Source organism: Tamandua tetradactyla, chromosome 2 (genome assembly GCF_023851605.1).
Source record: "Tamandua tetradactyla isolate mTamTet1 chromosome 2, mTamTet1.pri, whole genome shotgun sequence".
In the NCBI taxonomy this organism is placed as follows: Eukaryota; Metazoa; Chordata; class Mammalia; order Pilosa; family Myrmecophagidae; genus Tamandua; species Tamandua tetradactyla.
In genome coordinates, this window is record NC_135328.1 from 222,589,346 (window position 1) to 222,711,241 (window position 121,896).

General features: G+C 55.7%; 3 protein-coding genes across 9 annotated transcripts; 2 read left to right on the forward strand and 1 right to left on the reverse strand.

Annotated features, from left to right (window-relative positions):
- The first annotated feature begins 14,861 nt into the window (after window positions 1-14,861).
- On the forward strand, window positions 14,862-22,493 carry PEX10 (peroxisomal biogenesis factor 10). Its single transcript, XM_077151548.1, has 6 exons — window positions 14,862-15,018; window positions 16,155-16,235; window positions 17,327-17,733; window positions 18,531-18,706; window positions 18,893-19,028; window positions 20,669-22,493. Exons 1-6 carry the CDS (start codon window positions 14,907-14,909, stop codon window positions 20,735-20,737), a joined length of 981 nt encoding a protein of 326 aa, XP_077007663.1. The 5' UTR covers window positions 14,862-14,906; the 3' UTR covers window positions 20,738-22,493.
- A 230-nt stretch (window positions 22,494-22,723) lies between these two features.
- Window positions 22,724-37,228, reverse strand: RER1 (retention in endoplasmic reticulum sorting receptor 1). 3 transcript variants are annotated; one of them, XM_077151550.1, is made up of 7 exons: window positions 37,076-37,228; window positions 32,444-32,531; window positions 29,864-29,968; window positions 27,972-28,071; window positions 26,540-26,618; window positions 24,135-24,270; window positions 22,724-23,441 (listed from the first exon to the last, which is right to left on the reverse strand). In XM_077151550.1, the coding sequence occupies exons 2-7, from the start codon at window positions 32,522-32,524 to the stop codon at window positions 23,352-23,354; spliced, it is 591 nt and encodes a 196-aa protein (XP_077007665.1). In that variant the 5' UTR covers window positions 32,525-32,531; window positions 37,076-37,228; the 3' UTR covers window positions 22,724-23,351. The 3 variants fall into 3 exon arrangements, with proteins under 3 accessions (XP_077007665.1, XP_077007664.1, XP_077007666.1); XM_077151549.1 differs by lacking the exon at window positions 37,076-37,228 and adding an exon at window positions 36,060-36,186; XM_077151551.1 differs by lacking the exon at window positions 37,076-37,228 and adding an exon at window positions 35,508-35,840.
- MORN1 (MORN repeat containing 1) lies at window positions 37,195-115,492 on the forward strand. Of its 5 annotated transcripts, none has more exons than XM_077151543.1 (15): window positions 37,195-37,558; window positions 38,119-38,190; window positions 39,160-39,258; window positions 40,561-40,671; window positions 41,671-41,761; window positions 42,443-42,530; window positions 46,496-46,592; window positions 48,430-48,540; window positions 66,871-66,988; window positions 67,783-67,901; window positions 103,669-103,799; window positions 103,941-104,020; window positions 104,961-105,146; window positions 112,358-112,422; window positions 115,141-115,380. In XM_077151543.1, exons 1-15 carry the CDS (start codon window positions 37,489-37,491, stop codon window positions 115,269-115,271), a joined length of 1,569 nt encoding a protein of 522 aa, XP_077007658.1. In that variant the 5' UTR covers window positions 37,195-37,488; the 3' UTR covers window positions 115,272-115,380. The 5 variants fall into 5 exon arrangements, with proteins under 5 accessions (XP_077007658.1, XP_077007660.1, XP_077007659.1 ...); XM_077151545.1 differs by lacking the exon at window positions 104,961-105,146 and adding an exon at window positions 93,324-93,427 and having other exon boundaries at window positions 115,141-115,271; XM_077151544.1 differs by lacking the exon at window positions 104,961-105,146.
- The last annotated feature ends 6,404 nt before the right edge of the window (window positions 115,493-121,896 follow it).

Here is a 121,896-nt window from a genome sequence, read left to right on the forward strand (position 1 = left end):
TCTACAGGGTGTACCCATCCCCCGGGCGCTGAGGGCCTGACCGCCAAGTCCCGTGCGCCTCCCCAGCCCCCACCCCCCGGGTCCAGCCGCTACGGGGGGCACCTGCCCGCCCCTGACACCCCCCCCGTCCCCAGGCCCAGCACCACCTGGCACCCCGCCCGCCCAGCATCGCCTCCCCCCGCCCCCCACCTTCCCCGCTCGGCCCATGCACGGGGGTCCCGGCATTGCGGGGTGCTCAGCTCCCCAGGGCCGCCTCGCTCTGTGCAGCGGGGAATCAACGGGGACCGCCAAGAGGACGTGGCATGGCCACCCCCCTGCCCTGGGGGCAGCAGGAACCTGGCACGACTGTCCCCCCCGCCCCGGGGGTAGCAGGAAGCTCTTGGTGCTGGAGAACAGACGGCTCGGGGTCCTGGGTGGGCAGCACCCAGCGAAGGAGGCCCCTGGTTTGGTGCCCCAGGCCAGGTAAGAGGCCCTGGTGGGGGGACAGTCCAAACGAGCTGCTCCTGCCACTGTGGCGTGGCCGGGCCATGTCCTGCCCATGGTGCCAGGTTCCCAGCTCCCTCCAGATGGCGGTGGCCCCACCTCAGAAAGGTTAAGGGGAGAGGGTAGCCCTGAGTTCTCCAGCCCCAGCCCCGTCTGTGAGTTTGGAGGTGGCGGCCCAGGCCCCACTCATGTGCCCTGGGGGCTGGCGATGTGGAGGTGGGGTGGCTCAGCCCCTGGGCCACCTCCCTTTTGGCCCCTCAAGCAGACTCTCGGTGAAGCATGGGGGCAGTGGGCTCTTCTCATGTCCAAGGGGCCCCCAGCACCCCAGAGCCTGGACCTGAGGCAGCTGAGCAGGCAGCGCTGGCTGGGCATGAGGTCCCGCTCCCGCTGTCCCCTGGGGGAGCCCGGCCCCTCCCTCCCTGCGGGCTCTGTGCCACGATGACGTCATAGCACCCTGAAGCTCAGGTGGGGGGTCGGGACCAGGCAGGGGAGGTCCCCAGTGTGGTGTGGCTGGGACCCTGTTGTCCCCACGCCGCCAAGCAGCTACCCAAGGGTCCAGGCCATGCCCTTGGGCCCCCACTTCACCCCCATCTCCGGGAAACCTGGGAGTTCCTCATTTGCATTCCTGCCCATCCTTCCGCCTGTGGAACTGGGTTAAGTAGCTCTAACGAAGCCGCGTTACCACGGATACACAGGAATTGGGGTAAGAGAAATCACACTGTGGGGGGGCTGCCAGGATGAGGGGCTGGCCCCTGTCCCCTCCCAGGCACCCCCAGCAGCTGAGGCTGCTGATCCCCAACACGTCTGGGGGTTGGGGGTGTCTGGTGGGGGTGCAGGGGGGAAGGGGCCCTGGAAGCCTGGCACCTGCTCCTGTCCCCGTATCTGTCCCCAGGGGCTGTGCAGTCTGTACCAGTGACTCTGCACACACCCGGGGCAGCAGCGGTCAGGCGGCGGCTCACGGGGGCCCAGCTCCATCACTGCCTGCTGTGGCCTGGATGAGGCCCCCTCGGTGGCATGTGTGACCACCTGTGAGGTGGCCTGGCTGCTCCCCAAAGGCCACCCAGCAGCAAAGTCTACCATGGCAGTGCTGACGGGAACGAGGTGCACAGGGAGGGTCCCCTAAGCTGGCCCGAGCTGGGTGCTGCAACTGAGTCACCCACCCCACCCAACCCAGGCCCTGGGAGCACTTCCGGCCGAGGCCGTCACCCCATCCCTTCTGTCCTCACTGGTCAGCCCCAGGCCTGGCTGAGCAGGTGGCACAGGTGGCCCCTGGGCCCTGGCAGGGCAGGACCGAGTAAGGCCGCAGAGCCCCTTCCCTCTGCGAGGCCCCCTGGCAGAGGGACCTTGAGATGTCAGCCCCATGGTGGGGTGGTGAGTCGGGGCGGGGTTGGGAGAACCTCCTGAGGGGCATGGGGGCTGCGGGACCCCACCCTTGCTCCCATGAGCATCCCCCCCTCGAGAGGAGGATGAGGGGGAGGCTGTCTCCAGCCCAGTAGCCAGATTCCACTGGAGCGAAGGGTGGCACGTGGGCAGGGCTGCAGGGGATAAATCAACGTGGGCAAATGTGAGTGGACTCTGGGCGAGCTGCCCACCCAGGACCCGGCAGCTCAACAGCAGGCCAAGGCTCCCGGGAGCAGCCCCAGCACTGCTTGGGGCCACCTTGGCCAGCCGAGCAGGTGGGACAACGAGCACGTGCCCAGCGGCCTCCCATGCCCCGCCCCAGGACGGTCAGCTTTCCCATCTCAGGAGCTGGCAGGGCCCCAGGGGCCCTCAGGGGCTCCCCTCCCCCGCCAACAAGCCAGGGCCGCACCTCTGCAGACAGGGCCCCGCAGGCAGAGGCCCACCCAGGCCCGTCCATAGAAGGCGGGGCAACTGCCAGGGCACACGGGTCTGGGGCACACCCTGCTTGCACACGCACTCCATGCCTGCATACCACGCACACACACACAAGCCCTGCTCACACAGATGCACACACATGTGCACACAGCCTGCTCACACACAACCTGCTTACACACACACTCATTGCTTACACACCTTGCACACACGTGAGCACACCACCCACACCCTGCTTGCACACACACTCCATGCTCACACCCCACACACGTGCAAGGCTTTCCCACAGACATGCATAAACATATGCGTGCACATTTGCCCTTCAGACCTTGCCTGGGCGCAGGGTCAGACGACGTGTAGGAAACCAGGCTCTGAGCTGCAGGGGCACCCCTGCCCGATGCCAGGCCCCCATGGCACAGGAGGCGGCAGAAGCTGCCCCCAAGGTCACCTCCACCCTCAGCCCCAGCGCGGGTGGCTCCTGAGTCAGCGGCTATCCACATGGGCCCCGGGAGGGTAGCCACCCCTGAGGCCCGGGGCCAGTGAGAGCACAGCCAGGCCGGTCTCGGCTCACCCAGCTCACCAGCCGCACGGGACAGGCAGCTGCCAACCCAGCCCAGGCCCAGCCCCCAGCCTCATGCCGGAACAATCCATAGTTCTCCCATATGGGCAGATTCTATCTGGCTAGACACCAAGCAAATGATATGGGGGTTCAAAGTCTGGAGCTACATCCATGGATTGGGGGTCCCAGCCTAGACCTGGGCCCGAGCTGCCCAGGGGAGGTGGCGGGTTGCTGGGGACCCCCAGCCCCTGCTGGACAAGGGGTCCTCACACCTGGCCACACTCAAAGGAGTGCACCTATGACCTCCCAAACAGCAGGAGCTGCAAAGCAGCCTGACCGTCTGTGCCAGGAGAAGTCAGAGAGAGGGGACCCGGAGGTGGTCACGGTGAGGGGCAGACAAGGGGTCCCCGGGAGCCAGAAATGCTCATTTCTCCATCTGGGTGGTGGCCACACGGGGCCACTTGGTGAAATGACCTTCAGGCACTAAGGAGTTTGCAGCTGGGAGGATACTACAGGTCAGTCCTCTTAAAGGTTGAGAGAGAGGAGAGTGCAAGCGCCCCCACCCAGCCCCTTCCAGAAACCCCAGGCCATGTCCTGGGAAACGGCACACAGGCAACCAGGCCCAGGGAACCGGGCCCTCTCGGGTGCACGGCTTCTGGGGTGCTGCAGACCCCCGGGGTCTGTCCGAACTGAGCTGAGCTGGAGGGGGCAGTAGCCCGAGAGGAGCCCCCGTAAGTCCTGCCCACCCTCTTCTTGCCACTGGTTCTCCGGGGGAAGCTACACCCAGGGCAGCGGGCACTGGGCTGGGGGGCAATGCGGGATCCTCTGCTCTGGCCCCCGACCCCACGTCCAGCCCCAGCTCTGCGTCTCGCCTCCTCCCGCGGCCACAGAGAGCCCCTCAGGCGGCAGGCTCGAGGGGCTGGTTTCGGTTCAGCGTCAAACCAGCCCGGGACCCACAGGAGCGAGTGCTTCGGACCCCCCCCTGACAAGAGAGCAGCCAGGTGCCCACCCATAGCCCTGAGCCCAGGTACGCAGGCGCCCCACCTGACGTGCCCAGCCGAGCCAGAACCGCACTGTCCCAGGCTGCAGGGGACAGAGCTCACTTGGTGGGAAAGGACACGGGCGCGGGGGCCACTCACCCACAGGCAGGACGTTTGCAGCCAGGAAGAAGCTCCTGCACTCCCGACAGGACCCCGGCTCCTGGGGGGCAGCAGTGCCCGCTGGGGGCCCCATGATGGTGGCTCACAGGCTCTTGGCGGGCAGAGTTCTGGCCGGGGACGGTGGGACCGACGGGTCAGCGGCACCAGCCGCACCTGGGAGGCAGGAAGAGGCTGAGCCTGAGTCCCTCTGTCCCTGGGCCTCTGGTGGTCCCTGGGCATCACCCACCTAGAGGGGGAAGGGATGGAGGGAGGTGTCTGGGCAGATGCAGGTGTGCCCGGCGTGTCCCACTGGGGCCTGCAGTTGTGCAGGCCTTAGAGGCCACTGGGGCACCGGGGTGGGGTGGGCATCGCGACCCAGCCGCCGGGTCCCTGAGAGGGCAGTAGGCACAGCCAGGGTGGCCCCTCCACGGCCCCTGACCAAAGCCCCCACCCTGGCCTGCCCCGAATCTTGCTGAAATTCAAAGGTAAAAGAGGGTGAGTTCGTGGAACCAACTCTGCAAAGCCAGGGGGGTCGGCACGGCAGACCGAGGCCATCCAACTTCATCCCCACGTCGCCCTCAGGCCCAGCCCCCCAACTCCGGCCATACCCCTAAACGGGCCCGGCTCCCACCAACCGCTGTGACCCCCCCACAAGGCTCAGCCGCACCTCCGGCCTCTGCTCAGGGGGGTTGCCCTGCGGGGGGGGCCTTTCCTCTCCCCCCTCTACCCTTCCAGCTCCCCAACCACCCCAGGCCCCCTCCAGCCCCCCCGGCGCCTCAGAGACCCTCCCTTGGCCCTGGCGGCCTCAGAGCCGGGGAGAGCCGGGGGGGGTCGGCTGCCGGGCCCTGCCAGGACAGAGCTCCGGGGGTCCGGCCCTCAAGGCACCTGGGGACCTATGGGCCGCCCTCGGACCCAGGCCGCTGGGCTCCCGCTGCCCCCAGGGAGGAGGCCCGGTAGGCTGCAGGCCCAGACCCGCCACTGCTCCCTGCACCCTGGCCCTCTGCTGCCTGGGCTGGGCGGGGGGACGCCAGGGGCCCAGCCTCAGAAAAGGGGGCCGGGGATCCAGCCCCAGAGGCCCAGCCCGGCCTGCCTGGCCCTGCGTGGCCCTCCCCGGGCCCCACCCTTGTCTCAGGCGCCCCACCCCCGCACCCCTGGCCCCAGGCTCACCCGCGGTCAGGGTCCCCAGCCCAGGTCCCCCAAGGCCGTGGGACAGCCGGAGCCTCGGCCAGCAGCCCCAGAGGTGGCTTCCACTCCAGCCACCGTCCCCGCGGCCAGCGAGGCCTGGGGAGCGCCCGCTTCCTGCCGCTGCCGGAGCCCAGGGCCGTGCCTGGACATGCCCACGGAGCGGAATCCGGCAGGGAGCACCTCCAGGCCCAGCCGAAGCCAGGCCAGGCTGCCGGAGCCACGAGGTCGGCCGGTGGCACGGCACCCCCGCCCCACGTGAGCCCCTCTGGAGCCCACAGCCCCTCGCCCGCTGTGTGCCGGGGGCAGGGACGGCGCGTGGGGAGGGGGCTGCAGGCGGAGGCGGGGGCCGTGCTGTCCTGGGCGAGCCTCCTCCCGGCTCCAAGGATGAGGGACTCAGGCCCAGCCCCCTGACCCACCCTCCGGCCAAGCAGGAGGCACTGTCCCTCTCGGGCCTCAGCAGCTGCCCCGCCTGGCCCAGGAGCCAACATCGAGCCCTCAGGAACCGCCACTGCCCCAGCCGATGGTTCACTGTCCCCATCCCTCAGGACCAGGCCGGGCAGGGCCGGCCACATGACTCCTGTCCGAGTACAGATAATTCGGAAGGGCCCCGGGGCCCACATGTCCAGGGCGAGAGGTCATCCCTCGAAGGCCGCCCGAGGAGCCGTGGCTGCCCCGCCAGCTCCACCTTCGCCCCACGGAGGCCCCGGCCACCTGCTCACAGGGCTGTCCTGGACGTGCCCTGTCCCTGAGGCCCCTAGGCCCCGCCCTCCCCCTCCTGACCGCCCCCCCGGCTCCCCCAACCCCAGACACACCACATCTCGGGAAGTAGCAGAGGTGGAAGAGCCTGCCCCCGAGAGGAGACGTCGGGGGTCTCCCCTCGTGGAGGAGAAGCAGAGGTCCAGAGGGCAGCTCCCTCCCCACCCCAGCGGGTGTGGCCGCTGCAGAGCCAGCGCCCCCCAGCCTGGCTCACCACTTTGTGACCCCTGCCCACCTGTACCCGGGGTCCAGCAGAAAGCAGAGGCGGTGCTCTCCGGGCCCCCAAGCTGCACCTTACCCCACAGTCTGGCAGTTAGATCCTGCTCCCGCCCCCCCCCCCCCCCGGCCCCTCTCCCAGCTGCCCCAGTTCTCCTTCCCCCAGGAGCCTCCACTCCTGGCGGGCCCCTCACCCCACCCAAGACCTGCCCCCTCACGCCTGCATGCTCCTGCTGGCCCACCTCCTCTGGGAAGCCTCCCTGGACTGCCCCTGTCTAGGGGCCCCTCCCTCTGGGAGAGAACCTTTGCTGGGCCCCCCACCCACTGAAGTCCCTGACCCCACGGGGGTGGGTGGGGCAGTGCCAAGCTGTCTGTGGCGTCCAAGGGACAGAGACTCGTGCTGGACAAGTCAGGCAGGGCAGGCAGGTGTGGCACCCTGTCAGGGAGGCCCTGAAAGCAGGGCCCTCCCCCCAGCTCCCCCCAGAGCCGTGGCTGCTCAGAGAGCTGGGGAGAGAAGCAGACCCAGGGCAGCCACCGGCCTGGGGGCCCCACCACAGAGGGAGGGCCCGCGGGAGTGGAGGCCGCAGCCCAGCTTGACCATCAGGGCTCAGGGTGGCAGCAGGGACCAAGCTGTCCAGCCGTGGGGCCCGCGTCAGATGCAGGCACCCCCACCCCGAGCAGGTCCCAGCTGAGGGTGACAGGCTCCTGTCCTTCCCAGACCTCCAGACACAGGGAAGGACACCAGTCTCAGGAGAGGGACCGGCAAGAGAAAGGGGCAAGCGCAGGCCTGTGGCCCCGGAGCCTTGCTCAGGTGAAGCCCCTCTGCCCCACGGGGCATGGGGGCAGATCCTCACAGCAGCCCTGTTGGGGGGGTGGGGCATTGTGTCCCCAGGGGGTGGACACACACGTGGCCGTGGGGCACACGTGAAACAGGATGGTGTTGACCAGAGTGCCGAGCCAAAAGGGTGTAAATGACCCAAAACCGGTCCAGAAGTAGCACTTCCCAGACAATTTCAGGGGTCTGCGAGGTGATCACAGCACCAGGCATCGTCCTCGTTCCTGCACGGAGGTGAGAGAACCACGGTGGGTCCCGCTGTCTGCCCACAGGGCTCTTGGTCATCTCTGCACACACATGCTCAGATTTCGGGGAAAGCCACGATCCCTTAAGAGCAGCCCTAATGAAACCAAAAACAGATGAATTTTATTAAATCTCAACCCTGATTCACATGGCCGTGGTGGTCCGGAGAGGAAGGGCTCGAGCCCCTGGGGTAGCAGCTGACCAGCCATAGTGGACTTACCTTAAAGGACACAGGTAGACAGCAGATGTTTTCTCAAAACATCACTTAAAAGAAAACAACAGAATGACAGCATTTATTGCCAAAATAAAGCTCACGCTTAAGTGAAAATGAGCGTTTTGGAAGACTCGCCTCCACCGCTGTGAGTCTGACAGCTTCTCACTTCAAAACCTTTCTGATGAGGTTCTCGGCCACGTGAAGCCATGTGATTTCTTGACAACACGTCACAGCGTGTGTCCGCCTTGGGCAAGTCTGCGCTACTGGGGGGCCGGTGTGTTCCGGGTGGCCCAAAGAAGATGGTCCAAAGTGGCGGCCAGGCGAAGACCCAGCCTGAAAAGCAAACCAGCGGATGTCAGCCTGAGAACAGAGTTCATCGCTGTGGTTTACGACCCCACGGTGACTTTGAAGTAACCACCACCAGTTTTGGTGTGGCAGCAAAGAGGTCAGGGCACAGCTGCCTGGGAAGGCGAGCGCGCTTCACCCAAAATGATGCAGCGTGACGGATGCTGGGCAAGGGGAGAGAGCCCAGCTGCCCTCTGCAAGCCTGATATTAAATAGCTTCGTAAAAAATGTAAAGCAGCGCCTCTCTTCGCATGGTATTTTCCATTTTGAAACATATAGCTACCTTTCGTAAAATATTTACGTTTACATGCAATTAGTTTATCATTCTGAATGAGTCCGTGATAAGTACCTCTGAGTGTATCTGCACTAATTCCCATCGACCCACCTGGCGGCGGTCGGGCAGAGTTTCTGCAGCAGCTCTGCGGGAATCGCTGCTGTGCGGTGTTTGCACAGGTCTTAGGTGCGCCTGCCCAGCGCGGCCCGCTGCAGGTGGACAGGCAGTGGGGAAGCACGTGCAGGGTCACCACCACCGGTCACTTCCACCACCTGGACACAACGGACATAAGTAAACTCGAGGGTACAGGAAGGATAAAGTGTGGTCAGGGCATCAGGAGGGGATCTTGCACTGTTTATCACCTCTGATGTTTTCACTTCTGCTGCGTCTGCCTGATGTCATTGGTCTAAGTTGCTGTTTAATAACAGCTGGGTCTAACCCCAGCTCACTAAACGGCCACCGAACGATGGCTCTGGTCCTGCCCGGCCTGGGGGTAACCACTGAACAGAGGCACTTTGGGGTGCAAAGTTCTCCTGAAACCAAAGCCTTTGCACACCACTAACAGAAATACCGGTGACAAAACTGCACTGTGCGTTCTGAAAAATACACACAAACAAAAGGTTCGTGCTGAACACGCATCAGAAGGGGGCCTGAGGACGGAAGGGGATGGGGTGCAGTGGGGTGAACAGCACCCGTCAATCGCTAATGGGGGGACAGGGGCTGTGGCGAGATGGGGGGCTGTGACCTCCACCTTCTGCAGCCCCTGAGCCAAGTAAAGGATGTCAGGGGACGGGGCATCTGGGAGGAACTGAGTGTGAAGACTGCCTCTCCCTGACTGTCTCTCTGAGCCTCGGTTTCCTCATCTGGGAAGTGGGGTGCAAAGTGTTCCCCTCCCCCACAGGAGACGGCGGCACAGCCCCACGCCCTGGCCCGTCACTTCCCGCTCTGTGCTGGGAACACGCCCCATGTGGCCGAGACCCTATGCAGGGAGATGGGCGCCTGGGAAGCCCCACGCCCAGCTGGGGGTCTGAGACACCACCCCAGCCAGGGGGTGACACCACGAGCACCCCTGCCACCCCCACCCTCTCCCAAGCCACCCGCAGGCACCCCCGCCCACAGCCTGCTCCGCTGCCCTCTCTCTGCACAGGGGGCTTTGTCCCCGAAACACAGGGTCGGGGTTTGACATCAAACCTAACAACCTCCAGGCAGGGCAGGGAGCAGACCCGGGGGGCCACCCCCCACCCCCCACCTTTAGTTTTCAGCCCCGGGGTCCCCGGGGCAGTAGGCTCCTTGCCGCCAGGTCTTGCTGAGCTTCTGACCAGTGTCCAGAGACCCCCTGGGGCCAGGCTGGGCCCCTGGACCCCCAACCCCGCAACCGGCACCATGTAGGGGTGCTGCAGGTGGGCAGGGAGGGGGCTCTGGGCAGTGGGCAGTGCTAGATCCCACCCAGGACCACACGCAGACGCCCCCGAGCCCTCCTCAAAGGCACAGGCCGAGCTCAGGAGAGGCGGGCGGCTGGCCCGGGGGCCTGCGGGGCGGCCTGTGGCCCCTCCGTGGTCCTCTCCGTCCGGAGAAGCGAGGGCTGTGCCTGCCCCGTGGGCTCCGTGCAGGCGAAGGTCCAAACCCCGGCCCCATGGCGTCCAGGCCTGGGAGGCGGCCGGAAGGCGCTGGGTCACTCTCGTCCACTCTCGGCCCTGGAGCTGGGCCCCGCCGCTCTGCTGCACCCCACGGGAAACTAGCCGGCGGGTCAGAGGCCGGGGTGAGGGGCCGCCGCGGGAGCCACAGCTCCTGCCTCTGCAGAACGGGGTTCAGACAACAGCCCCCAAGCAGGCAGGAGGGGACGGCGTGGCCCTGTGAGAGCCCCCGTGCCCCTGTGTGACCCCATGCAACCCTGTGACACCCCATGAGATGCACATGACCCCGTGTGACCACATGTGACCCCATGTGACCTGTGTGACCCCGTGTGACCCCATCAGTGTGGGGAGGGGGCCACAGAAGCCAGGGCACCATAACCAGCTGCACGAGGTGGGGTCGGTGGGGGAAAGGGGTTCAGTAAGGGACCCCCAAGGAGAGGTTGCCCACCGTGCTGCCGGACACCCCGGCCACCTGGGCAGGGCTTCCAGCAGGTCCTGACATGGGGGTCACTGAAAGAAGGCTGTGGGGAGCGGGATGGGTCCCTGCAGAGACCGCCCAGCACACACACAGCTCCCCAAAGGCCTGCCACACTCCCCCACCGCACCCCGAGCACCCCAACACAGCGCTGCCCTCCCACTGAGGAAGCCGAGCTCTGGGGGCATCTGGGCACCTGGGCTGGGAGCATGTGGCCTCTGGGGACCTGCTCCATTGTCCAGGCCTGGCCTGAGGTCCACGGGGCCTGGGCTTCCCTCCCTGGGCGCCCCACCCACAGGGTCCTGGGACCCCCACACCGCCTGCTCTCAGCCCCATCAGCCCCCGACTCCCCAGGCGCACGCAGCCCAGGGTGTGCTCTGGCCACACCTCCTCCGCAGGTGGCCCTCCCGCTCCTTGTACCAGTGCAAACCCCCTCCCCCAGGAAGCCCTCCTGGATGTCCTCCTTTTCAGGCCTCGAGCAGCCCTGACTGTCTGAATGCACCAGCTCAGTGCAGGAGCCACGCACACGTGGCCCATCCATGTGCCTTAACAAGGTTACGCTGCCCCGAACCGCCCCCCTCAGGCCGGGCACTGGGAGGGGCTGGGGGGGGCTTGTGCAGTCCCCGGGTCAGGGCAGGGACACACCCAGCCTCACACCTGTGCAATCGCCAAGTCACTTCCCAAGATGAGGCTCTGCCCACGGGCTCCTCGGCCTGACCCACTTAACCTGCAACGGATGCATCTCCCACCTCAGGGCTCTGCCACTGCGTCTACCTCTGCAGCCTAGGGTGGGGGGTCCCCACACCTCTCCACACCCCTGCTCTGGGGGCCACAGCCCACACCCTGGTCTCGCGTTCCCTCTGCCCCAGCAGGGCAAGGTGGCACCCACCCTCCATCACCCAGCACCCCAGCCTGGGGCCCGTCAGCATGCTGGGGAGCCCGCCCCCCCCCCCCCCACCCCACCCCATGCTCCCACCCAGGCCTGCTGGGCCTCCTCCCACACTCCACGCATCCTCCCGACCCCAGGACCCCCGACCCCACTGCACCCTCATGCCCACCCCCACCCCATATCCTGCCCACCAAGCTCGCCCCCCCACAGTGCCCACCCCTGCCTGACGCACCCCACGCCCTCCCCTCCGCTGGCCCCTGCCCCCCCCAGGTCTGCCTGTGTAGGGGGGGTGGGTGCTGTCTGGAGCCTCCTCGGGCCAGCCTTCCGGGCCAGCCACCCCCGTGGGACCGGGGGGGTCCTTCTTGAGCCCCCCCACCGGGTTTAGGTGAAGAGAAGGGGAGCAAGGGCCAGCGGGGACACACCCTGGGACCAGAATCGCGGCCACCCCGCCGCATAGGTCGTAGGGGGCCCCACCGCCCAGGGCAGGAGCAGCTCCTCCAGGGGCCCCAGGACCCCTGGCCTCGAGCTGGCCCCTCTTCCACCAGGGGGGTGAGCAGCAAGAAGCTCTCCTGCTCCTTTCCCTTAGACGGGCCGGGGGGGGGGCACGAGGAGGTCTGCAGGGGGGGCACAAGAGAGGGTGCAAGGGGGCCCCGAGAAGGTCTGGCCAAGGACCCTCCCCCACCCAGCGGCAGCCTGGGGGTCCCAGAGACGCACACCCACCCCTCGCCGTTGAGCAGAGCCCATACGCCTGGAAGGCTGAGCCTGGTGGCCCTCTCCTTGGGGCACCCCCTCTCCCTAGGCCCCTCAAATTCGCTGCTGCTGAGGGGTTTTCTCCAAGGGCCGAGGGCGCCCCCTGCCGGCCGTCCAGGGCCGATCCCAGAGGTTCATCCTCAGAAGGAGCCCCCAGACCCACCAGCCACGAGGAGACGGTGGGGGGGCAGGTATGAGCTCCACGATGGCGAGGCCGCCACGGCGTCCCGGTCCCATGCCTAGGATGCTGGGGGCAGCGCTTTTACCCCCTGAGCAGAGGGGCCGTGTGGCCACCGTCGCTGGCCCACCGGAGGCCAAGCTGCCCACTCTGGGTCCCAGCCAATTCTGGGGAGTACTGGGACCCAGGGGACAGGTGCCCCCAGAGGGCGGGGGGCTGAGCTGGGGGTAAGCCATGCCCCACCTGAACCCTTCAAGACCCCCAGAGCAGAGGGATAAGTGCCATCCGCTCCCGGGGGGTCAAACCTGGCAGGGCCCATGGCTGGACAGCAGGGGCCAGGTCCCACCGGCCACCTGCCGGGCATAGCTGAGCACAGGAGCCCCTGGAGGGCCTTGGAAAGGCCCCAGTGGCCAAGGACAGCGGGAGGGCTGAGGGTCTCAGCAGCAGGGGCGAGACCACCTCCTGGCTGCCCTGAGACCCCCAACGCCCCGTTCAGGAACGGAGCTCCGCTGACTTGCTAAGCCCCTGATGGCGAGAGAGGAGGTGTGGCTCATGCCTTCTGTGGGGCACCCCCTGGCTTCGCCTCCTTTTGCCCATCAGGAAGTGTCCAGAAGCTGCCTGGAGCGTCTTCCAGCGCCCTCGTGGAGAAGAAGCTATCCTTTTAAAATAATTTTATCATTTTTGGGAAAATCATCCTTTAACTCTGGCATCTCATGCATGGCACTCCCCCTGCCACGCCTCCACTGTGTGTCTCCGGGTCCCGGGATCGGCATGAGCTGCCCACCCCCACCTCCTCCACACAGACCCTCTGCTCCCCCCCCCCCGCCCCTCCTGGGCCATGGCAGGGCTGCGGTGCTGTGCGTTGCAGGGGGGAGGACCCCCAGGGGCCCGGAAGCTGCACACTGGGTGGGTGGAGACGGGCAGGGGGAGGGGCGCCCCCCGCCAGCAATGGGCACCGACCTGGGGAAGCGGCAGGTGGCAGGCAGCCCTCCTGAGCCCTCCCCGGCAGTCACACCCTTCCTGTCTTCTGGGGGGAGGGTGTATGTAGAAAGTGGGGGCTCTCAGACTGCCTCTGCCCTTGTCACACAGTGGGACCTTGCTCCTCTCCACGCAAACCCCCTGGGGACTCCTTGACGCGGCCAGGTGTCCCCGACTCCGGGCACAGGGGGACGGCCCGCCTGCACTCACAGGACCCTCATTTTGAGCACAAAGACCACAGGGAGGGGCGAGGGCTCCTGTTGAACTAGTAGAGGCAGAGGGTCAGAGGGGCTGCAGAAAGACCCCGAAAGGGGACATTTGGCCAGAGAGTTCACTCATGGGCTCAGCAAATATTTAGTTATTCAACATCTACAAGGGGCCAAATGCTTCCCAGAACTTCTAGGACTGCAGGAAGGAACAAAACAAAGACCCTGCCTTCTGGAAGCTTCTGTGCTCCACAAACATGAAAAAGGGAGGAGGGAGCCACACAGGTATGTGGGGGAGAGCATGCCAGCACAGCGAGTACCAAGACTGCGGGGAGGGGTTCTTGGATGTGGGTGGATCGCAGGGAGGCACTGAGGGTGGAGGGTCATACAAGGGGCTCAGTCCAGCAGGCTGCCCAGTGCCCTCTCACTGAACCCCACAAGCCCACGGTGACCCCGTTCTCATGCCACATCACAGCTGAGGAACCATGGTCAGCTGCTAAGTGGGGAGCTGGGCTCAAACCAGGCAGCCTGGCAGGTCTGAGCAGGGGACCCACAGTCCAGCCCCGGACCAGTGCCTCTGTCCCAGGTGTCACAGGCCCCTTGCAGTCCCTGGGGGCTTGTCCCCCCCCTCCTCCACTCATAGCCAAGCAGCCATGTCAGCTTTCAAAAGCATCCAGGAATTGGGTAGATGGAAATACTAGTGGTCAGTGAGAGGGGTATGGGATGCATGAGTTTTTTTCTTTTTACTTTTTATTTCTTTTTCTGGAGTGATGCAAATATTCTAAAATGATCACGGTGATGAATACACAACTATGTGATATATTGCGGGTCCCTGATTGTACACCACATCTGGATTGTATGTGTGTGAAGATTTGTCAATAAAAATACTTTTTAAGAAGGTAATAAACATCACAAATAATAAATATAACAAACTCTATGCAAACAAATCTGATATATGAAATGGGCAAATTTCTTGAAACTACTAAATAATGAAATTGAATGAATACTTAAAATTCTTGCAAAAAAAAAAAAAAAGCATCCTGGAGTCGCACATGTCTTCCGCGCCCTTAGCACAGGTCGGAGGCCTTGGCCCTGCGGCTGGCCCAGCTGCCACCCGGCGCCCCTGCCGTCCACCAGCTAGAGGACTCCTGGCCACGGGACCCACGCCACCTTTCCGCCTCCCCGGCCTTGCCCGCCCCCGGCATGCCCCCGGCCAGCTGTCCTACTGCGGGGCCGTCTCGGTGGGGCCCTGACGGGCCTGGGGTGAGGCACTTGGGGACCCTGGCCCCAACCCCCATCGCTGGCTCCGAGCGGACGGGGCGGAGCCCCTGGGACCTGCAGCTCGGACGGTCAGGCAGCTGGCTGGGCGCTGCTCCCGAGCGCCGGCCGAAGGGTGCTGCGCAAGGAGCCAAACCTCGCAGTGCCTCGGTTTCCCCATCCGTAAAATAGGACAACGCTTCGACGTGACGTCGGAAACGAGCGAACCGAGCAACGTCGGGGAAGGGCCCCATCAGGCCCCGCCCCGACAGGCCCCGCCCCGACAGGCCCCGCCCCGACAGGCCCCGCCCCGACAGGCCCCGCCCCGACAGGCCCCGCCCATCGGTGCCGGGGCCCCGCCCCGCGCACGCCGTGACGCACAAGGACCGCGCCGCCGTCCCGAGGCCCCGTGGGCGTGGTCCCGGCCTGTCGGGCCGCAGCTCGGAGTCCCGGCGCCATGGCTCCGGCCGCCGCCAGCCCCCCGGAGGTGATCCGCGCCGCGCAGAAGGACGACTACTACCGCGGGGGTCTGCGGAGCGCGGCCGACAGCGCCCTGCACGGCCTGGCGGGTGAGGGGCCGGCCCGGCCTGAGGCGGGTGGGACTCCCCCAGCCCGGCACGCCTCCTGGGCCCCCACGGGTCGCGCCTTCTCGGGGCGACGGCAGCGCCGCCGCCTGCCCCCGTGTCGTGGGGAAGGCCGAGGCAGTGGGTCCGAGTCTCGGCGGCCCACAGAGCGGCGGCGCTGTGGTCGAGAAGGGCCGGGCCGGGCCAGGTGGCCGACGCTTTGCTCAGCCCACCAGCTCCTTCACAGGCCTGCCGGGAGCCAAGGCCGCGCGTCCTGCTGACCTGCCACTCTTGCCGCTCCTGGCGGTCGGGGTCCCCTCCCCCAGGCCCCCTACCTCCCGGAGGGTCCAGGACAGGAGCTGCATAAAGAAGCGTTGCACACCGAGTGCAGCGGGGGGGCACTCGTTGACAGGGGAATGTGCCCCTTTCTGGGAAAACAAAGTTCCCAGGGAGCCCCAGAGCTGGGGCGCATGGTGCGGTGCTCTGGCAGCAGAAGCAGCGTTGGGGGCAGAAAGAGTTTGGTGCACACTTGAGGCTCGAGACTGACTCCCATTTGGAGCGAGGGAAGCCAGGCTGGGCCGGGCTGCTGGCCCGTCAGCGGGTTTGGAGCAGGAGAAACATGATGGGAACACATTTTAAAAATTATTTTATTTTACGTTTGGCACATACTTTGTCAGGCACTTTTTAGGTGCTTAACAAATATTGATCCATGTAATCTGCAAGACAACTGACAGAGTGGGAGCTGCACCTCTTCTTGCAGATGGAGACATTGAGGATCCGGAGAGATCCCAACCCTTGCCTAAAGTCTCACAGCGAGGAAGTGGGAGTATGGAGCGTGCCCCAGGTCAGGTGGAGCCTGTGCTTTTGGGCACCACTAGCCTGCCTTAGGTGGCCCTTCTAGGCTCCCCAGCATCACTGGGCAGATCTTGAGGGGTGACGGCTGTAAGTGGGGGCCTAGGCTGCAGAGAGGTCAAAGCAGGTGCAGGCAAACAGACAGCATGTGACAGCATGGGGAGCCATTGCCGGGGGAAAAGTGGCCTGGACCATCCAGTGACCTTCGTGGAAGCAGAGCACGGCATAGGCTGTCACCCCTGACCCCAGAACTACCACCCAGTGATGGTTTTGTCCGTTTCTCCTGTCAGGTGCGAAGAAGTGGCTAGAGTGGAGGAAGGAGATGGAGCTGCTGTCGGACTTGGCTTACTTCAGCCTCACCACTCTCGCAGGTAGCAGCCCGGGCAAGGCCTTGGGAGTGGTGGTCCCAGAATGCACGCAAGCCCAGGAGGTGGGGGGTCGGGGTGGGGGGCAGAGTGAGAAGCTCCTGGAGCTGCTTTTAGCATCCAGAGCCGCTTCCAGCATCCAGAGCCTCAGGGAAGGGGCGCACCCTGGGCTAGAGTGGGAGGGGCTGCCCCGAGACCTTCAGCCAGAGGGAAGCCAGGCTGTGACCCTGGCCAGAGGTTCCATTGTGGCTGTCTTATCCTTTTGCACCCCTGGGGAACTTCTGTCTGGGCCTTGCCAGGATGCCGCTGGGACTCGTTTCTGAGTGCTGCCCATGGCCTGGCCGAGGCCCGGCCCTGAGCTCTCCGGGTACCTGGCGGGAGTCGTGGGAGAACTGTGGCCCAGGCTGCTGGGTGTCCTGTGGAGGGGAGCAGGCAAGGTAGGGAGGGCAGGTTCCACCAGGACCCACTGTCCACCACCGAACCCCACGCCCTGTTCCACACCCTGGGCCCACCCAGGGGTCCTGCCAGTGAAGAGCAACTTAGTCTCCAGTGGGTGGGAGGCAGGATGTATGGTCTAAGCAGTCGGGGCTCAACCACAGTGTCTTAGGGGTGACGTGCACCTGAAAGAGCGCCAGGCCTGTGGTTGGGGTCATCTCTGCAGAAAAACCTTCTTCTGGTGGAGCAGAGCCTGAAGCATGACGTCCTTGGCTGTGGCCTGGGGGAACTGAGGTGAAGGTGCAAGAGGGGGTGTGGGGTGGAGTGTAAGGCATGACCCCCAGGACTCGTGGGCTGGTCAGGAGGTCTGTGAGTGAGGCTGGTGACTCTCGGGGGGCATCCTCCCCTTTGTGTTGAGAGGACGGCCGCTTGCTGGGCGATGATGGCAGCTACCCAAGAGGGAGCAGGAGGTGCAGTGGTGGAGCAGGGGAGGCTCTGAGCCAGAGCCCACAGGCAGGAGGATGGGCCGGTGTGGTCGGTGGGGCTCAGCAAGCAGCAGCTCCCCTCATAGCACCTGGGCCCACAGTGGCCCCCTCCTGGCCTTCGGGGGAGTACAGGTCTCGGGGACCCCCCACATCACTCACCTCCGCCGTGTTCCCTAGGCTATCAGACCCTCGGGGAGGAGTACGTCAACATCATCCAGGTGGACCCATCCCGGAGACGTGTGCCCTCGTGGCTGCGCCGTGCCCTGCTGGTGGTCCTGCACTCTGCCCTCCCCTATCTGCTGGACAAGGCCCTGCTGCTGCTGGAGCACGAGCTGCAGGCCGACGGGGACAGGGACAGGCCCATGCATGGAGGCCTGGGGCCCGGCCGGCGCAGCAGGTCCAGGATGCGGCGCTGGCTGCAGCAGCAGGTGGCCCCCTTGGCTGAATCACAGAAGAGGACGCTCCTGCGGGTGCTGCTTGTCTTCAGGCAGGGCCTTGCATGCCTCTGGCGGCTCCACGTCGCGTGGTTTTACATCCACGGAGGCTTCTACCACCTTGCCAAGAGGCTTGCGGGAATCTCCTATGTAAGTGCCGGTGCTGCGCAGCCCCCGAGCTCCTCGCCTCCCCGTCTAGAGGTCCAGGGTCTGAGTCCCGAGGTCAGCAGGCTCTGGTGGCGGCTTCCCACAGTGCACACCTCAGCCTCCCCCTCCAGCTTCTCCCCATCTGCCTCTTCTGTCTTCTGGGTCCAGACCCCCTACTGCACTCATACGGTTTAAAGCCTTCCATGTGCACTCGGTCTCCCCCTCGTTCATCACGTTCTCAGACCCCTACCAGCAAGTGGGGCCATATCCCCACCAGTTCTCACAAGGTCAGCATGATCTTCACAGCACAGGCCATCAGCTCCAGGCCGGAGCCTGAAGCCAACGTGTGTCCGACGCAGGGGACATGCCTTCCCTGCCTTTTCCAGCGTCTGGGGCTCCAGCCATCCTTGCTGTCCTGGGCCTGCAGCTGCAGCACCTGCCCCACTGCCTCATTGTATGGCCTTGGTGGATTCTCCCCCACCATCCTTTCCATCACCAGTCCTCAGGCCCACTCTGGCCCTGGCCTCCCCTTCCTTCCCTGCAGAGACTGTTCCAGCTGCAGCATGTTCTGAGGCTCTCAGTGAGCCCCTGGGGGCCACCAGTCAGCGGCCCACAGCTGGTCAAACGAGCAACCTGTGAGCTTTCTCCCTCCCACTAGGTTGTACCCCCTGGGTGGGGCATCTTGTCACTAGGGCCCCTGTGCCCAGGTGGAGGCCTGAGATGTGCGGTGCATGCTGGGGCATAGGATGCCAAGACTAGGCCCCTCCTGGTCTCTGACCTTGCCCGTCTGCTTTGTGCAGCTCCGTGTCCGCCGCTTGCCTGAGGAGGACCTCAGGGCTCAGGCAAGTTACAAGCTGCTGGGAGCCATTTCCTTGCTGCACCTCGTGCTCTCCGTCGGTGTCCAGGTGTACAGCTTCACGCAGAGGCGGCGGGCCAGGAAGGAGTGGAAGCTACACCGCAACCTGTCCCATCGGAGGTGAGCCGCCTGCTGTGGGGGGGGGGGGGGAATGGATGGTGTGAGCAGGGACAGGGTCAGGTGGTCATGGGGGTCCAGGGAGCCCTGTGCGCAGTGTAACTGCTGGGCTCCCAGGCCAGTGTCTCAGGGACTCCATGGCTCCCTCGCTGCAATTCTGTCCCATAACCCCCATCCCCCCACACCCAGGAGCTCCGTGGAGGAGAGAGCAGTTTCCAGAACCTCCCACTGCACCCTGTGTCTGGAGGAGCGCCGGCACACGACGGCCACGCCCTGCGGGCACCTCTTCTGCTGGGAGTGCATCTCCGAGTGGTGCAACACCAAGGTGAGGGCTGAGGGATCAGGGCGCCTGCTCTGCAGTCACCCTGAGTTGGGGTGGGGGGCACGTCGGCCAGGGGGCTGCGTTGGGCTGAAAAGTTCTGGCACCATGTGACTGCATTGGAACCAGCTGGAGCCACAGCAGGTACACCTGGTTTCTACACCTGAGGGGCAGGGCAGCCTCCCCACCCCCCGCATGGACCTTCATGGCCCTTGGCATGTCTCTGCCCCAGAGCCGGCCCTGAGTGCCCAGCTCCCATGAGCTTTGAGCCCAGACCCTCTGCTCCATGCCAGAGAAGCCCTGGCACAGTGCCCAGCCTGAGCATGTGCCTGGCTCCTCCCAGGCCTGGCAGCCACCAGCCTTTGTGTGCTAGACATTGCTCTCTCCTTCAGTGGCGAGTGGTGGGGAATGTGTCAACTCCGTTGCTTGCTGACTCCCAGAGAGGTGTCTGCCTCTAAGGGGCTGGGGTCCGCAAGCCCCCATGCCACCTCAACAGTGGCCCCTTGGGGAGAGGGCAAGCCCTGTCCCCAGGCTGAGGGTGCCTGAGCCCTAATGCTTCTTCACAGAGGAGGGGGGATTTGGCCCCTTGAGGGAAGGTGCCAAGGGACCTGGGGGGCTGTGGGCATTGTTTCCAGGCAGCAGTTATTTTACCTGGTGTCCATTTCCTCAAGCCTTTGCCAGAGGCAGTGCTGCTGGAGGCACAGGGTTCCACTGCAGCCTACCTGCTGCTGAGGTCCGGGCGTGCTCACTTGTCCACTGGTGACACGTCGGCAGACGTGGTCTAACTCGGGTCCCTCCACCTGCCCAAGGGGACTGGGCCCGGCTGGAGAGTCCAGGGAGGGGCAGGCACACTGGGCTGGGTGGAGTGGGCCAAAGGCAGGGCACATGCCTCAGACACCCCAAGGGACCCCCCCCCAATGCCATCACCCACGCAGGACAGCTCACCAAATATTTTCTCTTGGCACAACTTTTATTAGCAGTAGCCCACAGAGACACGGAATAAACCCCGTTTTCGTCCCACAAGGAACTGCCAGTGTCCATCCACACAGAAAAATCTGTAAACAGGGTTGAAGGATGCTGGTTGCCATATTGTGGCCCACTGATGATGCAGAAAGCTCCAGGTTCCGCGGGGTGGCTCAGGTCTCCACGCAAGGACCTCCAGGCGTCCCGGGCAGGCGGCCGGGCCAGCCAGGAGGTCGCAGGGAAGCATCTTCTTGGGCCCAGCTGTATGCCCTGGCAGTCCAGCCCATTCCCCAGTTTGCTTACTTCAGCACGTGGGGAAGGAGGGGCTTGCTGTGGGTGGCACCTGAGCACCTGTGAGGGTGGGGGGGCCAGACCCCCCATCCACAGGGAAACTGAGGACCCTCGGGGCCCCTCCCCACCCAGCCTCCCCAGGCTCACTTGGGCACAGAGACTTCTGAGAAAATGCCCCTCGTTTCCATTCTGTCTTAAGGAGGGCCGATGTGTTTGTGCCCAGTTTGTTGGTGTAGAGAGTGGGCAGACTGCTGGGGGTGGGTACACCATGACACATTGCCTGGCTCCTTGTGGCTCGGCTGTGCCAGAAGCCCTTCCAAGGGCCAGGCTGGGTTCCACTGAGATGCTGGAGGCCCCCCCACCCCAAGCCTGACCCATCCTCTCTTCTGCAGGCGGAATGTCCCCTCTGCAGGGAAAGGTTCCTGCCACAGAAGCTGGTCTACTTGCGGCACTACCGCTAGTCCTGAGGAGCCCCGAGAACTCGGAAAGCAGAAAGGAGCCCAGGATGCCTTTTTAATGTCAGCAGGGGGAAGTATCCTCAGACTCGACTTTAACTGCACAGAAATTAGAAAAATTTCTAGTTTTGTGGGGCCATGTAAGATGCTATCCTAGCAGCTCCCATCTAGGAAAGAGCTAAATCTGGCAGCCAACAGTAAACCCAAGATGAGGGCAGTTTCCAGCAGCTCGGACATGTGGCCACACATGTGCACCCCCACTAATCTCAAGACACACATTTTAGGTTTCCTTCCCTTCCCTCAACTATAAAGTTGAAAATTTCAGAAAGTCAGAACAAAAATGTAATGGTTTTTATTTTGAGAAAATGATTGTGTTCTCAGGCTTGCCTGTGACTGAGCAGCGCCGAGTGTTAGGTATTGGCAGTGCAGTAACTTGCGGGCCCTACATCCAACCCCACACCAGCTGCCCTCCTTCACACCCACAGACCCCAGGAACAGCAGGCTGAGGGGTTTCCACACACAGCTGCACGCACAGACCAGACAGACACAAGGATCCAAATCCGCCTCTAACATGCCTGGCACGGCCTTTTTAATCCACATGCCAGGTGTGTCCCCTTCATAGAAAGCAGTTGCCTGTGAGCCCTGGGGACCCCAGCAGTGGGAGGGCACCCTCAGCCCTGCCTAAGCCAGGCTGGCTGCTCCGGGAAGTGTCCTGAGCATCTGACCTGCAGAAGCCCAAGGGGTGCCCGAGCTCGCTGCTGGCCTTCAGCCCTTCCATCTCAGTGGCACGTGGCAGCTCTTGGGCCTTGCCTTGCCTGCCACCTTTGGATATTTCTCAAGTTTTAAAACTAACTCAAGCCAGAGAGATAGGACTTAACTGTGGATCTCTGTAAGCAACTAATCCCACAGAAGCATTGGCACGTTAAGACCGAGGATGAACTAAAAGGGCTTCATGAATACAGCCATCAGAAGCACCCGCCTGTCCCTCCGCCTGCAGTGGTCCCTGCTGGGTCCGGGCGGAGGCTTGCTATCACTGCTGCTGGGTCTGACTCGGCAGGAAGACGGCACATGCGGCCTACTCCTCGGTCAGTAGAGGTTGGTGTGCCGAGGCAGGCCCCGGTCAGCAGCCAGGCGGAGGCACGGGGGGCACTAGCCCAGGGCCTCCGCCTGGCACCGCCCGCTCTCGACACAGTCATCTAGGCTTGTGCTTCGCTCTGACCAAGGGCGCAGTTCCCATTGCCCCTCAGGGCCAAGCACACCCAGGAACCAGGTGACAAAGGGACCTGACAGTTGTGCTGTCACGGAGGCAGACAGGCCCAGAGTGTGGGAGGCCCAAGTGTTTCCCATTCAGCAGAGCTTTAAACAGCTTAAAAGGCAGGATCAGGTGTACAAGGGTTTTAATGTGGCCCCTTAAGAGCAAGAGCAGCTGAGTTTCAGAAACGCAAAAACTGGCAAAAGAAATGCAGCCAACAGTAAATGTGCTCAGTATCTAAAAGGAGCAGGCAGGTGGGAAGCAGCCCCGAGCAGGGGGTCTCCACACTGGCCAAAGACCCCAGAAGATACCTGTGAATTTGTCTTGGCGCACTGTGCACCCCGTGGGATGACTCGTGTTTTCTACCAGTCCTGCTGGTGCCAGCCAAAGTGGCTCTGCCTGTCAGAGGCCAGACACCTTTCCCAGTGGGGTTTCTTTTGTGCAGTGATATTTTCGATAGAGATTACACAAGAAAAGGGACACTGTCTTTAATAAAGTTGAATTAAAAAGTCACTTCATAAAATGTTTAAAGTATTTTTTTTATCACATCAAAAAAGTTGACATGCAGGTCAGAGTTCTATTTTTCCCCCATAGAAAATGAAAATCTGAGTGTTAAAACCCACAAAATTGGTCTGTCACCAGTTTTGTTTCCTTAAAGGGGATGCTGTGTGAAAACAATTTTAAAATAATCAAAAATGAAACAAATTTCTTTACGTATCAAAGAAACTGTCAAAAAAATCTCAAACAATTAAAATATTATATATATTTATAATTCCAGGCCCTCAAAAGCAATCATGGTAGCTAAGAACAAAGTTTTGAGTCATTATGATAGAGACCTTGAACATCTCCAGTGAGATGGAATTAGGAAACGGGCGTTAGGACCACATGGGCAGTCACCTGCAAGTCACCTTAGGACGTCAGGTCTTCCGCAGGTGGATGTCAGGACCGCGTGCCCCATCCTGTTCCGTGGTGTGGCCGTGGTCTGCAGCGGCACCGGGTGTCACGGGGGACACAGCCCAGTTCCTTGTGCACGGGTTTGTCCTGTCCACCCCACGCTCACAGCGCCACTGGCTGCCCACCCTATCCTTCCTCCAGGCAGCCCCGGCCATCCCCACTCCCCACCTCCGGCTTACTAGGATTCCATCAGTTTCAAACATTTGAACATCACTGAAAATTATAAGTAATGCAATTTGGTTTAAATGCCAGTTTCTTCAAGAACCTGATATTTTAGTTACAAATAATTGAAGCTCCTTTTTAAAAAGAAAATTCGACTCCCTCATAATCAACTACTTTATGTGAAGAAAAAAGGCATTGTTACAATGGCTCAAAACCGTTCTTGAAACACATCTGATAGGTTCAGTCCAGCTTCTAACTAGCAAATGTCTTCCCCACGTCCTCCTTCCCTTTGTATTTCCTCTTTCCGTGTGTGAATGGGATATACCGGTATTTTATCATGTGCTGGGAAGACAAATACACAAACTTGAGTTATTTCATAACCGTGTCCTGATGAACCACATTTCCCCACAACCTGCACAGCCAACACTTGTCTACATAACAGACAGCTGGACTCAGAACTCCAATGATGTGCTTCGTTCCTCCATTATCAATCCAACAAAACCCTTGTCTTGCCCAACAGGCCAAGCCCAACTGAGATGCTTAAAAAGCAGACTCTGGGGCGCTGTTTCGTGACCCTCCCATGGAGGAAGGGCTGAGCAGGGCTGATGGGGTGGGGGTGCAGAGCGGGGGATGGCCCTGAACCCCATGGCTTCCGACCACAAGCCCCAGGGCAGGCCAACGGTGGTGGAAGGTGTCCTCACTGAGTCAGCCTAGTGGCAAGGTCCGAGCTGTGTGAATGACCAACCGAAGCCCGTGCCAACAGACGGAAGAGACCCCACAGGACAGGGAGACCCCAGAACATACTCACGTGACTAAGGGGTTTGCACCCAGCTACCATAACGGGGTTAACAAACCCATTACCTGGCCCCGAACACAGCATGGGGGCGTCGAAAGGGCTCCTATTCACCCCAGCACAGGGGTGGGGGGCGTCCGCCACGGCCCCAACCCAACCGCCAGGGGCCTTGCCTCCCATGCCAAGCCCCTGGGCGCCGCGGCTCCAGCACCGGCGCTCGTGCGCCCCCTGGGGGCCTTTACCTTGATCTGCCTCTTCATCGTGATGCAGAACAGCATGATGAAGTACATCACCAGGATGGGCCAGAACACCGGCACGTTAAACGCCTCAAAGAACGTGCAGACCATGGCCACCAGGATGCCCTTGGTGGCCGCGTGCCTGCGAACCAGGGCAGGAGGTCAGCGCTGCCCAGAGCCCACCCAGCCCTGCCCGTGCCTGACCAAGCACTCCCGTGGCCGCCGGCAGCTTCCGCACACATGAGCCTGCGGGTGGGAAGTCAGGCCCTTCACTGTGGGGGCAGCTGCTCTGCGGTACTGTCCCGCAGACGAGCTGTACATAAAACGTCTCGTCTTTAATTGCACAAATGTCGTCTTTAGTTCACTGCATGCTAAAAATTTTCTTCTTAAAACTGCGAAGTTACAAAACTCACCATGTCGGGGGGTGGGGGGGGGCTTAGGCCCTAAAACCCATGGCTCTGAGCAATCACCCTGACCCCGTGACCACTGGCTTGACAGGTGGACTTGCAACTGACCCAGTCCCTGTGCCTTGCATTCAAGTCCCACATGGCTGGTGAGTGGACAGTGAGGCCATTTACCAAGCGGCAGAGCAGCCCACCTGCCATGGCTCCCTCCCATGCCAGGCGCCATCCTGCCACTGGGTGGCTTGAAGGCCAGCCTCCCCACCCCCTTCCTTACCACCACTGCCCCAAACACACTCAGTGTTTCCATGGAGATTTACCAGGCACCACCTATGCTCCTCACCCACAGTGCTGGCTACAAATCTGCAACACAGCAGCTCCCAGCAGAACTCAACTCATTCCAGCAGGTTCACTGACTGACACAGAGTTTAAGCTCCTATTAGGCGTCAGGGACTGGGGACACAGGCAACAAGAAAGACAAGGTCATAGGCTCACGTTTCCTGTGGACAACGTGAGTCCCACTGCCAAGAGGCTGCCTGTTTTTTGATCACCTGTCAGCCTGACTCAAGAAAAGCCGCTCACTTTCTGCCGGCGAACGGAACAGAGCACTGCTGAACGTGAGGAAGCACAAAGGGCAGCCAGTGTGCAGACAGGAAAAGCAAGCAGGAACCCCAGGCCCCAGGGAGAAGATGAGTGGCTGGTGGGCCCCAACTGGCCTGGGTCTGGGGTCAGGGAGGCACCCCTTTGTTGGAACCGCAAGAGTGTGACCATTATGAGAAAAGGGGAAAATTCAACTTCCCCGTGGAGAATTCCTGATATTCTCACAAGCAGTGTGGACAATCAAAGCAACAGGCTGAGCCCTCAATCTTGGGGTTTGTTCACATGAAATTTAATCCTGCAAAGGTTAGGCTAAGCCTACTTAAAATTAGGCCTAAGAGTCACCCCCAAGAGAGCCTGTTTTGTTGCTCAGGTGTGGCCTCTTTCTCAGCCAACACAACAAGCAAACTCACCGCCCTCCCCCTCTACATGGGACATGACTCCTGGAAGTGTAAACCTCCTTGGCAACATGGGAGAGAAATCCTAGAATGAATTTGGAACTCAGCATCAAGGGATTGAGAAAACCTTCTCGACCAAACAGGGGAAGAACAAAATGAGACAAAATAAAGTGTCAGTGGCTGAAAGATTCCAGAGTCGAGAGATTATCCTGGAGGTTATTCTTATGCATTATATAGATATCACCTTTTTAGTTAAGGTGTAACGGAGAGGCTGGAGGGAACTGCCTGAAAATGGAGAGCTGTGTTCCAGTAGCCATGTTTCTTGAAGATGATTGTATAACGATATAGCTTTTCATATAACGATATGACCGTGTGATTGTGAAAACCTTGTGCCTGATGCTCCTTTTATCTACCTTATCAACAGACAAGTAAAACATATGGATTAAAAATAAATAAATAATAGGGGGAACAAATGTTAAAATAAATTTAGTAGATTGAAATGCTAGTGATCAATGAAAGGGAGGGGTAATGGGTATGGTATGTATGAATTTTTTTCTGTTTTATTTCTATTTCTGAATTGATGCAAACATTCTAAGAAATGATCATGATGGTCAATATACAACTATGTGATGATACTGTGAGTTATTGATTATATATCAAGAATAGAATGATCATATGGTAAGAATGTTTGTGTTTGTATGTTGTTATATTTAATTAATTAATTAATTAATTAAAAAAAAAAGTGTGGCCATTAGCTTGATGCCGAGAGATGCCAAGAGGCAGCGGCCTTCCCCACCGTACCCTCAAAGCCCCCTGCAGAGGCCCAGACTGCACAGCCTCTGACTATGGATGAATCCAAGTTTAAAAAAGCAAACAAAACATGACAACACCCATTTCTTTGAGAGATCTAAATTGCTGGTGACCAGAACAAAAACCAACCTGTTCTCAGTCTTTTTTAGCCACACTTGGGCACAAGTGTCTTTCTCTCAAACACTTGAAGAATGAATTGACTCACCAGAATTTAAACTCCGGAAGCCTTCGGATGAAGGGGCGGAACTCCTCGTTCTGCCTGGTCGGCAATGAAGGGCCGTCATCTGAAAGGCAGGACGTCAGCCTGAGACGAAGCACTGTCTCACCTTTTATTTCTATCACTACTTTTACATGGTTTTCCTAAAGGTTTTTGAAATAGCAGACTTAATACATGGAAATACACATTTAACATATAATGGTGATCTTTAGCGTATTTACAAATCAATTTGTTGCTTTAAGAAGATTCACAATAGACTCTCTTTAAAAAAATAACTTCTATATATTTTAAATGATTGCCGAAGAAAACCCAACTGTACACAGCGTTTAGGAAAACACCCACATGCTATAGGAAGCACAGGAAGAACACAAGGGCCGGTCAACCCTGAAACACACAGTGGTGAAGCACGCAGCAGGGCCACGGGCTCATCCACGAGGATGCTGGAGGAGCAACACCCTCAGCCGCAGGCCCTGGGGGCGGCACTCCACCTACCCTCACCTCCACCAGGGACAGGTGCCTCCCCCACTACAGATGAGGAAACCAAGGCTGGCGGACTACGGCTCTTATAGTTATTCCCAATTCACCTGGCAAAATTAAGTGAAAGGGGATTACCGTGTTTCCTTTAATAGGTCCTTTAAATATTTTTATATAGAGAAAATGACAGCCTTCTGATCATACAATTTGAAAAAACACCGAGCACTCAAAAGAGGTTCCTCCCCTGATAAAGGCAATTTTCTCAGCAGGGAGCCTGTGTCTGCCCCAAGGTGCCTGGAATGAATGACTCATCACCGGTCTGTGTGCCTTCCTCAGACCCCTAGAAACCTGGCTGCCCTCCCTGAACTGGCCAGACAGGCCTCAAATTCCCCCACCTGGCCCAGGTATACCCAGGAGAAGGTGAGCTGAGAGCATTCCACAGCTCCTCAGAGCCGTGGTGGCTGCCCGCGAGCCCTCAGGGGTAGGAAAGGGGCCTAACGGGCATGCCCTGCTGCCACTCAGACCTGCTAACTCCTTGGAAAGAGGGCCTGGCCTGGACTCTCAGGTCAGGCCACCTAGGTTCAAACTGCCACTCCATCCTGCACCCACTGGCCTGGGCCCGGAACAAAGGACACAACCTTCATATGCCTCAGTTTCCTCATCTGCAAAATGAAGACGTCAGAGAGAAAGATGCCCTCATCACACAGCTGGAAGGAGGGGTGAAGCACGTGGGACACAGCCTGGCTTATGGCTTAAAAAACACACCAGGTTATTCTATTAGCACATCAGCAAACGCGGTAAGTACATTTTAATGTCAAGAAAACAGGCTCAAAAGTTTAGATTTCAAATGTTTTAGATTTCAAATGTTTCTAGAAAAAAAGGAGCCACCCTGTAACATGAACAAAAACCACACCCTTCCCGAACGCAAAGACAGTCTCTCCCCTACCTGAATCTTCCATCAGTGAAGGGTCCACTTTTGGAGAAAGGAACGCGATAAACAGGTTCAGGTGGTAGATGCCCAAAGCATAGGTCACGATGTACCAGCCCTGGAGAGCACAGGAGGTCAGTGGCCACAGGCTTCCACAGGCCCGGCACCTCACCGCTTAGCTGCTCAGCTTAAAAACATAGTTTACTTACAGGAAGTGGGTTATAAATTGCATGACAGTGAAAAGCACACTGAGCTTCAATGGTGACACTTTATCACAACCTACTATGCTGGTCTTGCTAATCAAGCAGACAACCCAGCCCCACCCCCATCCCCCAAAACTCCCTGGAGACCCCCCATGTGCACCAGGAAGGGAGGACCTTTCCAAAACCCCTGCGCCTGGGATCTCCAACAGTCCCCTGGCTCGGATACACGGACCATTCTAAGAACCTGAAATGACTGAAGGTACGTGGCCAGTACAACTTTCTCGTGTACAACCTGCACGACCAACACACTTTGCAGAGGTGCTAATGGTCTCTGCTCAGAAGAAATCCAGAACCGGAAAATTTTAAAAAGTGTTTTTCTGCCAAGCCTTCCTCAGGAGACGCAAAGAAATGGGGAGACCAGGAAGCACACCTGCAGTCCTCCGCGCCTCACAGCCTCCCATTTATCCAATCAGCAACTAGAACTGCCTCATTAATTTTAAAAACCTAAACTCTTCCATATAAACAACTGAAAATGTTTTGCCTTAAAGACAATGTTTTAAGTCAGAAAACTAAAAGCCATAAGTGAAAAAGTAGTTTAATTTATATAATCTTCATGTTGCAGGACCAGTATTCAAAAGATGACAAAATTAGGCATAAACTTGGTTTGGAGTTTAGTAAAACTAATCTGTACATGATGTCACGCCCCCCCCCCTCAAATTCCTTAAATCAAAAACTTGGGGTCTTTCTTTCCATTAGAGAATGGACCAAGTTCCAGTTTTGAAACATTTCTAAAAACAATTACAGTAAATCCAACATACACTTTAGGCGTTCTTCTGTGCAGACCAAATCCTGTTTGAATAAACTAGAAAATGTTCCCCCACCCCCCAAAGGCAACGTCACGTCTACTTATAGGAACAAATCCATCAACAAGGACTGAGCCTCTCCCTTAGCCCACGAGACCCTCCCACAGCACTGGGCCCGGGCGCGAACTGCTGGGACAGTCTTTCTCCCAAACCCTGGAAACTATCCAGGAGGAAGGGATTCTCTTCACACAAGGAACTAACTTTGCCAGCTTCAGAGTATAAAAAATCCTGGACAAAGCATTTTACCTGCCTTCCTTTGGACGTAACAGAACACTTAAAAAAGGTCTCAAGGTCAGCAAGGACTGTGCTCCTTGAGGGTTTGCCCTGAGAAATCAGGGCTGGTCCTTAAATGCTTCTCCACTTAGAGCAAAGTGCATGCCCAGGGTGGGCTGTGTCCCCAGCGGTGCACGTGTGTCACACCCGGACAGTGCCACGATGTCCCCAGCACATCAGTGTCTGCCTGTGTGTTCCTCTCTGGCCAGTACAGGGCAGAATTCAGAAAGAGCCAAACCCCTTTGGACATTAAAATCACTCATGGAACCCAAAGTAGATATTCACCCAGAGAATGAGGTGGTCACTAGAGAACCTTGCTTGGTTCCCAGAGTCTTCTGGCCCCCCAGACCTGCAGCAGGGACTGCCCAAGCGAGGTCTACGGCACAGGCCTCTGGGGCCCAGGAGGGACGTAGAGACTGGCCTGGGCAAACTGGCTGTGCAGTGTGAAAAGTGGTCTTTCGGAGACAATTTCCTTCGACATAAACTTGCCTAACCCAGAGACTGAGCACCTTGGCATCAGCCATCCAAGACAGGCAGGTGGCAGTTGAAAGGGAACAAGGTGTGGACCCACCTGCAGCAAGTAAACTCGGATCATGTAGATAAAACTCAGCCCCAGAGTCACGACCCATCGCACGGCTGTGTAAGGTGTGGACTTGTCTAGCCAGGACTGGTAAATCTGAAGAGACAAAGTTCCATGCGTTAGAGACGTGCGACCCCCTTTACACCGCGCTCTGCACAAAGGGCGCTTTCCCATGCTGGAGGGACTGCTCCCTTGGCTCGCTCTTGGAACACTGAGAGCTCACACATGGCACAAAGCTGTCATTACAGTTCACCCAAAACATAATCGTCAACGCCTCCTGAGGCGTCTTGTGGGAGGCCCGGAGCAGCCCCCAGAAGGGACTGTTAAGGAGAAGTGCCAGGACTCAACTGTCCACCTCAAGCAAAGGGCAGGAAAGCAAGTGTTTCAAAGGCCGCTGGAGATGACGTGCACCTTTCAGGCCCCTTGCGGGGTCTGCTCCATCCAGCCCCCTGCCCCACCCTGGCCACGCTTGGCTTAAAGCACCCAGCTCCTCCTGGCCACAGGCCGGCCCTGCCCTGGCTCGGAACACTGCAGTCTGAAGCCACGGAGGGCGCAGAACAGCTGCTCAATCTACTGAGAGAATGCTTCACTGTGTGAGTCCTGCTGCGTAACCCTCACCTGGCTTCAGTGACTGTCAACAGTTTTCCAAATACTATTGCTTCATTAAAAATCAATATTTTCTTGTGTCTGATGCTCCTTTTATCTACTTTATCAACAAACGAGTAAAATACATGGAATAAAGATGAATAATAGGGGGAACAAATGTTAAAATAAATTTAGAGTGAAATGCTGGTGATTGGTGAGGGGGAAGGGTATGGTATTATGAATTTTTTTCTGTTTTTTAATTTCTTTTTCTGAATAGATGCAAATGTTCCAAGAAATGATCATGATGATGAATATGCAACTATATGATGATATTGTGAATTACTGATTATATATATAGAACAAAATGATCAAAAATTACAAATGTTTCCGTTTGGTGTTTTTTGGTATTTAAAAAAAAATTTTTAAATTAATTAAAAAAAACATCAATGTTTTTGGGTGGCCCACAATGGCTCAGCAGGTAGAATTCTCGCCTGCCATGCCAAAGACCTGAGTTCGATTCCTGGTGCCTCCCCATGCAAAAAAAAAAAATCAATGTTTTTAATTCAGGGCCAAATATCAGTCTCTGCTTTATTTACTCAACCCGGCTTCTGCCTCTAAACTGAAATCCAGACACACTGGTGAACCTAAAACACAAGCTCGAGCGCTGCCGGCCGCTGCAGGCCTCAGCCCTCCACCACACAGCCACCATCCCTCCGCTACGCAGCCACCAGCCCTCCGCCACGCAGCCACTAGCCCTCCGCCACGCAGCCACCATCCCTCCGCCACGCAGCCACCAGCCCTCCACCGGGGCTCCTCATCTCTGAAGGATTCAGACGATGAACAAGGTGCTTGGACCTTTTGCCAACCAGGGACCAAGAGGGAGCAGGGGGGCTCCTGCAGCAGAGCTCTGCCCTGGACCCCACTGAATGCAGATGCCTCCCCGGGCACTGTAACTGCCACCCCTGAAGCACTGACACAGACATGTGAATGCTGACGAGAAAGACTCTCACACTCAGTGAGGAATGCAAATAACTGCTGGTGAACTGTCAGGTGCGAGGGACAGTGTTAAGTGCAGCTCCAGGGATACTTGGACAAGAGCAGGGGTGGAGAGACAGGGAGGGAGGGAGGGGGACAGGGAGAGATGGAGGGGAACAGACAGAGGGAGGGGAGGGAAAGGGGGAAGAGACAGGGAGAGAAGGGAATGGATGCATAGGGAGGGGAGGCAAGGGCTGAGTAGGGAGCCTACTGTGAGCTGCCCAGGAACTAAGCAGTTCTTATATGTGTTGTGGATGGGAGTGTGTCCCCCAAAAAAGACACATTCAGGCCCTAATCCCCAGTCTCATAACAGTGAGCATTTGGGGACAGGATTTCTGCAGACGTCATACCAGAACAGGGTGGGTCCTGATCTGACTAGTGTCCTAAGAAGAGGAGAGACACCAGACACCAGGGAGAAGAGGCCACGTGGAAATGGAGGAGGCAGAGGGCGGCATCCGCGAGCCCAGAAACATGGGGCCTGCCGGCCACCATAAGTCACACGGGGTGGGGGAGGGGTGGGGACTCTCCCCAGGGGCTTTCGGGGAGCACAGGCCTGCCGGCACTTTGTTCTCAGACTTCTGGGCTCCAGAACCGGGAGAGTAAAATGCCTGCTGTTGGAGGTCATGCTTAGTCTGTGGTCCTTTATTACAGCAGCCACAGGAAACAGATATTTTCCAGGGTTGGTAAAAAGAGAAGAAACAAGGGTGAGGTGACGGAGGCTGCAGCTAGCCCCCAGAGCCTCAACTATTACTAACTGGCCCCCCCAGAAGACATGAACATCCCATTTACAACCAGGAGCTGCTGGGGAGCCTGAGGCCAGGGGAAGGGAAAACGGTGTGCCACCCCTCCACTGGGGCCATAGCCCGCTCAGACCCCCGTGAACTCTCAGGAGTCACAGCAGAAGAGAATTTCTTTTTAAAGCTAATTACACCACTCACACACAAAACCCACCTGTCCAAGTCTTGTGAAAAACCTGTACACCACGGAAGGTTTCCCATGCACCGAGTCGCCAACGCTGTCCCCTTCGGACATTCTGCAACTGTGAGAAGAACACGGACACTTTTAAGGGAAAGGACAAGCATTCCAGAATCAAGAGCTTTCCCTGCTGTCGGCAGCCCTGACAAGCAGCTCCTTCTCAGCGTCCCCGCCGGCCGTGAGTAACCCATCTGCACAGCTCCTGCCCTCACGGGAAGTGCTCGGGAAGAAACGTGGGGCCCAGGCCCGGGAAGCGAGGCACAGAGCATGTGGCCACCTGCCACCACGCCACCTTCGCATACTGCCTCACCTGCATCGCACACACAGGGGGTTTCTGCCCCACTGTCCGGGGGGAGCGCTGGCCTCTGAGCAGGTCCCATGGAAACCTGGTGGTCAGTCACCCTTACACGGCCACCCACACACCTGATGCTGCTCACGCCTCCTGCCATGACCCGTGGCCTCCGCACCTCTCCCGCCTTCTGCCCTCAGGGCTGTGCCCATCCAGAGTCTGGCTGCTGCATGTCACCTGCAGCCCCAGACCCAATCTGCCAGGATCAGGGATTGTCCTCTTGGGGCCAACTCCTTTACTTCCATGAACCGCCCACATCTCTCCTCACACCCCAAACTAAAGAGCTGCAAATTATCACAGGCAAGTTCCCTATTGGTACAGAAAAGAAAAATACAGCCACCAAATCACATTAATCTCTGCCCGGGGGGGGATACCCCACAACTGCCACCCCTCTCTCTGGTGCAGCCTGTACACAGATGCCAGGGGCCCCTTCCAGACAGGGTCCATAAGGCCCCACTCTGCATGCAAGCCTTCGATGGTCCCTGCCTCGTGTAAGGGAAAACCCCGAGGAGGTGCCCTAGGCTCTTTGACCTGAACTGTGCCCTTTGCCCTGTCTCCCAGGTCCCCCTGCCTGCCCCCTTTCTGATGGCCCAGTCCCACCTGCATCCAGTGACAGGACAGGGTACAAGGACTGGCCCCTCCCTGGGCTGTGCCGCTCCTGGGGAGCCCAGAGTCAAGGGCCTGTAACTGCTGCCTGTGCTTCTGCCTGGGGCCCTGGGAGGGGTGCCTGCCTTTCCTCTCCACCCCAGGCGCGGTGCAGAAGCTGGCTCAGAGCAGACACTCAAGTGTCTGTCACATTTCACAACTTTTTCTTAAACTTGGTATTTTTTAAAGATATGTGGATTCATTAATTTCTCTCCAGGAGACGATGTTCTCTGTTCTATAAATTAACTTAATCCTCAGCACGCAATGGAAAAATACAATTCTCGGGCAGTCAGTGCGTCTGTGTCCAGGTTTCTCGTCTATGAGAGGAAACATGCTGTGATTCTCCAGGAGGACCCAGCTGCCAGGAGCATCACACGCAGCCCCTCCTGGTTCCCAAAGGCCAGCTCAAGTGGGCGGCACAGCCCTACTTCACAGTCTCAAGCTGTCTAAGCTGCCGGCCCAAAGTCTCTCAGCTCTGTGCTGAGCGGGTCTGGAGGTCCGGGCTGAGGTGGGTGTGAGCGTGGCTGAGCGGCCCCTTCAGCTCGCCTACTTCCAGCGTGAGGTACCCACAGTCCCCTTGGCAGTGAAGACAAGGGGCAGCAGCTGGACTGGGGCACAGGCGACACTCCACTTTCAAGCTAGTTTCAGTTCCCCAGTGCCAACGGGCTGTGGGGCTGCTGGCAAACCTTCTGACGGCTGGAGGCCTCAGCGTCCTCTTCCGCAAAGACAGGTGACCAAACGCCGGGTCCTGAGGGTCACAGACGCGCACTCCACGGCAGCCTGGAGGAGCAGGTTCACTGCTCCAGGTTACAGAGGAGAAAACAGATTCGCAGAGGCAGAGTCGTCCCTGGTCCATGTGCGAGCCAACAGGAACTTGCACCCTCACCTGCCAGAGCCCCCACCTGCCGGAGCCCCGCACCTGCCAGAGCCCTGCACCTACCGGAGCCCCCACCTGCCGGAGCCCCGCACCTGCCAGAGCCCCGCACCTGCAGGAGCCCCGCACCTGCCGGAGCCCCCACCTACCGGAGCCCCCACCTGCTGGAGCCCCCACCTGCCGGAGCCCCGCACCTGCAGGAGCCCCGCACCTGCCGGAGCCCCTCATCTGCCGGAGCCCCGCACCTGCCGGAGCCCCGCACCTGCCGGAGCCCCCACCTCTACCCCTCAGCCCTCGCACAGCAGACCAAGAAATCCCTGTCAGAAGACGGGAGCCAGAGGCACGTGCTGCAGTCCTGGGTCTCAAGTGAGTAGTTACAGTTTCATCAATTAAACAACCTTTGAACACTCAGACCAGGCCACATCAGTGCGTCCACGTAAAAGCACAAATGTGATCTCATGACATTTTCTGAGTCTATCGGTGTGGACGGAACAAAGTGCCAGGAGGCATCAAGGAGTAAACAAGGAAATGCCCTCTGCCCTGTGAAGCTGTGTAAACACAGGCACATACTGTAAGAAAACAGCAGAAACGAGTGCCCTGTGCGCTTGGCTGCTTCTTGGGAGTGTGTCTTTCCACTCCGCCAGAATTAAAACTGGTCATCTCAGACAGCCCCTATGGAACCCACAGTCGGCAAAAGGCTACTTGGCTAATGCCCACCCCACAGTTCCCGAGTTACCTTGTTTCGACTAACGTGCTTGACATTAAAACACCGCGACTTGAACCGAGACAGTAAGGACGTTGTCAGAAAGAAAACACCCGGCAGCCCTGCCAGTGTACTCTACACAGAGCTGGCATCTTAGGACTCCTCTCATCCTTTCAACTGAATGGGTGAAAATCTACCAAAAATACACGCGACCAGCTTCTGATGACCGGACAACTAGCACACTGAAGTGTGGGTCTCCATCCGGGCTGACCCCCTCCAGCACGGCGTGACTAACAGAAGGTGCAGCATGACGAGGAGCCTGCTTTTACACTCCAGTGCTGCTCACTTCCTGCAGCACGGCCTGGGCACCTGTGAACACGAGAACGGTCCTTGCACACCTTCTCAGCAGCCCAGCAGGGGCTCTGGGGGCTCGCCCACGTAAGCACCTTGCGCAGGCCTGGCAACTCACCAGCGCGCCTGCCGCTCCTCAGACACGTCCGACTTGTTCCCGGACGATACCAGCTGTTCTGCCCGCTGTCCTTGTCCCAGTGCTCAGCTTAAGGCACCGCCTCAGAGAGGCCCTCTCTGGCCCTCCAAACGGATCACCCAGCCCCTTACACGGCATCAGCACCCTATTTTTATTTTGCCTATTATTTTTTCTCTTATTTTTCCTGGCTTATTTCCTCATCTTCTCCTACCAAAACGCAAGCTCCTTGAAAGGGGAGCCTTGTCTGTCTGGTTCAGCGCTGGTCCCTGCCACCTACAAGTGCCTGTTGCGTGGCAGTCAAGAAAAAAAAAGCACCTGTTTATTTACTTTAACCTCAGTCATCAAGAAGGCAAAGTAAAAAGCGAGATAAAACCATTCCAAGCAGAGGCTTTTCGCATCCCTGCAGCTGTGCGTGTTACTATCACCGGTTTCTCCTGCCGCCCATCACTCCTAAAATAGCAAGCACAGTACCTGCAGGATCCAGCCCAAGCTTTCCCTGCGGTGCAGTCATCTGCAACCTGGCTCCCCACCTACCTCTCCATTCTTCTCCCACAACCTTCAACTGCTGGCTACGGAGAGCCCATCGCGCAGCCGGCATCACACTCCCCTCTCCGTCCTGCCTCACCCTTCCACACTTCTGCTCATTCTCCCTCCCGCCACATTCCAGGCTTGGCCCCGCCCCTGCAGGCCACCCCAGTTCTCCGCCTGGTCCCACCACGGAGCACCTGGACTGGAAAGGGGATCCCCCGTAGGGTAGGTGCCGCTGATGGGGCGGAACTCACTCACTGGAGAGGGCATTCCCCCTCAGACATTGCCACCAAGTGAAAACCCAGCCCTACATAAAGCAAGCGCTTCCGGAAAACTCCCCGGACCCAGAACCCGGCTCTGCTCTACAGGGAAAAGGAGGAAAGCCCCCGAAGGGCTCCTCGTGAGGCCAGCCCTCTGAGCTCCGAGCAGGGCGCCCGGCGCAGGAGGAAACGTCCACTTCCTACCAGCGGGACCACGGAAACGCACAACGCCGGCCTGGAGAACGTGCACCGTCCCTTGAAACGTTATCGACTACAATCCTGGACAATTTAACTACTTCCCCCGAGCCCACTAACTTCTTCGTCGCACCACTTCAGTGCTAAGCGGCGACAGATAAGCCTTAAGAGTTAACAGGGTTACACAGAGGAAAGGAATTCTCCCCAGCAAACCTATCCCCACCCTGCAACCGGCAGCTGCCGCCCCCTGCCCCTAACGGGTGGCCAAGGGACGGCGAAGGGGCCGAGCGGCGGTCAGGGCCCGAGCCCCAACTCAGCCCGGGGCTCGGCCCCTTTCCTCTTGGACGGGCGGGGCCCGGCCCCCGCCGCCAGCTGCCGGCCGCACTGGGCGGCGACCCGAGGCAGTGGCCGGGGGCGTGGCCGGGGGTCCCGGCGGCCCGGTCCAGCGTGCAGCGAGGTGCTCCCGGGCCCTCTGCGCGGCCCATCCGGGCCCCCACCGCCACGCAGCCCTCAGGGAAGCAGGTCCGGCCCGCCCCGCGCCCGGCCCGGCCCGCCCCGCCCGGGCACCTCGCAGCTCCGCTGCGACCGGGCCGCGGTGTCCGTCAGGGCCGCGGGAAGCAGGACAGCGGGACAGGGGCTCCGGGACGCTGCGGCCAAGTACTTCCGCTCCTCCTCCGCGGCGCCGCCTCCAGGGCCCCCAAGATGGCCGCCCGGGGCGGGGCCAAGCGCTCCAACCATTTCCGCTTCCGGTGCGCTCTCCGGGGCCGTTGGTAGGTGGGCCTCGAGGCGGAAGAGATGATGGCGGCGGATATGCGCAGTGCCGCAGAGGCGCTGCGATTTCCGCAGGCTCCGGGCCCGGGAACCTGCGCTCCAGAGATTGTGGCTCGCCCAGAGTCAGCCTCGCGGCCACGCCCCCTCGCTACCAAAGATTCAATGGAGGAGAGGTTTGCTGGTTGCTAAGGCAAACCTCCAGCGGCAAGATGGCTGCCGCCAAAGCGCCGGGCGCGGGGCCGCGGAGCCAGGACCTACCGAGGCGGCCGCCGCGGGACGGTAACGCCGGCAGGGCTTGGGTCACCGGGGGCGAGGAGCGAGGGGCGGGGTCGGGGGGCGGGTCCCAGGCGATCGCTGCAGCCCCTCCCCCGGTTGCCGTTTGAGAAGTAGAGGTCCCGGGGCCTGCGGGGAGCCCAGAGCAGCACCGGGAAGCCCGGCTCCCGGCGTGGCTCGTTCTTCGCGCCCACCCCCGAACCCCATCCCCCCGCTCTCACAGGCTCCTGTGCTCATCGTCCCAGCCCTTCCCTAACCCTGGGCTGACCTCCCTGCATCGTGGAACCTGGCGCTTAGTAGGTGCTCAGCCGCATTTGCTGCATAAGTGGGTGGTGATTGAATGAATGAATGAATGAATGAACGAACGGACGAACATTAAACAGGAAGCCTCCCAGCCCCAAAGTGAACCTCTGGGCAGTGCCGGAGAGTGAGCAGAAGGTGAAGCACCCAGGCGCCTTGAAAGGCCCCCCGTCCCGGCCCTCTGCGGTGACCTTTAGCAGCACTCGAAGGGGTGGTGGTCGCCCAGCCACAAGCTCACCTGAGCACTTCTTCTTTTCAACATTCAGGTTATGGTCTCTACGTGTATCGGAATTCTTTTTTTCGATATGAAGGAGAATGGAAAGGAGGAAAGAAACATGGTACGAACCCGTCTTTGGTCTTCCCACAGTTACCGCCTTGTGGCTGACAGAGCCAGTTTCCCCAGGGAGCCTGGGGTGGGCCCGCAGACCAGACTGCAGCTAGCACGGGGTGCTCACGCTGCTGTCCACAAAGGGCTGGGCAGGGGTGCCGACGTCCTGGGGACCCCTCAGCACCCCATCTTCTCTTGGGCCTTGGGAGCCTTTGGCTGCAATTCACAAGTCTACCGTGGAGTTTTAGGTCTTTTTTCCCAAAGTGAAAGATGGCCTTATGGTTTTATTTCTGATTGTAAGGAGCCTACCTACTCTCGTAGAAAAACGAAGCACTACAGGGCAGAAAGTATAGAGCAAGTGGCACCCGCTGGAGGCAGCACTGTGGATATTTTGGGGTCTGGCCCATCATGTTGTTGCTCACAGTTTTAGAAGTATGAATTTTGCTTTTGGCTGTGCATTTTTTCTGTTGGACTATTGGTCTTTCTGGCGTTTTCTCATATGAGCCCCTTTGGCATCTTGTCTCCTGGTACTTTTTTTATTTTTAATCCTTTAATTTTTATTGTAATATTTTTGTTGAACAGAGTTTCTCTGTTTTCTGCTGAGTCTGTGATCTTCTCTCTCCATGTGGGGCTTGTACCAAGGCTCTGCCGTTAGAGCCGCTTTGGGAAGTTTATTCTTTTTCCACGTGCATCTGCCTGATCGGAGCACTCTCCCAGGAGGATCAGGACCTCATCTGCACACGTTTAACCCCTCTATGGCTCGTGATGTGTCCCAAGATGCTTTGAAAAGTTTTATTGAGAAATGTGAAATAATGCAAATGAACCTGCAAAGACCATGTATTGAATGAATGATGGGGCCAGAAAAAGAGCTGCGGGTTCCAAAGCCCAGGTCCTCACCCTGAGAAGTAAGCCCTGGCGCGGCAGGCTTGTCAGCCAGTCGCTTGAGTTGACATCAGCTAAGTTGAGTTTCTTTTGCCAGGTCATGGGAAGTTACTGTTTAAAGATGGAAGTTACTACGAAGGCGAGTTTGTGGACGGAGAGATCCAGGGTCAAGGATGCCGCTACTGGGCCTCTTCAGGTGAGCTCAGGGCCCGTGGCACCCCTCAAACTTAAGTCAGGGTTCCGCTTCTGAAGGGCGCAGGGGTCCCCGTGTCAGCAAGAAGCTCTGCTTTGTGTAGTACCTGGAGGGTCCTTGTGCTCCGTGAGGGGCGTGTGGGGACCCCAGTGGAGGCGCTGGTGCTCATTCCCCATAATGCTTAGTTGGAATAAAGATTGATCAAGTCACTGTCTCTATTGCTTCCTTTTTTCTTCTGAGATATTTTAACCAAATTGCATCCCTGGGGATGGAGTGAGGTGGTGAGGCGGCGCACATGTTGGGTACAGGGCTGCCTTTAGGAGCCTCAGACCCTTGTGGGCAAGCCTGGCTGCAGCTTCCGTCTCGATTTCCTGGGGCTGCCTTAGCAAAGTGCCACCAACTGGGTGGCCTACAGCGGCCGGCATCTGTTGTCACCCGCAGCCCCGGTGGTGGGCGCGGCCGGGCCAGGCTCCCCAGGGTCAGCAGCAGAGGCGCCTCCCCTGCCTCTCCAGCTCCTGTGGCTCCTGCCACCCGGGCACCCTGTGGGAGTGGACACCTTCCTCCATACTCTGCTCCATCATCACCCACCTCTCACCTCCTGAGCTTTTCGTCTGTTTGTGTGCTGTATGGTGGGGTCACATGTCACTCTTCTTCCCTGTCAGTATCCCGTTAGTGCAGCACCAGCTGTTGAATTTTTATGTTTTTTTGGGAGGTGCGTGGGCCAGGAGCTGAACCCAGGTCTTCCTCATGGCAAGTGAGAATTCTACCACTGAATTACCCTTGCAATCCCTCCTTCCCCTACTTTTAAGGACACCAGTCATTGGATTAAAAGGTCACCATGACTCAGTTTGACGTCATTCTAATTTAAGAAGTTCCACCTGCCGTGACTGTTTTCACAGAGGGTTGTACTTGAGGGCCAAGGGCTGGGTCTTAAGGCTTCTCTCTGGGGCATACAGTTCGCCTTGTGATAGGTTCTGTGCTTGTATTTGGCCTAAGTTCCCAATGGACTGCTTTCCTCTGGGTTGGCTTTGAGTTGGTTTTTATAAACCTGGGGAGAAAACCCACTCCACGGGCTCTACCCCTCAGGCCAGGGGTGGGCGACGTCGGCTTGAGTCTGCCCCTGTGGCTGTCAGGGGGGCAGAGCCTCACACCTTCGGTATTAACCAGAAGGCAGCCAAATGCCCTCTCCTCGTGACTCTTTCCACACTGACAGAGGAAGTGACCAGACGAGATACCTCCCTGCTGCCCCCGTGGCTGGGGAATGCCTGGGAACCATGATGACCCTTCCTCCATCTCTGTCACTAGGGAACACCTATTCCGGACAGTTCGTTTTGGGGGAGCCTCAAGGACTCGGCACCATGCAATACAAGGCCGGCGGACACTACGAAGGGGCGTTCTCCCACGGCGCGAGAGAAGGTCTGAGGTGGCGGGACCCACCCACAGTCCCGCCTGAGGCCCTAACTGTGGGAGGGTCTGGTGGCTCCTTGGGTTAAGGATCCGCCACTCCGGTCTGTCTCATTGGAGATTGGGAGAGGGAGGCCAGAGGCGCTTGCTCCTCTCCTCTCTACCAGGTCCCCTGGCCTCGCAGCCTCCATCTCCTCTTGGCCAGGTTCAAGGCCGGGAGGGAGAGCCTGCACCTGGACGGTGGGGGCCCAGCTGCCCCTCTGCCCCGTGTGGCCAGGTGCAGTTGCTTTTGGGCAAAAGACCCATCGCAGCCACCAAACGAGTAAAACAGGTTGTGAAACGTTTGATTGTAGATACAACTTCCTTTGGTACTTTCCATCATTTGCTTACATTTAGAAGTGGAAATTCTGTCGCTTTTTTGAGCTGTGTAAGATGTGGAGATGGCAAACAACTTCACAAGGGCATCTTCTTGGTTTTTCCCCTGGCCCTTAGATTAGTGTTGTGGAGAGCACTGAAAGCCACGCACAGCTGTTGTTGCTGTGCAGTGGAGGCTCCTGTGAACTGAAGGGCAGACTCTGCAGACAGGCCTTCCCTGCACGGCATGTCCCGCCTCAAATGCCGGGGCTCACGGGGGCTCCCCCAGAGGGCACCCCCTTCCCTGCCTCACTCAGAGCCACTGAGCGCTAGACCCAGGGGCTGCTTTCCTTGATGTGGCTGGATCTAGGCATGTGGCTGCCAGTGCCCTTCCAGTCCCCGTCCGGGACAGGGCCGGACAGCTGCCACGGGGCCACAGCCTGGGAGGGCGGCCCAGCTCCCAGATGGGTGCTGAGCCCTAAGGGCCGGAGTTTTGGCTTTCTAAACCACTGCCTTCCCCCGCCCCCAGGGGGTGGGCAAAAGGCCAGGAGCCCTGCTGGGCAGGCCACGTCCCTTCACCGGGTCAGGGGGCCAGGGTGGGATTGGTCCCTGACCTGGGGCACGAAGCGAAGTTGGTGTCTTTGGTTCCTTTCCTAGGACATGGGCTCCTAGTGGAGCAGGACGGGCAGATGTACCGCGGGGCATTTCACAGCAACAGGAAGCACGGACACGGGCAAATGCTCTACCAGTGAGTCAGCCTGGGCCCGCAGTGGACACAGGTGCCCCCCCCGGCTCCGGGTCAGCTGCACTGGCACACCAGTCCCTCTGGATGTGCCGTGCTGGCCGGGAAAAGTGTCGCCCGCACCTGTCCCACCCCAGATGCCTGGTCATTCCACTGCTTCTGTGTCATCGTAATCAATTTGCTGAAATTGATTACTTGTCTATTTTAGCTAAACTCCACCTCCCTCCCCCAAACATCTCGTGGTCTGGCTGGCCTGCAGGTGCTTTGTCCCTCCAGACTCACGTTGGACGTTTTAAACCTGTTTTTAAATTCCTCCGTACCCGCTCACATGCGAAGTCCTGCTGTTGACATTCCCAGGCCCTCCTTTCCTCTTTTTCTTCTCCATCACCCATGCCCAGCCTTGCCAACCTTTCCCATTTCCTGGAGCTGGAGGGGAGCAGCCAAGCGGAAGGCCTGCGCAGCCAGGCACCATTTCCCCGCCGCGCGCCAAGGCTGCCCTCCCTCCCCGGCCGGGCAGGGGCTCCCGGGCCATCTGCTCAAGGACTATTTTTGCCTCAGCCCCCGGCGGCCCGTGCCAGAGGCTTCGCTCAGAGCCACCTGGCTCTTCTCTTGGCGAGGCAGCGCCAGCATCCTGCGGGGCAGCCCCTACTCCTTCCAGGGACTCCAAACCACCTTTGTGTCCCCCAGGAATGGGGACATCTACGAAGGCGACTGGGTTCTGGACCAGCGACAGGGACACGGGGTGCTGCGCTGTGCCGATGGCTCCACCTACGAGGTACCTGTGACTAGGGCCCAGGGGGACAGTGAGGCAGGCCGGGCCTGTACCCATTTTACAGAAGGAAATACTGAGCTCTAAAGAGGGCCCACTACCCGCCCTGAGATCCCCAGCTAATAGCTGGCTCAGTGGGTGACGCAAACAGCTTGCCTGACTCCAGAAACCACCGTGCCGCCATGCCACCGTGCCGCCATGCCACCTGGCGGGTCAGGGGCGGGCTGCAGGCCTTGCCAGATAGTGGAGGAGGCTTAGGGGCAGGAAGACCTTTTCAGCCCTCACCTGATGGGGCCTGAATGCACCCCCATGAGCCAGTTGAGACTCAAGCTGGGGTCGTGGTCACAAGGGAACTGAGCAGGGGCCTCCTGGGCTGAGGGTAGGGACCCCCTATGCCCCTCGGTCTTCTTTCGAGTGCCCGGTGGTGTCAGCAAGCATGTAAGCCAATGGATGCTGGGGTAGTTCCAGAGGCTATGAGGGCGCAGCCGCTGGAGGGTCCGGCTTAGAGAGCTGGGGGGCGGGGGCCAGGCCTCAAAAGTGGCGCCATCTGAGGGGAGGTCTGAGTGATGAGAAGGAGCTGTCAAGGGCATGTGCACAGGCAGGGGATGAGGGGAGGCATGAGAACGTGAGGGCGGGGCGGGGGCGCAAACCTGGTGGCTCCATGGGAGCGGAAAGCAGCCACTGGAAGAAGGTCACTACCAGTGCCTCTGGGGCAGGAGCAGCCAGGGGAGGCCATTGTGGCAGAGGCCAGGGAGGATGCTCTGTGGATTCCACGGCCTGCAGGCATGTGGCTTCTCCTTCCTGGGCCAGGACCTGCTGCCAGCTCCCTCGTGGCCCACTCCTGCCCAGGTCTCTGCTGCCTTCCACAGGTGCAGATATGGAGTCCTTTGTGCAGGCACGGGGCCCCCTGTACAACCATGGGGTCCCGTGTGCAGCCATGCGATCCTGTGTGCAGCCGTGGGGTCCTGTGTGCAGTCATGGGGTCCTGTGTACAGCTGTAGGATCTCGTGTACAACCTTGGGGTCCCGTGTATTCTTGTGGGGTCCCATGTGCAGCCGTGGGGTCCCATGTGCAGCCGTGGGGTCCCATGTGCAGCCATGGGGTCCCATGTACAACCGTGGGGTCCCGTGTGCAGTTGTGGGGTCTTTTGTGCAGCTGTGGGGTCCCGTGTACAGCCGTGGGGTCCCGTGTACAGCCGTGGGGTCCCGTGTGCAGTCGTGGGGTCCCATGTGCAGCTGTGGGGCCCCGTGTATAGCTGTGGGGTCCTGTATACAGCCATGGGATCTTGTATACAGCCATGGCGTCCTGTATGCAGCTGTGGGGTCCCGTGTGCAGTCGTGGGGTCCCATGTGCAGCTGTGGGGCCCAGTGTACAGCTGTGGGATCTTGTGTCAGCCATGGGGTCCCGTATGCAGCTGTCGGGTCCCATGTGCAGTTGTGGGGTCCCATGTGCAGCTGTGGGGTCCTGTGTACAGCCATGGGGTCCCGTGTGCTGTCATGGGGTCCTGTGTGCAGCTGTGGGTTCCCATTTGCAGCCATGGGTTCCTGGGTACAGCTGTGGAGGCAGCTGTGGGACCCCTAAACAGGATTTGGCTCCATGATGCACCAGGTGGAGCTTGGTTTAGACTGTGGGCTTAGAGCCTGTTCCTGGGTCACTTACCTGCAGCCATGTGGCGTGGGCACATGACCTGGTCCTGGGACTCTTGGCACATGGCCCAGTGTGACCTCGTAGGGGCGGAACAAGAACCAAGCTCAGCGCAAGTCCTGGCACAACCGCTGACCCCAGCAGCTCTGTAATGGACTGGCCAGAGGAAGGAGTGGACAGGAAGGGTGGGGGAGGCAGGCGGTCCTCTCCACAGTGCCCCTTCTTTCCACTTCTCTCCTGTTGTGCCGTCTGTGCCCCCCACCCTCACCCCAGCCTGAGCACCTGAGGCCCGGTACAGAGCCAGAGTTCTTAGAAGGGGGCACTGAGCTAAGAAGCAAAGGGGACACTGCTGTGGGGATGGGGCTTTCCATTGCCTGGTAGGGTCCTGACTGATGGCGGTGGGTGCGCGTTTGCTGCGTCTGGACTGATGCTTTCTCTGACCCGGGGCTCGCATATGGAGGGGAGCTGCTCCCTGCACGGCAAAGCAAGGCCTCGAGCAATTTCTCTTTCATATACAGCAAGATGTTTGCTGCTGCCTCCTGGCAAGGTCACAGCTGCCAAGAAACAGCAATTGAGGCTGCAGCCGGGAAAAGTGCTGGGCTCACATACACACCCCCCGCCCCCAGGGCGGCCCCCCGCAGCTTCAGCGCCCCCCCCAGGATCTCGCCACATCACTGCGTCCTCCTCTCCTGCACTGCACTCCACGTCCCCTCGCCGGCCGTCACCAGTGAGCCCAGCTGTCCCTGCCGCACATGTGCACGCACACGTGCACACACACGTGCACACTTGCACAGTAATTGGCTTGCCCTAGGAGCAGGTGTTGCTCAGAGGCAGCGACCCTTCTCCCGATTCCCCAGACTGTGAGAGGCCCTCCCGGAGGACCCCTCTGCTCAGATGCAGCCTCTGCTTTGGTCTGGTGTGAGGCTGGCAGACAGGCGATTAACACCCAGGGCGCAGGCCCGGGGCGGGGGGCGGCGTGTCTGGCAGGACAGGCAGTGTCCTCAGGAGCTGGCACGGAGCATCCAGGAATGGGGGCCTCCTGAAGGACTGCGGCTGCCCCTGGGCTTGGGGAGAGCCGGGCCAGGGGGTTGGGCGGGTGCTTTGTGCCCCTCCAGAACCGGAAAGGGTGGCCCTAGGCTGGCAGCCCGGCTCCCCCCTGCCAGGCGCCCACGCAGCTGCCAGCCGTCCCGCAGCCCCCGGCCAGAGGCCCGAGCATACTCCTGCCAGCAGCTGCGAGCCAGCACCCGCCCTCTGCTGCCCGCTTGGGCTCCCAGGTCCCTCCACCCCCCACCCCAGCTTGCGCATGCAGTGACCTCATGCTCCAAACAGTCCTTGGAAAGCTCTCCTTTCTCCACCCTTTGGGGGATCTCGGCTCTTTCGGGGAGCCCTGCACAGCCTCACAACCCTTTCCTGGCTCCCAGGTCCTCTCTGTGCTGCCCTTGGTGGCTGTGTTTCTGCCCAAGTCTACCCTGTGCGTCCAGGGGCCTGGAGTTAGCTGCGGGGGTCCTGCCCTCGGCGCCGCCCACGCTGTCCTCATGGGGAGCCGTGCACAGCGCCTCCAGCGGGGCCCCCATGGGCCCTTCGCCCACCTGCCACAGCTGCTGAGTGAACTCGGGGTCCCCTCAGCAGGGCACCCCATGGGGGAGGGGGCCTTCAGTTAGCTTCTGGAGAAGGATGGGTGGAACTAAAATGTGTCTGGCTAATTTTTCTTACAACAAATAATTCATTGTCAAAGTGCCATTACAGTCTTAAAATTTTCTGTTAGAAGAATAACTTCCCTGCTATTTGGAATTATTTTCCCACTCTCTGTTATATTATTTCAGAAGCAGGCCTCCTGGGAAGGGGGCACGGCTGGGGCTTAGAACAGGCAGCTTCCCTACGTGCACAGGAGGTTTGCTCCAGCTGTGCTTGGTGCCTGGCCGCGTCCTTTGTAGGGACGCCCACCCCCACCCCCACCCCCCATGCAATTGTAGCTGCAGGTTTGGGTCTGGGCCACGGAATTCTGCAGATGCAGGTCTTTGTGTCAAGAGACTTCAAGTGCAAAGGCGTGCTCTGCTCGCCAGCACCCCGTTTGCACTTTGTGCACGTGCTGTGCTCACCGTCCCCTCCCCCCCAGGCAGCATTAAAATTCAAAACAAAGTGGCGCACATCCTACCCCACAGCCCCATCTGTTACCCCAGGAGAGTCACTGCCACCCCTGGGTCACGTGATTTTCCAACAGCACCGGAGCCTGGAGATTGACCTGCAGCCACCCTGCGGCGCCCTGTCGCCGGCCCACCTGAGGCGCCCTGTCGCCGGCCCACCTGAGGCCTGTGCTCTCTCCACAGGGGCAGTGGTACCGCGATGTGCAGAGCGGGCAGGGCAGCCTGGCTCACTGCTCGGGGCTTGTCTACGACGGCACCTGGATCAACGGCCACCCTGCAGGTAGGGCCTCTCCCCGGTTGCTCCGCCCTGCCAGCGGCCCCTCTGGGCAGTCAGCAGCGTCTGGCCAGGTCGTCCCTCTGGCAGCCACTGGGCACTCACACAGGGCGCCCCACCCACAGCACACAGGGGGACTGGAGGGAAGGAGGCCCTAAAACTCCACTGCCTTCTAGAAAAATGTTTCCTAACCTGATTTTAGAATGACGGGTGACACGCAGACCTGGGGGAAAGGGGCACCCCTCACCTTGTTGGCTGCCCCTGGTAGCGCTTGACCAGCCTCTTGTTAAACTCTGGGACAAGGGTGGCCCACACAAGGACATGGGTCATTCATCTAGACCTTGGTGCCAAGTTCACAATGAAAGCGTGATTGGCTGGCTCACTCGGGCAGCAGACCCTGACTGCTCCTGTGAGCACCTGTGAGTACCTGTGAGCAGCTGTGAGCACTTGTGTCAACCTGTGAGCCCCTGTAAGCTCCTGTGACCACCTATGTCAACCTGTGAGCTCTGTGAGCAGCTGCCTGTGTGCACCTGTGTTGTCCTGTGAACTCCTGTAAGCACCAGTGTGTACTTGTGAGCTCCCATAAGTTCCTGTAAGCATCTGTGAGGTCCTGTGAGCACCTGCGCACCTGTATGCACCTGCGAGGCCTATAGTCCAGGCGCCTCCAGCCACCACCTCGGGGCGCTGTGAGACTCCTTGTGGGGAGAGGTGGCAGACGTGACACCCAATGATTGCACTCAGTACAGACACAGGCCCCATGGTGCCAGGCCAGGGCTCCTGGGGGGGTGGGGGTGAGGCCCTGGGGTAGACCCCTGTGGTTGGGGAGCACAGGGGGGAGGGGGCTGGGTCCCATGGCACCCTGAGCACACAGCACCCCCATGTGAGCTCACAGCCACCCCCACATCCCAAGCCAGCAGCCTAGCCGGCGGAGTCTGCCCCTGGGCCTCCTGGACCACCGGCCCCCCAGCCTTAGGACTTGCCTTCCAAGAGTGTCTCTGTAACTTCCCCTGGGAACAGCGTCCAGGCCCCTCCCCTGCTCACCAGGAAGGGCTCCGAGGTCCTGCGTGGAAGAGGCTTGGGGCAGGAGTCCCCCTTCACCCTCTCCCGGGGCCCCACCCTGGTGGGCTCAGCCGCCCTGGGTGGGTCCTGCAAGAGGACCAGCTCTGCCCCCAGGTGAGGTGATTTCCCCCACGCCTGGGAGCTCTTCGGAATCATCATGAAGTCCAAGCAAGTCCCACACTATTCGGCTTTCCCGGTTGGTGTTACATCGTCGGCAGAGTTTTGATACTGCCTTTTCCGACTCTGTGTCATGTCCTAAACTTCCCCCATGCGTGCCTTTGAAGGCCTTCCGAGCACTCTGCCAGAGGCACCGCTGTTGGGAAGCCAGGGATTCAGGGGCAGCGGGGACGGCAGGCGGCCCTGGTGGGTCCGGTGGCGCAGGCAGCGCTGGCCGCCAGGGGGCTCCTCCTCCCGCTGCAGCTCCCAGGCGCTGACTCAGAGGCAGGGAATGCGGCCGACCCCACCCGGAAGGCATGCCGGAACATTCCACCAGCATGCAGCCCTAGACTTCCCGCGCTGGCTCCCACTTCCAGCAGCTGGGGCCTCGCCCTGCCTCCATTCCATGCTGTCGATTCAGGGCCGAGCTGAGCGGCTCTGTGAAGTCACAGCCCCCAAGGCTGCCTCTGCGTGACCCTGTGTCTCGGTCTCTGTCGTAACTACTCCATGCTTCGTTCCCGGCTTGTGGATGTGCACCCAGAGTCCTCTCCCAGGGGCTCTGGGCAGGGGGCCTGAGGAGGGCCTGTGTGGGTCACAGCCCCCCAAGGTCCGCTCCACTCTCTTCCAGCACAAGCCACAAGAATTGTGATTTTGGGTCCAGAGGTGATGGACGTGGTCCAAGGATCTCCTATCACGTTGAACATTCAGCTGCAGCAGGACGATGGGGAAGTTGCCAAGAGTGAGTGTCCCTGAGAGGACTGCCCAGCTGGTCAGGAAGATATACGTGTGTCAGGTTCATAAGCTGCAAAGCTTCTGGCACCCCCGAATCACAGGAAAGCTTCATTCCGAAATTCTTGTGGCCCGAGCACTTTGCAGAAGGGGCAGGAGATACACGAGCCCTCCGTTTATGAGAGTGTATGTGTGCATGCATGTGTGTGTGTGTGCACATGTATACATGTGTGTATGTATGGGTGTGTGTATATAGGTTCGTGTGGGTTTGTTAATGTGAGCGTTGTGTGTTCTTGTGTGCACATGTATGTACATGTGTGAGTGTGTGCCTGTGCTTGTGTGGATTCATCACATGTGTGCCTGTGTATATATGTGCGCCTGTGTGTGCCTGCATGGTGCCTGTTTGTGCTTGTGCATGTGTGCTCCTGTGTGTGCAACTGCATGTTCTTGCACATGTATCTGTGGTCACATGCACACGGGTGTGGGTGAGTGTGGGTACGCCTCCCACTTACCCAGTTACCATACTTTTTGTAGAACACAGAGGAGCAGTTCCCAGCCTGGCCAGGGGGGGTCTCGGGATCCTCCTTCGAGGTGGTCAGGAAGACCTGTCCTCCATCTGTTACTCGGCCCTGCCAGGTTGCTCCAGGATGGGCACAGTGACAGGGGTGGGGGGTGGGGGTGGGGGTGGGTGGGGGACACTTCAGAGCAGAGACCCATCCCAGGAGAGGGGCAGCTCAGCTGCGAGTCTACTCTTAATATGCATTAATTCACCTTCATTCAACAAGCTTTAATTAGGACACCACGGTGTGTAGCATGTATCAAATACATTTAGTCACAATTGGCTTATTTTAACAACTTTATCAAGGTATCATTTACATACCATAAACTTCACCCTATTAAGTGACTCAGTGACGTTCAGTTCATTTACAGAGTTGAGCAACCATCACCCCAATTCAGTCTTGGAAACTTTCCACCGCCCCCGTTCCCCACCCGAAGCCCAGGCAACCACGAGTCCACTTTCTGTGTCCGTAGATTTGCCATCTCTGGACATTTCACAGGAATGGACTCTTGTATGTGTGATCTTCCCCTGGGGTTCTTCCACTAGCAGGGTGCTTTCAAGGCCCACCCACGCCGGCCCGCGGGTCAGGGCTGCTTCCTTCAGACTGATGAGTGAGACCCATTATGGCCATAGACCACGTTCTGTGGGTCCGTCTTTCTGCCGATGGGCATCTGGGTCGTTTCCGGACTTGGGCTCTTCTGAATAATGCTGCTGTGAATCTCTGAGTCCACGTGTTTGTCTGGAGGTAGGTTTTCATTTCTCTTAGGTGGATACCTAGGAGTGGACTTGCTGGATAATATGGCAGATTTATGTTTAAACTTTGTTAAAAATTGCCATGCTGTGTCCCAAAGTGGCTGCACCGGTTTCCATTCCTACCAGAAGCATGTCAGGTTCCAGTATCTCCACATCATCAACCACACTGGTTGTCACCTGGTCTGGTGGTCACAGCCTGTGCTGATTTGGAGCTGCTCCATGGCTCAGAAAAGTCCACTTTTTTTTTTTTTTTTTACCTGTTCTTGTGGAGCAGACCTGTTGTGGGTGGGACCTTTTGATTAGGTTGTTTCCAGTGAGCTGTGACCCAGCCCATTCAAGGTGGGTCTTAGTCCTTTTATTGGCGTACTTTTCGAGAGGGTAAGTGACAGAAAAGACAAGGAGAGAAACAGAGCTAGAGACACATTCTTCGGAGATGCTACGAGAGGACCCACAGACGCTCAAGAGGAGGCCATGGGAATCAGAAGCTGAGAGCAGTGGAACCCAGGAGCCGGGGGCTGGCAGACGCGGCTATGTGCCTTCCCATGTGACAGACGTGTCCCTAATGCCAGCAGCCTGTCTTCAGAGTCCAGGTATCATCCTGTTGATGCTTTATTTGGGACATTTTCATGGCCTAAGAACTGTGAATTGTAAATTAATAAATCCTCATTGTAAAAGCCAGCCCATTTCCAGTATGTTTCATTCCTGCAGCTTTAGCCAACTGAAACCCAGCGTTTCTAGGGGTATGAGGTGGTTTGTTTCATTGTGGTTTTAACTTGCACTTCCCTGACCACTAGTGATGTGGAATTTTCATGTGCTTGTTAGCCATTCTTCTGTTTTCTTTGGTGAAATGTCTTTTATCCATTTCTTGATTGGGTTGTTTGTCTTCTTATATTTGAGTTATTAGAGTTCTTTGTATATTCCAGATATGAGAGGAGTACTTTGTCAGATATACCTTACAAATACTTTCTCCAGGCTTTGGCTTGTCTTTTTCATTTTCTTAGTGCTGTCTATTGAAGTGCAAGTATTTTCACCTTTGATGGCATCCGACATCAGCTTTTTTCTTCCACGGGTCAGGCGTCTGTTATCGCATCTAAAATTCTTTGGCTAATCCATGGTGTCCTAGTTTGCTAGCTGCCAGGATGCAACACACCAAAGACAGATTGGCTTTCAATAAAAGGGAATTTGTTTCATTAGTTCTTCACAGGAAAGGCAGCTAACTTTCAACTGAGGTTCTTTCTTACGTGGGAAGGCACAGGGTGGTCTCTGCTGGCCTTCTCTCCAGGCCTCTGGGTTCCCACAACTTTCCCCGGGGTGATTCCTTCCTGCATCTCCAAAGGCCTGGGCTGAGCTGCTTGGGCTGTGCTGCATTGAGCTCTCTCATTTAAGCACCAACCAGTTAAATCAGACATCATTCATTGCAGCAGGCACGCCTCCTAGCCGACTGCACAAGGTCACAAGGATTTTCTCCTTCTTTCTTCTAGACATTTTATAGTTTGGGTTCTTTAAGTCTGTGATCTACTTCCATTCATTTCTGTGGATAAGATAAAGGTCTGAGTGCTTCTCTTTTTCGTGTGGGTATCCAGCAGTCCTGGCCCCCATCGACTTGCTTGGGCACTGTTCTTAGTTTGCTAGCTGCTGGAATGCAATATACCAGAAACGGAATGGCTTTTAAAAAGGGGAATTTAATGAGTTGCTAGTTTACAGTTCTAAGGCCGAGAAAATGTCCCAATTAAAACAAGTCTAAAGAAATGTTCAATCAAAGGCATCTAGGGAAAGATACCTTGGTTCAAGAAGGCCGATGAAGTTCAGGGTTTCTCTCTCAAGTGAGAAGGCACATGGCGAACACAGTCAGGGCTTCTCTCTGAGCTGGAAGGACACATGGCAAACACGGCGTCATCTGCTAGCTTTCTCTCCTGGCTTCCTATTTCATGAAGCTCCCTGGGAGGCGTCTTCCTTCTTCATCTCCAACGGTCACTGGTTGGTGGACCCTCTGTTTCATGGTGCTGCAGCATTCTCTGCTCTCTCCGAATCTCTCATTCTCCAAAATGTTTCCTCTTTTCAAGGACTTCAGAAACTAATTAAGACCCACTCAAATGGGTGGAGACATGTCATCCCCTAATCCAGTTTAACAACCATTCTTAACTAAATCACATCAACCAGGGAGATGATCTCATTACAGTTTCAAATATACAATATTGAATAGGGATTATTCTACCTTTAAGAAATGGGATTTATATCAAAACAGGGCTTTTCTTAGGGGGCATACTTCCTTTCACACCAGCACAGGCACCTAAGTCAAAAACCTGTTAGCCATAAAGGGAAGGGCTGTGCCTGGACTCTCAGTTCTAGTCCATTGGTCTGTGTGTCCGTCCGTCTGCCTTGATAACTGTGGCTTAACTGGAAGTTTTGAAATTAGGAAGTCCTCCAATTTTGTTCTTATTTTTCAAAATTGTTTTAGCCATCCTGGGACCTTTGCTTTTCCATTAAATTTTAGGATCAGCTTGTCAATTTTTGCAAAAAATAACCTGTGGGATTTCGATAGGGATTGCATGGAATCTATCCTGGAAGAATTGGATCTTAAAATAACATTGAGTCTTTCAATTCATGAACATGAAACGTTTCTCTATTGATTTAGATGCTTACTTTTTCTCACCAGTGTTTTAGAATTCAGTGTATAATGCTTACTTTACTTTCTGTTAAATGTATTAATAATTGAACATTAATAATTTTAGTATTGATTATCCATTTTAATTATAATTAATTGTTTTATTAATGTCATTACCAATAATTAGTTATTATTACTGAAAGAATAGTTACTAAGAAATGCATCTGTTACATTTATTCTTCTGAGGTTGTGGTGATTGAAATTTTTTTCTTCATTTTCAGAAATTGTGAGGGTGCAAGTGATTTTGGCATATCAATCTTATACCCTGTCCTTGCTGGTTCATTTTTTGAATCAACTAGTTTTTCTGAGGATCCCTTTGGATTTTCCGCATACAGGATCATGTCCTCTGTGAATAAATACAATTTCCTTCTTCCATCCTAGTGTGGATGTGTTTTCTTTCTTTCTTCATTCTTCCTTCTCTCCCTCCCACCTGCTCTTTTCCTTTCCGTCTGTCCTTCCTTTTCTTTGTGCCTGACTGCACTGGCCAGCCTCCAGTACAACACCGAGAGCAGGCGTCCTCGCCTCGTTCCCAGTCTTAGGGGGAAGCTTGCAGTCTCTCACCACTGAGTATGATGTTGCCTGTGGGCTTTTATAGCTGCCCACACCACGTTGAGGAAGGCTCTCTCTGTCCCCAGTTTGCTGAGAGGTTTTATCAGGAATAGATGTTGCCTTTTGTCCGGTGCTTTTTCTGCACCTATTGAGATGATCATTTGGTTTTTGTCCTTAAAATTTTTTTTGTCCATTAACACAGGACATGACGTGATTGGTTTTCAGACGTTCAACTACCCTTGCAGTTCTGCATAATCCCACTTGCCCATGGTGTTCTGTCCTTTTAATGTGTGGCTGGATTCCATTTGCTAACATGTTGTTGAAGATTTTGAATCCATGTTCCTGAGAATGTTGGTCTGTAGCTTTCTTTTCTTGTGATGTCTTTGTCTGGCTTTGGTTTCAGGCAATGCTGGCCTCATAGAATGAGTTAGGAAGTGTTCCTTCTTCATATGTCTTCTGGAAGAGTCTATGGAAAATTGGCATTATTTGTTTTAAAAATATTTAATGGAATTCACCAGTGAATCCATCTGGGCCAGGATTTCTCTTTGAGGGCAGATTTTAATTCCTAATGAAATTTCTTTACCTGTTATAGTAAATTTTTATTTCTTGAATATATTTTGGTAATATTTTCCCTTTCTAGGAATTTGACAATTTTTCTTCTAAGTTATCCAGTTTATTAGCATAATTTGTATTCCTTTATAATCCTTTTAACTTTCTAGGTTGGTAGTAATATCTCCCCTTTCATTCCTGCTTTTGCTAGTTTGTGTCTTTTCTCTTTTTAACTTGATCAGTCTAGCTAAAGGTGTGTCAATTTTATTAATCTTTTCAAAGATCCAACTTTAAATTTCACTGATTTTCCCTTTTGTTTTTCTGATTTCTAGTTCATTGATTTCCACTCCAATCTCCTTCCTTCTGCTTGTCTCAAGTTTAGATGGCATTTGTTTTTCTAGCTTCTTAAGATGAAAGTTTTGATTATTGATTTGCAGTCTTTTTTTATAGCATAGACATTTAAATATAAAATTTTCCTCTAAGCACTGCTTTTGCTGCCTCATAAATTTCAATATGTTGTGCTTTCATTTTCATTCAGTTAAAAATATTTCTAATTTCCTTTGTGATTTTTTTTAACCATTGGTTATTTAGAAGGATGTCATTTAATTTTCATATACTTGGGAATTTCCCAAACTCATTTATGGTGTTTATCTCTGAATTAATTCTACTGTGTGAAAGACCACATTCTGTAAGATTTTAATCCATTTACAGTTATTAAGAGTTGTTTCATAGCATGGCATGTGGGAGACTGTCCCATGCATATTTGGAAAGAATGTGCATTCTGCTACTGCTAGGCATAGCGTTCTAGAATGCCAGTTGAGGCGATTTGTCGGTGGAGTTCAAGTCTTCTGTACCCTTGCTGATTTGCTGCCTAGCTGTTCTATCAGTTATTGAGAGTGACGTCACCCATTTACAGCTCTAGGGCCATGAGAATGTCTGAATTAAGGCATCAAGGGGGAGGTACCTTATCAAAGGCACGGCTGCTGGCATTTGAACTCCACTGTCACCTGGTGTTCTGGTTTGCTGGCTGCTGGAGTGCAATGTACCAGAATCAGAACAGCTTTTAACAAGGGGAATTTAATAAGTTGCTAGTTTACAATTCTAGAGCTGAGAAAATGTCCCAATTAAAACAAGTCTATAGAAATATCCAATCAAAGACATCCATCCAGGGAAAGATAACTTGGTTCAAGAAGGCCGATGAAGTTCAGGGTTTCTGTTTCAAGTGAGAAGTCACATGGCGAACACAGTCAGGGTTTCTCTCTTGGCTGCAAGGGCACGTGGCGAACACGGCGTCATCTGCTAGCTTTCTCTCCTGGCTCCTGTTTTCATGAAGCATCCCCGGGAGGCATTTTCCTTCTTCATCTCCAAAGGTCGTTGGCTGGTTCTCTCTGCTTCTCGTGGCTATGTCGTTCTTCTCTGCTCTTTCTGAATCTCTTTCATTCTCCAAAATGTTTCCTCCTTTATAAGACTTCAGAAACTAATCAAGACCCACCCAAATAGGTGGAGACATGCCTCCAGCCAATCCAGTTTAACAGCCACTCTTGATTAAATCACATCTCCGGGGAGATGATCTAATTACAGTTTCAAACATACAATACTGAATAGGAATTAGAAGAAACGGCTGCCTTTACAAATGGGATTAGGATTAAAACATGGCTTTTCTAGGGTACATACATCATTTCAAACCGGCACACCTGGAAAGCACATGGTGATGTCTGCTGGTCCGTCTCTCTTGGACTGGTTTCGATGGCTCTTCTCTCCTCAGAGGCCTTTCTCTGGATTTCATCTCTTAGCTTCTCTCTCCGTTCTCTCTCCAAAAAAATGTCTCCATGCATTTCTCTGTGTCCTCTCATGACGGGGTCCAGTAAAGGACTAGGGCCCACCTTGAATTGGGTGGGCCACGTCTCCATGGAAGCAAACCGGAAGCTGCCGCCCGCAGCAGGTCTGCACCACAGAATGGATTAAGAGAGCATGGACTTTTCTGGGGTACAGAGCAGCTGCACACCAGCATGCCACCGTTGTTGTTGAATTGTCTTAGTTCTCCTTTCTGTTTTGTCAGTTTTTCCTGACAAAGAGTTTGGGACTCTTTGTTAGGTGAATGTGCGTAATTGTTATATTTTCCTAATGATTTTACCCTTTCATCATGAAATTTGTCTCTTCATCTCTAGTAATATTTTTTGCCTTGAAGTCTATTTTATCTAGTGTCAACATCGCCGTTCCAGCCTGCTTATGGTTGCTGTTTGCGTAGTGTATTTTTCCCATCCCTGGGAAAAGATGTGTTTCCTGTAGACAGCATATGGAAGGATCCTGTTCTTTAATCCATTCTGCCAGTCTGTGTCTTTTGATTGGGGAATTCAGTCCATTAACATTTAGTGTTATTACTGTTTGGGTAATACTTTCCTCTACCATTTTGCCTTTTGTATTATATATATCATATCTAATTTTCCTTCTTTCTGCACTCTTCTCCACACCTCTCTCTTCTGTCTTTTCATATCTGACTCTAGTGCTCCCTTTAGTATTTCTTGCAGAGCTGGTCTCTTGGTCACAAATTCTCTCAGTGACTTTTTATCTGAAAATGTTTTAATTTCTCCCTCATTTTTGAAGGACAATTTTGCTGGATATAGAATTCTTGGTTGGCAGTTTTTCTGTTTTAGTAATTTAAATATATCGTCCCACTGTCTTCTTGCCTCCATGGTTTCTGCTGAGAAATCTACACATAGTCTTATTGGGTTTCCCTTGTATGCGATGGACCCATCCCTTTACTTTCAACATACTTTTTGTCTTTCATTCTAGAGTGCATCTCCTATGAGGTAGGTAATTGGATCTTATTTTTTCAGTTCAGTCTAACAATCTCTTCTTTTTGATAGCTATGTTTAATTCATTCACATTTACTGTAATTACTATGGTTGGATATGTTTGTCATTTGCTGTTTGTTTTCTGTATGGCCCATGTCTATTTTGTTCTTGTGTTTCTCCTTTACTGCCTTCTTTTGTATTAATTATGTGTTTTCTATTGAATGTTTTGAATTTCTTTTTATACTATAGTTTTAAAAGTTATTTTCTTGGTGGTTGCTCTAGATATTATAATACACATCTTAATGTATCACAACTTACTTCAGATTAATTGTTCTAATTTCCTAACTGCCGGAATGCAATATACCAGAGATAGAATGGCTTTTAATGAGGGGAATTTAATAAATTGCTAGTTTACAGTTCTAAGGCCAAGAAAATGTCCCAATCAAAACAAGTCTATAGACATGTCCAATTTAAGGCATCCGGGGAAAGATACCTTGGTTCAAGAAGGCTGACGATGTTCAACATTTCTCTCTCAGCTGGAAGGGTACATGGCGAACATGGCGGCGTCTGCTGGCTTTCTCGTGGCTCTACCAAAAGGGACCCTCTCTGAAATGTTTCCTCCTTTAAAGGATTCCAGTAAACAACTCCACCTTCAGTGGGGGGAGACACACCTCCATGGAAATCATCTAATCAAAAGTTACCACCCACAATTGGGTGGGTCACACCTTCATAGAAACAATCAGAATGCTCCCGCCCAGCAATATTGAAAGAGGATCAAAGGGCATGGCTTTTCTGGGGTCCACCACAGATTCAGACCAGCACATTAATACTAACTTAATAACAGTAAAATATAAAAATTTTGCTTCAATATAGCTCATTCTCTCCCCTTTCTTTTTAGTATATTTTGTCATCTTTATATGTTATAAGACCAAAAACACAATTTTATAATTATTATTTTATGAAGTGTTATGTATTTTAAATCAAGAGAAGAAGAGAAAATACATTCGTAGTTTTTATTATTTACCAATGTACCTTTCTGATGCTCTTTATTTCTTTGAATGGAGTAGAGTTACTGCCTGAGGTCATTTTCTTACAGCCTGAAGGATTTCCGTAAGTATCTCTTGTGGGACAGATTGGCTAGTAATGAATTTTCTTCATTTATCTGGGAATGTCTTTACTTTGCCTTTTATTTTGAAGAATAGTTTGCTGGAGATAAAATTGTTGATTGACATATTTGGTTTTCAGCACATTACATATGCCATCCCACTGCCTTCTGGCCAACACTTCTGATAAGAAGTCATTTTTTTACATTGTGGCTCCTGTTTGTGACAGGTCATTTTTATTTTGCTGCTTTCAAAATTTCCTCTTCATCTTTGGTTTTCTGAAGTTTGTGTAAGATGTGGCTAGGTGTGGATTTCTTAGTTTGTTCATCAGTTGTAGCTTATTCATCTTGTTGGATGTGCAGGTTAGTGTTTGTCACCAAATTTGGAAAGTTTTCAACCATTTTTTCTTGGAGGTTTCTCTGTCCCTTTCTCTCTCACCTTTCCTCTGCGGACTCACATTGCAGGTGTGCTGGTGGATATGCCCATGGAAATCAGGGGCTCACTGTTTTTCTCCATTCTTTTCATTTTCTGTTCTTCAAATTGAATAATTTCTATTGACGAGCTTCAGATTCACTGATTCCTTATATACCACCTCAAATTTGCTATTGAGCACCTCTAGTCAATTTTTAAATTTCAGTTATTATGACTTTCAACCCAAAGTTTCCATTTGTTTTCCTTTTTATAGATAAGTAATGACTATTCTTTATTGACATACGCCATGTGGTGAGTCGTTGTCATTATACTTTCCTTGATTTCTTTACACGTGGTTTCCTTTTGTTCTTTGATCGAATTTATAACAGCTAATTTGAAGGATTTGTCTGCCAGTCCCGACCCCTGACTCCTCTCGGATGCAGTTTCCATTGACTGCTTTGCTCCCGTGTGAGGTCACACTTGCTGGTTTCTTTGCGTGTCCTCCCATTTTTTATTGAAAAGTAGATATTTCAGATCCTACTTTGTAGCATGTCTAGATTCTGAGTTCTTTCCTGTTTTTTTATTTGCTCAACGACTTGCAGGCCTTGACATCTCTGCTCAGCATTGTTGTTTCTTCTCTTTATTTTCAGACCTGACTTTCTGGGGGTTGCCGTGGTGTGCACATGGCTTAGTGGCCAGCCAGTGACCGTCCACAGGCTGTGCTCAGGCACCTTGGGCCAGTAAGGAGCTCCCCCTTTGCCAAGGGTCTGTGTGGGCCTGGAACACCCAAAGTTGACGCGGCTCACAAGGGTGCCCTGGCCTCCGTTTCCATCAGACATTTCCTCTCAGAGTACTCCTGCGTGCTCAGCCTGCCCTTGGGCACGGGGAGCTTCCCTAGGCCCCCTGGCTGTGTCTCCCCTGAGCTCCCTGTGCCCTGTCCAGCTAATGCCTGCCTGACCTTGCCCGTGCCAGCCGCAGCCTTGGGCTGTGCAATACCAGCCTTGCCCGCTCCTTGACTACTACCGCACCCACTGTCTCTGACACCTCCCACCATCTTTGCTTTTTCCTCTGTTTTCAACTCCAAATCAAAGAAGCCTCCCACAGTGCAGCTCATGGTTTTCATGGCTTGCCCTACCCTGGTGGCACCACCCTGCTGGCAGAGTGGGGAGGTGCGAGCAGACCCAGCTTAATGCCCCAGCATCCTCCTGTGTCTGCCCAGGGCTGTTTTCTTGAATGAGCGCTTCTCCGTTGGTTGTGTGCACTGATTTCCAGAGTCCTGAGATGGTCGTTTTAATTATTTTGTCCAGTTTTATCTGTGCTTTGGGGGAAGAGGATTTTACTGTGCCACAATTGTTTGTTTGCATTCTTTATTTTTTGAATTCTAATTTTTTAATGGATGATAAATTACATTATTCGAAAATTGAAGACATCTGCAATGGTGTATGGAGAAGGCTCCGTCCTGCTGTGGTTCCCTCCACCCAGCACCACCTCCACCCCAGCCCCTTCCCACCCTGCTGGTTCACTGCCTACAGTCACTTCCTGTGTTTCTTTCCAGAATTGACGTACGCAGTCACAAACAAATACAGGTATTTATTTTTATTCTCATTTCTAACACAAAACAGTGTGTCTGTGTGTGTATATATAGACACTGTTTTACACTTTTCTCTTTTCACAGACGTGTGTATGGGAAACCTTTACAGATTAGTACATTTCTTTTTCAGCTGCACATTTTTTTTAACCCTTCCTTTCCCGACAGAACTTTATCTTGCTCCCGACGCTTTATCTCAAGCAATGCCTCACTATAATAACGCTGTTTATAAGTCTGTCCTCCTGAGCGCTTTTATCTGAATAAAAGTATCAGAAGTGGAACTATCTGTCTGACTGATACATGCTTTTGTAATTTTATGCAAAGCTGGTACCAGTTTCAACTCCCTGATGTGTTGCTAGCCCTGCCGATAACGTTACCACATTTTTTAAAATTCAAATCTGAGAGGTAGGAAATGGTACATCGGTGATATTTTAATGTACAATCTCTTGTCGTGAATGAGAGGGAGCATCTTTTCACTTGTGCAAGAGCCTTTCATTTCTCTTGCACTACGAACTGTCTGTTCATATCCTTTGACTATTTTCGTATAGGATCGTTGCAATTTTTTTCTCAGCCATTTCCAGGAGCTCTTTAAATAGTAAGATTAGTTCCCATGCTGTTATATGAGTTGAATATTTTCTGGTTTTATTTTGTGTGTGTTTTGACTTTGCTTACAGTATTTTGGGCAGTACAAAGCTTTTTTAAAAAATGAAATAATTTATCAATCTTTTCTTTTACTCCTTGTGGGATTTTGAGTCCTATTTAATGACTCTCCCCATTCTTAGGTGTTAAAGGAATTTCCTCATGTTTCCTTCTTTTTATGGGTTCATGGTTTACATTGAAATATTTGATCCAGTTGGAATTTATTTATTCTAGATGTTCAGTGTGAGTTATAATCTAATTTTTTCCAGATGGCTACTTGGTTGTCCATGAGTCATTTATTAAATAGCCTATCTTTTAATCTCTGCTATGAGAGCATACTTTTATAATACATTAAATTCTCTTATTTGGTCGCCAGCACCCCCTTATTTTAGTTCTGGACTTTATAATAAAGCCTTTAACCTGCCTAAATAGGAATGTTAGATGAAACAAGGTGTATAATCGACAAAGGCTTGATGGCTAATTAAGACAAGAAAGTTTCTGTTAGTATCTTCTGCTCCCGTAACCCTGATTGCAAAGGATACAAAATATAAATACCAAATGCAGATATCCCTAAGCCAAACCCTTTCGGCTATCATTTAGATGTTTGGTTTGGAGACTGCTAAAAGTATAACACAGAAACCTGTGAAATGTCCTCATAGACAGATGTTTGCAGTTGGGGTTTTTGCAAGGCCGAGAGGCTTTTCCCAGCTTCTGGCCTCCCTCCCCAGCCTGCAATTCCACACCTCTCCCTCTTGGTATCTCTCGTTATTTTCTAGAGCAGCTTCATTGAGGTGCAGTTGACATACAATAAACTACACATATTTAAATTGTAGGTTTGATAAGCCCTGACACAGGTACTACATCCCAGAGGCTCCCTTGGCCTCTTTGGGCAGCCCCACCACCACCCCAGGAAGGCCCCCATCTGCTTTCTGTCTCGACATAGTTTATGTTTTCTAGAGTTTTAGACAAATGGAACCCAACAGAGTTCTTTGGTGTCTGGCTCCTTGCATTTGTCGTCACATTCATTCTTCCTTTTGCAAATTAATTGCTTCCGATAGATGAGTTGGATCCCTCGTGCGGACGGCCCCATGGTTCTCCTCTCACCTGTTGATGGACACTTGGGTCATTTCCAGTCTGGCATCGCTACAAGTAGAGCCACTGGGAGGCTGGCGCGTGAGCAGGGGCTTCGCCTTCTCCTGGGTGTGACCCCAGGCTGGGGGTGGGGGGCAGGCACACGGCAGGGAACCTAGCACCTGCCTGACGGCTCATGCTGCCTCCCGCCCACCGCAGCGCCGCCAGCACTTGTCTGCTCAGGCGGTTTTGCCTTGCCGCTGTGATCGGTGAGTCGTGGTATTTCCTTGGGTTTTAATGTGCATTTCTTGGTGATCAGTGGCTTATGTACCTATTTGTCGTCCGTAGATGTTCCTTGATGAAGTATCTGTTCAAAGCTTTTGTTCGGTTTTTTTATTGCTATTTATTTTCTTGTTGAATTTTGATTTTTTTTTTTAAGGTACCCTGGATACAAGCCTTTCTTCAAATGTATGCTTAGCAAGGATCTTCTCTGAGTCTGTGCTTTTCTTTTCGTTCTCTGAACATAGCCTTCTGAAGAGCAGAGACTTTTAATTTTATGGAGTATAATTTATTAATTTGTTATTTTATAGACCAAGCTCTCACTGTCATGGCTGAGAAATGTTGACCTAACCTGAGACTACAAAGACTTTCTCCTGTGTTTTGTTCTAGACTTTTTATAGTTTTACATTGTAAATTTAGGGCTACGATTATTTTGAGCTAATTCTTATTCATGGCACTAGTTACAGACTGAAGATGGTTTTTTGCATATGGACATCCAGTGGTCTTTTGTAGAAAGGCTTTCACTTCTCTCCTCCGTGACTGTGCCCCTCTGTCAAAAATCAGCTGTTCCTGTATGTGTGTGTCTATTCTGTTGGCCTAGTTTCCTGCCTGTACACCAATACCATGCTGTTTTGATTACTGTGGCTTTATAATAATTCTTGAAATCAGGTAAGCACTCCAGTTTTGTTTGTTCTTCTGATTTTTTGGCCCTTCTGTTCCTTTCTATTTCCTCAAGAATTTTGTAATTAGTTTATTGACATCTATGAAAAAGCCTGCTGAGATTTTTGTCAGATTTGTATTTAATCTATAAATCGATTGGAGGAGAATTGACATCTTAATATCGAGTCTTCTGACCCACAGAGAAAGTGAACTCCCTTTATTTAGAACTAACGTTTCTCTCAGCAATGTTTTGTAGTTTTTAATGTACAGGATTTTAGATCTAAGGATTTTACATTTTTTATGATTGAGAATGGCAGTTTTTACATTTTAATTTCTGATCATTTGTTGTGAGTAAATAGAAATAAAATTGTCTTTTGTGTATGGTATCCTACTGCCTTGCTAACCTCCCTTATTAGCTCTGCTAGCTTTTTGTGGGTTCCATTCAGTTTTCTTATCACCTTGCCTATGAATAAAGAGCTTTACTTTTTCCTTTCCTAACTGGATGCCTTTTCTTCTTGAAACCTTTTATTCTGAAATATTTTCAAACTTACAGGACAGTTACAAAAATAGTACAAACTCCACACAGAGAACTTCAGCAGACCCTAACCCCCCAGACACCCAGATCCCTCAGTGTTAGCGCTTTGCTGCATTTGTATCATTCCCTCTCCGTCTCCTTATCGGTCCATCTCCCTGTCCCCCCGTCTGTCTGTCCACCCATTTTCTGAACACCTGCGTGGAGGCTGTTTGAGCACTTAATACTGCAGGCACATTTCCTAGGAATAAGGGAATTCGCTTACGTGACCACCTGAAGTGCAGTTATCAGAGAAATCAGTGTATATTCCAAGTTTTTCATGTGTGCTTTTCTCTTCGCTTGCTAGATCCCATTCAGGGTCATTTATCGCATGTCGCTGTCATTCTTTCTTTAGTTGCTCACTCTTTCTTTTCTTTTCTCTTTTTTTAACTGTAGAGACAGATCCACAACTTGTTTCCTCTCACGCACGCCCCGAGCGCCTTCGTGGGAGGCATTGCGTGCACTGCGCTGCAGGAGCCTCCCCCTTCCATTGCTGCAGTCGACTGTTCCTGCCTCTCGGCCCCCCAGCTACCCATGCTCTACTTTCCATCTCCATTCTCTTTGTAGTTATAATGGGACTTAAATTTAACATCCTAAATGTATAACAAAAAACACTGATTTATCATTAAATTGTATGAGTTTGCCTTTTAGACCCTGTAGGAAGTAAAAGTGGAGTTACAAACCAGAAACACAGTGGTCCTGGCATTTACATTCACCCCTGTCGTTGCTTTCAGCAGAGATCTCCATTTCTCCATGCAGCTTCCAGCTGTTGTCCGGTGCCCGGTCCTTTCCACCTCTCATAGGGTGGGTCCAGTGGTGGTCAACTCCCTCAGCTGTGGTTCATCTGGGAATGTCTTAGCCTCTCCTCTTTTGGGAAGACAGTTGTGCTGGTGTGAAAGGGTTTATGTACCCTAGAAAAGCCATGTTTTAGTCCTGATCCAGTCATATGGGAACAGTTTCTTTTAGTCCTTATTCAACAATGCAGGTAGGAATATTTTGATTAGATTATCTCCGTGAAGATGGTACGCTCCCAGTTGCAGGTATTAGCTCGATTAGAGGGAGATGTGACTCTACCTTTTCCAGGTGGGTCTTGATTAGCTTACTGGAATCCTTTGAAAGAGGAAGCATTTTGTAGAGAGAAACAGAGTCCACCAGCCAGCGACCTTTAGAGATGAAGGGAAACACCTCCAGGGGCTTCATGAAACTAGAGGCCTGGAGAGGAAGCTGGCATATGTTGCCCTGTTTGCCATGTGCTCTCCAGTTGAGAGAGAAACCCTGAGCATGATCGGCCTTTCTTGAGTGAAGGTAACCCCTCGTTGGTGCCTTAGTTTGGACATTTTTACAGACTTGCTATAATTGGGATGTTTTCATGGCCTCAGAAACTTGCAACTGAATAAATTCCCCTTTTTAAAAGCCATTCTGTTTCTGGTATATTGCATTCCAGCAGGTAGCAAACTAGAACAACGGTTTTGCTGGATATAGAGTTCTTGGTGGGCAGTTTTTTGCTTTCTCAACTTTAAATATGCCATCCCACTGCCTCCATGGTTCTAAAGAGGAATTGGTATTTCATCTTACTGAGGCTCCCTTGTACACGGCGTGTTGCCTCTGTCTTCAGCTTTCCGAATTCTCTCCTTTATCTTTGGCATTCAACAGTTTGAATATATGTGCATCAGAGTGGGTCTAGTTGGTTTTATCCTGTTGGGAGTTTTGAGTGTCTTGAATGTAGATGTTGATGTCTTGTGTTAATTTGGGAAGTTTCAGCCACTAATATCTTTGGATATTCTCTCTGTGTCTTTCTCTTCTCCTGTGACTCCCATGCTGTGTGTCTGACACCCCTGATGGTGTCCCACTGCTCCCTCAGCTCGCTTCACTTTTCTTCTTTCCTCCTTCTGCCCCTCAGACGGGATGATTTCAGTGTCTTACCTTCAAGTTCTCTGCTTCTTTCTTCTGGCATCTCCAGTCTGCTGCTGAGCCCTCTGTAGCTGGGGCACCCCCAAATCTGGGTTCATACCTCAGTGTGGCTCGGGCACACAGAGAACCACCTGGGCTGAGGGGGAAAAAAAGGCTTATTTAGTTCAGCGGGAGGACAGGGGCTCTCCTTTCCGGGTCATCCTCCCTGGGGTGATTTTTTAGTTGGCTTTTTTACCAGTCAGAGTCAGAGATAATCATCCTAGTTAACAAATAACAGAGTCTGGAGAACTTCAGTAGTTTATCTCAGTTATTTCCTGCTTCCTTCAGGGGTCACATCCCCTGTGACACCTTGGGCAGGTGCCTGGAGTCTGGGGAGACGGAAGAAAAGCTCTACCCACATCTGGGGAGCTGGGGCAGCAGACGAGAGCCTGTCGGCGGCTGGCGCAGACTTCCACTCACACCTTGCCCCTTTGTGCGACCAAGAGCGCCCCTCAGCCTGCTCCTGCCGCGAGGTTACATGGAAAGGCTGGTTGAGAAGTTACATTTTAAGGCTACTATTACAGTTTCCAGCTCGCTTACAGTCATAAAATTATATTTAAAAAGTTACTGTTATACCTCTAAGGAATTTTTAATTTCTTTCCCTTTGGTCTTCAGCTCTGTTTGGTTCCTTTTCATAACTTCCATCTCTTTATTGTTACTCTCTTTGTGTTCCTCTATACTTTCCCTGATTTCCTTTAGTTTAGTCCATTTTTAGTTTAGTTTAGGACCATTTTTAAAAAGCCTTTGTCTGGAATGCCCCAGGTCTGGTCCTCCTCACTGATGGTTTCTAATGCTTTCATCTTCTCCTCACCCAGGCCATCTGTTCCTGCTTCTTTGTATGCTTTGTAATCTTTTGTGATATTTTAATGTGTCATTACTGGAATTCAGTCCCTGAGGCATCTGTTCCTTAAGCCAGTGTCATGACAGAGCTTCCTTGGATGCCAGGAGCTGACAAAAGAAGAAAGAAAGGAAAATGAGAACCCTTTGCCCAGTCTACAGATTGGCCTGTGCCAGTGCTCTCCTCTGGCTTGTGCATGCAATGAGTTTAGAGGACAGCTCCAGGGCAAAGCACAGGGGCCTCCCCGGCCCTGTCTGTGCTGTCTTGTCTTGGGCGCATGCATGTGGCCTAGGTGTCCCCCCATATGCATGGATACGATGTCCCCCCTCCCCTAGGAAGCGGTTTCCTCATGGCCCCCCACCACGTCCTGTGGGAGAGCTTGGTGAGCCACGTCCTCCACACAGGACATGTTCTGGGACAGCGAGTCCCTCAGGCCACACCCACCGTAAGTGCTCCCGTCACACACACAAGGGTCACTCTGCCCCCTCCGGGACTGGGTCTGGGGGTCCACACTGGGGATGAGCCGCCTCTGCGCTGAGCCGGTGAGCGGATGGGGAAGGTCACCAGGAGATCCGACAGCCTGTCCGCTGCCTTTGCCTTGACCAGCGCTCACTGCAGTTCTGAGCCTTGAGCGACCTGCCCGCCCCTTCTGGGTGTTCCGCGCAGCTTCGCGGGAACCCTCGCTGCCCACCTCGGCGGGCTTTACGCCTCTCCTTCCCGCCGACCCTGGCCAGAGCTGAAAGAAGTGGTGAGGGCAGACCTTGTCTTGGTCCTAATCTCTGGGGACGTGGCGGACAGTGACTGTCCAGTCTGCTGTTCGTTTTGGGCTTTCAGCGGCTGCTGGGCTGACCCCGCCAGGCCTGACGTGTGTCGAGCCAGTGTCCCAAGGGCCAGGCTGGCCCCTCCTCCCAGCAACGCCTGCAGCCTGAGGCCCTGCACCCCGAGACTGTCCAACGTCCACTCGGCATGTTGACGGGCCCGAGTGTGTACTCTGGGGGCCAGAGGAGGGCCTGGGACCTGAACTCAGGGTCAAGGAGGAGCAGGCAAGGAAGGCCACAGTGACCACCACCACCAGGGCACTGTGTGCTGCGCTGACCCCTGAGGCCATGGGGGCTCTGAAGCCATGGGCTGGTCAGCAAGGAGGGGCCTGGCAGAGACACGGGTGAGGGACGGAGCGGGGCAGAGGCCGGGGGGCTGTGTCACTCAAGGCGGCCTTGGCAAGGTGGCCTGCAGGGAGAGCCCAGCCACAGCCCCACGTGCCTCACCCCGGTCAGTCCCCAGCCCCCAGGATACACAACTGGGTGGCCACACCGAGAGGGACCTGCCGCCGCCGCCGACCTGCATCTCTCTCCTTGGGCAGGTGAGAGCGGCCGCGTCCTGCGGGTCTCGGCGGGCGTCAGGTACGTCCAGCTCGCAGCCTACGCAGAGGTCAGCTTCTTCCAGGTGGACAGTGGAGAGGCGCCTGTCCTCACGCCCTTGTGAGTGGAGGGGGGGCCACAACCAGGCTGGGAGGCGGGGAGGGGGCCAGTACCAGTCTGGAGGGCCCCCCCTCCACCTCCCTCTACCCCTCTGGAGCTCCCCACCCTGCCCAGGCACCCCTCAGGCTCTGCAGTCAGAGAGGAGGAGGAGGTAGAAGGGGAAGGGCTGGCAAGTGGAGACGGGGCAGCCACTCGGGCGTCCTGGGGTTCTCTGCACCCCACTTCCTGCTCTGACCCTGGGGAGAGCTCACATCCAGGTGGAGCCAGGTCAGCCCATGTTCCAGGGTGATCCCATCTGCAGAGCTGTACCCCATAACCCCTTCCGGTCCCTGGTCCCCTACTCTGTCCCCCGCCCCCTCTCCCACCTTTCCCCTCCCCTACCTGGGCCCTCAGCCCCTTCTTCCTGGCCCCCTCCCCGCCTAGTGCGTGTGCAAGCCATATCCAGCCTCTGGTGTCTGGGGTGTGGCTGTGGTCCCATGACCGAGTCCTGCCCTCACTGGTGGGGATGGTGTCACAGGCTAAACCCTTGCTTGGGACCCTCAGCTGTGTGTCCAGAGCTGCTGGACAGGGAGGCTTTGGAGAGGTGGGGGTCCAAGTAGGAGAAGACCTGTGGGGCTCAGGCGGGGTGGGTGCCGAGATGAGAAATGGGGCTCCAGCCCTTGGAGGAGGGGGTGAAGGAGGTGCCAGTGGGGACCACTGTGGAGGGGAGAGGTGCCGGCCGGACCTCCCTGTCACCGCGCTCCCCCGGCGCGGGGTCATGGACAGGCAGCGCAGAGCCCTGTCTCCCTCCACAGCGGGTTTGACTGCATCCCCTATCCTCTGTCCCGAGCTGCTGTGGAAAGTGCCAGAGCTGACTCACCGTTCCCCAAAGGAGACACGGAGCCAGGGCTGGCATCAGGGGCCTGCCCACCCGGTGAGTGGGGTCCCTGAGCACTACAGCCAGGACAGCAGGGCTGGCAGGGTGCAGGGACGGCTGTCAGGGAGCGGGGATGGCTGTCAGTGTGCGAGGATGGCCGTTGGTGTGTAAGGCCGGCTGTCGGGGAGCAGGAACGGTTGACAGTGTGTGGGGACGGCTGTCAGGCACGGGACCGGCTGTCAGTGTGCAGGGACGGCTGTCAGGGTACAGGGATGGCTGAAGGGGTGCAGGCACGGATATTGGGGGGCATGGCAGGAGGGAGAGGAAGCCGCCTCCTAGGAGCCGAGCTCAGCCCTCTTGCAGCCTGGGCCTGGGGAGTCAGGAGAGTTGGGGCGGGAGGCAGCGCCCTTGCTGGCCGAGTCAGCAGGCAGTGGGAGGGGGCAGGCTGGGGTTGCTGGGTAGGTGGGTGCCCTGAGCATGCAAGCCGTGTTCCTACCCACATCTTGGTCACTGGCCAGGGCCCCTCCTGGGCCTTGCCCACCATCCATGAGGAGGAAGCCCTGCCAGCTGCTCTGGGGGTTGGGTGGGGGGCAGGACCCCCACGTTCTCTCAAGACTGAGGTTCCTGGTCTGTCAGGCTGGGGGGTGGCAAAGCGACCAAGGCCCCGCTCACCCGAGAGGCCTGTGGTCAGCCTGGGACAGCTGCCCCTACAACCCCTCCCCACACGCCATCACCCCCACCCCTGCCTGCCCCTCCCCACTTCAGCCCCCAGTCTGTGGGAGCCCACGGGCCTGGCCGGTCATGCGTCACCCGTTTGCCAGCCACATCCCCCTCTACCCCAAGTGTGGCCAAGCTGGGTGTCTTCCTGCAAAGGGAGCCCCAAAGGGATCCTCCGGCCAGGTACAGCCCCCCACCCCCACCCCAGCCTCCTCACGCGCCCTGCTTCGCTGCCCCCACCCCAGATTCCTCCTGGGAGCTGAGCTTCAGCTTGGAGTTGCTCAGAGTCCGCCGTGGCTTTGGCCCCGGCGGGTGCACCGTGAGTGCTGGGCCCCCCGAGGCGGGAGGGGGAGCCCTGGGGAGGAGGTGTCCGGAGCCAGCTGCTTCATGCTGCTCCTCCTGGCTCATCACAGGGCCTTGGGGGTACCAGGGAAGGTGAGGGGCTTCCTGGGGCCCCTCACTGGCTCGATCCCATGCCCTTCGTGTGGAGGCCCCCAAGCTCCCCTTGGCCCCTGCACAGACCCAGGCCCGAGGCCAGGGAGCCCCTCCCCAACAGCTGGGGCTGGGAGGGTGGGCCGCAGCCTCACGGGGTCCTGTTCACAGCTCACTAGTAGCTCTGAGGTGGCAGCGCTGTCGTCCAGAGTGGGCCTGGGGGGGTGGCAGGGGGCTGCGAGCCAGAGGGCCTGCCCTCCCCATAGGGCCCCACAAAGGTCATGGCTCCAGCCCAGGTCACCCAGCCGCCTTCCCAGCCCCCCTGAACCTCCCATCCATTGCCAGGAACCCCCTGCCTCGCCCACCAGGGACCCCCTGACACCCACAGAGAGCGTTCCCCCAGCGTGCTGGAAGCAGCCCTCACACGCCCCTCTTCCAGACTGGCCTCCTGTGCCTACCCCATCGTGGTGCCAGGCAGACCCCCAGAGACCCGGGACCCCACTCCCGACTCCATTCCCAGGCCTACCCCTGCTCCCTTGCTGCCCTGGCCCGCCTCTGTCAGGGCACCCTGTCTCCTTGCTTCTTCAGCCCTAAGCAGGCGATGGCAGGCCGGGCCTCTCTGCCCAGATCCCTGCCAGGGCCTGGGTCCCCCAGGACGGCGGTAGTGTCTTCCCACCTCTATCCCCCCATCCTCTGCCCCTGGGGCCTCCAGGGCCCCCCAACCCTCAGCCCTGGCCACTCTGGATGGTGTGGCTGTCCATTCTATCCCTAGCAGAACACAGCATGTGTTGTTGGGGCCCCATGCAGCAATGTGGGGTGCCCCTTCCCTTGCCTCTCCCCCCATGCCTCTTCCATTGGGAAGACTCCGCTGGCCCATCCCCCTACAGACCCACCCCCCACCCCCTCCATCACAGCAGGGTCCCCTGGGTGGGCAGTTCTGGAGCCTGGGGGGTGCCACGGGGCCACCCTCCCCAAGGATCCCTGGAGGGGGTGGGCTGCACAAGGGGGCCCCACTGAACGCGGCTGCCTCCCCCTACTCTCCCCAGGCACAGCAGTTACCATGACAACATCTCAGCCATTAAACCCCCAGCAGATCCTCCCTGAGACCTGGCAGAGCTGGTGCCCCAAAACAGGTTCAGGGGGTGCCTGTGAGCAGGAAGGTTCGAGTGGTATGGTGGGGAAGGGCGGGGGGTCCACTGAAGAGGTCCCCATGCCGGGACACGGGCCTTGGTGTGCTTGGCTGATCTGGATGCAAATGGGAAAAGGGCCTTGCGTCTTCGCCTCCTCTCCTCTCACCGCAATTCCACGTAGAGCAGATTTGTCTGGTTCCTCCAAACCATGTGTACCATCTAGCCTTGTGAAATTGAGAATGCACTTTCCCACCAGTCCCGTCTCCCACGGAAACTCTGTGCGGCCCGCAACCTTCAGGGCGTCAAGGCCATCCAGGAGCCCTTTGCCCGAGGACCACGCGTACTGGCCCGAGCCCCCCACCTGGCTCCCACCCCGCCAGGCTGACCTTGCGCCATTGGTGCCCGGGATGTACCCGGGCGCCTCCATTCTGGGCGTCTGTCTGTCCTCCTCAAAGGCAGGAACTGGCATTTTACAAAGGGAAGCAGGTGGCTGGGAATGGCGGGCTGTGTGCCAAGGCCACCGCTCAGCCGCAAGCCAGAGGATGCCCCAAAGTAATGGCTACTCGCCCCCCACGGCCACTGAGCAAAGCCGGGGTGCAGCCCAACACAAGGGCCACCGGGTCCCAAAGTAGGCCACGCCTCTCCCTGTGTGTCTCTGTAGCACACTGGCCTAACACAGAGAGTCGCGGGGGTTGAGGAACTCTGCACCTCGAGTCTTCTTTATCCTGCGTCCAAAAGACAAAAGTGTGGTGCACTAAGGTAGCTTCCACACGCGCGACGGGAAAAGAAGGCAGGAATCCTTTCCTTAAAGCAGTTAACTTTTTTTTTTTCAAACCCGAAGGTATTACTAATTTTATTAAACATGTACAGCCTTTTAGTTTTATTTATTTATTTTTTTACTTTTTAAGATATTTTTCATTGTGAAATATGACATATACAGAAAAAGAAATAAATTTCCAAGTACATTTCAACAAGTTATGGAACAGATTTTAAAGTTTGGTATGGGTTACATTTCCATGATTTTTCATTTTTTACTCTAGCTGCACCAACACACTGGAAAACAACAGAAATGTCAATATAATGATTCAACAGTCATACTCATTTGCCTAATCCTATCTTCTCTTTATTTTATTTTATTTTTATTTTTTTATTTATTTTTGGGTGTGCATGGTCTGGGAATCAAACCCAGCTGTGCCACATGGAAGGTGGATATTCTAACCACTGAACTACCCGTGTACCCTCCTCCTTTAGCATATACACATAAGAGCAATAAATTTCAAATTACATTGCAACAGTTAGTTGTGGAACAGATTTCAGAGTTTGGTATAGGTTACAATTCTATAATTTTAGGCTTTTATTTCTAGCTGTTCTAAGGCTAAAAGAAATATCAGTATAAAGATGCAGCACTCATACTCATTTGTTAAACCCTACCTTCTCCGTTTAGATTCACCATCACCTTTGATCTTTCTCCCACTCTTTTTTTTTTGTAACTTTTTTATTGTGTAGTATAACATCTATACAAAGCAAAGAAATAAAAAAGCAGTAGTTTTCAAAGCACTCTTCAACAAGTAGTTACAGGACAGATCCCAGAGTTTGTCATGGGCTACCATGCAGTCCTCATATTTTTCCTTCTAGCTGCTCCATCATCACAATCGACTTTTTTTCCTTCTTTTTTTTTGTGAAAAATTATATATATACAAAAAAGCTATAAATTTCAAAGCACATCACCACATTAGTTGTGGAACATATTTCAAAGTTTGACATGGGTTACAATTCCACAAGTTTAGGTTTTTACTTCTAGCTGCTCTAAGATACTGGAGACTAAAAGATATTTCAATTTAATGATTCAGCATTCATATTCATTTGTTAAATCGTAACTTCTCTGTATAACTCCACCATCACCTTTGATCATTCCATCCTCTCTTTAGGGATGTCTGGGCTTTGTCAATTGTTAATTTTTCATATTGGAAGGGTCTGTCACTAATACAGGGTAGGGAGATGGAACTATCTGATGTTCTGGAGAGACTGGGCTAGGTTTCAGGACTTATCTGGACCAGGGACCCATCTGGAGGTTGTAGGTTTCTGTAAAGTTATACTAGTGCCTGGAACCCGTGTGGAATCTTATATAATGCCCTAGGTGTTCTTTAGGATTGGCTGGAATGGTGCTGGTTGGGGGTTGGCAGGTTATGATAGGTAGCAAGGTCTACCTGAAGCTTGCCTAAGAGAAACCTCCAGAGTAGCCTCTCAACTCTACTTGAACTCTCTCTGCCACTGATACTTTATTAATTACACTTCTTTTCCCCCTTTTGTTCAGAATGGAGTTGTTGATCTCATGGTACCAGGTCTGGATTCATCCCTAGGAATCATCTCTCACGTTGCCAGGGAGACTTTCACCCCTGGATGTCATGTCCCACCTAGGGGGAAGGGCAATGGTTTCACTTGCAGAGTTGGGCTTAGAGAGACTGAGGCCACATCTGAGCAACAACAGAGGTCCTCCAGAAGTACCTCTTAGGCATGCCTATAGGTAGGCTAAGCTTCTCTGCTACCTATATAAGCTTCACAAGAGTAAGCCTCATGATCGAGGGCATGGTCTATTGACTTGGGTGTCCCTAAGGTTTGACACAGTATCAGGAGATTCCCTGATAGTAAGATTTAGTAGTTCCATATTCTTTCTCCCTTCCCTCAGGAGACTTTGCCAATACTTTTTGTTATCTGCTTAATATATTCTAGGATGTATTCAGGCATTACAATAATCTATACAGGATTAAAGAACCTCTTTTTTATTCTGTGCTCCCTGTGTTTCAATTGTTCAAATGAGCTATACAGATTATACCATACAGAAAATTTCAGTTCCAGACCAAATAAAACTTTCTTCCATTAGTCTCAAAGAGTATGTGTGGTTCTAAAATATAGACATTGTCTTCTTTACCCCTGTGTTCTAAATTACTTTAACCCCAACCTGTTTGGCTTCATTGTTATCTCTAAATATCAGGTTATATAAATAAAACAGCCTCAAACTCTAGAAATAATAATCACCACTCTGGACTTAATGTGTCTGGTCTACAAGCTTACAATCTAGGCCCCTGTTTGGAAATGCTTATAAGCAATTTCTAAAGGTGACCATCCTATTTTTGTCCTTTTGTTTCTGGCTTATTTTGTTTCACCAAATGTCCCACATGTTAATTCACATCGTTGCATGCCTCACGACTTTCTTCCTTTGTGTAGCAGCACAGCCTTCATTCATAAGTATACACCATCGTTCACCAATCTACTTCTCCGTCAGTGCATCCTTCAGCCACCTGCATTCATCAGGCATCATGTAGAAGGCCCAAAGTCCACAGTCCATCAACATTCTCAATTTTAGATAATTTCATTGTTCCCAAGAGAAAGAAAACCAGTAAACACACCCTCGCCAAATAGGAAATCTAAACCTCCTCTTAACTCTTGTCCCTCCCCCCACTATTTACCTCTGCTGTTGCTGTGGTAGTGCTGATGGTTTCCTTTTGAACATAGCTCATAGCATGCAATAGCAGTTTTCCCCCTGTACCCTAAACTTAAACACTCTTTATACAAGAATCATATCTTTGAAGTAATTCTTGAGAGAACTAATTCATATTTCTAGTGTTAATCAGTGGGACACATAGGTCTATACAACCCCTTTCAAACTTGTTCATCTTCAATTTGGTAATATCACTTATAGACCCATTAGAGAACCACCTTCACTCCTATCTATTCCCTTACATTGGAGTTCAACTTAGCTAACAGTTCACCCATCTCTAGCTTCTATGTGTCTCTAAGGCTGCTATATTCTGTATTATAAGCCTCTGATTATACCTTTATGCTGCTCATAACAGTGGAATCATACAGTATCTGTCCTTTCGTGTCTGGCTAATTTTGCTCAGTTTATGTCCTCAAGGCTCAGCTTGTCATGTGCTTCAGGATGTCACTTTGTCTTACTGCTGCATAATATCCCATCGTATGTATATACCACTTTTGATGATCCACTCATCTGTTATGGGCACTTGGTTTGTTTCCATCTTTTGGTGATTTTTTCAGTAATGCTGCTGTGAACATTGGTGTGCAAATGTCTGTTTGTGTCGTTGCTTTCAGCTCTTCTGGGTATATACCAAGTAGTGCTATTGCTGGGTCATAGGGCAACTTGATATTTAGTTTCCTAAAGAACCGCCAAACTGTCTTCCATAGCAGCTGCACGATTATACATTCCCATCAGCAGTGCATAAATGTCCCACTTTCTCCACATCCTCTCCAACATTTATAGTTTCCTGTTTGTTTAATAGCAGCCATTCTTATTGGTGTGAGATGGTATCTCGTACTCTTGATCTGCATTTCCCTTATAGCCGGTGAAAATGAGCATCTCTTCATGTGCTTTTGAGCCATATGTATTTGCTCTTCATAAAAATGCCTATTCATATCTTTAGCCCATTTTATGATTGGGTTGTTTGTTCTTTTGTTGTTGAGTTGTGTGGTTTCTTTGTATATACAGGAAATAAAACCTTTGTCTGTTATGTGATTTCCAAATATTTTCTCCCATTGAGTCGGCTGCCTCTTCACCTTTTTGAGAAGGTCTTTTGAGGTGCAGAAGCATTTGATTTTGAAGAGTTCCTATTTATCTACTTTTTCTTTTGTTACTTGTGCTTTGGGTGTAAAGTTTAGAAAGCCACCTCCTATTACTAGGTCTTGAAGATGTTTCCCTACATTTTCTTCTAGAAGCTTTATGGTGCTAGTTCTTATATTTAAGTGTTTGATCTACTTTGAGTTAATTTTGGTGTAGGGTGTAAGATAGGGGTCCTCTTTCATTTTCTTGGCTAGTGATATCCAGTTCTTCCATGTCCAATTATTGAAAACACAATTTTGTCCCAGTTCAGAGGATTTGGGGGCCTTGTCAAAAATCAGTTAATCATAGATTTGGTGGTCTATTTCTGCACTCTCAATTTGATGCCATTGGTCACTGCTTCTATCTTTGTGCCAGTACCTTGCTGTTTTGACCACTGTGGCTTTATAATAGGTTTTAAAGTCAGGGAGTGTTAATCCTCCCACTTTGTTCTTCTTTTTTAGGATGCTTTTAGCTATTTGGGGTCTCTTTCCCGTCCAGATGAATTTGGTAGTTAACTTTTCCAAATCTTCAAGGTAGATTTGTTGGAATTTTATTGGTACTGTGTTGAATCTGTAGATCAATTTGGGGAGAATTGACATCTTAACTATATTTAGCCTTCCTATCTATGAACAGGGAATGTCTTTCCACCTATTTAGATCTCCTTTGATTTCTTTTAGCAATGTTATGTAGTTTTCTGTGTACAAGTCCTTTACATCCCTAGTTAAGTTCATTCCTAAGTACTTGATTCTTTTAGTTGCTATTTTGATTGGAATTTTTTCCTTAACTGACTCCTCAGCTAGGTCATTCCTTGTGTATAGAAATGTTACTGATTTTTGCACATTAATTTTATATCTCACCATGTTGCTGAATTTTTTAGCTCAAGTAATTTTGCTGTAGATTTCTCAGAATCTTCCAAGTATAATATCATATCATCTGCAAATAATGAGAGTTTTACTTCTTCCTTTCCAAATTGGATGCCTTTTATTTCTTTGACCTGCCTGATTGCTCTAGCCAGAACTTCTAGTACAATGTTGAATAACAGTGGTGACAGTGGGCATCCTTGTCTTCTTCCTGATCTTAGGGGGAAAGCTCTCAGTCTGTCTCCATTGAGTACGATGCTGGCTATGGGTTTGTCATATATACCCTTTATCATATTGAGGTAGTTACCTTTGATTCCTATCTTTTTGAGTGTTTTTATCAGAAAAGGATGTGGAATTTTGTTGAATGCTTTTTCAGCATCAATCGAGATGATCATGTGATTTTTCTCTTTCAATTTGTTAATGTGCTGTATTATATTAATTGATTTTCTTGCATTGAACCATCCTTGCATTCCTGGTATAAACCCCACTTGGTCATGGTGTATAATTCTTTTAATGTGTTGTTGGATTCGATTTGCTAATATTTTATTGAGAATTTTTGCATCTATGTTCATTAGGGAGATTGGCCTGTAGTTTTCCTTTCTTATAGCATCTTTATCCAGTTTTGGTATTAAAATGATATTAGCTTCATAAAATGAGTTAGGTAGAGTTCCTTTTTCCTCAATTTTTTGGAAAAGTTTGAGCAGGATTGGTATTAGTTCTTTTTGGAATGTTTGATAAAATTCCCCTGTGAATCCATCTGGCCCTGGGCTTTTCTTTACTTGATTGAATCTCTTTACTTATATTGGTTTGTTGAGATCTTCTATTTCTTCCTGAGTCAGTGTAGCTTTTTGTGTGTGTTTCCAGGAATTTGTCCATTTCATCTACGTTGTCTAGTTTGTTGGTGTAGAGTTGTTCATAGTATCCTCTTATGATTTCTTTTATTTTTTCAGGGTCTGTGGTAACACACTCCTTCTCATTTCTGATTTTGTTTATTTTCATCCTCTCTCCTTTTTTCCTTGTCAGTCTTGTTAGTGGCCCATTAATTTTATTGACTTTCTCAAAGAACCAACTTTTGTTTTGATTGATTCTTTCTATTGTTCTTTTGTTCTCCCATTCATTTATCTCTGCTTTAATCTTTGTTATTTCTCTTCTTCTATTTGCTTTGGGGTTAGTTTGCTATTCTTTCTCAAGTTCCTCTAGGTGTGCTGTTAAGTTCTCGATTTTTGCTCTGTCTCGTTTTTTAATATTGGCATTTAGGGCAATAAATTTCCCTCTAAGCACAGCCTTTGCCACCACCCCTAAGTTCTGATAAATTGTATTCTCATTTTCATTCATCTCCAGATAGCTACTGATTTCTCTAGCAATTTCTTCTTAGACCCACTGGTTGTTTAAGAGTGTGTTATTTAATCTCCATATATTTGTAAATGTTCTTGTTCTTTGGTGGTTATTGAGTTCCAGCTTCATCCCATTGTGATCAGAGAAAGCGCTTTGAATAATTTCAGTGTTTTTAAATTTATAAAGACCTGTTTGTGCCCCAGCATATGATCTATCCTGGAGAATGTTCCATAAGCACTAGAGAAGAATGTATAACCTTGTGCTTTGGGGTGCAATGACCTATATGTGTTTGTTAGGTCTAATTCATTTATGAAGTTACTTAACTTCTCTATTTCCTTGTTGACATTCTGTCTGGTTGTTCTATCTATAAAGGAGAGTGGTGTACTGAAGTCTCCTATATTATTTCTGAACATCTACTGCTCCCTTCAGTTTTGCCAATGTCTGTCTCATGTACTTTGGAGCTCCTTGATTGGGAGCATAAACATTTATGATTGTTATATCTTCTTAGTGAATTGACCCTTTAATTAGTAGAGTCCTTCTTTGTCTTTTATGATGTCTTTACATGTAAAGTCTATTTTGTTCAATATTAGTGTAGCTACTCCTGCTTTCTTTTGGTTACAACTTGCATGGAAAATCTTTTTCCATCCTTTCACTTTCAGTCTATTTATGTCCTTGTGTCTAAGATGAGTCTCTTGTAAGCAGCATATAGCTGGGTTATGTTTCTTAATTCATTCTGCCACTCTTTATCTTTTAATTGGTAAATTTAGTCCATTAACATTCAAAGTTTATTTCTGAAAAGGCATTTCTTGAATCTACCATCTTATCTTTTTTATTTTATTTGTCAGATCTATATGTTCTTTTCCTTCTTTCTCTTTGTATTCTTTAAATTACCCTTAGTGGAACTCTTCAATTCTGTGCCCTCCTCCAGACCTCCCTGTCCTGTCTTTTTTTTCAGCCAGCAGAACTCCTTTTAATATTTCTTATAGGGCCAGTCTCTTATTGATGGATTCTTTCAGGACTTTTTTGTCTGTGAAAACTTTAATCTCTCCCTCAGTTTTGAAGGACAATTTGGCTGAAGTTCTAGTTTGCTAGCTGCTGGAATGCAACACACCAGAGACGGATTGGCTTTTAATAAAAGGGGATTTATTTTGTTAGTTCTTCAGAGGAAAGGCAGCTAACTTTCAACTGAAGTTCTTTCTTACGTGGGAAGGCACAGGGTGGTCTCTGCTGGCCTTCTCTCCAGGCCTCTGGGTTCCAACAACTTTCCCTGGGGTGATTTCTTCCTGCATCTCCAAAGGCCTGGGCTGAGCTGCGAGTGCTGAGATGAGGTATGCTGAGCTACTTGGGCTGTGCTACATTGCGCTCTCTCATTTAAGCACCAGCCAATTAAGTCAAATGTCACTCATTGCAGCAGGCACATCTCCTAGCCAACTGCAGATGTAATCAGCAACAGATGAGGTTCACGTACCATTGACTCATGTCCACAGCAACAGAACTAGGTGCCTTCACCTGGCCAAGTTGACACCTGAACCTGACTACCACAGTTGGGTATAGAATTCTTGGCTGGGAGTCTTTCTCTTTCAGGATCTTGAATATAGCATACCACGGCCTTCTCACCTCCAGGGTACTAGTTGAGTAGTCTGAACTCAGTCTTATTTGATTTCCCTTGTATGTAGTAGAATGTTTTTATTCTTGCTGTTTTCAGGATTTTCTGCTTCTCTTCAGCATTTGACAGACTGATTAGTATGTGCTTTGGGGAAGGCCTATTTGGATTTATTCTGCTTGGAGTTCTTTGGGATTCTTTGACTTGTATATTTATGTCCTTTATGAGGGTTGGGAAGTTTTCCCCCATTATATCCTCAACTACTCTTCCCAGCCCTTTACTCCTCTCTTTTTCTGGGACACCAAAGATTCTTATATTTGTGTGCTTTGTTTTGTCTATCATTTTGCTGAGATCCAGTTCAGTTTTTTCCATCTTTTTTGCCATTTGCTGTTTTGAGCCTCTGAAGTCAATTATCCTGTCCTCCATATCATGTATTCTTTTTTCTGTCTCTTCAAATCTGGTGTTGTGTGCCTCTAGTATGTTGTTTATTTAGTCCACAGTCTTTAATCTCTGTGATTTCCACTATTTTTCTTTCAAATTCCTCTTCGTGCTCTTCTCCTGTCTTCTTGATCTCCTTTATGTCATTTGCTGTCCCAGGTATTAAGTAGAGTTGTATGAACATCTTTGATTAGTTGTTCCAACGTCTGTGTCTCCTCTGGTGTTTTAATTTGGTCATTCGGCAGGGCTATGTCTGTCTGCATTGTGATCTGCTTAGTGATCTTCTGCTGTCTTCATGGCATGTAAATATCTTGGTTGATTTACTCTGGGAGTTGATCTCCTTCAGTAGTCTAAGGCCTTGTGTTTGTGGGATAGCTGTACAGCAGGGAGCAGCGCCCGGGGTGGGGCACTCAGTGCGGTGATTTGTTTCAGGGCAGGTATAGGTGCAGGTTGGAGATGTTACGATGATGCTTGTAAAAGTGGGCGCCCAGCTGCCTGGGAGGACATAGCTCTGTGGGTGCACTGGTCTGGGGGCGTAACCCTGGTGTGCACTGGTCTAAAGCACAGGGCACTTTGTGCATGAGTGTAGAGCTGTGGCAGCAGGTCTGTGTTACATCTTTGTGGATTTGGGGCAGATGTGACCTGGTTGCACAGGTCAGCACTTTCTCAGAGCTGGGAAGTGAGGCTGAGGGCTGTGCACGTGCGTGGTTCTAGGACTGCTGTAAAGTGTGGTTCCCAGAGCTGAATGACATGACTGGGGCCTGTGTGCACGCGTGGGCCTGGGCGTACTGTAAAGTGATGTGCTGAGCTCAGGGAGGGCAGGATGAGGCTGCGACACTGTGGGTGGGGGGTGGGAGTGGCCTAGGTATGGAGGTAAGTGCCCTCAGCCTTTATGTGCTGGCAACAGCCTGCAGGGAGCAGGGAGGGGGAGACTCCAAGTGGGCTGGGCTGCACTTGGGGTGGGGGTATGGGGCAGGTATGTGCAATGGGGGCTGGTGGAGTGGGGGCGCCTGGAGCAGGGAATGGGAGTAGGTGGGGGTTGAGTTGCATGGGGTGTGGCATGAGTCGCTGGTCACGGGGCTGCACTGGTGAGGGTAGCGTGCCCAAGGAATGCAGCCTGGTTTACTTCCTAGTCTCCGGCTCCCGTCCGCGTACTCCCTTGGGCTCCACACCTCCACTCCAGTCTCCAGCTTTCTGCCCCTCAGTTCCTCGGCCTCTGCAACCAGGGCTGCCCCATGTGGTGCAGAAGCTGTCCCAGGGCAGCCGCACCCCGAATTGCTGCCTCAGTCGCCCTCCTGTCCCTTCTCTAACTTTTCTGTGGAGCAGGGCTGATCTCAAGCCGCTCTGTTCGGCCGTCTTTCCGGAAGTCCGAAGCAGTTAACCTTTGGGTTCTCAAAAAATAAGTCAATGAGAACTAAGGGCTCTCTCCCTGCTGGGCCTGCCCCTCAGCCTTCTCACTGGCCCCTGACCCGTGACCTCTCCTCTCAGCCCAACCTTCCTCGGAGGCCCAGGGACCCTGTAGAAGCCCGGGGTCTTACCCCAGTGGGTCATTGGGGTTGGTGTGCTGGTTCCAGCCACAAGGTGCGAGCCCTGCGCTTACCTGGCACAGGACACGAGTGACAATGCCCATGAGCACAAGGACAGCGGGTCCAAACCTGCTGGCACTGGCCAGTGGGCTGCTTCTGCCTTAAACCTGAAACCTCAGGCACCCTCAGCCAGGACAGGGGTCCTCGGGTGGAGGCAGCGACCTGGAATCCTCAGGTCCATGGTCATTTGGGGTAAGGCCGGAGACGCACCTGGGCCAGAGCACCTCCGAGGTGAGTCTCGTGGTTGAAGCCATGGCCGAGTCTCCTGAGCAGGTGACATCTGAGGAAACTTCTTGGGAAGAGACCCCAGTCCTGAGTCCCACCCCCCCCCCAAGCCACAGAACATGTTGGACACCTGGAGACCCTTGTTCCCTCCAGGGGCAGCTCTCCTTCCCTACTCCCCTCTCGCCAGCTGAGTCAGACTTGGTCCCGAGTTTGCATAAGCACCTGGCTTCCTTCTGGGAAGACGAAGTACTGAGGATGAGGTTTGGCTGCTTCTGACCAACACCAGAGCCCTGGCTTCCACTCAATGCATGTTTACTTCTCTCTCACATGAAGCACAGAAGCACTCGGCGGACAGCCAGGGCGAGACCCCACCATCACCAGGGACCCCAGTTGTGCCTCCTCCTCTGCTACTGTCATCCTTCATGTACCACCTCATAGCCCTATGTGGCTGCAGGAGCTCCAGCCATCTCACCCCATCCAAGTTAGCAGGAAGAAGGAAGCTATGAGGGGTGAGGAGAGGGGTTCTTCCTTCTAAAGAAACTTCCTGGAGGTGCTGTACCCACAGCCACTTATGTCCTGCTGGCCAGAGCTTGGTTACATGGCCACACAGTGATGAGAAGACGGAGTGTACAACTTGCCAGCTAATGCCGGCTTCTGTCACCGAAGAAGAAGGGGAGACCCACCCAGCCTTCTCATCCCAGTGAGAAATCCACCCCCATCAATACCTTTGGGCACCTGCTGGGCACACGGCTAAACACATGGGGATGGGCCTTTGGGAAGGAGCTGGACCCATCACTTGACCAGGTGAGCAAGGAAGCCCGGAGCTGGACACCCTCCGTCTGCCCAGCACTTCCGTATTCTGTCCTCAGCCCTGCTGATGCTCAGCCCTCCCGACGCACCCCCTCTGGCCCTCCCCCTCTGGAGCTCCCCTCGGCACCCCCAGTTCTCCCTTTGTGGGTGCCTGGCCCTGCATGTGCGGCTGCCCTACCCATGGCCCCTGAAATGCCATTGTCTCGCTCCCCACTGCCCACAGGACTAGAAAGTGGTGATTCATGTGTTGGATGGCTTGGAGTTAAAACCCTGGGGTGGGATAGCAGCAAAAAAACAGGGTGGGCGCTGAACCTGCTGATTCTGCTAGACCAACGGGGAGTGGAGGGCACCTCCCCATCTGCTGGGTAGCGAGGCGTCCCTGAGACTGGAGCCCCCTGTGCTCCCAGCTGCCAGGGTTGACCGAGGTCCTCTGGTCACTGCCTGGGCTCCTTCACTGCCCCAGGGTTGGCTTGGGGCCTTCGCTGGCCTCTGGTGGGCACAATTCCCCTGGGCTCCTCACGGGACCTACGCAGCCCCCTGCCCTGGCCTGCAGGGGTGGGAGACATGGGGCACAGAGCAGGGGCCTGGCCATGGGTATGTGCCGCAGCTCTGCTCCATGCGGTGGCCCTGTGGGCCCAGCTGACCTCTGTGTCCTTTGAGAAGGACACCTGCCACGCTTGCTCCTGGAGGGTGCTCCAGCCTGGTGGTCCTGGGCAGGGGGCTTCCCTGCCTGGCTCTGCTCAGCCTGTTGCTGTGAGCACAGCGCCCAGGTAATGTGCCAACCCAAAAGGGTGGCAGAGCCCTTCCGGCAGGTGCAAAGGGCAGCGGCCTGGGAGGTTTGGGGTCCCAGGAGAAGCGGGGGAAAGGAGGCCGGAGGTTCCTGTACTGACTGGGCCCACAGAGCACTGTCCCTGCTGCACCCCACCCGCCCCCCAGATTTCCTGGACTGAAGGAAATGGCCCGATGTCTCGGCCAGCCTGAGGCCCTGCTTTCGGGGTGTGGCATGGTGCCACTCCTGCTGGGCACAGGGGAGCAGGGCCTGCAGCGGTGGAGGCAAGGGCATGCCAGCCTCCCAGTCTGCCCTGTGCCCCTGCAGTCACCTGCGCCTCCAGGCCCCCAGGCGGGTGGGTGGGTCCGGGCGGGGCGCCCCTGCACCCACCCTGGACTCCAGGTCCTCGGATTGAAAGGCAGGACACAGTGGAGTGGCTTTCCTCCCGGATCTGCAGGGCAATTAGGAAAACAAACCCTCTGCAAACTTGGTTTTCAGTCGTACAAAGAAGTAAAATTCCCAGAGACCTAATGCCAGTCATGCGTAATTGCAAAATGTAGTATTTTATCATTTTGTTGATATGAAATGTCTCAGTTCTTTAATTGTCTTTAACTTTTGAACGGACGATTTGCATTTCGTGTACAAGAAAAGACGGTTTCATCCGCATGGACTATCGCCAGATAGTCGGAGCTCTATTTTGGTTAAATTACAGCACCCAGATTTTAGTCACAAAGCACATTGATTTTATATTCAAAAAGATTTTTATATTTAGTCTCTTAACCTTTTGTAATTCCCGCCCACAGCCTTAAACTACGGAACCCTTTTATGCTCATTGTCGCCGGGCGTCCGCCTCAGCCCCGGTAATTTCAGCCCATTGAGTCAGCAGGCAGGTGCCGGTAATTGCAGGACGAGGGGTCGCCTGGCGGGGCCCGGGGGTCCGACAAGCCCTTGCAGATTGGGTTTGGGAGGCTGACAAGCTCCGCAGTGAGAGAGAACCTCAGACTGCCCTTTTTTTAAAGGCACAAAATCCTCCCGGTAAATGTTTTCAGTTGATCGGAGTGATTTCTCTTTTTCATTCATTGGACAAATGGTTTTAAGTGTTCATCAGATGGGATCTGTGAAGAATCAGCCGTTATTGTAAGCTGATTTTAAAAATCAAGGTGCCCTTTGTCGCTAATTCAGTCTTGCCAATAAAAGTGAAGGAATGTGTGCAGAGAATTTCCGGAAATTTCATTGCCTCATGGGATGAGCACGCGTTTTAATATTAATTGTCTATGGTTGATGGTAGCAGAAGTAACCATAAGAGACCCACATTTTAAAGGGAGATTTGTGCTATAAATTTTTCTAGGAGTCATATCATATGGAGGGGATGTTGCAGAAAAATGTAGTAAAAAAAAAGATATGTTGTTTCCAATGCCAAAACAGTGGATACAAATGCAAAATGGGCTGAGGCCTGAGGAGGCTGGGAACCCCACGGACAAGGTCAGAAGGACTCACTGAATTCAGACAGGCTGGGAGTGGGGGGGGGGGTCTTACCTCCCCCCCTCCAGGTCAGCTTTGGGTTGACTGCTCTGGGAAGTGAAGGTTCAGCCTTCCAGGCCCCTCTTCCCTCCAGGCTGCTGCTCCCTTCTCCTCCCAGCCCCTGCCCTGAGCAGTTCAGGAAGGGGGTCACCCAGGCAGTGGGCTGGCTCCATGCATGGGGTCCTGTGGTGATGGAGGAGGTTGTGATGTCAGGGTCTCACTGCTGGAGGAGAGGGAGAAGGGGGTCCGGGAATGAACCTGGTGCCGTCAGCTTAGCGCAGATGCGGAGCTTGCACTGTAGAGATGTGTAAAAGCGAACATAGCTGTAGGTTCACGTGTGCATGCATGCATGTGTGATGTGGTTTGTGCATATGCATGCACACATCTGCACGAGTGTGTTCCTGTGTGTGTGTGCATGTGCATGATCAGGTGCACATGTGTATGTGTGTGCATGTATGTGCTTGTTGCTGCATGTATGTGCATGCATGTATAGTGTGTGTGCTTATGTATGCATGAATGTGCTGGTGTGTTGCAGGTGTGCATGCATTTGTGTGCATTGTGAGCATGTACACGTGTGTATGTATGCATGCACTGGCTGCTGCATGTGCTGTGTGTGCATATGCAATTTGTGCATTGTGTGAGCATGCATGTGTATGCATGCATGTGCTGGTTGCATGTGTGTACACATGTGCAGGTATGTGCATGCATTGCATTGTGTACATGTGCACATGTATACACGTATGTGCCAATGTGATGCATGTGTACATGCAAACCAGTTGACATGTGTGTACACTGTATGAACATGTACACTTGTGTGTGCATAGGCATGCATGCATTGGTTGCTGGATATGTGTGTGTACATGGGCACATGTGCTGGCATGTGTAGGCATTGCATGCGTATGCATTTGTGTGTATATGCATGCATGTGCCTTGTGCTGTGTGTGCGTGTGCACATGTGTGAAGGGGTGCATGCATGTACATATGCATGAGTATATGGGTGTTCTCTGGCACTGTGGGTCCTGACAGTGGAGACTTCCAGGAGCAGTACACTCAACCAGAGCACCCTGGTTCCCCCGGGGGTGGGGAAGGCACAGGAGGGTCCCGGAGTGCCTCGTGCTAGAGGGGTGGGCCCAGTAGTGGGGCATGTCCACGAAAAGCCAGCGTGAGCGGCTCCCACTGGCCACAGTGAGGACAATTTGAGCGTCTAAGTCAATAACGACAATAATGGGTGGGAAGCCAGCAAATCAAGTATGAGTCCGTGCGGTCCAGATGCACAATTGCATAGACTGAGCACTCAGCAAGGAGTGGTTGGTTTGCCTAGCCTCGGAGAACCTCTCCTGGCAGACACAGCCCCCGTCGAGGGCTGGACAGGACACCCTCCAAGCCACCATGAGCACGGGACCGATGCAGGGTCACGGCTGCAATTTTCCTGCCCCCTCCGCCTTTTCCTTGGTGGGGGTCTGGCATGGGAGGTGTCCAGGCACTGTGCTGACATGGGGTGGCCTGGCCAGGCTGTGTGTGGCCCTCACTGGCCATGTCCTGGCTGAGCACCGGGGTCCCTGGCCCCCAACCATGCCACCCCTTGGCTCTCACAGCAGACTCCAGGGTCAGGTGGGGAATAGGGTCATGCCCTGGGCTGCATGTGGTACAACCCCAGGGTGTCTTGGGAGTAGCGCTGAGACCCTGGTAGCCTGCTGTCCTCTCCCTGCGCTGACCGTGGACTTGGCGCCAAGGATGCCACGTGCATGGCGGGGCGGGGCCAGCAAGTGCTCACTCCCCACATGGCAGCCCCTTGATGCTGCCTGGGAGCTCGGCATTGACATGACTGCTGCAGACACTTGGTCCTCATGGCCAGAACACCAGCTTGCCGTGGCCTTGCCCGGACCTGCTCCTCTTGGGCATGGTCCCTTTCTCCACTCTCCGGTGGGGTGCTGGGGTGAAGTCACCCAGCAGCTCAGATGCCATAGTGGCCGGGCTTGGGTTGGCCCCTGTGACTCGGGATCCGTGTAGGGCGAGGCACAGGCCCCCAGAGGGGCAGGCAGTTGACCAGTCCAGGGCCCCTCAGGGAGCCAGGTCGCAGGCTTGGGTGCCAACCCCCTTAGCAGCTGCCTCCGCAGCCCCCTGGAGGGGTTGCTCGGCAGAGTCTGCTGTGCCAGGACAGGGGAATACACAGAAAACGATTAAAGCTAATAAACGAGTTTAGCTGAGTGGCAGGATACCAGATCAACGCACAAATACCAATTGGGTTCCTATACAATAATGGTGAGCAGTCAGAAGGGGAAATTAAGAAAACAAGAAGATACCTGGGAGTAAACTAGATACAAAAGCCTGTATGAACAGAACACTGCTGGAAAAATTAAAGAACACCGAAACAAACGGCAAGACATCCCACGTTCATGGATGGCAAGTGTTAATGTTGCGAAGGTGTGAATAGTCCATAAATTCAGTGCAATCCTTGTCAAAATTTCAACAGCGTGTTTTGCAGAAAAGGAAAAACTTGTCCTTGAACTTATACAGAACTGCAAGGGGCCCCAAATGGGCAAATAATTCTGAAAAGAGCAATGTTGGGGGACTCACATGTCCCCATTTCAAGTGGCTCTACAAGCCCCCATTAATTAAAACAATGTGGCACTGGCATAAATGATAAACAAATAGATCAGTGGATCAGAACCAAAAATCCAGAAATAGACCCACACATCTGTGGCCTGTTGATTTTCATCAAGGGCTGGAAACAGGCAGTAGGGAGAGAATCGTCTCCCCAAATGGTATTGGGAAAACTGGAAATCCACAGGCAGAGTGAAGTGAGACCCCCACCACGACCACAGACAAAAATCAACTCAAGATGGATCAAAGACCTACAAGAGCTAAAATGATAAAACTCGCAGAAGGTAACACCCAGGCAAATCCCCATGACCTGGGACTCAGCAGTGGATTCTTAGATATGACACCAGAAGCGTGAACAACTAAAAACAATAAATAAAATTTATTTCATTAAAATTAAAAAAACTTTTTTGCATTGAAGGAAATTTATCAAGAAAGTGAAAACACTACTGACAGAATGGAAAAAAATGTTACAAACCATATATCACATAAGGACTTAATCTTCAGAATATATAAGAATGTTTGCAACTCAACAACAAAAAAATGAAGAACCCAATGAAAAAAAGGAGCAAAAGACCTGAATAGACAGTTCCCCAAAGAAGGTATGCAACTGGCCAATAAACATATAAAAAATATACTTGACGTAATCAGCCATTAGGGAAATGCAAGTGAAAACCATGAAATACCACTTTACACCCATGAGGATGACTATTATTAAAAAATTGGAAAATAACAAGTGCTGGAGAGGATGCAGAGAACCCGAACTCTGGGGCACTGTTGGTGGGAACACAGGATGGTGCAGCCGCTCTGGAACGCACCATAGCCAGTTCCCCAAAAAGTTAAACACAGAATTCCCATTTGATCGGGAATCTCTCTCCTAGGTAAATCCCACAGAGTGGAAACAGGGTCACAAACGTGACTTGTTCACCAGCGTTAAAGCTGCGTTATTCTCCACCTCCAAAAACTGAAACAAGCACGTGCCCATCCTCAAAGGAAAGGGGGGACAGATGGGGTGGCAGACGGTGGGTACTGGGCCGTGAGAAGGAACGACGTCCTGGGATGCACAACGCGGGAGAACCTCGAAGACATGCCGCTCCGGGAACAAGAGACTCAGAGGACAAAATCGTATGGGCCCAATTGTGAGAAAGGACCAGAAATAGCAAATACCCGAAAATAGAGTGGAGGTCACTGGGGGATGGAGGGAGGGGGAAGAGGGAACGTTGGGTTGAACAAATAAAAAATAAAAATGAAAAAGACTCCTGGTGCCCGCTGGGCATGGTGGTCTGGGGCCCAGCTGAGCAGTCACCGCCACATGGCCAGCTCAGGAGGCCTAGGGGCTCAGGGGAAGGTGGGAGAGCCCTGTAGACCCAGGGCTCACACCATCCTGAGGGGCACAGGGTGGGAAGCAGGAGCGGACACGTAGGTGTGGGTGCTTGTGCACATGTGCCCCTGTGCTCCTGAGCCTGTGGGTGTGCACATGTGTGTGTGCACATGCATGGGTGTCTGGTTTTGTGTGGGTGCGTGTAAGTGTGAAGGCAAGCATGTGCAAGTGTGTATGCATGCCTGTGCACGAGTGGTGTGTACGTGTGCGGGGTGTGTGCACATGTGGGGGGGTGTGACTGGATGTGTGTGTGCTTCTGGGTGTGGGTGTCGTACAAGGGTGGATGCGCGTGTGGAAGTCTGTGTGCCTCCAGCAGGGCACGCTCAATGGGAAACTTGTGAGGAGCTGGTGGGCAAAGCCACCTTGCCGCACCCTGCCTGCCTTGCACGTGTGCGTGCAGGGAGCTCTTCCTGCTGAAGAAGGGCTGTCCCTTTAGGGGGCACATGGGGCGATTCACGTGGGGCACCCTCTGCCCTCCTGCTTTGCAAACGCTAATGTCACTTTAAAGACTCAAGAGGCAAACTCCTCTGCGCACCCCCTCCCCCCGCCCCCCAGTGTCCTTGTGCAAACAGGAGCTGAGCCGGTGGGGCCAGGCCTCCCCACACTCTCCTCGGCTCAGACTCACGTGGGATCTGGGCCACGGTGCTGACAGGACAGGACCCCCTGTGGCCCCACCCACCTCGGCCCCTGCCCTGTGGCCCCCTCCCCTGAAGCCCCCGCACTCTTGCCCGAGCCTTTCAGGTCCCCAGGCCTTTTCCTTGCCCTCTGCTCTGTCCTTCTGAGGCCAGTGGCCACTGGGCCTTCCTGCCCCTCTCGAGACCATGGCTGTGAGTGAGGAAGCCCGGGTCAGTTCTGGGGTCCTCCTGGGGCCGCAGGGTAGGGTGCTGGCCGGGTGTGCGAGCTGCCACCGGAGGATGGTGGATGTGCTGCGCTCTGCAGGACCCCAGCCACCTGCCCAGGCCCCCACCACAGACCCTGGACCCTAGCCCCTGCCCCCAGCCCGTCCATCACTGCTTAGACGGCGGGAAGCACTGGGGGCCGTGGGCGGCGTGGCCCACCCCCTCCCTCCTGGCTACTGGAACCCTTTTCCTTTGTGTTTTCAAGCTTGCCGGCTGGGCAGGGCAGGTCTGCAGCTGGCCAGCTTTTTGCTCCTTTGGTCTTCCAGCCCCGTGGGTGCTGCTGAGCCTGGGCCCATGCGGCCAGCCCCCAGCAGGGCGGGTGGGGTCCCCTCCTACAGGAAGGGTGCAAAATAGCCCATTCTTTTCTGCAGGAGTGGGAAAGCGAGGGGTTTTCTTTCTCTGAGAGACAAACCCCAAGCAGAGACCAATCCCGGCCCATTTGGAAGGCGCGTGGGCGCTTCCTTCCCGGGCTCGCCCCACACCATGGGGCCAGCACATCTCCCTGCTAGTGGCTCTGGGGCTGACCCACTAAGTGACTCCAGTGGCCCCTGGGGCGGTCAGTCCAGGACTAGCCAAGAGCCCCCCAGGGCCACCCAGGGACAGCAGCCCCTCCCCAAGCCCTGTCGTCAAAGTGGGTGGGCCCAGGGCTGAGTTTTTAGAACAAATTTCCAAGAAGCCTAAAGGGTACATCACCACGGAACAGGGCCCTTAGGGGTGGTGTGCATGGTGGGCCCCCACCTCCCTTTGTGGGCATATATGGAGCCCCAGGGTGCCCTCTGGCTCCTCATGACGCCCCCTGCCAACCCCCCTCCAGCTCCTCGTGCCCCCCCGCCACCCCCCAGGCCCATGATCCCCCTCCCCCCACGCCCTTCAGCCTTGCTGTGCTGAGCTGTGTACAAACAGCTTGGCTGGGGGAAGGCTTCTGGAGGCAAGGAGTGGGCGGGGGTGTCAGAAACAGACTCGAAAGAACCCCAAATTAGTCCCCCCGCTCTTGGAGATCTGCCAGCAGAGACCCTCCCGCCTTCATGCTCCGTTTGCAGCGCCGACGTGCTGGAACACCAGAAGGCAGGTCTGAAAACAGCAGCAGCACGCCACCTCCCCCAAAGGGGGTGTCCTGGCCGAGCCCAGGTGGGCACAGAGCACGCAGCTCTTTTTAGAAACAAAACGCCCGGAGCAGGAGCAGCTACCATGAGAGAACATTCACCTCCAGGGACACACCGCGGCTTTTATTCTCTGCAGAGAAAGGACGTAGTGAACTGGGGACGCTGGCACCCATCAAATCGACTTTCTAGGCTTCGGGAAAGAAGATGGTGGCTCCTTCCTGGGAAACACCCCGGGCCCTGGAGGTGGGGCCTGCTGAGCCGGCCCAGTGGTCTGGACGCTGTCAGGGAGCCCTGCTCAGCGCAGCCCTGGCCGCCCAGAGATCTTGGGGTGAATCAGGCCACAGACATGCCCTCAGGCCGAGGCTTACCACGGCTGTACGGCAGGGACTGGGAAAATAGCAGGCAAAGTCGCCAAGCTCGCCTCTCCCAGTTCCTGCGCTGGTCAGAGTGGCAGAAAGAGACTTCGAGAAGTTCTTCATTTCAAAATCTCTGGCTAAAGACATGACCCTTGCCCCACCCAGTGGAAGGCAGGGGTGCCTGTTGCAGACGTGGTCCTGTTGCCCGTGCAGGTGAATCTCTGCCTCTGGTTGCAATGCTCAGGCCACCTCCCCACCCCTGTGCAGACATTGTGGCCACGGGACAAAGGCAGCCAAGGTGGAGGGGCCCTGGCGGGGCTCCCCGAGAGCACACAGCTCCCACCCAGCAGATCCTCAGCGACGTGAGCCCAGTGCACCCATTTCTACCCCAGTGAGACAGCGACAGCCAGGCCACAGGCCAGGGAAGGCCAGGGGCACCTGTGGGACAATGAGCTACCTTTTCCGGCACTGGCTGTGCCTCAGTTTCCTCATCTGAAAAGTGGTGATGATAATAACCACCTCTCCTCTAGGTAGAAGTGAGGGTCAAGCGTATGTAAATCACATGGGAAATGCTTAATACGGGACGCTGCCCTCAGAGAGTGGTGAGCACATTCTCAGGTGGGGGTGGCAATGGTGGTGGTGAAGGTAGAGGTGGAGATGGTGGTGGTGATGATGGTGGTAGAGGTAGTGGAGGTGATGGTGGTGATGGTGGAGGTGGAGGTGATGGTGATGGTGGAGGTGATGGTGGTGATGGTGGTGGTAGAGGTAGTGGAGGTGATGGTGGTGATGGTGGAGGTGGAGGTGATGGTGATGGTGGAGGTGGAGGTGATGGTGGTGATGGTGGTGGTAGAGGTAGTGGAGGTGATGGTGGTGATGGTGGAGGTGGAGGTGATGGTGATGGTGGAGGTGGAGGTGATGGTGGAGGTGGAGGTGATGGTGGTGATGGTGGTGGTAGAGGTAGTGGAGGTGATGGTGGTGATGGTGGAGGTGGAGGTGATGGTGATGGTGGAGGTGGAGGTGATGGTGGTGATGGTGGTGGTAGAGGTGGAGGTGATGGTGGTGATGGTGGTGGTAGAGGTAGTGGAGGTGATGGTGGTGATGGTGGAGGTGGAGGTGATGGTGGTGGTGATGGTGGTGGAGATGGTGATGGTGATGGTGGAGGTGGAGGTGATGGTGGTGGTGATGGTGGAGGTGGAGGTGATGGTGATGGTGATGGTGGTGGAGATGGTGGTGGTAGAGGTAGTGGAGGTGATGGGGTTGGAGGTGATGGTGGTGATGGTAGAGGTGGAGGTGATGGTGATGGTGGTGGAGATGGTGGTGGTAGAGGTGGAGGTGGAGGTGGAGGTGATGGTGGAGGTGGAGGTGGAGGTGATGGTGGTGATGGTGGAGGTGGAGGTGATGGTGATGGTGATGGTGATGGTGGAGGTGGAGGTGATGGTGGTGGTGATGGTGGTGGTGGTGGTGGTGGTGATGGTGGTGGTAGAGGTGGAAGTGATGGTGGTGATGGTGGAGGTGGAGGTGATGGTGGAGGTGGAGGTGATGGTGGAGGTGGAGGAGATGGTGGTGGTGGTGGTGGAGGGATGACAATGGTGAAGGTCGCGGAGGTGATGGAGATGGCAGTCACGAGGTGGTAGTGTGGGAGGTGATGGTGATAAATAGATGCAGTTCTGAGAGCACCCTGAGACCAAGGCCGTAGGGTGTCAGGGTCAGGGGTCAGGAGGGGTCACTTCCTCTGGGAGTTGGGGCCACCTGAGGCAGGGAGAGAGGTTTGAGGTGGGGATCCATGTTCAGGGGTATGGGGTGCCCAGAGGAGGTGAGCGGCAGAAGGCTGAAGCTAGGTGGCCTGGGAACCTCAGAGGTGGGGAAGAGCCAGGCAGTGACTGAAGAGGACTCCAGGCTTAGCCTGTCAAGGCAGCTGGAGCTGGAGGACCCTGCTGGAGGTCGTCCCTGAGGGATGCAGCCCCTGGGGATGAGTTAGCCAAGGGCAGCACCTGGCATCCTCGGTGGGACAGCACCACTCCCACCTCCCCGTTTTTTTCAGATAGGCGAGCACCTTCATTTGGGGACTGAAATAATACCCATTTGCAGGTCCGGCAGCCCAGGGCCCTATGGTGCAAGCTGGGCTGGGTGCCCGTGGTACAGGGTGGACGCCCTGGCTGCCCCCTCCCAGCTGCCTGCAGAGGCTCGCCCCAGCCCCAGGATGGGGAGCTGCCCAGCCTCCCCCTCACCGGAGCACCTTCTGGCCTGGACCCTCTCCGGGTAGCAAAGGTTGCAGGTGCCAGGTGCACGCTCCCGAGGGCCGGGAGGGCAGGGGGTTTCGCTCCTGCTGGTGCTGGGCGGCTCGCCGAGGGCCGTTCCACGCAAGCCCCGGGGACAGGGTTTGAGCTGCTGAGAACAGACAGGCCCTGCACAGACCCCCGCCCTGTGGGCTTACTGCCGGGGGCTCTGCTGGGTCTGCTCTGCTCCGTGAGGCCTGTGCTCCTCTGGCCAAGCACCTGGCCCCAAGATCCGGCAGCGGGTGGGGGTGCTGGGCAGCCCCCCTCAGATCCGGGGGCCGAGAGGAGCTGGGGTGGGGGTGCCCTGGGGGCTCTGATGACCTCAGGGGGGCCTTGGGGCTATTGACAGAGGTCGTTTGGCGCCCTCCACCCAGAGGCCCGGACTGGCCCATCTCAGGAAACAGAACAGCCCCGTCCTTGGGGCTTCTGGGCCGGGGTGCTGCCCTCTGGACCCCCCCCCAGACGCACGGGGGTGGGGGCTCCCTCTAGAGGGCCCTGGGTGTGGGACTGGTGCTGGGGAAGGCCGGCCGGCAGGTCCGGGGGCTCTGTCCCTGGGGGAGGCAGCGAGGCGAGCACCCCCAAAGGCTAGAGGCTGCCACCTCGGCGCCAGGCCACGCGGGCAGTGGGTGGAGCAGTGGGTCCTGGGGCCAGAGAACAGGCGCGTGTGCCCGGGGGCGGACAACAGGAGTCCTGGGGGGGGGCTCAGGCTGGAGGGGCTTCTGCCCCCCACCTGCCCAGCCCAGGGTCTCAGGGCCCCTTCTCACCCCGGCCCCCTGCACCCTCCGGCGCCGTGGCTGATTGAGTCTGGCCCTAAAAACTCAGGCGCTGTGTCTGTCCCCTCAAAAGACGGCCCCTTCGGACCACTGACTGCCGTCCTGTCCTTCGGCGGTCACTCACGGAGCCTCCGTGTCCTCCATCCTCCACAGGTGATTAGAGTCTAATTGAGGCGGCTGTAAAAGATAATGAAGCGACATTTCCCTCCCACGGAGGGGGGGGGAGGGACAGGCCACCGCTGTGCCCCCCCTCCTGCAAACGCCCCTCGAGGCACCACAGTGACCTTTATCTTGCTGATAAAGCCATAACTGTTGTAATTAAAATAGACATAAAAGCTTTAGAAGAAACTCTCGTCTTCTGGGGGAGGGGCAGTCCCTGGAGCCCCAGAGTGCAGGGTCAGCTGCTGCGGGGTGGCAGGGCTGGCGGGGGTGGCAGCGGGCAGACCCCCTGGGAAGGTGCCCCGAGGCTGGCGGAGCTGGCATTGCCCCGTGGCCCCTGAGGAAGAGCTTGTGAGCGACTGACGCGGCCCTTGAAGGCGTGTCCCACAGGTGGAAAAGGCCAGGCCGGGAGGGGGGACCTGGGGGGGCGCCACGGAAACGGCCTCGTGGGCATGGACCTTCCTCTGCCTCCCCCACCCCCTTTTTTATTATTATTGGAGAAGCTGTAGGGTTACAGGAGAGATGCACCGTACAGAGCTCCCAGGACCTGCCTCGCACATGCAGCTTTCCCTGTTGGTAACACTTTGCACTGGTGTGGTACGTTTATTACAACTGATGAGAGAACACAACTGTGATTGTGCTGGTGCGACAGTTGTGGCTCACATCAGGGTTCGCGATGTTGGGCAGTCTGTGTTGTTGTTTCTTTAATGTTTCATTTTAGTGACACATGTAGCCTAACACTTCCCCTTTGCACCACACTCAGGTCCACTGTCAGCAGTGGTGTCACATGCTCGCAGAGCTGTGCCACCAGCACCACGCCCACACCCCTTCCCCCTCGCCCCAACCAGAAGCTGCGCCTATGAAGCTTTAACCCCTGTCCCTGACCCTACCCCAGCCCCTGGTAACCTGTGCTCTAGCTTCTGACTCCATGAATTTGCCTAATCTAGGTTTTTCCAGTCAGTGACATCACACAATAGTTGTCCTTTTGCATCTGGCTTATTTCACTCAGCATACCATCTGCAAGGTTCATCCATGCTGTCGTGTGAATCAAACCTTCGTTCCTTTTCAGGGCTGAATAATATTCCATCGTGTGGCTAGACCACATTTTATTCATCCATCATCTCATGATGGACATCTGGGGTGTTTCCACTTTTCTGGCAACTGTGAACAATACCACTGTGAACATAAGTGTGCAAATACCTGAGTCCCTGTTTGAAATTCTTTTGGTTTTGTACCTAGAAGTGAGTAATTCCATACTTACCTTTCTCAGGAACTGTCAAACTGTCTTCCAGAGCAGCCACGATCATTTTACATTCCTACCAACAATTGCGTTCTCCCACATCCTCTCCAACACTTGTTATTTTCTGTTAGTTTTCAGTGGTGGCCATTCTAATGGGTGTGAAATGGTACCTCATTGTGGTTTTGATCTGCATTTCCCTAATGGCTAAGGATGTTGAGCATCTTTTCATGTGTTTTTAGGTCATCTGTGTATCTTCTTTGGAGAAATGTCTATTTAAGCCCTTTGCCCATTTTTAAAATAAGGTGGCTTGTCTTTTTGTTGTTGAGTTGGAGGATTTCTTAGTATATTCTGGATACTGAACCCTTACTGGATATGTGGTTTCCAAACATTTTATCCCATTCTGTAGGTTGCCTTTTTATTTCCATGATGAAGTCCTTTTATGCACAAACATTTTAAACTTTGATGCAGTCTCATTTATCTATTTTTTTTTCCTTTGTGATTTGTGCTTTTCATGTGAAGTTTAAGAAACCATTCTGAAATAAAAGGGCTGGAAGAAGTTTCCCTGTGTTTTCTTCTAGGAATTTCATAGTTAGGTCTTTGACCCATCTTGAGTTATTTTTTATGTATGGTGTGAAGGAAGGGTTCTCCTTCATTCTTTTGTATGTGAACATCCAGTTTTCCAAGCACCATTTATTAAAGGGACTATTTCCCCCATTGAGTAGACTTGACACCCTTGTCAAAAATCAATTGACCAGAGAAAGAACAGCAAACTAATCCCAAAGCAAGAAAAAGGAAAGAAATAACAAAGATTAGAGCAGAAATAAATGAAATTGAAAATATGAAAACAATAGAGAAAATCAATAAGACCAGAAGTTGGTTCTATGAGAAAATCAATAAGATTGATGGGCCCTTAGCAAGATTGACAAAAAGAAGAAGAGACAGGATGCAAATAAATAAGATCAGAAATGGAAGAGGAGACATAATTACTGACCTCACAGAAATAAAGGAGGTAATAACAGGATACTATGAACAACTTTACGCTAATAAATACAACAATTTAGATGAAATGGACGGGTTCCTGGAAAGACATGAACAACCAACTTTGACTCAAGAAGAAATAGATGTCCTCAACAAACCAATCACAAGTAAAGAAATTGAATTAGTCATTCAAAAGCTTCCTAAAAAGAAAAGTCCAGGACCAGACAGCTTCACATGTGAATTCTATCAAACATTCCAGAAAGAATTAGTACCAACTCTCCTCAAACTTCAAAAAAATCGAAGTGGAGGGAAAACTACCTAATTCATTCTATGAAGCCAACATCACCCTCATACCAAAACCAGGCAAAGATATTACAAAAAAAGAAAACTACAGACCAATCTCTCGAATGAATATAGGTGCAAAAATCCTCAATAAAAAAAAAAATCAATTGACCACACCTCTCTCTCCAGCCAACACAGCAAGCAGACTCACCACCCTCCCCCTGTCTACGTGGGACATGACTCCCAGGGTTGTGGACCTTCCTGGCAGCGTGGGACAGAAATCCAAGAATGAGCTGAGATTCAGCATCAAGGGATTGAGAAAAACTCTAGAATGAGCTGAGACCCAGCATCAAGGGATTGAGAAAACCTTCTCGACCAAAAGGGGGAAGAGTGAAATGAGACAAAGTGTCAATGAAAGGGATCAGTAAGGGATTCCAAACAGAGTCGAGAGGTTATCATGGAGGTTATTCTTATGCATTAAGTAGATACCACCTTGTTATCCAAGATGTAATGGAGAGGCTGGAGGGAACTGCCTGAAAATGTAGAGCTGTGTTCCAGTAGCCATGTTTCTTGATGATGATTGTCTAATGATATAGCTTTCAAAAGCTATATCCAAATGCCTTTTCCGCATCAATTGAGATTATTATGTTTATTTTCACTGGTTCTGCTAATGCAGTCTATTGCAATCCTTGGCTGTCTTCTGTGAACCACCTTTACATACCGAGGGTAAATCCCATTTGATCGTGGTGTATGATTCTTTGAATGTGCTGTTGGAGCTGGTTCACTAATGTTGGGTTGAGGATTTTTGCATCTATATTCATAAGGGCTATTGGTCCATGGTTTTCTTGTCTTGTGGTATTTTTATCTGGCTTTGTTACTAGGATGATGTTAGCCTCATAGAATGAGTTAGGGAATGTTCCCTTCTCTTCCAATTTTTGGAAGAGATTGAGCAGGACAGGTGTTAATTCTCTAGGAATGTTTGGTAAAATTCATGAGTGAAGCCATCTGGTCCCAAGAATTTCTTTGTTGGGGGGGGGGTTTGATTACTGATTCCTCTCCTTACTTATTACTGGTCTCTTGAGATCCTCTATTTCTTCTTGAGTCAGTGTAGGTCGTTTGTGTGTTGCTGAGAATTTGTCCATTTCCTCTAGGTTATTTCACGTGTTGGTTATAGTTGTTCATAGTATCTTCTTATAATCCCCCCCCCTTTTTCTCAGTTTCTGTGCTGTTGGTAATAATGTCCAGCCTTTCATTTCTGATTTTAGTTATTTGCATTCTCTCTCCTTGTTTCTTTGTCACTCTAGCTAAAGTTTTGTCAGTTTTACTGATCTTTTTTTAATTAATTAAAAAAAATTAACACATTTAGAAATCATTCCATTCTACATATGCAATCAGTAATTCTTAATATCATCACATAGATGTATGATCATCATTTCTTAGTACATTTGCATCGATTTAGAAAAAGAAATAGCAAGACAACAGAAAAAGAAATAAAATGATAATATAGAGAAAAAATAAAAATAAAAAATACAAAAAATATATATATAAACAGAACAAACAAACAAACAAACAAACGAACAAAATCAGTTTTACTGATCTTTTCAAACAATGTTGGGTTTCATTGATTCTATTTTTTTTATTCTATTGTTTTTTTAAATTCTCTATTTCATTTATCTTCACTCTAATCTTTATTTCCTTCCTTCTGCTCACTTTGTGTTTAGTATGTTCTTATTTTTCTAGACCCTCCAATTATGAGGCTAGGTCTCTTCTTTGAGAACTTCCTTCTTTTTTAATGTAAACATTTAGAGGTATAAATTTCCTGCTCCACACTGCCTTTGCTGCACCCCATAAGTTTTGGTATTTGTGTTTTCATTTTCATTTGCCTCAAGATATTTCCTAATTTCCCTTGTGATTTCTTCTCTGACCCATTGGTTGTTTAAGAGTGCATTGTTTAATTTCCACTTTGTGCTGGTTTGAAAGGATGTATGTCCTCTAGAAAAGCCATGTTTTAATCTAAATCCCATTTCATAAAGGCAGAATAATCCCGATTCAATATTGTATGTTTGAAACTGTAATCAGATCATCTCCCTGGAGATGTGATTTAATCAAGAGTGGTTGTTAAGCTGGATTAGGTGACAGCATGTCTCCACCCATTTGGGTGGGTCTTGATAAGTTTCTGGAGTCCTATAAAAGAGGAAACATTTTGGAGAATGGGGAGATTCAGAGAGAACAGAGCAGAACGACATAGCCACAAGAAGCAGAGTCCACCAGCCAGCAACTCTTGGAGATGAAGAAGGAAAATGTCTCCCGGGGAGCTTCATGAAACAGGAAGCCAGGAGAAGAAGCTAGCAGATGATGCCATGTTCGCCCTGTGCCCTTCCAGATGAGAGAAGAGCCCTGACCATGTTCACCATGTGCTTTTCCAGCTGAGAGAGAAACCCTGACTGTGTTTGCCATGTGCCCTCCCACTTGAGAGAGAAACCCTGAACTTCATCGGCCTTCTTGAACCAAGGTATCTTTCCCCGGATGCCTTCGATTGGACATTTCTATGGACTTGTTTTAGCTGGGACATTTTCTCGGCCTTAGAACTGTAAACTAGCAACTTATTAAATACCCCTTTTTAAAAGCCATTCTGTTTCCGGTACATTGCATTCCAGCAGCTAGCTAGAACACACTTATTTGTGAATTTTCCAGTTCCCCCTCTGTTATTGATTTCTAGCTTCATTCCTTTGTGGTTGTAGAAGATGCATTGTATGATTTTAATATTTTTAAATTTATTGAGACTTGTTTTGTGACCTAACATATGGTCTGTCCTCGAGAATGATCATGCTTACTGGAGAAGAACGTGTGTTCTGCTGCTGTTGGTTGAAAGTTCTATATATGTCTGTCAGGTGTGGTTGGTTTAGAGTACTGTTCAAGTTTCCTGTTTCCTTATTGATCATCTACCTAGATGATCTATCCATTATTGAAATTGGTTCATTGATCTTCTATTTTTAGTGTAGAATCATCTACTTCTCTTTTCAAATCTGTCAATATTTGCTTCATTTATTTTTGGGCTCTGCTGTTAGGTGCATATAAACTTGTAATTGTTATGTCTTGTTGAATTGACTCCTTTATTAGTATATGGTGGCCTTCTCTGTCTCTTGTAACAGTTTTTAACTTAAAGTCTGTTTTATCTAATGTTAGTACAGTTACCCCAGTTCTCTATTGGTTGCTATTTACATTTATATTTTTCCATATTTTCACTTTCAAACTACTAATGTATTTGAATTTAAGGTGTATAATTGGGTCATGCTTTTATATCCATTCTGCCAATCTCTGTCTTCTGACTGGATATTTTAATCCATTTACATTTAAAATGATTACTAAGAATCCAGGACTTCCTTCTGCCATTTTGCTAATTAGGCTTTGTAAGTCTTATCCATTCTTTTGTCCCTCAATTTTTCTGTTAATGCCTAGTCTCATATTTACTTGATTTCTTGTAGTGTACCATTTTGAGTCCCTTCTCATTTCTTTCTGTATATATTTTTTCATATATTTTCTTTGTGATTACCATGGGGCTTAAATTTGACATGTTACATCTATAACCGTCATGTTTGGGTTGATACCAAGATTGTATGTCTGAAACCATTGATTTATCATTACTTTTTATGCATTTGCATTTTAGAACCTGTAAGTAGTAAGAAGTAGATTTACTTACCAAAAAATACAGTACAATATTACTGACATATATGATCACCCAAATGGCTACCTTTATTTATGCCACTTTGAACCACTGTCTGATGTCTTTTCCTTTCAATCTGAAGAACTCCCTTTAGCATTGATTGTAGGACAGGTCTAGTGGTGACAAATTCCCTCAGTGTTTGTTTATCTGGAAATGTCTTAATCCCTCCTGCGTTTTGAAAGTCAGTCACACCAGATATAAAATTCTTTATTAGAATTTGCTTTCTTTCAGCATTTTAAATATTTTGTCCCACTGCCTTCCTGCCCCTATGATTTCTGATGAGAAATCAGCACTTAATCCACTGGAACTCCCTTGAATATAACACGCTGCTTTTCTCTTACAGCTTTCAGAACTTTCTTCTCATCCTTGGTATTTCATGGTTTGACTAGTATTTGCCTGAGTGTGGTTCTCTTTGAGTTTATCCTGTTTGGAGTTCATTGCAATTCTTGAATATGTATATTCATATCTCTCATTAAATTCGGGGAGTTTTCTGTCATTATTTCTTTGAGTATTCTTCCTGCCTCTTCTGCTCTTTTTTCTCCTTCTGGGACTTCCATTATGTGGATTTTAGTGCACTTAATGGCATCCCACTGGTCTTTTAGGCTCTGGTTCCTTTTTTTTTCCATGGGCATGCACCCTGCATCTCTGGTATGGCAGGTGAGAACTCTGCCACTGAACCACCACTGTACCACCTTAGGCTCTGGTTACTTTTTGAAATTCTTTTTCCTTTCTGCTCCTCAGCTTGAATCACTTCAATTTTCTTGTCTTCAAGATCACCAATTCTTTTTTTCTTCCTACTCCAATCTGCTGTTAAAACCCTCTAAGGAATTTTCCATTTCAGTCACTGGTTTTCAACTCCAGTATTTCTGTTTGGTTCCTTTTAAAACTTTTGTCTCTTTATCGAGATGCTCACATTGCCCATTCACTATTTCCTCGTGCCCTTTGGCTCTCGCTCCACATTGTCTTTTACCTCCTTGAGACACTGAGACTCACTTACATCTTTGTCCAGTATGTCCAGTCTGGTTTTGTTTACTGATGAGCTGCCTGCCCCTTATGTCTGCATCCAGCTACTGATCTGAGAGAGATTTCCTTGAGTGCTGAGAGCTTCCAAAAACATTCAAAACAGCACAAAAAAGCATCTTTTGCTGTCTGCAGATTGGCTGTGCATTGGCTGTGCCCCCCTGAATTTGGGCCTGCTACCAAGGAGAGCAGCCCGAGGCTAAAGTGAAGGCGGGTCCTGTCCGGCTTTCCTTGGCCCGTGCCTTGCCCTGGGAATCCCCCTTTACAGGAAGCTGAACGACCCTCCACTAGAAAGTAGACTTTCCCTCCTCCTGGCACGCTCCTGTATGTCTTAAAGAGCTCACCCTTTGCCCTGGACTTTTTTCATCATATGCCTACTTTCATATTTATTTACTTTTTTGTATCACACCATTTTGAGTCCCTTCTCGTTTCTTTCTGCATGCATTTTTCATATATTTTCTTTGTGATTTCCAAGGGGCTTAAAATGCACATCTCTCACCTATAGCCATCGTTGTCTGTCCACCACCGCTCTGCCTGCGTGGCAGGTTCTGGGAGGACGAGCCCCCGATGAGGGGCCTGGTTCAGGACCGGCACCCCAGTGTGCAGAGGGGTCACTCTCTCTCCCTGGGGGCAGGTCAGTGTTGGGGGGGCAGCGGCGGGGCTGGCCTGGCCATCCACCAGCAACACCCCTGCATGCCCAGCTGGGCTGCCCCGGCAATCAGGCAGGGGCACAGAGACAAGAGTCAGAGCCAGGCGAAGGCCATGGCACCCAGAGTGGCAGGGACGCTGGGACTTCAGGGGTGCCGGATGCGTAGGCTGGGCAGACGCTGCCCTGAAACCGCCTTGAAGGGCCCCTGGTCCAAGCAGGGCAGGGCAGGGCAGCAGTGGCAGCAAAGCTGCTAGAGAGGAAAGGGGAGCCCCAAGGAGGTACGCAGTGGCTTCTCGACCCAGCCCCCACCCCAGGTCTCCCCATCTTCATCTCCAGCAGCCCTGACCTGGCAAGGTGTGAGAAGGCCCAGCAGGCTGTGGGGTGCAGGCCTGGCTGTGGCCGGGGGAACAGGAGGGCCTTTGAGCAGGCAGGGGGGCCTGGCCTGGATGGGAAAGAAGAGACTGAAGGGGGTGGGAGAGGACCCCCGAGCCGGGTGTGAAGCGATGGTGGCCAGGGGTGGTGTGCAAGGCAGTGGGGGCCGGACTGTCAGGATGTGAGTTGGATCAGGGCGCCCTGCTGCTGCTGGAGGAATGGTGAGGAAACAGTCGGGGGCGGCTGGAGGCCTGCGAGGGGTCAGCGCCGGGCAATGCAGCAGACAGATGTGGGGGTGATCTGAGATTCCCGCGGACATGTCCAGAGGCGCGGGATGCGCGGCCAGGGCAGTCAGCAGGCAGGCACATGTGTAGGCGGGGCTGTGGAGGGCAGGCCCCTCCCCCCACTGCCCACATACCCTGCGTCCACGGGGACACCCTCCCGAGGGGCAGAGAGGACTGACCATCCCAAAGAAAGGCCCGGCAGGGACTGCTGGGTCTCTGGGCCTGGTCCTGGAAGACTCTGGGGGTACCTTCGGGTTTAAACCGATGAGCGGCGGTTCTCCTGTGCTGGCCGATGGATGGACGGCACAGGGCGCAGGGTGGGGGCGGTGGGGGGCCCTGCCCGGGGCGTACAGATGGCTCCGGGCTCAGCTGGGTCTGAGGAGTGCGCTCTGCTGCGCGGCCATGCCGGGGTTCGGACCCAGTGGGTCTCGGGACTGTTCAGGCCCCTGGGTGGGCCGGCGTCACACTGGGTGCCCTTTGCCTTCCCGCGGGTCCTGGCAGTGACGCGGGCCATGCGGCCCCACGTGCTGGGGGGTTTCGGTGAGACCTGGCTGGGAGAGCTCAGCCCCCGCGGCAGTGGTCTGGGGTCCCTGCGCCGGGGCGTCAGGTGCTCAGAGCCGTGACTCCTCTGTCCAGGTGCGGGTGAAGGAGTGGGTCACCGCGGGGCGCAGAGCCAAGCCGCGTCAGCGGAAGTAGCGCTGGGCAGCGCTAAGGGAGGGGGTCGGGGGGGGGGCCCTGTTGGGGGGGGGCGGGGCGCTCTCTATTTTTAAGTTGTACCATAATGTTGGGATTAAGATGCCTTGGGGGGTGTGCTCCTCCTGGAGAGGGCCGTTGGTGCCCTGGCTCAGGGAGGGGCACCCTGCGCCCCACAGAGGCCCCCAGGGCCCATGCTGAGACTGTGTGTGCCAGTGCACCCCAGGAGCAGCCTCCTGTCACCCCGCGACCAGGACCTCCTCCCTGCCCCTGCCCCTGCCCCGGCCATCCTCACCATCCTGCCCCCCTACCCACAGCCCAGGCCTGGCCCCTGAGAGTGCCCGTCCTGCCAGCTGCCGCCCCAGACCCCATCCAGTGCGCTCCGTCCTGCCAGCTGCCCCCCCAACCTAGGCCTGGCCCCTGAGAGTGCCCATCTGCCAGCTGCCGCCGCAGACCCCGTCCAGTACACCCCCAACTACCCCCCACCAAATCTTGCTCCTTCCCTGCTCCCCTGCAGGGTGCACAGGGGGTGCCCCCATAGCTGGAGTCACAGCCAGGGTGCAGAGCAGGGGAGCAGCTGCGGAGATGGGCGGGCTCCTCTTGCACCCCCTCCCTGCTGGGGCAGGAGCCCAGGGCGGGACTCTACCAGTACCCTGTACCTGCCTCGACAGGAAAGCGGGTTTCGATGCCTGTTTGGGGGGTCCTGGAGTGACCCCACACCAGCCCAGCGTGGGCAGGTGGCCAGGAGACGCCCTGGTACCTGCAGCGAGGGGCCCTGGGAAAGGAGGGCAGAAGGGCAGGAGGGCAGGGCCCAGGTGGGTCCCCCGCAGCCCCCTGCGAGCTCAGAGCACGTGCATGCTCCCTGGCCATGGGGGCCACTTGCGGGGAGACCCCCTTGTCCTGGCCAGCCGGCGGGCTTGTCCATTCCTTGCTTCCTGAGGCTTAAAGGGTCTTTCTTTCTCCCTTTCCCTGGAATAACCTCCTTCTCCGCAGGCTCGGGGTGCGTGCCGGCGCCCCAGGACCTCCAGCGGACACAGGGAGGCCAGGCCGTCTTCGCCGACATCCTGCTGGGGCCACCTCCACCCCAGTACCACCCAGTCCTGTTCCTGGATGGCCCCTGCGAGGTAGGGCGGGGACCCCTCGTCCTGGGCACCCCAAACCCGCTGGCCCTGCCCCTCCCCAGGACTGGGACCCCATCTGGTGCCGGGAGCGGGGGCCCGTGGGAGGTGCCTTTCTAAGCCCCCCTCCCCTCACCGGCCCTACAGCAGACGGGCGGTGGGCCCAGAGGCAGCCGCTGTCCCGGGGGGACGACGCCCACCGAGAGGGAGCCGGCAGGAGGCAGCAGGTATGAAACAGCCCCCCCAATTGGGGGTCTGCAGCCACAAGTGGGCATTTTCCTGGGGGCTGACCGTGGACCCCCGTGCCTGTGCCTCCAGGCGCACTCACACACGGGTGGGCAGATCTTTGTGTCCCACCATGGGTCTCCCCTGGGCACGGGCCCCACTGAGTGCCAAGGGCAAGGGTCCGTCAGCTGAGCTCCCGCGGGGGCAGGTTCTCTGCAGGAGGCCAGGAGAAGCCTCGGCCCCCCAGGGTCCCCTGTGGCTGACCAGGGCTCCCCTGGAGTAGGCCTGAGAGTGACGAGGACGCAGTGGCACACAGCTTCCTCGGGGGTCCCAGGGAACCCCGTAGGGGAGTGGGAAGCAAGTGGCACAGGGAAGGGGCAGTCCGGGTGCTCCCAAGCAGGTGGCACCACGGGCAACAGGGCTTGGTCACCACGTCTGTCCTCGAGCTGCTGCTGGGCTGAGGCCTGTTCCCTCTCCTCACGCCCGGCCAGCCCCGAGGGGTCCCTATGTGGTGGGATGAGCCACGGGTGTGAGTGTACCAGGCCTGGCGGGGGCCGCAGCAGTCTGGCCGGGAACCAGTGCAGGACGCAGAGCGCCATGCAGACGGCTGGGCTGAGGAGGCTTCCGTAGGGGTCAGGGGACAGGAGTGACCAGGCAGGCAGAGGGGCTTCTGCTGGGCAAGGGACCTCCCCCCCGCAGTCCTGCACACGTCCCCAGCCTTCGCATTCTAGGGCCCAGCCCAGAGGGGCAACCCTGGTGGGGTGCCACCCTCGGACAGTTGCCCACTTGGGAAGGGCTCATGCAAGGCAGGAGGCTGGGGCCCACTCGGGCTGCAGGTGCTGCCCACCTCAGCCTGCTAAGGGTCTGGGGCTCTCTCAGCATCAGGGGTGGGATGCCCCGTTTTACCCGGGGCTCCAGTGTGCCCCCGCTCGAATCCCACAGCCCGAGGGACACAGCTGCTTCTTCAGCAGGAGTGGGCACACGTCGTTGGCGTCTCTCCCACCCACAGCTGAGATTTCCTGCGGAGCCTGCCTTGTGCCCAGCGCACATCACGGGAGAAAACGTGCTCGCTGGCTGCCGCAGAGGGAGGCCTGTAGCCAGGGGCGGTTGCGAGAATTCACTCCCGAGGTCAGGGATGGGAGCCGCGTGGCGCGGTCGGGGCATCAGGTGGATGGCACGGGTGCTCGCAGGAGGAGGCCCGGGGTGGCAGGGACCTCCACCCAGCCTCAGCTCCGGGGTAGGGGTCAGCTCTGCCAGGACCATCCTGAGGCCTCACCCAGGGACAGGTGTCCCCCCACCCCCCCACTTCCGCAGCCACCAGCTCCTGCTTTCTTCTGACCCACTGTGGCAGCTGGAAACGGCAAGTCAGTTCCGGGACAAGCAGGCAGCAGGGCTGGCTCCAGGCAGGGGGACTCAAGAGCAGACGAGCAGGGAGGCAGGCGCTGCCCAGGCCACCAGGATGAGGTGTGGGAATCCCCAAGCGCTCCTGGTGCCGTCAGGAGGCACATGAGACCCGGGGGCATGTGGGGGACGCGGAGGCACAGGGTCAGGGCGCCCTGCTGTGCTCCTCTGAACAAAGCGTGGGTTGGGGTGTCGTCCTGCGCCAGCGAGGAGGCTCTGGGGTCCCCAGCCACGGCATCACACCCCACTTTGCAGGAAAGGGAGCAGGGCTCCGGGCCTGGGGCCTGCCAGGCCGACGCATCGCGGTTGACATGTGGGGGGATTGGCAGTAGCTCCTTCCCCATTGCCGCCCTGGGGACAGAGAGAGCCTGTGCAGGCCGCCTAGGCCGGTGCAGGTGGGGACTTGGGAGGCCAAAGGGGGTCGGCGTCGCGCGGGACAGCAGGCGTGAGCGGGCACACCCATGGGCACAGGCCCAGAAGTAAACTCCAGGAAAGCAAGAGATTTAGTGAAAGTCCCAGCGAGCCCCCTTCCGAGGCCCCGCAATTAGATGGCTCATGGTGACGCAGTGCGCGTGGGTCGCGGGGACGGCTCGGGGCTGGCGGGCCTCTGGGCTCAGCTGCGGGTTGAGCTGGCGGCACGGCCCCGGGGCCGTCGTCAGACAGCTCTGAGTCACGGCTTGTGAATTACGTGTGAAGCTCGCTTCCTGCAACAGCCGAGCAGCCCCTGCGTGAAGAAACCTGGCCAACCCCAAGAGGTGGGGACCCCGGTGCAGGTCTTGGGGCGTATGTGAGCGCCACTTCTCAGCCTGGACAGTGACGCACGCAGACGTGCTCAGACCCCCATGCTCAGGGCACCACTGGTGCGGGTTATGTAACTGTGACTCTGCAGCCTGGTTTTGGGTTGAAATAGCTCATTTCGGCAGAGCAGACCCTCGCGGTCCCCGCCCCCCGCCCTCTGCAGTGCACAGAGCGGGTGCCGGGGGCCGGCAGCCCCCACAAGGCCTGTGTCCTGCGCAGAGGCGCCCGCCCGCCTCCAGGCCAGGGTGACTGTTCAGGTCCCGGGTGGCCTCCGTGCAGTGCGGCTGTGCAGAGATCGCTGGCACTCCGCGGATTTCACAGCCTGACAGGGATTCCCGAGGGATGGGGGGCTGTGTCTGCCGCAAAAGCCGCCCCTCGCGACGCCCCACGGGGCGGCCCTGCCCTCGCGTCCCGGGAGCTCGGGGCTCGCTGCCAGGGACAGCCGGGGCCCCAAGGCCGCGGGGCCAAGGAGGTACCAGCCCCCGCCCCCCCGCCCCCCCCCCCCCGCGGGTCTTGGCGACATGCGCCGGCCGCAGCGAGCGCCGCCCCCTCCTCGGCTGGGAGAAAAATGGTTTTAATTAAGACTTCCTCCGCGATCGGTCGTTTAAGCAGTCATTAGGCCGGCACAGATGGAGTCAATTAATTTTTTTATACTTGGAGAGTCGGTGCTTTGCCATCCTAGCGGCTGGGGCGTGGGTGTCCTCCTGGGAGGGGGGCAGGGTGTGGGTAACCGGCCTGCGGTGTGCGGGGTTACTGCGGGGTGCGCGGGTGATCGCCTTAGGGGGGCGTGGGCGGGGTGTGGGTCAGGCCCCGGTAAAGCCAAGGGGCGTGTCGGGGCCGAGGGGCGGGGCTGAGGCCGAGGGGCGGGGCTGGGGCACGGGGTGAGCTCGCCCGGCCTGACCCCTATTGCAGGGCTGCCCAGCCGAGCTGTAGGAAGCTGGAACGCTGCTGCCTGGGTGGGGACACCAGCACCCTGTTGTCCCCCTGCCCTGAAGCCTGGGCCGCAGGAGGCCAAGCTGGCCTGTCCCCCCACCCACCCACCCACCCCATCCCCCACCCACCCACCGCCCACCTGAGGAGGCCGAGCCCCAGGGCCGCCCCAGAGAGGCCTGGGCAGGCCCTGGGCGGCAGGGCTGGTGGCGGCCGAGGGGTTGTGTCCCTCCTCTGAGCCCGGCCTGGCTGTGAGCGCCACCTCGGGGACCTGAGCTACAAACCAGAGCTGACCAATGGCCACCAGGTCCCCACGGCACCACCACCAGTGCAAAGCAACACCCCCACCCCCACACCCCGGGGGAACCAGAGGCGGGTGCTCTCGCTGGGCTCAGGTGTCCCCGGAGGCGTGGGGGGAGGGGCTGTGGGGTGCCCACTCACCCAGCCCCCAGCCTGCTCCCCCCGGGGCTGGTTCTCTCCACTCACCAAGCCCCCCGTCCTGGGGACCCCCCCATGTGACCTGAGGGGGGCTTGGGGCAGATGCTTTTGGGTGGGATTGAGACCAACTCACGGAGACACAGCATGAGCACTTGGGTCCAGGGCAAAGGCCACAGGCCTGGGTCCCCCACGCCCCGCAGCACCCTTGGCCTTGGATGGCTACCTCCACCACCAGTGGCTGAGCTCAGGGCCCGCCAAGGCAGTGGGTCCTAGCAGATGGTGTGGCCAGAGCAGAGGGCACCCAGAGGCCACAGCCAGCTGGGGCCGGGGCCGGGGCCGGGGCCGGGGAGGGGCTCTCAGGAGGACCTGGGGGGGCTTGGGAGAGGGGCTGTGGGACAGGGGATCCCTGGACATGGGGGTGAGGGCTGAGGGCCGCTGGTGTCCCTTCCTCCCCCCTGGGGGTCTGAGCCCACATTTGTGCAGCTCCAGGTCAGGACTGTGGCCAGGGGTCCCCAGGCCCCACTCCCCCACACGAGCCCTCTCAGGCCCCTGTCCCCAGCAGGTGCCCTCACCCAACCCGGCCACTCCCAGCTGGAGTCTGCTCAGGTGGCTGTTGAAGGACAAATAGGAGAAAGGCACTGAGTGGTTTCTTCTCTTTAGAAAACTTGCAAGGACTGAAAAACGAAGGCTTATCAGGGGGAGCAGGTGAGGGGGCTGGATTGGGAGCAGCCAAGCCAGGGCTGGCAAGAAGGACCCAGAGGGGCCTTGACCCTTCACACCCAGCGCTGAAGCCGGAGACTCTGGGCCAGGGCAGATGTTGGCAGGTGGATGGGCACCCCGAAAGGAGGAGAACCCCCCAGTGTTTCCCCAAACCAGAGATGGGATTCCAAACTCTGGGCTGAGACAGGCCCACGGGGGCCACGTGACCCCAATGTCCTCCACATGCCTGGGGGTGGGAGATGCCTCCCCGCTCCCTGCACACTCCCCAGGCCACCAGAGTAGGGGGCCGTATCTGCTCCTGCAGCCATCAGAGCCATGGCCATCGCCTATCACGGGGCGCAGCCCTGCCGCTCCCATTTCTCAGGGACCCAGAGGGGGGCCCCTGCGTGGCAGGGAGCCCGCTGCGCTACTTGGGACTATAACAGTGCCGGGTTTTCCCAGTTAGGATCCTGGTGGCTACCATGGAGTGCAGGGGCTCCTGGGCCCCGAGGACCGGTCTAGGCATGGACCCCTGACTGCCGGGCGGAGCCCCCCTGAAACCCTGTGCAGGGGACACCCTGGCGCCCGGGAGGGAGCCCATCCCATGCCAAGCCTGGGGAGGGTCCTGTGGGGCAGAATCCCCAAGGGAGAGCAGCCCCAGCGGGACAGAGCCCTGAGCCCAGCGGGCAGTGCCCCCCGCCCGCCCCCTCTGCAGCTCTCCCAGTGGAGCCCGGCTGCGTGGGCTGCTGGGGACCCCTCCACCTGCTCCTGCGTGCTGGTGTGGGGACAGCTGCCCAATATCAGGAGCAGGCTGCTAGGGCTCCCGGTGTGCAGCAGAGCCCCTGGGGTGAGTCCCAGGGCCTCCTGAGGTCTCTGGTGCAGAAGCCCTGAGGCCCTAAAAGAGGGAATCAGAGAATAGCCATTGAGGACATGGGGGGGGGGGGGCAAGAAAAGCCACTCGGGTCCCGGCCCTGGGGCCACAGAGAATCACAGCGTCCGCGAGCCCCACAGCGTGAGACCCCAGTGCTGTGTGGGCTGGCGTGGGCCCTGCGTCCCTGCCCAGAGCTGTGTGCCCCCAGTGTGGCTGGCACCCTGGGAGGGAGCCCAGGGTGGGGCCCTGTGTCTCGCCCCTGCCTGACAGGGGGCACCCGGCGGGTGGGGGGTCCTCCCCGGTGGCCAAGATGCAGGCAGAGCTCTGAGCTCAGCCCGGAGGCCGTCCCGACTGCTGGCCGAGACCAACCCGCTGCAGACCACGGAAGCCTTTGGAACCTTCCTTCTCCTGCAGTGTCTCAGGTGTGATTCCGGCACAGAAATAACCGCAGAGGCGCTCACAGGGGCCCTGGCAGGCACTGCAGACCCCTCTGCACGCCCCGGGCAGCAGGTCCCCAGGGAGGAGAAAGCCCCAGCTGGCAAGCCGCCCACCCGCTCTCACCCACATGGACCTGGTGGGGAGGACGGTCCAGACCCGGGGGCGCCCAGCCCAGCTGCCGGGCCCTGCAGGGTCTCTGTCCCCGCCGTGCAAGGCCCACCTGTCCCGTGGCCTCTGAGTGTCTGCAGGTGGGTGAGTGCGCGCTGCTTCCCGGTGCTGGAGGCAGGAGGTTAGGGGTGCCGTGGTTAGGGGTGCCAGAGCCCCGCGAGGATGGCCCAGAAGGGCCCCAGCTGCCCGCGCGCTCACAGCCTCGGCCACTTCGTGTCCAGTGCCCTCAGGGTGTGGGTGCCACGTGAGCTGCTTCCACGGCACACGTCGCGCCACGGGGCCGGAAGGCTGCCTGGTCTTTTCTCTTGTTAGGATTCTTTACCTTGGGAAAGTAAGATAAAGTGACCTTGTGTCAGCCCCCCGCCAGGCGCTGCCCCCAGTCCCCCGCCCTCCCCTGCAGCCACCGTCGCTCCTACCAGGTGCCGCAAGGCAGCGCACACAACCTGTCCCTCGTGCCGGGCGTATTTTGCTGAGTGTGACGTTTGCATCGAGGCCCTGTGGCGTGCATCAGCACTGAGCCGCACACCCGTGCACGCGCAGGCCACGCTGTTCCCCAACATCTGTCGGGTCATGGCTGGGCCACGGCGAGTGGTGCAGATGCCTGTCCAGCCCCCACTGTGGTCCTTTTGAGCACAAACCTAGGCGTGGAGTCGCCCCCCACCCCCACGCGAGCTGTCAGACAGCTTTCTGCAGCAGCCAGCCACGCCCCAGGGCTCCTCCCCACACGGGTTCTCTTCCGAGTGTGTCACTTTTTACAAGAACGGCCATCCTGCTGGCTGTGACGCGGAGTCTCGCTGTGGGTTGATTTGCATTTCCCTAATGGCTAATGGTGTTGAGCATGTGCCCCGAGCTTTTGGCCATTCGTGTGTCTTAGAAATGTCCACACGACCCCTTCACCCGTTTTTTAATTGGGTTGTTTGTCTCTCTGCTATTGAACTGTAGGGCTTCTTTACATAGTCATTAAACCATTATCAGATATAGCGTTTTCAAATATTTTCCCTCATTCTGTGGGGTTTTCTCTTCACTTTTGTAGTAACGTGTTTTGATGCACAGAAGTTTTAATTCTGAGCACTTTGGGGGTTTAATTTCTTTAAGTTGACCCTTTCTACCAAGCACAGATTCATGTACCTGGGGAACCGGGGGGCTGGAGGTCCAGGATGTCCCATAGCCACCGTCCAGGGGCTTGGACCACGTGGTGGACACGTGGCCAGCGAAAGGGCCCCTCCCCGACCCCTGGCCCTCACATGTGTGCATCACCGTCCCTGGGTGCCAAGGTCCCTGAGAACTTCGCCCCAGCACCCCCTTTCTCCAGGAACCCGGTGGCAGCTCTGCGTCCCCAAAGCCGAGCGCTGCTGTCAAACCTCCCAGGACTCGGGCGAAGCTTCCTGCTGGTCCCTTCCCTGCCCCTCCCCGCCCTTCGCAGCCTCCCTCTGTCGGACCGAGCTGGGCCATTTCTCTCCACTCAAAAGGAAGCAATTTTGAAGTCCTTTATCTTTCCTTTTTCATCCTGGTGTGTAAGGTTTGGAGGGCCTGAGGTGGGCTGTGCCACCCCCGGTCAGGGGTCTCTGGTCCCCGGAACCCCTGTCCATTTTGATGGACAGTTGAGGGCCCAGCCATGCCTCCCTGGGCCCCCTGCCATGCACAGAGCACATCTGGGGGTTCAGGGAGACAGGGAGGAGGCCAAGGTGCTGGCCAAGGGGGTCTCCCCAAGGTTCCCAGCCAGGTCCTCTGGGCCCACCTGCTGCCCCGACTGGGACCCAGGCCCCTGGGGGCAGGCGAGGGGGGGCATTGCTCACACACCCCAGATCTGGACCTGACCGTGGCAGAGCCCCGCAACTTCTCTCGTGCTCTGGGGGAATGGAGGGCTCAGGCTGAAGGCAGCCATGGGCAGTGCTGCACCCGCCCTCGGGGAGCCCTTGCTGGCATCTTGGGGTGGACGTGGCCAAGGTCAGACTCCCAACCCACAGGCAGGGATCCCAGGGTCTCCTCAGCACCCTGCCCCCACCCATTACCTGGTCCCTTTTCTTTCTCAGCTCCCAGGCTCCTTGTCCCTTGCGGGGGGTCGCCTATCAGTGCGCCCAGGCTAAGCCCCACCCCTGCCTCTTGGGGTTCATGCTGAGAACTGAACCCCACTCTTGAGGAGCTTTCAGATGGACTTAGTGCCTCAGCTGTTTTCTGAGTGGCTCATAATTTTCCTATCCTCTGGAATCTTCCACCCCCTGCATCGTTAAGCCTCCTGCAGCCCTCATACCCCGCATTCAGAAATTGCACCTAAGCTACACGCCAGCAAACGGACCTGTTTTACCCATAAACCTGCCCTAGCACCCGAAAGCTGGGGTGGCTCTGTCCACGTCCATGCAGGGGGCACTTTTGGACTTGGACGAAGAGGAGCTCATTCAGCGAGGTGCAGGGTCCGGGGGCAGCAGAGCCTCTGGAGGTGAAGGGGAGGGGGCCCAGGGGGCAGGACCACCGTGCCTGAGGCCGGCAGGTGGGGTGCTAGAGGCCCCTGTACCCCGAGCCCCATGTGCCACCCCAGGAACTGAGGGAGGCTGGGGGCCTGGCCAGACCACTCAGGGGTCCCCGCCTCTTCCTACAGGCCCAACAGGACGGCTGGAGGAGGTGGCCTGGCCACAGCGGAGCCCATGGCGGCCGCACACCCAGGTAGGCGGAAGGGCTGGCATGGGGTGAGGGGGCAGCCCAGGGCTAGGGGGGACCCAGCCCCCGGGTAGGCCTCTCCTCCAGCCAGCCCTCCAGGACCCCCACAGGGGTGCGGGCAGCATCGACACACGCCTCTGGTACACCCTGGGGACGGACACACCATTGCCGGAGGTGGGCAGGCCTGCAGGGAGCTGAGGGAGCAAGGACTCTGGCATGTCCTTGTTGGGCATGAAGCCCAGACCGCCAGTATCCCCCACCTGACAGATTACACCTGGCAGGGCTCCTCCGCGGACTGCCCTGACTGAGACACCCAGCCCCCAGCCCCCAGCCCCGGGGCCGTGGGTGCATGACCTGGAAGTCCCTGTTGTCTTTCCTGGGAACTCCAGGGTTAGCTGTGACAGCCACAGGGTCAGTGAGGAGCCAAGGGCCACCAAGGCTCTCCTAGCGCTTTACTTAGGGCAGCTGCTGAACACTGGCAGGAGGGGCCCACAGCAAGAAGCCTGCAGGGGACCTGCTCCTCTCAGACCCTTGGTCTCTCCCTCGGTCCCAAGGGTGAACATGACCTTAAGGGCACTCTGTCTGAGGGGACCTCTGTGTAGTGTGGGAAGGTGAGACCTTGACTACTGCACACTGCCAGCAAGCACTCTATCCTGCACCCTACTTTGTACCCCTCCTGGCCTGTGTGCGAGGTGGCCGTGGAGGGTCACTCAGCCCAGCCTGACGCTTGGGGACACTGTTCCCAGAGCCACAAACACCCATGACAGCTCACAGGGCCCAGCCTGTGGGCAGAATTAGGACTCGCCACTCTGACCCTCAGTCTCCTCCTTAAGAGACACCAGGTGTGGGGCTGTCTCATGAGTCCACAAATACCAGTTGAGGGGGGCCCTGGTGGTCACCCAGCTGGAAATGGGATCCCAGTGCAGTTGCCCTTCTCCATGCCCTGTGTGGTCCCTCTGCTCTGGGCCAGCTGATCACACAGTGTGGGCATGGAAGGGACATGGCGGGGAACCAGGCGCATAAGAGACGTGGGGGAAGGCAGCCGGGCCAGCCTGGGGTGGGCCTGAGGGCCAGAGGGGCCTCGGCCAGGCAGGGCCCAGGCCTAGGCCCAGGTGGAGTGGGTGGGCCGATGTGGGGTGGGGAAGCAGATGGCCCAGCAGTTTGGGGGCTCTCCCGGGGTGAGGATAGGCCAGCAGTGGAGGGCAGGCAGGGCGGATATCTTGGGGTGCGGGAAGACTTGTGGCAGCACAGCCACAGCACGCCGTCACCTCAGGAATGTTCCATAAGTGGAGTGAGGGCGGTGGGAGTGGAGGCCTGTGTGGCTGCAGGGCAGGTCAGGGGTGGAGGGGACAGGGCCACTATCCAAAGCGAGGCGGTCAGGGCAGGGTAGTGGGGGAGGGGCGCGGGGAGGGGCCGGCAGGGGCCTGGGGACAGGCAAGAGGGACGGGCTTGGGACGGCCTGATCACACCCTCTTGAGGTCGCCTCTGGCGCTGGGCCTGGGCATCCCCTTGGGGCCAGTGCCCGTGGCCTCAGCAGATGTGCACCCGTGACAGAAGAGGGTGCCAGGGACGGGGCACCCAGCCCTGGCATCCCTCTCTGACCTGAGGTCCGGCACCTTTAGGGCCCTGCATGGAAGGCCTAGGGCGGCCCGGGCCCACCTCCCACCGCAGCATCCCCCAGCGTCCCCCTGGCCCAGACCCACCAACTGGGCCCTGGGCCTTTGGGAGCGGGTGCAGGGCTGCTGCTGGCTCCACGGGCCCCTCCCCTGGCCGTGACCCGCCCTGCCCGCTGGCAGCCTGGGCTTCCCCACGGCCCACCCGCCGGCCAGTAAGTCCCTGCCCATGGCCCCCATCCCTTCAGCCGCACTCCTCGGGAGCCCCCGTGGCCCCGCGAGCTTTTCCCACGCCCCAGTGCAGCTGGGGGGCAGGGAGCACGGTTGCTACAGCAACCCCACTTTCTGTTATTTTTTATTTTCCTTTTTACGGTTTTTCCAACTTTGAGGCTCTCCAGACAGATTACAGCCTGAAGAAAGGAAAAGCACTTCTGCTCCTTCCCCGAGGCCTCCCGGTGCCCCCAGCAGGGCCCTCGTTCCCCTTCCCCGCCCCAGAGCCAGGCAGGGGCTTCAAAACAAGCCCCCACCCCCGAGCATGTTCTCCGGGACCGCCTTATTTTTTTCAGAATCTTTTAGAAAAAATTGATTATTTTTCTCCTTAAAAGACAGGAAAGATTTTTCAAAAGCAAAAGCCCTTCCACTGGGCCACATGTCCATCGGCGGGAGTGAGGGTGGGTGTCTCCGCTTGCGGGGGCCTAGGACACCAGCCTGTCTCATTTCTAGAAGCATCTACGTCCGTCCTCTCGGGCATCCGCGGCGCCCCCCCCCCAGGGCTGGTCCCAGGGCCCCACTCGAATTCATTTATCCACTCGGCCGCACCCACAGGGCTGCCCCTGCCTGGGGGTGGGCAGGAGCTGGTGCCGGGGGCCCTGAGAAGGGTTGGGGTAACCAGGCCTCGAGCGGGGCCTGAGAGGGACAGCAGGGCTCTGGGACAAAGGTGGGAGTGTGGACGCTGGGGCAGCTGACTGGAGGGGCACGTGTGACGGGCAGGTGTTGGGCCCACTGGGCGCCCCGCGGGGAATGGATGCAGCCAGGGGCGGGGTGGCCAAATCTCCACCTCTAAACCCAACGAGCCTCAGTGCCGAGAACGAGCGGGAACCCGTCTTTTCAGGGGAGTACGTGATCATGGTCCACGACGTGACGGACCCCCCGTTCCTGGGCCGCACGCTGCCCCCCGCCTTCCAACACCTGCGGGTCCTGGCAAAGGAGGCCGGTCAGCAGCCCCCGTCCCCAGCACCCTAAGCGAGGAGGGACAGCGGTGGCCGAGGCCCCCGAGGTCACCAGCATCCCCTCCGCAGCCGCCCAGGTCCGGAGGCGGCAGGAAGCCCTTGTTCCCCCGTGGCCCCAAGGCACCCGGAGCGGGTCGCCCCCCCCAGAATAAAAGTGCCTCCCAGATGCCGAGTGCTGCCTCCGCCTGGACCCCTGAGGGGTACGCCTGCCTCCTCTAGGCAGCCCCAGCCATGCCTGCGGGCGAGACGCTGGTGGGCAGCCAGCAGGTCACTGCTTTGGGCAGTGGGCAGTGTCTCTGCAACCCCCACCCCCAACCTGCATCCAGTCTACCTCCTCCTCGCCACTTGCCGGCCCCTCCCCACGCTTTGGGCTCTGCCCACGCCCAGGTCACCAGTGGCCACCACGCGCCGCAGCCCCAGCCACATGCAGCCCTCCCCTCCCAGAGACGGCCCCAGCCCCCCCAGGCCCAGGTCCTAGGTGCTGCCGCAGCTCCCTGGCAGCCACGACGAGGCCACCCTGCCTGGGCCGCCTGGCCACTGCAGGTCAGCTCCAGACAGTGAGAGCCACTGGAGACTGACTACGTCCCCAGCAAGCACCTCCTGCTCAGGGGGCGGCCCCCCAGCTTTCCACTTGCTCAGGATGTGCGTGGGGCAGTAGCCTCTGCTTCTCTCCTTCTCCCCTGGCCAGTCAGGTGAGCATTCAACACAGACCTCAGTCCCCTGTCTCAGCACGGCAGGCCTCCCCTCCGAGTCTGGCCCCCTTCCTGCCACGCAGATCTGTGCTACAGCCTCCAAACTGCTCTCCCCACTCTGCCCTTCCCCCCTCCCCACCACCTCTTCCCCACACAGCAGCTCCATGACAAGAGGCCACAGTTCCAAGGTCACACCAGCCCTCCCCCACACTGGAGCTAGTCCCCTCTGTCCACTGTCCTGACCTCCCACTGCTCCCCCTTCCACTCTCTGTCCCAGCCACACTGCCCCTTGGGCCCCTCAGTCACACTAGCCATGCTTCTGCCCCAGGGCCTTGGTGCGTGCTTTCCCTCTGTGTGGAGCACTCCTGCATCGCCTTCCCTCCTCCGACGTCTCAGTGACCTTCCCTCCCTACCTCAACTGCTCTCCTCCACGGCATCGCCAACACTCTGCTTCTGGGTTTGTTTGCGGTCTCCAAAGGGCAGGGATTTTGCTGGTTTTGTTCACTGTAGAACCTCAGCACAGTGGTGTCCGGCACACAGAAGGCCCTCAGTGAGTGCTTGGGGAACGGAAGGATGGACTGTGAGCACTGCTCTGTGCAGGCACAGTGGGGCCTTGGTGGCGGACAAGGCAGGCAAGGTGGCGGGAAGGGCCACTCACCACCAAGGAGTGGGCGGAGGACCAGAAGCATGGCTGGACGAGCGGGGGGGGGGGGGCAGGCGGTGAACTGGTGGGAAATGAGGGGTAGGTGGGTGGAAGGATGGAAAGCGAAGGGAGAAATGGATGGACTGATGCAAAGGTAGGTCAAGGGGTGACCGGAAGACCGTGGAAGGATATGTGAAGAGTGGACGGGGGTGGATGGGAGAAGGGATGGGAGGACAGGTGGTGAGAGGACGGGTGGAGGGATGGATGGGCAGCTGGTGGGGAGGATTCATGAAAGGAAAGTGGATGAACTAATGGAAGACTGGACGGACGGATGGATGGTTGGGTGGAGAGAAGGATCAGTGGGGTGGGTCGACAGGGGGCTGGTTGGGTGGGCGCTGTTATGGATTGAATCACACACCCGCAGAGACATGTGCAAACCATAATCGCCAGTCCCATGGGCGTGAACTTATTTTTAAATGGGACCTTCGAAGATCCTATTTGGATGAGGTCAGATTGAATCAGGATGGGTTTTAACCCAATATGGCTGACGTCCCTATAAGCAAAGGAAATTTGGACGCAGTGAGGAGAAGCCAGAGGACAGGGAGAACACCATGTGATGGAGGCAGAGTGTCCTCAAGCCAAGGCACATAAAGGATTGCTGGCTGGTCATCACCCGAGCCACGCTCTGGAAGAAAGCACGGCCTGTCAGTGCTTTGATGTTGGACTTCTGGCCTCCAAAACTGTGAGGCAATGGTCACTCATCATTTAAGCCAACCAGGTGTCCTATCTGTCCAGCAGACCAAGACAGGTGGGTTAGATGAATGTACGGAAGAGAAGGTGGGTGGGTGGGTGGATGGATGGATGCAAAGGTCCATCATGGATGGAGGGATGGGTGAGTGGGTGGATGACGGGTGGGTGGACGGGTAGATGGATGGGGGATGGGTCAATTGTGTAATTATGGACAGAGCAGAAACCCAGCTTCAGAAGTTACCGTGTGAACTCACCGTGTTATCTGAACGGCAAGACAGGGAGAGATTCCCATGCTGTAACCATCTAAATCCAGAGATCATCCCCTCATGCCCCTGATGCCCGACCCCACAGCTCCTGCTCTCCTCTTAGGTTTCCCCCATTGATTTTCCCCCAGTACAATGGACCCAGCCAATGGCTGGTAGCTGCAACAGCCGGGAGGGGGACTGCCTGGCAGGATGCTGACGGAGTCCAGCCCTGGCGGCTTGGGTGGGTCGCGAGTTCAGGCTGCACCTCTGCCAGAGGCGCCTGCAGGACCACCCAGCCCCCCTGGGAAGGCCTGGGGAGAGTCGGCATACCAGGAAGAGCACCCGAGGGGCCCATGGGCCAGGAGCGGGGCCCACAAGGGAGGGAGTCTGGCAGCTGGACCTGGGCTCTGGGGCTCCACAGGAGGGGATGGTACTCAGGGGAGTGTGCGGTGACGAGCTCCCCCCACACACACCCGCTCCAGGGCAGCAAGGGGCCTTCTCTGTTGGGCCGTGAGTGTCCCGCCGTGGCTCCTATCTACGGGTCCTGAGGCCCACGCCCCTGGGGACCACCCTGCCCAGCAGCGCCCGCTGCCCTGGAACCATGGGAAGCCCAGAGCTGCCAAGTCCCCTGGCACCCCACGCCCCCAGCTCAGAACTGCTGGATAGGGCAGCCAGCCACCCCCGATCCCTGAGACCTGAGGCTTGGGCCTCCGAGTCCTGTGGGCCCCACAGTGCTGAACGTGGGGGGCACTGCCAGCCTCCTCGCCCCGGGTCGAGGTGGGGCTGGGAAGGATCCCGCATGGGGCCATTAGGGAGCCCCTCCTTGCGCCCATCCCACCACCAGCCAGGGCTGCCCCCACCGAAGAGACCCCGGCCGCAGCCAGACCTGCAGGGCCCGAGAAGATACAGGGTGCCGACCCCCGGGACGTGGCAGGGCGCAGGTGGGAGGGCCTCAGAATCCCCGACACCTGCAAACCGGCATGGCCGCTCACCGAGGTCGCCCCTAGAGCCAGCAAATCTCTCTGCAGCTCGTATTTTTTTTCCTTTTTCCTTTTTTCCCCCTCTCTGAGATGAAACCACATTTCCGTCCAAAGAAAAACAAAGAAAATGATGTTTCCATTTAGGAAGAAAAAATTGCTGGGAACAGAAGCAGCTGCTGTGCTTTCCAGCCTGTCAGGAGGCGGCCCTTTGGTATTTATTCCAAATCAGCATCCGTGTTTTTAAAGTCACAAAGCACATGGTGCGACATGGGACAGCGGGGGCTCCGCATGGAGGGTGGGACCCCAGCCCTGCAGCCAGAGGTGGGGGCGGCCCCTGTGGCACCCCCTCCCCGTCGCACAGGTGCGTCCTCGGGTTCTGGCTCAGGACAGTGTCCAAGCCAGACGTCCCCCGCGGACGCCCTGCTCTGAGCCACCTGGGCCAGTCCACGGGCGGTGCCTGCCGGAGGGGCCTGGGGGGAGGTCTGCATTGGGGTCCCCCCACCTTCCTGTGCCTCGGGGCAGGGGAGGCCACAGGGGCGGGGCCCAGACCATCGGGTGGAGGCCCCGGCCAGCAGAGCATAGGACAACCACAGGGCCTGGAGAGCCCCGCTGAGCCCCCACGCCCGCTGGGTTGCTGGGGTGGCATCCCAAGAGCAGGTACGCACCCTGATGCCAGGGCCAGGGCCGTGCTTTCTGTGGAGACTATAAATAGCTGGCAGGAGCTGGCTGGGCAGCCTGACCTGCTCGGTCAGGTCACTGGGCTTCAGCTCCAGGCCAGCCAGGCCGCCCCCACGGGGACGGGGGAGGCACCGCTCACCCGCAGACCCATTCCACCTTCTCCCCATACAGGGCTCCAGAGCCGCAGCAGGGAGGCCCCAAACCTGCAGGGCCAGGCTTTATCCAGCCTCCCCGCCCCTCGCCCCCAGATCAGAGGGCACCCTCCAGCCGCACCTCCAGGTTCCCGGGATGGGCCCACACAGGGGACCCAGGGGATCGGGGAGGGGGGGCAGTGGTGGAAGTCTTGCTTCACCCGCCCCAGGCCAGGCCCCCTGTCCCCAGCAGCAGCCCCAAGAGTGCCTGGAAATCCCTTGGGGCGCTGCCTAGGGTGCAGGCCCCACCCCTGTGAGCCCCAGGCCCCGTCCAGAGCAGGGGCTCTCCACTGGACTGGACAGGCGCAGGCAACAAATTCTCCGTCAGATAGAGCCGGAATCCACTTAAGGACAGGGTCCCTGTGAGCAGCAGGAGCAACCAGGGCCATGGTCCCGCAGCCCCTGCACCCCGAGGCTCCCGTCAGGAAAGAGCCTGTGGCCGAGGGTCAGGTGGGCGTGGGGGCCAGGCTGGCCTGCGGCTCTCCCCCGACAGCTGTCTGGAGAAAGGCTTATAGGCGGCAGGAGCTGTGGGGGGTCCCTGAGGCCATGGGTCAAGGACGGCCCTGGAGCGGGACAGCTCAAGGGAGGGGTGGGGGGAGTGAGTGAGGAAGGGGTGGCGCCCAGCGGGAGGACGGCAGGCGGGGAAGGCCTGAGCAGGCGGCTGACCGGCATTCTTGCCTGGGGTCTCCCGCAGTGGCTCCCCTGGGAGGGAGGGGCGCCCCTGTGCTAGGAAGACCCCCAGCGCGCACTCGGGCCCACGCCGCAGGGGCCGCGGGGCGGCTCCCCCCTCGACCGAGAAGGGAGGCCCGGCAGTCTGGGCGGGAACCTTCCGGTCAGCCGGGCTTCGGGGCGGGGCCCATGCGCGCCAGGCCCCCAAAGGCCGAGGAGGCTGGCGCCCCGACTCCCCGCCCCCCCCACCCCCGCCGGCTGCAGTGCCCGCCTCCCCCCGCGGGGGTCGTGCGAGGCGCGGGGCGGGGCTGGGGTCCGTGTCCGGACACGTCCGCGCGCGGTGGGGGGGAGGGAGGGGGCTGGGGGAGGGGGTCGGCCTCGCGGACAGCGCGGAGCCCGGGTAGGGACCCCACGAGGGAGGGTCGTCCGGCCTCGAGCGCCCCCCTTCCCTCCCAGCCCCGGGGGGGGGGGGGGACGGCTGGAAAGTGGCGACTCCAGGCCCGACCCCGGGACTCGGCCGCTTCCCACCCCCGGCCGCGGCCCCTCCAGCCCCGGAGAACCGCTGGCCCCGCGAGGCCCACGCGCCGGGCTGCCCCCTCCGCGGGCGGGGACGGTCACCCCGCGGCTCTCACTTCCTGCCGCCCCCGCTCCTTCCCTCCGGTCCCGGGGACCCCGCCCCGCGCCGCCCCCCGCAGCGCTGCCCTCCGTGGGCGTCGGGGTCCGCCCCCGGGGGTGGGGTGCAGACGGCGCGGCCCCGCCCCCGCCAGGCGCCGCAGGAAGTCGGACGGCGGCGGACGGAGGAGGGGGAGGGGTAGAGGGGGAGGGGCCGGGCCCCGCTCGCGGTCGGGGGGGGCCGCCCTGTCGGGTTCCCCCTGGCGCCGCCGCCCGGCCCCCACCCCCGGCGCTCGGACCGGAAGGAGCCCCCACCCCGGGGCCCCAGAGCCGCGTCTCGCTGCGGGGCGGGGCGCCCCGGGGGAGTCCCAGGCCGGGAGGCGGAGGCGCTGAGTCGGGTTTTCTGTAAAACGCGTCACAGGAAGCGGCCGCCCCGCCCCGCCCCGCAGCTCCCCGAGTCCTCCGCAGCCCGAGCCCCCCTCCCGCCGGGCCAGCCCCCACCAGGCCCGGGGCTCCCCCAGACGGCCGCGTCCCCCTCCTGTTCTCGGGATCCCTAAGGCGCTGGAGGAGGCTCGGGGGGTGGCCCCTCTCCCCAGCCCCCCACCCCTCCTTAGCACCCACCCCTCGCTTCGGGGCGCCTGACTTGTGGCGGGCACTGTGCCCCCCTCGCTGCAGCCTGAGGGGGTGGCCCGCGCGCCCCCGCAGAGCATTCCCACGGCTTCTTGGACATGTGTGGTGGAGGAGAGGATCCCGGGCGAGCGCCCTGTCTCTCTGCTCCCCCCTCCAAAGAAAGGGGCTGCACCTTGGGGCCAGGGCTTGCTTCCTGGAACCATGGCCCCCTCCCAGCCCAGGGGCGAGGCCATGGAAGTGGGGGCACGGCATCCAAGGGGAGGGAAGTTCCCCCAGAGGCCCCCACCTCGTGGGCAGCCCGGCCACCCTGCTCTACCTGGCCCCTCCCCATTTCCGGCACAGGCAGGAAGGAGCAGGAATTAGGAATGTGCTGGGCGCCGCCTGAGGGTTCCCTGGTGCTTCCCCTGCTCCCACCCTCCTCCAGGGCCTGGGCGTGGAGCAGGGGTGGGGGTGGGGTGGGGCTGGGGGACACGGGGCAGCGCCTGGGCAAGGTGCGGGTGGGGGTGGAAGCCTGGCTCGCTCAGCTGGACCACAGGCCAGGCCCAGAG

Coding starts and splice junctions, on each gene's coding strand:
- PEX10 (XM_077151548.1), top strand. CDS start 14,907: ATGGCTCCGGCCGCCGCCAGCCCCCCGGAGGTGATCCGCGCCGCGCAG. Junction 17,734..18,530: donor GGCTTGCGGGAATCTCCTAT/GTAAGTGCCGGT, acceptor TGCTTTGTGCAG/CTCCGTGTCCGCCGCTTGCC. Junction 19,029..20,668: donor CCGAGTGGTGCAACACCAAG/GTGAGGGCTGAG, acceptor TCTCTTCTGCAG/GCGGAATGTCCCCTCTGCAG.
- RER1 (XM_077151549.1), bottom strand. Junction 26,619..27,971: donor TTCACTGATGGAAGATTCAG/GTAGGGGAGAGA, acceptor CCTGCCTTTCAG/ATGACGGCCCTTCATTGCCG. Junction 23,442..24,134: donor CGATGAAGAGGCAGATCAAG/GTAAAGGCCCCC, acceptor TTGTCTTCCCAG/CACATGATAAAATACCGGTA.
- MORN1 (XM_077151543.1), top strand. CDS start 37,489: ATGGCTGCCGCCAAAGCGCCGGGCGCGGGGCCGCGGAGCCAGGACCTA. Junction 40,672..41,670: donor CTCCCACGGCGCGAGAGAAG/GTCTGAGGTGGC, acceptor TTCCTTTCCTAG/GACATGGGCTCCTAGTGGAG. Junction 41,762..42,442: donor CACGGGCAAATGCTCTACCA/GTGAGTCAGCCT, acceptor TGTGTCCCCCAG/GAATGGGGACATCTACGAAG.